We start from the raw sequence: 141,636 nt of genomic DNA on the forward strand, positions 1-141,636 counted from the left end.
CATGGCTTGTGTCAGCCACAAGGCCAATGACAGGCATATGGCTTGTGTGGGTGCTTCTGATGTCATCAAAATAATGTTTAGTCCCCACCCAAACATGGCTTTTTGGAAGACCAATCAACAGCAGAAGCCTGTGCACAGCACCCACACCCGTGTGACAGTGTAACTCTTGAGCAGACAGCGATGGCAGCAGGAGGGTGTGAGGTCACCGTCACTATAACTGCTGAGCACTCAGTGGTGGCTGTAGGAGGGTGTGAGGTCACCGTCACTATAACTGCTGAGCACCCAGTGGTGGCTGTAGGAGGGTGTGAGGTCACTGAAAGGGGGGCTTTAGAGTATAACTATAAAAGTTGTAACTATTATACAAAAGACTATTGAAGTAAGGAGTCTTGCAATCTCCCAGCGAAGGACAGTTCCTTGATAAGAACAGAAACTTGTCCTAAAAACCAGCTGAAACTGACCCTGCAGTTTGGACGAGAGTCAAGGAGCAACTGAGTCTGCGCAAGAGCAAGGGGTTACCAGCGGTGACGAAGAAGAGTCACCAGCCTTCATCCCCATGACCCCCTGCGACCACCACCAGGAGGCATCGCGCAAGCGCAGTTGGGAGGGGGTTATGGAAATGACCTCTGGGGGCTAATTTTCATATGAAGCGGGGACAGGTCATGCATATGTATAGGCGTATTGGGAAACCTTATGTATATGTAACACTTTCTTGTATAAATCCACGACAAGCCAGCACGTGGGCGCGCACGACTTTGGCGGGATGACCCCCCGTGCTGCCCAGCGCTGAATAAACATACCTACTTTACAACCTTACGGGTTGTGGAGTCTGTTTCCGCACGTCAGTTTGGCGAGCCAGGCAGGAGAGTCTCTGCTCCACCGCGGGACCGACTGCGGAGCGGACGCCCCTCGGCGTGCCCCGAGCATCTTCCTCGGAGGAGCCTCCGCTGCCAGCCGCTCACCGTGGGAGCAGACAACAACCTCCTGAAGCCGCGGATCAAACGGTATGTTTTACAAGAAGGGCCAGTAAGTCGTACGCTTGGCCGGGGCTGCTGGTAAACCGTGCAGAGACGTCTGGCGTGCAGCATAGTCCCCGTAGGGGAGGAGGGTACCCCGGCCAATAGAGCGGCCAAGGAGATTTGCTGACCGATAGAGCGGCCGCTAGCTATCTTGGGGGTAGATCGAGCAAATCTGAGGTCACCGCTGCATCCCGGTATCGGGAGCCAGGATGGACCTGCTAATGACTGTATAAGAAGCAGGAGAAGGGTAAGCGGACCTCTCACAAAAAGTATTTAAATCTTTGCAGCTGCTGAAGGGATATCAACTGGAGCGATAATTATCTGTTTCATTTACCCGGGTATTGCATATACTATATGTTCGTATTGTATATATTTTATGTTTGTATTGTATATATTGAACGTTAACAATTTGTGCGTATGTGTGTTTGAGACACAGCATCACTGTGAAGTGAGTGGGAGTCCTGATTTGTGGTTCCGTGACTCCGCAAGGAGCACGGCCAGAGACGGACAAAGCGCCTAAAACGTTTATAAAATTTGAAAATCTTTTAGTGTAAAATTGGGCTGCCGTGGTGCTTAGCCATTCTCCTAAATATCGGGGAACTGGCTAATCATCAAATTGGCAGAAGGAAGAGAGTCACTCCTTAGATAATTTGATTAGGTTTGTGGGACGTGTGGGAGGGAGACTGAGAGAAAACTGTAGAGATCTGTGAGAAAAGATTTGTGTGGAAGTTGAAACAAAGAAATAGGGATAACAAGAAGTAATATAGAAGACAGGAAGAAAAAATTAGAGAAATGGGTAACACTCAGAGCGGCATTTTAAAGAAGAGTCCCCTGGGTTGTATATTGGCTCATTGGAAAGACATTGTTGGAACCGGGGGTACGGAGAGCAAGAAAACTCTCATTAAATATTGTAATCAATGGTGGCCAATCTATAAATTAGAAGATGGGGCTAAGTGGCCACTTAATGGGTCAATTGACTATAATACCCTCCTACAATTAATGTTGTTTTTAAGGAGAGAAGGAAAGTGGGATGAAGTATCATATGCAGATATGTTTTTCACCCTCCGAAACCATCCGGAGTGGCAAAGGGACTGTGGAATAGTGCCGCCACAGGACCCTATGGTACTCGCCCTTGAGCGGGAAAATAACAAAGAACTTAAAGGTAAATTGAAACGGTGTTGCTCGGCGTGTAGTATTGGACAAAGGTGTACGAGAGTGAATAAAGTCCATCAAGCACCAGAACAAGATCTAACTGATTTGTTTAAGCCTCCCCCTCGATCACAGGAACAGAATGTGGACTCGGACGGGACCTCCACTCCCTCAGATAGTCCTGTATCCTCCCGTACCAGAAAAAAATCTACTCTAACAGCCTTACAAGCACCTCTTCGAGAGGCGGTAGGGCCTGACGGCGGGACGATGCTAATAAAGGTACCTTTTTCCACCACCGATCTAGAAGCTTGGAAAAAGGTTGCAAAGGATTACAGGAATGATCCGGTAAGTGTAACTAAACATTTTCAATTTATTATAAAACAACACAACCCCGATTGGAATGATATACAATTATTATTAGAATTCATGACTGAGACGGAAAAGCAATTGATTTTAAGAATGGCAGAAAATTTGGCTGAAGATCATTATAAGACTACAGGAGGGGATGTAAAAGAGTATTTCCCCCTCCGGGATCCAAAGTGGGATGCGAATAAAACTGTACATATGGAAAGATTGCAGGCATATCAGGAGTGGATTTCGAAGGGGATGGAGAGGGCCATCCCCAAAACTATAAATTGGTCAGCATTATATGCAATTAAACAAGACCCTTACGAGTCCCCATCTGAATTCCTGGATCGACTGAGAGATGTGATGCGCCGCAGCACACCGCTGGATCCTGGGTCAGAGGTAGGGATACAACAACTAGTTTCCCTATTTTTGGGCCAGTCCACAGGGGATATTAGGCGCAAACTCCAGAAATTGCGCCCCACAGAAAGCAGAAACTTGGAAGTGTTACTGGATGAAGCATGGAGAGTGTTTAGTAATAGGGAGGAAAGATACAGACAGGAACGAAAAAGAACGGTGGCGGTTGTTAGGGAAGAGGAAGAAAGGAGACCAAAGCGAGAACTACCCCAACTAGACAGGGATCAATGTGCGTTGTGTAAGAGATTTGGTCATTGGAAAAGGGAATGTCCGAGGAAGAAGGAGCAGGGACGAACTCACCAGACGGGAAGAATAGTGGCCCATATGAAAGAAAATTGACGGGGACCTGGGGAATCCACCCTAGCGGATCCACTGGTTATAATGAAGCTAGGGAAGGGACAACAACAAGAGGTAGAATTTCTGGTTGACACAGGGGCGACGTACTCGGTTTTGAATCAGGCCTTGATGCCCCTGGAGGATGATTATATCATGGTAAAAGGAGCAACTGGCCAAACTGAAAAGGCGTATTTTTGTAAGCCTTTGAGATATAAATTAGGAAAACAATGGGGCATTCACAAATTTTTGTATATGCCTAATTCCCCAAAGGCACTGTTGGGAAGAGATTTGTTGGAACAATTGGGTGCAAAAATCACATTTAAAAAAGGAGAAATTACTCTGGAGGTAAAAGACCAACAGTACATCCAAATACTGAGCCTATCCTTAACTAGTCTTCCCGCAGAAGGAAAAATTAACGAAGAGATTCTAAACCAGGTCTATCCCGGAGTATGGGCCACCGATGTACCCGGAAGGGCAAAGAATGCTTCACCTGTTGAAGTTAAACTTAAAGAAGGCCGACAACCAGTAAGAATTAAACAGTATCCCTTGAAGAAGGAGGACAGGGAAGGAATTCAGCCACTGATAGAAAAATTTTTACAATTGGGATTGTTAAAAGAATGTAAATCTGATTTTAACACCCCTATATTGCCTGTCCGTAAACCTGACGGATCATACCAGGTGGTTCAGGATCTATGAGCTATAAATAAAATAACCGAAGACCTTTATCCAGTAGTGGCAAATCCATATACCTTGTTGACTGTATTGACACCTGAACTAACCTGGTTTACTGTTCTAGACCTGAATGATGCCTTCTTTTGCCTCCCTCTCCATGAAGCCAGCCAGAAAATATTTGCATTTGAATGGGAAAATCCTAAAAGTGGACGTAAGACTCAGCTCACTTGGACGGTGTTGCCACAAGGATTTAAGAACAGCCCTACTATTTTTGGCAGTCAACTTGCAAAAGACTTGGAATCCTGGGAAGCCCCGTCGGAGGAAGGAAAATTGTTACAATATGTGGACGATATCCTGATTGCCACTAAAACAGAGGACGATTGTATGGCCTGGACGGTGAGTCTACTAAATTTCTTGGGGCTCCAAGGGTACCGGGTATCTAAGAAGAAGGCACAAGTAATACAGCGCCAGGTGATTTACCTAGGCTATGAAGTTAGTGCTGGACAAAGGACTCTGGGACAAGCCCGCAAAGAGGCAATATGTCAAACTCAAAGACCACAAACAGTGAAAGAATTACGGACCTTTCTGGGAATGACTGGGTGGTGCCGACTGTGGATCTATAATTATGGACTGCTTGTTAAACCACTATACGCACTAGCAACCACTGAGCAGAAACACCTTGAATGGAACAGAGACACCACACAGGCCTTTGAACTGTTAAAAAAGGCCTTAATGTCGGCCCCAGCCTTAGGACTCCCAGATGTGAGTAAGCCGTTTCTTCTTTTCTCCCACAAGAAGCAGGGGATTGCCCTAGGAATATTGGCACAAGATCTGGGCCCATATCGACGAGCAGTTGCCTATTTTTCCAAACAATTGGACGCAACTGCAAAGGGTTGGCCTGGATGCTTGCGAGCAGTTGCGGCCGTAGTACTAAATATACAAGAAGCCCGAAAATTCACTCTGGGCCAGAAAATAACTGTATTGGTGTCCCATACAATATCAGCAGTATTGGAAGCAAAGGGTGGACACTGGCTTTCTCCGCAAAGATTCTTGAGATATCAGGCTATACTGGTAGAACAAGACGATGTGGAGATCATAATTACTAACATTGTCAACCCAGCCTCTTTCCTCAGTGGAAACACAGGAGAACCAGTACACCATGACTGTCTGGAGACCATCGAAGCAACATATGCAAGCCGTCCAGACTTGAGAGACAGTCCTATAGAAAACGGAGAGAACTGGTTCACGGATGGAAGTAGTTATGTTGTAAGTGGTAAGAGACATGCAGGATATGCCGTTACCACCAGTCAACAAATAATAGAGTCAAAACCTTTACCCATAAATACCTCTGCACAAAAGGCAGAAATCATTGCTCTGACCCGTGCTTTAGAATTGGCCCAAGGCAAAACTGTGAATATCTATACAGACTCGAAATACGCCTTCGGAGTCGTACATGCGCACGGAGCAATCTGGAAGGAGAGAGGACTATTGAATTCTCAGGGCAAAAATATCAAGCATGCAGAGGAGATCTTGAAACTGCTGGAGGCAGTCCAACTCCCTGAAAGAGTGGCAATTATGCATATTAAGGCACACCAAAAAGTGAGCTCAGAATTAGAAAAAGGAAATGAGCTGGCAGACAGAGAGGCAAAACAGGTAGCTAAAGTGAAAGCCAAAATAGAAGGGGCTCTAGTTCCGGACGGGCGAATTTCTCTAGAAGGTAAGCCAGAATATACCATAGAAGATCAAAAACTTATCACAGATCTGGAAGGGTCATATAATAAAGAAGGGTGGGCTTCCACTCCACAAGGGAAACTAATCATTCCCTCATGTCTAACATGGCATCTGGTAAGAGAAGAACATAGAAAAAGGCATTGGGGAGCAAAGGCTCTATATAAACACTTAATTAGAGAAATTATAGCTAGAAACCTATATACCACTGTGAAACAGGTGACGCAACAATGCGATATTTGCCTCCAGACTAATTCCAAAAATTCCCCCAAACCAAAAATGGGCCAGATTGGGAAAGGCAATGGGCCTGGGCAACAATGGCAAATTGATTTTACAGAACTCCCAAGAAAAGGGGGGTATCGATATTTGTTAGTACTGACTGACACCTTTTCAGGATGGCCAGAAGCATTCCCTACCAGGACAGCCAAGGCTCGGGAGGTAACTAAAACATTACTGCAAGAGATAATACCACGTTTTGGAGTTCCAGCAACCATATCCTCTGACAGAGGAACACATTTTACCTCAAAGGTAGTACAACAAATTAGCCGCCATTTGGGCATAGATTGGCAACTTCACACCCCATATCGCCCTCAATCGAGTGGCCAAGTAGAAAAAATGAACCACTTAATCAAACAACAAATTGTGAAATTGGGACAGGAGACTAATTTGGCCTGGCCTCAGTCTCTCCCTTTGGCTCTCTTGCGCATACGAACTAGGCCAAGAGCAAAAGAAGGACTGAGCCCTTTTGAAATTTTATATGGACGACCCTATGGAATACAGAAAGGAATATCCACACAGGCTGGGGATGAAATTATAACCTCTTACATGGTAGCATTAAGCAAACAACTCAACAAAATTGAAAAACATGTGATCGGGACTCGAAGTAGAGGTTTAGACGGACCTGTACATAACATTCAACCTGGAGATTATGTCTATATAAGGTCTCTTGCAGAAAAAACCCTGGAGCCACAGTGGGAAGGGCCTTTCCAGGTGCTCCTTACTTCCTTCACCGCGATCAAGATCAAAGAGCAGAGTGCCTGGATACATCACACCAGAGTGAAGAAAGCACCTAAATCTCCATGGAAAGTTGCGCAAGTACAGCAAGGAAAGCTTACCTTGTCACGACACTGATTGTAAACCTAATAAGAAGACTAGGGGCATGGGAGAGTAATACCTTTTTGCAGCTACATGACAAAATTGCTAGTGCCATAAATTGGTCTGACTGCTGGATTTGTTCACACTTGCCCACAAACGCAAGACATGGCCACCCCGTGGTCGCTACCATTTTTCCCAATTTTTCAGAGATAGCTAATGCCTTTAACAATATATCCCTCTCCGAGCATGCAGAGATACCAAAAAGGAATCTCGAATGGCAGATAGATTTAAGCCTACTCTGGAACGAGACTGAGGGAGTACCTTGTGTCCAGAGGTGCTACCTAGAAAACACCACACAGAATACAGGAGGGAATAGCACAGACAGACATTGTGGAATTTTAAGTTTTGTTGGGGCCTACTCCAATTGCACTAGTTACATCAAGTATGGAGGTGCAAATATGTGGAATAGCAAACAGCCCCGGAGAAACGCCAGCAATATCCCCAAAGGCTGGCCAACTCCTGTAGGTCAGGGATGGTATTGGGTCTGTGGAAAATGGGGATATAAGGTATTGCCTCTAGGGTGGAAGGGCCAATGTGCTGTAGGGACCATAGTTCCTAATGTTACTATTGCACAAGACTGAACCAGTTTACGCACGCTTGGCCTATTACGCACCTATATGAAACCTATAACCCATCCAATCAAAAGGAAACTGAACCCTTTAATAACAAAGCCAACCAGGTTTCATAGCTTTGCGAGGTGGTTTCTTCCATGGTTAGGAGTTAGTGAATTAGAAAAAGCCTTAGTTAACATTTCAGCTACAATGGAAATGATCAGTAATGCTACAGCTGATGCGCTCACGGCTCTACAGAAAGAAATTTCTTCTTTAAAACAAGTAACACTTCAAAACAGACTAGGGCTGGATATGCTTTTTGCTAAAGAAGGAGGTTTATGTACAGTTCTTGGTGAACACTGCTGTACCTATGTTAACCAAGACAAAAGGATTGAAAAGGATTTATCTCAAATTTGGGAAAAAACCAAAATCTTGCATGAAGTGGCCCAAGATAACACATCTTGGGGATTTAGTGACTTAATAGAAAAACTAACATCTTGGCTACCAAACTTAGCATGGTTGAAACAATTGTTTATTTTGACAATTATAGTTGCAATTCTGTCTACAACCCTGTGTGTAATAATTCGGTGTGCTTGGTGGTATTTCCAGAACACAAGAGATTCCTACAGCGAATGGAAAAAGAATCAACTTCGACGAAAACTTGAATCTAACAAATATCTTGAGAAGACATTAGATAGAGAAACATTATATTAAAATAAACTATAGTAAAAGAATTTACTAACTATATAGAAAAGGGGGGAATGAAAGGGGGGCTTTAGAGTATAACTATAAAAGTTGTAACTATTATACAAAAGACTATTGAAGTAAGGAGTCTTGCAATCTCCCAGCGAAGGACAGTTCCTTGATAAGAACAGAAACTTGTCCTAAAAACCAGCTGAAACTGACCCTGCAGTTTGGACGAGAGTCAAGGAGCAACTGAGTCTGCGCAAGAACAAGGGGTTACCAGCGGTGACGAAGAAGAGTCACCAGCCTTCATCCCCACGACCCCCTGTGACCACCACCAGGAGGCATCGCGCAAGCGCAGTTGGGAGGGGTTTATGGAAATGACCTCTGGGGGCTAATTTTCATATGAAGCGGGGACAGGTCATGCATATGTATAGGCGTATTGGGAAACCTTATGTATATGTAACACTTTCTTGTATAAATCCACGACAAGCCAGCACGTGGGCGCGCACGACTTTGGCGGGATGACCCCCCGTGCTGCCCAGCACTGAATAAACATACCTACTTTACAACCTTACGGGTTGTGGAGTCTGTTTCCGCACGTCATCACCGTCACTATAACTCAGAAGCACACAGCTGTGGCAGGAGGAGGGTCTGAGGTCCCATCACCGATGGCACCGCGTGGCCGTGGGGCTTGGTGCAGAGCGGCCGTGTGCATCAGCGGGGCATGCCGGGGGCCGGGAGCTGCCCGGCCCCGTGTCTGCGAGGCCGAAGGAGCAGCCCCTGCAGCCCTGGCTGGAGCAGTCGGGGTGGGGGTGGCTCGGGGGCACCGCCGGGATGTGCCTGGGCACGGTGCCAGGTGGAAACCACAGACTTCCTGCCCGGGCGCTGCGGGGGGAGCGCGGCGAGCGCTGCGAGGCCACGGGGGCTGTGGTTTGTGCACCTGCAGGCTCCAGCTCCCGATGCGCCTGTGGGGAAGAACGGCCCCTCGGGGACAGGCTGAGAGTCAGGGGCCTGACGGAGCCTCTGGGCTGCAGGTCTGCTGCCAGGGCAAGGCCATGGCCCAGCTCGGGCTCCTGCGAGGGACCCAGGGTGGGGCTGTGCAGGGAGGGACGGGCGAGCCAGCCCTCCTGGGATGGAGCTCTTCCCCTGCCCAAGGCCCTTGCCCAGCTGCTGCTCCCAGCACAGTGGGGTCTGTAGCAGGGGCAGGGGCTTTTTCCTTCCCATCCTGACACAGACCCCGGTGCACTCCCAGCTCCGTGGTTCCCACATCTCTTGTCGGAGCTGGACAGCTGCCTCTTGGGTTCTTGGATGAGCCCACCGTAGAAGATGCTCAGTGCTCCCAGTCCCCACAGCAGGGTGCAAGGGGTGACGGACTCATTTCCCCTCCACACACAGCTTCTCCCGTGATGATTCCCCGACGTAGCGACCATGACAGCCGCAGCGGGACACATATGTCCCTCATATATGGTCATGAATGGCACTGGCGAAGTTCTTGGAGGGCTGGGCTGCATCGGAGGGGAGATAGCTCCCGATAACGTCTCAAAAGGTGCTGCTGCTGCTTTGATTGGCTCCTCCTGCAGCTGGGTTGGTATCTGCAGAGATATATTACCCTCCCATCGTCGTTGTCCCCGTGAATCCCCAAGGAGCCGTGGCAGGGAGTGGGGCGCAGCAGGGCTGTGCCAGCAGGGCAGGAGGCTCAGGATGGGGATGGAGGCACTCCTGTCCCCCCGGGTGCTGTGGCTGCTCCTCTGGGTGCAGCTGTGCAGGGGTAAGTGCCGGGTCCCTTGTCTCACAGCCCAGGGCCGGTGGGTACCAGCGGGGTCATCGGGATCCCTTTGGGAATGGGGTTTCTTTCCAGGCTCCGCTGAGACAAGGGTCAGAAGGTGCTCAGGTCCATGGACCTTGTGCCTTTCCCTGTGCCTCTCTGTGTTTAAGGCAGCCTGTGCCTGGCTGCATTTATGGACTCCCCCATCCTGGGAACACAGTGTGTGGGTGGGCATGGGCAGGGGGCTGTTGGAGTGGGAGGAGGTGCCAAGGGCTGTGGGGTGGTGAATGGCCCAGCAGGGCTGGAGTTGGCCCCCCCAGCCTGCCCAGCCCGTGGGGAGAGGAGGGACCCCCACACTTCCCCAGGGACAGCTCAGGGAGGAGAGGGCTCCCAGCCTGGTGCTGTGACTCGACTCCCAGAGCTGCAGCCTGGGGCTCGGTCCTCTCCTGACCGGTCCCCTGTTTTGGTGTTTGAAGGGGCTGCAGAGGTGAGGCTGAAGGCTGGCGGCGGGCGCTGTGCTGGGAGAGTGGAGGTGAAACACCAGGGCCAGTGGGGGACCGTGTGTGGTTTCTCCTGGGACATGGCCGATGCTGCAGTGGTTTGCAAGCAGCTGGGCTGTGGGTCTGCTGTAAAAGCTCATTCCTGGGCACACTTTGGGCAAGGATCTGGCCACATATGGATGGATGATGTTGCCTGTGCTGGCACCGAGTCTGCCCTGTCTGACTGCAGACACAGTGGATGGGGTAAACACAACTGTGATCACAGTGAGGATGCTGGAGTGACGTGTTCAGGTAAGGGGACAGCCCTTTCCCCACCTTTGAGACCAGGATGCGGGGAGGGAACTGGCTGTGCCCTCAGGAAGAAATGAGCAGACACCAGATCAGGGCCCAGTGTGGCCAGTTGCACTGCTGAGCTGGGACATATGTTGCTGCTTTTGCCAGTCCCTGAGGAAAGCCCTGTAAGAGCCCACCCTGGGTGTGCACACCCTTCCTGGTCCCTTATGTGGCTCAGCCCACCCTCCGTTGGTGCCTGGGGCTCAGGTGAAACCCCCTCCCTGCCCCTTGGTGTTTGTTGGTGCCCATCTTTCTCGTTCCATTCAGCCAAGACCTGTCTGGCATTGCCAGGGGCCAGGTCCCCCCATGCCAGAGGCACCGAGAGCTGCTCATGCAGCCACCCACAGCCCCAGGGAAGGGCGCAGAGTGGCCGGGGACTTTTGGGTTGTGCCTCCTGGCAGGCATGAGTCCCTCGGCCTAAGCAAAGGGGCTGCTCAGAGGGGGAAAGCGCTGGCCTTGAGCAGAGGAGCAGGGTGGGGCACATGGCACCCCATTCCTCTCCCAGGGTCACCCCATGAGAGCCAGCCCACGTGGACATGGCCCCGTGCTGTCAGTGGTGACCCACTGTCCAGCCTCTCCTGCCTCCCCCAGCCCTGGCTGCCCTGTGCCACAGGGGCTTTGCCAGCACTTGCACTGTCCTCGGTGCCTGTCCTTGCACCGGGAGCTCGTGTCAGCCCAGGGCTGCCCCTCTGCCTGCTCTCCTGCCCTCTGCCTGGCCATTGATGGGGATGTGCGTGCCTGGCAGTGCACTCTGGCCCTGGCTGAGGATCCCCTCCCTGGGCAGGTGCCAGAGTGGGGGGCTGGCACAGACACTGACTGTACATAGAGCTGTGCCATAGCTGTACCCCGTGAAATGGCCCATCTAACAGCAGTGCCCCAACAGCCTGAGACCGCCCTGAGGGAAGGGTGCGTTACTGGGAATTCCAAGGGTTCCTCAGCCAGGCCCTGAGCTCAGTGGGCAGATCAGGCTGCAGCAGCCAACAGTGCCTTGGCCAGTCTCCCTGGGCCCCAAGTGCTCGGAGTGCTGCCAGGAAGCCCAGGGTCTCCAAAATGGCGGCAGTTGGTCCGAGCAGTGCCTACGGCTGGGGGTTTGGGAGAGAAGCAAGGCCACAAGTGCTGTGCTGATGTCTGAGGAGTGGCAGGGTGTCCCTGGTGTGTTTGTGCCATCAGCAGCCCCTGGGAGCTGCTGGGAGGGTTGTGGGGCTCTGTGCCTGTGGCCACCTTGCAGACCAGGTGGGACGTGGGCATGTAACTGCCAGAGGGCTCTGGCAACTCTCCGGGGACTTTGATTGCTCCAGGATTTGTCCGGCTGGTTGGAGGGGAGAGCCCCTGCTCAGGACGCGTGGAGATCCACGATGGGAACCAGTGGAAAACGGTCTGTGACTCAGACTTTGGTCCCAAAGCTGCCAACATGGTCTGCAGGGAGTTGCAGTGTGGCGCAGCCCTGTCTGTGCCCAGGGCAGCTCACTTTGGAGAAGGTGTTGGTGCCACGTGGGACAGAGAGCTGCAGTGTGCGGGGAATGAATCCTTCCTCATCTCCTGCCCCAGGGGATCCCGCAGAGACCGGCCCTGCACCCACACGAACGCCGCTGGTGTCACCTGTACCCGTAAGGACTGAGGGTGGGGTGTTCCATATCTGGGGGTGTGCTGGGGCCAAGGGGAGCAGGGCAGGGACAGTGCCATGCTGTGCTGGGTGTGAGGGCTGGAGGGGTGATGTGGTTGTCTGCAGCCCTAAAATCAGGCAGAAGGAGGATAAAATGAGGCACTCTTCCATTTGGCTGCTCCTTCATCTCCTGAGGAAGCGAGAGCACAATTCTGCCCTCTCTCATTCTTCTCTGTCCCCAGAGTACACAGGGTTCAGGCTGGTGAACGGCAGCACGGCGTGTGAGGGGAGGGTGGAGGTGCAGGTGCTGGGGACCTGGGGCACCCTCTGTGCCTCCCGCTGGGATGTCTCGGATGCCCATGTTCTCTGTCGTCACCTCGACTGCGGGTTTGCTGAGTCCATTCCCAGAGGAGGGCATTTTGGGAGAGGAACAGGATCTTTCTGGAGAGACTCATTCCACTGTGATGGGACTGAAGTCCACCTGGGACAGTGCCCAGTGATCACCCTGGGGGCCTCACCGTGCTCCCATGAGAACAACGCTGCTGTCATTTGCTCAGGTGAGTGCTGGGACAACGCTGTGTTAACTCCATTTGTCCCTTGGGTGTTGCATGGCCACCCAAAGCAGAGGACCTCATGGCAGCACCAGAGTGAATTTCTCCCTGGAGAAACCCTACCTTCACCAGGAATGCTCTGGAGAGCTTTCTCTGCTCAGACTGTCCACTCTGATGTGGGAGAGCTGAGGACTGAACAGGGTCAGGCATCTCTACCGCCCCCAGGGCAGGGGGTCAGGCCTTGGGGCCACCACCGGGCCCAGGGTTCTCTGCTCTCCTGCTGCAGGACAGACCCAGAACAGGGCTGTGGGGCTCAGCTCCATCCCTCTGGCTGCAGACAGCCATGTCCCAGCCCCAGAGAGCCCAATCCCCCACCCACAAGGGGTGTGAGCTGGAGAGCAGGGCTGGGCTTTGCCCTCACTTCTGGTCAGCACAAGACCCAATCTTGTCCTATTTGATCGGAAAGGCCCCCCTTGCTCTGCTCCCTGCCAGGGACACAGGCTCCCAGGCCCAGATCCCCAGGGATGCAGAAGGTCAGAGGTGTGTGTGCTCTGCCCCATGGCTCAGCAGTGCCAAGGCCAGCGCTGAGGTGGGGCAAGGCTTGTCCTGGGGCTGCCTGTCCCCAGGCCACCGCCGGCTGCTGCTCCCTGCTGCGGGAGCTGCCCCATCTGCCTCAGCAGGGACGTGTTGGGTGGCTCTGCCCCACCAAGAGCAAAGAGAGGGTCTTGCTCAGGAAGGCTCAGGGACTGGGGAAGCAAGCATGTGGAAAGCTGCTCCTGAAGCTGACCGCAGAGGGCTGGGGGCAGGCGGGTGAGCTGCAGGGTGTTGTGAGGGTTGGAGAGCCTGGAGAGGTGTTGCAGGTTTGTGGGCTGTCTGGTGCTGCTGAGGGCTGGGGCATGGCTGCTCTCCCCAGGCCCAGGCAGCTCCACAGCCCTGCGGCTGGTGGGTGGAGGGAGCTGGTGCGACGGGCGAGTGGAGATCTTGCAGCGCGGGACGTGGGGCCGAGTCCTGGATGAGCAGTGGGACATGCAGGAGGCCAGCGTGGTGTGCCGGCAGCTGCGGTGCGGAGAGGCAGAGAGAGCCTACAACCCCCCGAAGCCTCAGAGAGGGACGGGTCCCGTGGGGCTGCGAGGGGTCCGGTGCGCAGGGCACGAGGCCAACCTGACCCAATGCAACACCTCGCTGCCCATGAGCGCGCTGGCAGCAGGGATTGCAGAGGACGTGGGGGTCGTTTGCTATGGGAGCCTGGTGCCAAGTGGGCAGCAGCCTCTGTGGGGCTGGATGTCCTCTGGCTTCTGCCTGCAGGGCCCTGCAGCCCCCAGGGGCATCTCCTGGGCTGCCTGCGCCATCCTGCCCAATACCCAGAGCAGGGCCCTGGGCCCTGTCCTGGCCACCCTGACCAGTTTTGCAGGAGGGGCAATTTGGGTGGGATGTGTCAGGGATACATGTGCACACCTGCACACACAGCATGTCAGAGAGAAGACTTTGAATACCCACCCTCTCAGCCCAGCTCTCCTTCTCCTCTTCTACAGCTGCACCCACGACAGCAGCTGCAACCCCCCGAGTGGGTAAACTGTCCTCCGCGCCGGCGCTGGTTCTTCTCATGTCCAGCTGTGACCCGTGGCGGGAGGGAAGGGGCTCCTTGCTGGGATGTGAAACTCCCAGGAGGAGGCACTGGGATAGCAGTGGGGTGCGGGGGTTGGCATTTCCCCATCAGGGTGGGATCTTCCTCATGACTCACTCCTGGGGTTGTCTACCCCTGGTGTAATGGGGGTCAGGACTGGGGTGTCCCAGCCCCCCACCTCTCCCAGGCCTGGTGCTGCCCTTTTTGTGCTCCTGCCATACAGATCCCACCTGGGGCCATCCGACCGGCAGCGGGAAAGTCTCATTGCCCGTCATCATCTGCATCACCCTGGGGGCCCTTCTCTGCCTTGTCCTGGCCCTCCTGGCCAGGCAAGTGCGAAGCGCCAGGGCTGGGCGCGGAGGTGGGTCGTGGGGAAAGATGCCTCCTGGCAAGGCCAGGGGTGCAGTGAGGTGTGAGTGAGTGGCACAGGCAGAGCTGGGGGGATAAGGGTGTGTGCTGCCTTCATTCCCATGCACCGCCTCCTTGACTGCCTGACCATGGGCCACCAGCAGCAAGGGGTAGAGAGGGTCCAGACATGGGGGGAGGTAGGGATGGGGCAAGGAGAGAAATGGCAGAGCTGGGCTCAGGTAGTGGGACTGTGCTCTGGCGATGGCCGTCTGCTGGCCCAGGGGACCAAAGCTGGGGGACAAGAGCGGGATCCTGTCCCGTCTCTGCCTGTCCCTGGGCCAGCCCTGCTGCTGTCCACAGGCTCTGGGAGAGCTTGGGAGCCCTTCCCTGAGGCCGTGTATGAGGAGATCGGTTACCGCCCGGCGAGGGAGAAGCAGGCGAGGTTCAGAGGCTCAGGTGGGTGTGGGTTCCTCCCGGGGGGCACATCTGCCAGGCTCTTCCCCCTCACCCCCCACCCATGGCTGACCCCCTGCAGTCCCCTGGCCCATGGTCCCTGCAGTGCTGGGGCTGTGGGGGCTGTGGGGAGAGCAGCCAGGTCCTGGGCCCAAGAGAGGAGCTTCCTCCCCACCAGTTCCTCCCCTACCAGCTGGGGACAGCCCCTCTCTGCCTGTCCCTGCACCCCTATGGGACACCTGAGGGGGGAGGGAAGGGGCTGTCCTGGGGCAGCTCTGGCAGCCCCTTTGAGACAGGGTTTGTCCCAGGGGAGCAGGGTGAGTCCTGAGACCTGAGCCCTTCTCCCCACTCAGCCCTGCCTCTGTGGGTCCCCCGTCCCCAGCAGCACTGACCACAAGCCTGGTCAGCAGAGCGCACTGCCATAACAGCCACTGCGCCTCTCTCCAGGCTCCTCTTCAGAGGGGTCCCTGACCAAGCTGCAGCCCTACCCCGGGGACAGCAAGGAGGAGGGTGGTCCGGGATCAGCAGCAGGTAATAGGGTGCGGGAAGGAGTGGATCTCTCCTCCCTGCAGACATGTGAAGAACAGCAGTGTCACTGAGTGTCACCGTCGGAGCTGGGGAGGACATGGGGGGGGTTTCCTGTGGTGCTGCCAACACCGGTGTCTGAGCCCCATGTCCCTGAGCATCCTCCCATCCTCTGCTCTGCAAATGCATCTTCTCCCTGTCACCAGCTCCCCTCTCCTTTCAGCTGTCTCTGTCCTGCCTGGAGGTGACCCGGCGGATGGCTATGATGATGCCAGGGAGGTTTCTGAGCCTGGGGAGGACAGTGCCCCTGGGCAGGGAGGCTGGGAAATGGCCAGGGCATGAGAGGAGGCAGCAGGACCCAGGGATGCACCTGGAGGTGAGAGGGAAAGAGAGCGCTGCTGGTTCCTGGGCTGCCATCCCTGGTGCCGGGTGAATCCTTGCTGCACTGAGAGCCAAACCTCCTAGGATGGGGAAACGTGCCCCAGGAGTTTTCCCTGGGGGCCCGGGATAGGGAGAGGGAGTTGAACATCTCCGGACTGGTGAGGAGAAGGGAGGAAGGTGATGTACACAGGAGGAGGGCATGAGGCGAACGTGCAATGGCTGCCTTGGTGCTTGCAGGGGCAAAGCTGTGCTCCCAGAGATGCGCTGGGGCCCCTGGAGCTGAGGGAGGTGCCTGGTCCCTTGTCCCCAGAGAGCACAGGCTATGACGATGCTGAAGAGGTGTCTCTGGCAAATCCCCCTGAGGACACACAGCCTGTGACACCGGAGCTCAGTGCACAACAGTCCCTGAGCCCCATGCCAGGAGAGCCCGTCCCTGCCATGCAGCTGGGTGCTGCCAGGAGGGAGGAGAGGTCTGTGCAGCTGGGAGAGCCATGAGCACCAGGGAACCGTCTCCCTTTTCCCACGGGCAGCAGAAACAGCCGGGCATTTCCTCTCTTTGTATTCCCCTGTTTTTGCATCGTGCCTCCATATTTGTTCTTATTAAAAGCCTTTAGGGGTTTGAGCCACAGCTGGTGCTTGCCTGGCCAGGTGTCGGGGTGTCTCCCTGAGGCTGATCGGGAGGAGCAGAGCACAAGGACATGGTGCTGGGGAAGGGGCACGTCTCAGGGACAGCAGTCTTGGGGTCAGATTGTGGGGCTGTGAGAGCCCATGGTCCCTGGGGACATTTCCACCCTACCAGCCACAGTTTCCAGGCAAAATGTCTCTCTCCAAGGTCCCAGGAGTGCCCATCTCTTCACCTCGGGGTTCCCCAGTTGCTCTTTCCCCTCCCACAGCAGTGTTGCCCCATTCCCTGCTGGGAGCTCCTCCACCCCTGGGGTGACCCTGGGGGTGGCCCAGGGGGAGCCCAGGCTCACACACCCCTCTGCCCTGGTCCCTAGAGCTTTCCTGCTGGCAGCCCCCAGTCCCAAGCCCGCCCCTCCATCCCCAGCCCTGGGCCCATCTCTCCCTGTGGAGATGCAGGGCTGGAGCTTGCCCTGCTGGGGGTTTCCCATGGGATGGAGGCTGTGTTTGCAGTGCCCGTCTGTGTCACCCATCCCCTTGGGGGTCTCGCCCTGGAAACGCTGCTCTCCTGTGGACGTCCCACAACCATGCTCTGCCCAGCGTGGGGCAGCAGTGCAGAGGGTTGGGGTCTCACTGTAACACCCTCGGGGAGGTCCTTGGGAGCTGCAGGAGCAAGCCCAGATCTGGGGCACAGTGCTGATCCTGCATTGCTCCAGAGCACAGACCCAGCCTGCAGGGCCAGATTGTTCAAGCCCAAAATGCTATGAAACAGGCTCTCTCTGCTCAGGTGTGCAGAAAACAGCATTTGAACCCTCCTGAGATGGACGAAGTCCGGACTGCCTCCGCCCTGGGGCCTGATCCTGGCACAGGGCTGTACTACAGAGCACTGCCCCTCCACGTCTCTGCAGGGCAATGGGGCAGAAGCAGGCTCTTGCTGCAGGCGCTGCTCCCACGCTCTGGCCCACCCTGGGGTGTTTTGATGGAGAGGAGCAAAGCCCTTCCCTTGAGCCTCCTCTGCCCCCCAGGGCTACAGCCCTCTGTGTCACATCTGTCCCCAACTCCAGAGCAGGAGCAGAGCAACAGGCTGAGGGAAATGCCCTCCCTGGGCTGAGGTGCCCCCAGGCTCTGATGGCAGCCCAGGGCATGCGGTGGAGGGGACACAGGTAAGGAACCCTTACCTTTGGGTAAGGAAAGTGGGGACAGTTGAGACACTTGTGCTATGGGCCCTGGGTCCATAGGCGCTGAGGGGATGGAGAACACACAAGCGTGTGCAATGCCAGGACATGCAGAGGAAGGTAAATCTGGAGAGTAAAACTGACGTTGAGTGGTTGATCTGGGGCTGTTGTGAAGACACAGTATTAGATGTTGTCACCTTCCGTGCTAGACCCCAGGGGAGCCAGTGCTGGCATTTCTGTCCCGACCTGTGCCCTTGCAGCAAGGAGGAGCTGATGCAGAGGGCTGTTGATGTGGGGCCCCAGAGGGATCCCCCTGTGCTGTGTATCTCCCTGCTGATGCCCAGAGAGGAGCACATAGGTGTTTCATCAGTCATTGCAGCATGGGAGTGAGGGGGGCCAACAAACTGCTCAGGTCAGCGTGTGACTGAACAACACTGGTGCCCATGCACTAGAGCGGATGATCCTCAGCACGGCTTTGTCAGCTGTCCTGGGCACATCAGAGGTCTTACTGGGACAGAGCTCTGGAGGGAGGATGCTGCCATTCAGGACTCAGCTCCAGGGAGTGCGTCTCCCTGGGACTGCGGGGACGGTGACCTCTGGTCTGGGAAATGGGGTCCAGGTGAAGGAGGTGTGTGAGGATGGGACCAGTCTGTGCACCACTGAGAATGACAAAGAGGAGAGAGACAGTCTTTGCAGAGACCCCACAGAGGAGAGATCTCGATCCCTGTGGAGCAGGGAAGGAGGGACAGCTGGAGACCACCCCAGAGGAGCACTGAAGGGCGAGTCCTGCCCCGGGAGGGGCTGGGAACTGTTGGTGCTGGAGGAAGGCTCCTTCGACAGCTACAGAGCAGGGATGGTGCTCTGGCAAGAGGTGAAGGAGCAAGCAGGGCTGGGGCAGGCTGGAAGAAGGCAGATGGGCTTTGCAAACATCTAAGGGAGAAAACGATTGCTGAAGCCCGGGGTTGAAGCAGGGACCTTTAGATCTTCAGTCTAACGCTCTCCCAGCTGAGCTACTTCAGCCCTGCCTTGCCCCCCCAGCCCTTGTCCCTGTGGCAGCGGTGCCAGGCCCCAGGCTGACACACAGGAGGAGGCTCCTCAGGGAGGTTCCCAGGGAAAAGCTGTGCCCAGCCTCAGGCAGAGGGGACCTGGCTCCTCCCTGCCTCCAAGGCCCCGTGGGCTCCACGTTTGGTGGAGGCCAGCTCGCACTGGCTGTGCCAAGATGTGTCTGGGCTTTGTACAAATGTGACAGTGGCAAAGGTAAGTGGGCAGGCCAGGCATGGGCAGCTGCAAAGGCTGAGGGTGGAAGAAGCGTGGGGCTGGTGGAAGACCTTAACTCCTTCCCCCTGGAAGGCCTCCCTCCCACCACCCTGTTTTCCCCAGCTCAGCTTCACCCCTTTGTTCCCAACTCTTCTACCCCTGAGCAGTGCAGGGGGATGGGCAATGGAGGCTGTGGTCAGTCCAGAACAGGTCCTCTCTGCTGCTCCTTCCTTCTCACACTTTTCCCATGGGGTCCGTCTTGTGAGCTACAGTCCTTTGAGACAAACTTGCTCCAGCATGGGCTCTCCTCAAGCCACCATTCTTGCACGAAATATCGTACGTCTCCAGTGCTGGGTCCTCCACAGACTGCAGGGCTTACCTTCTCCACCGTGCTCTCTGCCATGGGCTGCAGAGAACCTGCTCTGGTGCCTGAAGCACCTCCTTCTTCACCAACCGTGGTGCCTGCAGGGCTGTTTCTCCCGCTATTGTTTCCCTCACTCCTCTCCCACTTTGGCGGTTGTGTCCTTTCTTAAATACACTTTCACAGAGGTTCCACCATCCTCGTTGATGGGCTCAGCTTTGGCCAGCGATGGGTCTGTTTGGAGCTGGCTGGAAGCAGCTCTGCCTGGCATGGAGGCAGCCCCTGGTCTCTTCTCACAGAGACCACCCCTGCAGCCCCCCCGCTACCAAAACCTGCACCTGGACACCAAGACACAGTGTGAAGCTTTGCCTTGCTAAATGACGTCCCCTGCTCTTCCCTCATCCACAAATAGAGTTTACTCGCTGGGGAGGAAGGGAGAGAAGCAGAGAAGGCCTTGATGCTGTGCAAACCCAGTTCAGCACTAGCTACAACATTGGGGTGTTGTCAACACTGTTTTGGTCACAAATCCCAAACATAGCACCATACGGGCTGCTATAAATAAAATTATAGAATCATAGAATCATAGAATCGTTAAGGTTGGAAAAGACCCTGAAGATCATCGAGTCCAACCGTTAACCCGGCACTGCCAAGTCCACCACTAAACCATGTCCTCAAGCACCACGTCTACCCATCTTTTAAATACCTCCAGGGATGGAAACTCAGCCATTTCCCTGGGCAGCCTGTGCCAGTGCCTGGCAGCCCTTTCAGTGAAGAAGTTTTCCCTAATATCCAACCTAAACTTCCCCTGGCGCACCTTGAGGCCATTTCCTCTTATGCTATCGCTTGGTATTTGGGAGTAGAGACCGACCCTCACCTCGCTATGACCTCCTTTTAGGTAGTTGTAGGGAGCAATAAGGTCTCCCCTCAGCCTCTTCTTCTCCAAACTAAACAACCCCAGCTCCCTCAGCTGCTCCTCACCAGACTTGTTCTGTAGACCCTTCACGAACTTTGCTGCCCTTCTTTGGACATGCTCTAGTACCTTGATGTCCTGGAGTGAGAGGCCCAACACTGAACACAGTACTCGAGGTGCAGCCTCACCAGTACCAAGTACAGGGGCACCATCACCTCCCTGGTCCTGCTGGCCACACTGTTCCTGACACAAGCCAGGATGCCTTTGGCCCTCTTGGCCACCTGAGCACCCTGCTGGCTCATGTTCAGGCAGCTGTCAACCAACACCCCCAGGTCCTGTTCTGCCAGGCAGCTCTCCAGCCACTCCTTCCCAAGGCTGTAGCGTTGCATGGGGTTGTTGTGACCGAAGTGCAGGACCCGGCACTGAGCCTTGTTGAATCTCATGCAGCTGGCCTGGGCCCATTGATCCAGCCTGGCCAGGTCCCTCTGTAGGGCCTTCCTGCCCTCCAGCAGATCAACACTCCCACTCAACTTGGTGTCATCTGCAGACTTACTGAGGGTGCACTCAACCCCTTCATCCAGATCATCAAGGAAGATATTGAAGATATTGAACACTGAAGATTATTGAATATAATGAACACTGTTCACCCTGGAGGGAAATGATCAGCAAAGTGCCACAAGGCTTGATGCTGGCACAAGTCCTTCAGTCCCCCTCACACAACCCTGCCACTCCTCTGAGTGTTTGGTGGTGACAAACATGCAGATGGGTCCAAAGAAAGGTAAATAAATTGACAGGAAAAGCTTCCCCAGCTCCTTAGTGCATTGGTACAGACACTTCTAGGCCACAAGTCCTGTAACCTCCAGCTGCTGCAAAACAGGGAAAGGCTGACTGCATTGGGTTTACACGGCAAGGTTTGGAGAGGGGCCAGGGCTGCAGGGGTGGCTTCTATGAGAAGAGACGAGGGGCTGCCCCTGTGTCGGACAGAGCCAGTTCCAGCCAGCTGCAAGACAGATCCATCGCTGCCGAAACCTGGATCCATCGCTGACCAAAGCTGAATCCATCAGCAAAGCTGGTGGTGCTTTCATGATAACATAATTAAGAAAGCTTAAAAACCTCTGCGCAACAAGAGCTGGGAGACAGGAGTGAGAAAATGTGAGAGGAACAGCCCTGCAAACACCAAGGCTGAGGGCTGGTGCCAATGCTCGATCCTGACACCAAGCACCTTTCTGCATGCTTAGGCAAAAGACCCAAACCTGTCCCGAGCTGGAAGCACTGTGGGCATAGCTGGGGCTATGTGTGCTGGAGCAGGGGGAGGTGGGAGGCAGGAGGGGCTCAGGCAGCGGGGGAGCACGGCTGCGCATGCAGGGCACGATGCTCAGTGCAGACTGAGAAGAAGGAAGGGTCAGGCTGAGAGCGGGGCAAAGGGTCCATCTGGGAAGGGGGAGGAAGAGACAACAGAAGTTGCTTCTGCAGTGGACCCTAGGCAGGCAGGAGGGTGGCTCCCCTCCCCAGCATTGCCTGTCCTCCTGCTCCCATGAGCACCCAGGAAGCAGGGTTTTCCTGGCCAGCCTCGTGGGATGGAGGGCAGCAGCCTCTGGAGTCAGGGCCCTGCCCTGCTCCCCTCCCACCCAAGGGCAGGTCTGGCCCCAGTGCAGCTCTCTGACTCCCCCTAGTGCACCCAGTGCCTCCCCAGTGCTCTCAGTGCTGCTCCTTGCCTCACTCCAGTGATCCCAGTGCAACCCAGTGCTCCCAGTGCCTTCCTTGGGTCCCCCCACTATCACTCCCTGCCTCACCCTAGTACTTCTAGTAAAGCCCCAGTGCTCCCAGTGTCACCCCAGTGCTCCCAATGAAGCTCCCTGGCTCCCCTCGGTGCTCCCAGCACATCTACCTGGCTCCCTCCAGTGCTCCACTGACACCCCAGTGCTCCCAGTGCGAATCCCTGGCTCCCACCAGCGATGCCCCAGTGCTCCCAATGTGGCTCCCTGTCTCATCCCAGTGCTCCTAGTTGTAGCCCAGTGCTCCCAGTGCATCTCCCTGGTTCCACCCAGTGCTTCCAGTGCCACCCCAGTTCTCCCAGTGCATCTCCATGGCTCCTTCCAGTGCTCTCAGGGCAGCTCCCTGAATCCCCCCAGTGCTCCCAGTGACATCCCAGTGTTCTCAGTGCGGCTCCGAGGCTCCCCCAAGTGCTCTCAATACAGCACCAGTGCTCCCAGTGCAGCTCCCTGGCCCCCCGTGTGCATCCAGTTCAGCCCCAGTGCTGCCACTGCGGCTTCCTGGCTACCCCCGCAGTGCACCCAGTGCTGATCCAGTGCTCTCAGTATGGCTCCCTGCCTCTCCCCAGTTCTCCCAGTGACACCTAAGGCTCCTATTGCCTTCCCTGCCTCCCCCCAGTGCACCCAGTATCACTCTGTGGCTTACCCTAGTCCTGCCAGTAAAGCCCCAGTGCTCCCAGTGACACGCCAGTGCTCCCAGTGTGGCTTCCTGGCTCCACCCAGTGCGGCTCCCTGACTCCACACAGTGCTCCCAGTGCTGCCCCAGTGATCCAAGTGGAGGTTCCTTACTCCCCCCAGTGCTCCCGCTGCCACCCTCACTGCTCCCAGTGCCACCCCAGTGCTTCCAGTGTGGTTCCATGGCTCCCAGTGCATTACCCTGCTTCCTTCTAGTGCTTCCAGTGCTACCCCAGTGCTCCCAGTGCAGCTTCCTGCTCCCCTCCAGTGCACCCAGTATCACTCCCTGGTACCCCCTAGTCAGCCCAGTAAAGCCACAGTGCTCCCAGAGCCGCTCCTGTGCTCCCAGTGCGGCTCTGTGGCTCCCCCCAGTTCTCCCAGTGCAGCTCCATTGGTCCCAGTGTATCTCCCTGCCTCCCCCCAGTGCTCCCAGTACAGCTCCCTGCCTCTCCACAGTGCTCCCGGTATCACCCCCGTGCTCCCAGTGCCACCCCAGTTTTCCCAGCATGACTCACTGCCTCCCCCCATGCTCCCAGTGTTTCCCCAGTCTTCCCAGTGTGGCTTCCTGTCTCATCCCAGTGCTCCCAGTTACACTCCAGTGTTGACAGTCTGGCACCCTGACTCTCCCCAGTGTTCCCAGTGTCACCCCAGTACTCGCATTTCTGCTCCCTGGCTCTCCACAGTGCTCCCAGTGGTGCCCCAGTGCTCCCAGTGCAGCTCTGTGTCTCCCCCCAGTACTGCCAGTGCACACTCAGTACTCCCAGTTTGGCTTCCTGGCTTCCCCCAATGCACCCAGTGCCACGCCAGTGCAGATGCCTGTTTCCCCCAGTGCTTCCAGTGCTGACCCAGTGCTCCCAGTGCAGCTCCCTGGCCCCTGCCAGTGCTCCCAGTATCACTCCCTGGTCCCCCCAGTCATCCCAGTAAAGCCACAGTGCTCTTGGAGCTGCCCCTGTGCTTCCAGTGCATCTCCCCAGTTCCCCCCAGTGCTTCCAGTGCAGCCCCATAGTCCCAATGGTGGCTCCCTGGCTCTCCCCAGTGATCCCAGTGTGGCTCCATGTCTCCCCCCAGTACTGCCAGTAAAGACTCAGCACTTCCAGTTTGGCTTCCTGACCCCCCCGCCCACTGCACCCAGTATCACTCCCTGGTCCCCTCCAGTCATCCCAGTAAAGCCCCAGTGCTCCCAGTGCCAACCCTGTGCTCCCAGTGCGGCTCTGGGGCTCCCCTCAGTTCTCCCAGTGCAGCTCCATTGGCCCCAGTGTGGCTCCCTGGCTCCCCCCAGTGCACCAAGTGTGGCTCCCTGCCTCTCCCCAGTGCTCCCAGTGCCACCCCACTGCTCCCAGTATGACTCCCTGGCTCCCTGCCAGGAAACGGTGTCAAAGGCCTTACTCAAGTCCAGGCAGACAGCATCCCCAGCCTTCCCCTCCTCCACCCAGCGGGTCACCTTGCCATGGACGGAGATCAGGTCGGTCAAGCAGGACCTGCCTTTCATAAACCCACGCTGGCTGGGCCTGATCCCCTGGTTGGCCCGTACGCGCCGCGTGATGGCGCTCAGGATGAGCTGCTCTGCAGTGGTGCCTGCTTGCCCTCAACTCTCTCCATCCCAGGAGCCCGGCCCAGCGCAGGAGAAGATGGAGCCCTTGAGATGTCTCCAGGTCTCCCAGGGAACCTACTCTGACACAGACCGCAGTAACCACTGATGTCCCCTCTCTCAGCGCTGCAGAGACACTTCTTTCCAGCAGTGTCACTTCTCCTCTCAGAGACAGAGTTAGGTATGGGAATACTCGCTCCTTGTCCCACCATCAGACTGAGACACCAGAGAGGGGCAGGGAGGGATTTCCTTTACCCGTGCCGAGAGAATGGATTCAGATGAGTCAGTTGAGGCATCTCCTTCGGCGTTTGTAGTCCTGGAGCTGCAAGGGGACTCAGCTTGCTCCCGTGCTCCCCACAAACCCCCAGGACTGGTGATTCCTCTTGCCTCAGTTCAGGTGTACCCAAACCAGGAACCCGCATGGGAACCTCTTGTCTCCGCTCCCATGCTAATTAATGGAGACCGAGGGCAGGAAGCTACACGCAAAAGCTTCTTGGCCTTTGAGGTGCCAGAGGTGGTAAAACTACGTGTAGATAACTTCAGGTTCTAATGGAGCAATGCCGAGGGGCAGGACATCATCTGGGGGAAGCCTCTTGGGGGCTGGTGACAAATTCCTTTGGCCACCTGAATCAACAACACAAACTGTCTAAACAGTATGTTCAGGGCAACCTGCGGAGGTCGTCAGCTGGCCGTGTGGAGTGCAGTGCAACAGCGAGAGAGAAGCCTCTCCCTTCTTGTCTTCTCCATCAGCCGCATTTACACCACCTCCATTGATTATAAAGTTGTCTCATGTACATCCCAACGTTGCCAAACTCATTCTGGGCAGCTGCTCAGCGTCAGGGCCAATTCCAGGCCCGAGGTGCTGCGTGAGATGCCAGGGATCTCCAGCACAATTGTATGGGGCTGGCAAGGACAGCCCAACACCTACAGGAAAGCCATCCCTGTCCAGAGCAGGTGCATGACAGAAAACCCTGGGCATTGTAGGCGGATTTGGTGCTTGAGTGCAAGAAGCTGATTGCCACTGCTGCAGCGAGGCCAGGCCTGTCCCATCTCTATCCAGGAGATGCAGGCAGTGCATGACTAGGAAGCACATCACAGCGCAGCCTCTGCTCTTGTGCCTCCGCTCTGAAACGCGGCAGATTTTCTCTCCCCATCCTTTACCCACTGCCTTGATAAGACGTTCAAGGAACAGGCCAGTGATTTTCCCAGTACGCCTGAATCACAGCATGTCCACACCAAAGGCCATTTTCAGCAGCACCTTGTCTTTCCTCAGCATCAGTCTCGCCTCCCCCACAGGCCCTGTCATTTACACCTTTGGAGATTTTCAGGTCCCCGCTCCACAAAACAAAAGCCAACCTGACCCCAGGGTTGGTGATGGTTCCTCTCTGGGTGAGAGGCTGGAGCAGAGAGCCCCAGCAGTCCCTTCCCCATGAACACCTCCATGAGCCTGTGCCTTGCAGTGAGCCTGAGGAGAAGGCATTCAGCTGGAGGTGAGGGCCTCTGCAGAACCACCTCATAGGACAATTCAGGTTGGAAGGGAGCTCAGGAGGTCTCTGGTCCAACCTCTGTCTCAAAGCAGGTCCAGCTCTGATCTCAGACTAGGTTTCTCAGTAGAAGTCAGCATCCTCATGGAGCCCTCACAGGAGCCAGGAATCTAAGCTACTGCTACAGAAATGGAGAAAAGACATTTGACCAGCTCCCAGAACACAAGCATTGGTTAAGCCATGAGACCTGATATTGCTGGGAACATCCGCCTTCTTGTCCAGAGGAGTGTGTCTTCTGAATGCTTCCTGGCGTATCTCCACACCCATGGGGTGCTTTAGGCTGCAAAAAGAGTGGAAACAATGCCTCTCACCGGGGCAATCTCAACTTAATTGATGAAAGAGAGGGAGAGAGAGGCGTCTCAGAGCCTCACCAGTGCTGAGTAGAGAGGAAGGATCGCCTCCCTTGACCTGCTGGCAACATACCACCGTAGGCAGCCCCCAAAACCATTAGCCCTTTTTGCCACAAGGGCGTATTGCTGGCTCACGTTCATCCTGGTGTTCACCAGGACCCATAGGGTCTCTTGTGTAGAGCTGCTTTGCAGCTGTGCAACCCACAGAATATATTGATGCCTGAGGTTGCTCCTCCTCAGGTGCAGGACTTTGCACTTCCCCTTGTTGACCTTCCTGAGGTCCACAGCATTATGACTCTGGTGTCTCAGCCACTCCTCCCAGCTTTGTGCCATCAGCAAACTTGTTGAGGGTACACTCTGCCCCATCATCCAGATCATTAAAGAAATTGTTCAAGAGCATCAGAGCCAGAACTGACCCCGAGGGTACACCACTACTTGCTGTCCTCCAGCGAAACTTCATGCCACTAATCAACACCCTCTGAACCCGGCTGTTCAGCCAGTTTTCAATCCACCCAACGTCTGCTTCATCAGCTTCTATGACAGTGTTGAAAATCTTACTGAAGTCTCGGTAGAGAGCATCCACCGCTCTCCCCTTGTATACCAGCCCAGTCATTTCATCATTGATGCTTATCAAGTTGATCAAGCCATGAGTAACCCTCAGTGAATTCATGCTGACTACTCCCGATGATTTTCTTGTCCTTCATCTGCCAAGAAACGGTTTCCAGGATTCGCTGCTCTATCATTTTCCAAGGGATGGAGGTGGGACAGGCTGGCCTATAGTGCCCTGGGTCGTCCTTCTTGCCCTTACTGAAGACAGGAGTGACATTTGCTTTCTACCAGTCTTTGGGCCCTTCTCCCAATCACCAGGATCCATCAAAGACCATTAAGAGTGGCCTCACAATGACATCTGCCAGCACTCGTAAGTACTTGTGGGTGAATCCCATAAGAGCTCACAGGCTTACGCATGTCTCATTTGCTTAAAGATTGCCTGACCTGATCCTCTTCCACCAAGGGTACGTCTGCCTTGCTCCTGCCTTTCCTCCTGGCCTCTGGGACCTGGGACTCATGAAGGCCAGTCTTGCTAGGAAAGACTGGGACGAAGAAAGCAGTCAGTACGTCAGCTTTTTCCATGGTACGTGTAACCAGATCCCACGTCTCATTCAGCAGTGGACCCACATTTTCCCTAGACTTCCTTTTGTCACCTATGTACTTATGGAAGTTCTTCTTGTTGCCCTTGACATATTAACCAGCTTTATTGGACCCCTCTTCCCCTCAGGGCCTTATCCTATGGGCTTCTTCCAAGCAGATCCTTGAAGAGGCCAAGGTCTGCTCTGCTGAAGGCCAGGGATGTGAGCTTGCTTTTCACCCTCTTCCCTGCCCTCAGGATCCCCAACTCCACCATCTTTTGGTTACTGCAGCCAAGGTTGTCTTTGACCTTCACATTCCCCCGTGAGCCCCTCCTTTGACCTTCACATTCCCAGCAGAGCACCTCTCCTTGTTGCCTCCTCCATCACTTGGAGGAGGAAGTTATCTTCAGTGCACTCCACAAACATCCTGGGTTGCTTATGTCCTGCCGTATTGTCCCTCCAGCAGCTATTGGGATGATTGAAGTGCCCCATGAGGACCAGGGACTGCACACTTGAGGCTGCAAACTGGTGAGGTCAGACACCCGCTATAATGTCACCTTCACCTGTCCTCTCTTTAATCCTCACCCATAAGCTCTCATTTGGCTCCTTATGAATCCCCAGGCTGAGCTCCACACACTCCAGCTGCTCTCTCACATAAAGGGAAGCTCCCCATCCTCGTCTTCCCAGCCTTTCCTTTGGAAAGAGCCTGTGTGCTTACATTGCAACGCTCCAGTCATGGGAGCCATCCCACCACTCCTCCGTGATCCCACCAAGATTGTAGCCCTCAACTACACACAGGTCTCTATTCCATCAGGTTTACTCCTCATGTTGCGTGCATTGATGTCCATGCACTTGAGAGAACCTCCCAGTTCTGCAGCACCCTGTAGCCAGGATGGACCTTGTCTCTAGGCCATGGTATGGGTGTTCAGATGCTGGTACACAGGCACCAGAGCCCTTTGGAAGGCCCTGGGGTGTCTGCCCTGCATCCCACTTGAGGAGGGCATGGCTTTCCTGAAGGCCCTGTGCTGCGTTTGCTGGATGTAGGCGAGTATGCTGGGCACCCCAGACACCTGTGATGACATTACACTTCCTTTTATGCCATTAAAACGAGGTGTCTTCAGTGCAAGGGTGTGGATGTGTCTTAGCTTTGTAGTGCCTTGCACTCTAGTAAATTCAGCAGATGGAGCCTAGAGGGCCCTTCTGGGGCACTCCTGCACTTAGGCAGCTGAAGAGCTCTGCGTGCTCTGGGGAGGTACTGGACAAAGGCACATTCTTCAGGATGGCTAAGAATATCCTTCTTGCCCCTCTGGCCTCGCTGATACTCAGGAAGGATGTGGGCATACTCAGAGATTTTCCATCGGAGCTTGCAGGCACTTGCACATGTCTTGGAGCACCCCTGCCACCTCCATCCTCACCAAGTGTCTTTGTGTGAGCAACTGACTGCCCACTGCAGGGGCTGAGAGTGGGGACTCACACCCAGGTAACCAGTTTATGCAGGGCTGCACTGAAGGGGTGATCCCAGCTCCCACGGCTCTGCAGGATGGATGGGGAACTGAATCCTGCTTTAGCCCAAGGACTTCCAGCTCAGGATGAGATGCCTGCATTGCCTCAGCTGAGTCACTGCCCTGCACAGGGGGAGCCAACCCCTCCCTGCCCCACCCTATGTGTCCTGCTTTTATTTGGGGACAGCAATGACATTTTCCAGAGGGGAACATTTACAGCTTTTGCAGGCAACCACGCTCTGGTAGGACAAACCACGCTGCTAGACTCAGTCTCTCTGCTGTTTAGAGGGGGACAACTGGTGATTACTTCAGTTGACTTCAAAGTACATTCCCCAGGGATAACCCAGCTGCCTTGCAGGAGCTGTCAGCCCTGGAGCACCAGGGAAATCCCGAGGGAGCTGGGGCAGGGGTGGGGCAGGGCAGGGCAGAGACAGTGACACCTTGGGCTGGGTCTCTGCTCTTGAGCTGAGCCGGGCTCCTAGGGCAGGGGAAGATGATGGCAACCCGGCAGCGCTGCACTGAGACAGCCCTGCCCAGGAGCAGCTCATCTGCAAAGCACAGCAGGGCTGGGGACGCTGCCTGCGGGGGATCAAGGGGAAAGGAGATAGCAAGATTTTAACAGCTCTCTGAAGTGGGAAGACAACTTAAAGCTCATTGCAGCAGAAATCCCCCAATAGCCCTTGACGTGGTAAGTCTCTGGCTGCAGGGCAAGGCAGATGAGACTCCTGGAGGGCTCTTCTAGAGCTGGCACATCCCATGGCCGATATGATGGGTCTCAGTGGCTCTGCTGGCTTCTCTAGCGCAGAGGAGGGGGACATTTTCCACAGCAGTGATTATCTGCCAATACCGTCAGAGGGACAGGGCATGACATCTCCCCTTCTCCCAGGGACAGCTGCCGCGGTGGGCAGCCAGGGTGTGCACCCCAGGGTGCCCAGGGCTGTCCTTCAGAGCAGGGTCCCTGCACCCCTGGGAGCTGTGTGCTGGGGTGGGGACTCTGCCCCCTGCCAGGGTCAGCACTCAGCCTGCCCGGGGAGCTCCCCATGGCACTGCTGGGAGAAGGAGTGACCCTCGGCAGGGAAGGGTCCTTCTGCCTGTTGGGGGGGTGCTGTGTGGCTCAGGGCTGCTCATAGCTCCTGCTCGCAGCCTACAAATCTCTGGAGGGGACTTGACATGAGTGTGATCAGGGCAGCCTTGTCCTGTTCAAGCCTGTGCTTTCCTGAAGCTGTGCTTGGAGTTTTCGCTTGTTTGTCGGGGTGGGAACGGAACTAGGGTTGTCTGGTTTAGGAAAGGGCTGGGGCTCCTGATCCATCACCGTGAGGTTTATGAGGAACCTCAGCAAGTGCCTTCACCACTCATCAGTCTGCAGATAGCACCAGCATCACCTTTCCGGCTTCATCAGGGTTTGTGACATGCTGTCTGGCTCCTGCTAGCATGGAGATGCCCATGGGCAGTGCCCTGCCTTTGGGAGGTGTCTGCAAGGCAGAGCTGAGCACGCAAAGGGTGGGATGAGGTCTGTGAGTGACGACAGGGCACAGATGTGGGGACAGAGAAGCAGCTCCCAGCAGGGACGGGTTTAGGCAACAGAGACATAGGGAGGGAGAGAGAGGGGTCTGCTGCAAGGAATGCTGAGGGAGGTGGGATTCGGGCACCCTCCTGCCATCCCCTACAGTGCAGAAGCCTTCCCCAGAGCAAACCCTCTTTCTCCTCTCCCACCCAGCAGAGCCTCTGTCCTCAAGGCTGTGGGCTTTCTGGCTGAGTTGCCTCCTCAGCAGCCCGACCCCCGGGGAGGAGAAATTACCGAGTGACCATCTGCCTGTCCCTGTCCTGCCTCCCTTGGCAGGAACACTGAGGCATTTCTCCATGTTTCCCCAGCTCTCTGCGCTGCCTTTTCCCACCGAGGCGGCAGGCTCTGAGCACTGCCATGTGAGGGGCTGGAAATGAGCTGACCCCCCTGCTTCAGGGCACCCCATCTTTAGGACATTCCCCTCTTTGCTTGGGGGGGGTTCTGCTGGGCTGCAGTCTGCCCTCCACAAGGGCACAGCTCTCCCATAGCATCTCTGTGTTATCTAGGAGCTCCATGAAGACGCCTCGGTGCTAAGGCCATGGAAATGCTGCTGAATGGTGTACGTCGACAACTGAAATGAGCCCTCTGTGTCCCTGGCACAGAACAGAGAGCTGAGATCCTCCTCAGGCGCTCTGCGACCGCGTGAGTGGTTTCTTGACCTGCACTTTCAAACTGGATTCCTCTGCTCCCAGCAGTGCCCAGGTTCTTCTCAGGGGAACATCGGGGTGTGATCATCTTCCAGCTCAAAGAGCTGCCAGCTCAGGGCAGGTGAGAGCAGGACGGGTGGACTGACCAGCTGTCCTCACTGCGCTAAGGGACAGCCCCTTTGCCTCCAAGGACCCACACTGTTTGACTTGGAGCGCAGCAGAAATGCCAAGGATTTCTGCCTTAAAAAACCACTCATCAGGTGTGGTGGGACAACTAGGACAAAGTAAAACCTACAAAATTCCCTCAGCTCTGCTCTGCAGTGGGGTGCAGCGGGAGCAACAATGCTGAAAAGCTCTTTGCTATCACAAGCGGATTTAAACTAAGATCAGCCATGTTCCTATTTACCAATTGCTGTAGGGCAGGTATTCCTCCAGAGCCCTCAGCAGAGTCCCTGCTCTCCTGGCAGCCTCAGCCAGCACCAGAGCTCAAGGGAAAGGGAGCTGCACAAAGGCTTTTCTGAAAGGACAGAGGCAGTGTGGGGATTTTCTGTGAGAAATGGAGTAGGTTTTGCTCAGAGGTGTCTGTCCTAACTCTTCACTGTCTTTCCCTCCTTCAACAGGCCCCCATGCCAAGAGGCACCAGATGTCAACAGCAGCTCCATCACCCAGTTCCTCCTCCTGGCATTCGCAGACACACGGGAGCTGCAGCTCTTGCACTGCTGGCTCTTCCTGGCCATCTACCTGGCTGCCCTCCTGGGCAACGGCCTCATCATCACCGCCGTAGCCTGCGACCACCGCCTCCACACGCCCATGTACTTCTTTCTCCTCAGCCTCTCCCTCCTCGACCTGGGCTTCATCTCTACCACTCTCCCCAGATCCATGGCCAATTCCCTCTGGGACACCAGCAGGCTGTGCTGCCCAGGTTTTTTTCTTTTTATTCTTGATCTCAGCAGAATTGCATCTTCTTACTGTCATGGCCTATGACCGCTATGTTGCAATCTGCCAGCCCCTGCACTATGGGACCCTCTTGGGCAGCAGGACTTGTGTCAAAATGACAACAGCTGCCTGGGGCGGTAGTTTTCTCAATGCTGTGCTGGATACTGCCAATACATTTTCACTACCACTCTGCCAAGGCAATGGCCTGAACTAGTTCTTCTGTGAAGCTCCCCAGATCCTCAGGCTCTCCTGCTCACAATCTTACCTCAGGGAAGTTGGGCTTTTTGTGGCTAGTGTCTTTTTAGCATTCGGCTGCTTTGTGTTCATTCTTTTCTCTTATGTGCAGATCTTCAGGGCCGTGCTGAGGATGTCCTCTGAGCAGGGACGCCACAAGGCCTTTTCCATGTGCCTCCCTCACCTGGCTGTGGTCTCCCTGTTTATCAGCACTGCCATGTTTGCCTACCTGAAGCCCTCCTCCATCTCCTCCCCACCCCAGGACCTGGTGCTGGCAGTTCTGTACTCAGTGGTGCCTCCAACATTGAACCCCCTCATCTACAGCATGAGGAAGAAGGAACTCAAGGATGGTATTAGGAAAGGGATTTCATGGATGTTTCTGAATAGTGATAAGCTTCCCATCACTCTCCACAAATGACTCCCATCCTATCCCATTCCAGGCTTTTTCTTTGGGTTTGGTTGGAGTTTTTTTTTTAACTTGCTATACCATTATTAGCATTAGCATCACCATCATTGTTAACATTATTATTATTGCTGTCATCATTGTTGTTATTTGTGGTTATTACATTCCTACACAAAGGTTTAGATTCAGCTCACATCTGCTGAGGAATGAACCTGCTCTGTCTCACCTGAACCTCGTGTAAACGTCTGTCCAACATCGGGTCAGAGTTGGCTCTCTCATAGCCTCTCTCTAATAAAATGGGATCTCCCCAGTGCACTCCTGAGGACTTGGCTCTTTCAGTGCTGGTGCCAAGAACAGGCATGAGCAACCGCTCCCCCAAAAGGCCTGGATCAAAGGGCTCCATGTCACATTGTGACCGTTTAGAGAACAAAAGCTGGATTTAAGACTAACCCGTTGGTGTTTAATGACAGTGGAGGTGGTGAATTCTCGCTGCGTTACATACCCAGGGCGGCCCCACGTGCGACATGAGGGTGGTGTCCTTAAGGAGGGGAGTCTGGAGCGGCCTGGAGAGCCTGGGAGATCTCCATGGACAGTGTGTGCCTGGGGTGGGCAGTGACTGGAGCCCCACAAATGGAGAGCTTGCCCAAGGCAGAGTCATCCAAAGGGAAAGTGCTAAATCCAGGTATCTGCAGGGAAATGAGGGCTTTTCTATCCCAGGGGAGGCTGTGGGGACCCAGCCGGCACAAGGAAAGGAGGCTGGAGAGTGGTTCATGTCACCCTCAGGCATAACCGAGTCACTGAGGTGACTTTGGAAATGCTCCATCCTCCCTTCAAGTACCTGCCTGTCCTGGTTTTGGCTGGGATAGAGTTAAGTTAGCTCCTAGTAGCTGGTATAGTGCTGGGTTTTGGATTTAGGATGAGAATAATGCTGATGACACATTGATGGTTTAGTTGTGGCTAAGTAGTGCTTACACTACTCAGGACTTCTCAGCTTCTCATGCCTTGCCAGCGTGAAGCTGTGAGGAGGCACAGCCAGGACAGCTGACCCAGACTGGCCAAAGGGCTATTCCATGCTATATGTTGTCATGCTCAGTAATGAGAAGAGGGGGGAGATGGCCAGGAACTGACTGGGCATCGGTCAGCGGATGGTGAGTAATTACATTGTGCATCATTTATTTTGTTTATTCTTTTTATCATTATTATTATTATTGCTGTTATTATTATTTTCCCTCCTTTTCTGTCCTATTAAACTGTCTTTATCTCAACCTGCAAATTTTCCATTTTCCCCTATCCCACTGGGGAGCGGGGGGCATGAGTGAACGGCTGTGTGGTGTTCAGCTGCCTGCCTGGTTAAACCACAACACTGCCACATCCACACATCTCCAGGGAGGGGGATTTGCAGGGATCCCCATCCAGCTCAGGGCTCTGCAGGGAGCATGGGGAAGAGGACAGCAAAGTCTGGCCACAACGAAGGAGGGATGGGAAGACTTCAGATGGGAGCTGACCTGAGCTAGAAATTGCCTCACAGAGGAAAATGCTGGTGTTCAGCTAAGCAAGACAGTGCCCAGATTGTGAGTACCCTAAAGCATGTTCACGCTGTGAAATCCTATCTTTTCTGGTGCTCCACGAGGTTGGGAAATGGCTGAAGAAGGACCAGTGCTCCCCACTCCCCATCTCTGAGTGCCATCATCTCTCCTGAAGGGTGTCACTAAGGGGGAGGCTGGGACCCTGTGTCAGGGCTTGCACTGAAAGAAGTGTGACCCAGGAGCCATGTGAGTAAGTTGCTGTCCCTAAGTCCTCATGCCAGCATGTGGCCACAGTATCCCCCACCCCCTGTGCTGGACCTTTCCCCAAAAGTCACCCCCAGGCCCAGCCCTTTGTACCTTTCATTTCATGCCCTGGCCGTTCCCCAGGGTCCAGGTGAGGGCTGATCTTTGAAACGTAACCAACTCTGCCTGTACTGGGGGAGCATCCAGCCCTTCCTGGGCTCACACACCCCCGTACCCCAGCAGACCCCAGAGATGGGCTGTCTGCAAAGCCCCACACGGGACACAGCCAAGTCTGGGCAGGGGCCGGTCACTGGCATGGGCTGCCAAAGCAGAAGGGCTGCAGGGGGATAGGGCACGGAGGTCTGGTGTGCAGACCATACTAGGGGGATGGTTCCCTAACCCTGAATGCACTCTTCCCCATGTGGTGCCTGCACAGTTCTGCTCTGGGTCCTCATGTGGGGCTGTGGGGCTGGGCTGGCGCAGTGATGAGAATGTGCACAGGAGCCACGATGCTCCAGGATGTTCCCACACTGCTGGGAGGTCAAACATTATCCTCAACCAGCAGCCACAAAGCGCTGTTGCCCCAGTCACCGTCATGAAACTGGGAACCCAAGAGGCACCATGGGTGGGGGGTGGGGGGTGAGCACCACAAACTCAAGCTCTGCCAGCAGCTGTGCTGCAGACAGAGCAGCTCCGTACAGTCAGGATAGTTCTCCCTGCTCTTCACAAGGTTGGGGGGTTTCTTGGGGGCTGCAGCCACTGGCACCACATGCAAGGAGCCCCAAGACACAGGAGTGAGCAAGGGTTCCCCGCACCGCAGCTCACCATGCTCACCTCCTGTGTCACCATCGCCTCTCAGGAGCTCTGCCAGGTGGGTTACTCCTTGCCTGGGTGTGAAGGGGAACTGCTGGAGGTCTTCTCTGCTGACCACCATAGCCCCCAGCTCTTTCCTGGCATCAGCTCACAATCACTACCACAATCCTTCTGCAGCGTGTGTCTCTGCTTCAAGATGGCCACCATGGCTGGCCTGCATGGTCCCAGAGGATCCCAGCGAGGGCGTGCTTAGAGAGTAGGTTGTGATTGTCCTTGGTCTGAATAGGTGCGATGATCATGATCTGGCTGGGGACCAGGAAGGGAAGGGAAGGAAAAGAGACAACAAGGACAAGAAGCAGTAAAGAAAATTTCAAATGATGTTAAGGAAAGAAAAAAAAAAAAACAAACCTATTTCTATCTTTACATGTCTATGTATTTATATATCATTATGACAATGGATCAGCATTGTGCCGGAGGACCAGAGATTTTCAAAACTCAACTGGAGAAAGCACTGACCAGTCTCAGGTAACTGTAAAGCTATCCCTGCTCAGAGCAGCTCACGGTACAGGAGACCTCCAGAGCTGACTTCCAACTCCAGACCTCTGGAGGAAGGGGCTGGGCATGGCAGTCAAGGGTAGGGGACACTGCTGAGGCATTTGTAATCCCCGATTCCACCCTTTCTGCAGGGTTACACAGTGAACGTGTTAATTCTCCAAAGGAGGCTCTGCTCCATGGGCACCAGGAGTCAAAGTAATATGGGGATACTACAGAAAAGTTCTCAGAAACACGGCCAGGCATTACAGAATCACGGAACCTCAAAATAGTTGGGGTTGGAAAAGACCTCTGGAGGTCATCTAGTCCAACCTCACCGCTGAAAGCAGGGTTGGCTTGAGCAGGTTGCCCTTAACTGTCTCCAGTCAGGTTTTTAATATCTCGCTGGATGGAGACTCCACAACCTCTCTGGGAAATCTGTTCCAGAGTTTGACCTCCCTTACACCACATGTCCCAGGGAAACACACCCACACTGACACACAAACACACACCCCCACACAGACACCCACCCCCAGCTCCCCCTCCACAGACACACAGGGGATACACAGACAGACGGTCACTAGTGCAGGCACAGGCCGCTCAGGGTTCATAGGCACATGCACACTCATGGGTCCTCTGAGCACTGGCACAGCGCCTCTGACGCCCGGGACCCGTGCCGGGACCATGGCCTTCTGACCCACCCCACAGGTCCCCAACTTGCTGGCTGATCCAGCTTGGTGCTCGCTACAAACACGCAGCACTTGCGCACCCATCCCACAGCTGCCCCACACTCACAGGTCCCCCCAGGTACCAGCACAGACCCCCACCCCTGATAACCTGGCCTGGTCCTGAGGCCCCCCTGCTCCCGGCCGGTCCAGCTCGAAGTTTGCTGGTGAATACACATGCACATCCCATGCACACCAGGCTGGGGGGATACAGACCCTCACCGCTGCCCAGCAGCCGGCACCAGGCACACAGGCTGTTACCTGCAGTCCCACTCCAGCTGCTGGCATGGAGCCCCTCACTCACCTCACTCACCCCGTTCCCCTCCAGTAGGTGGTTTTGGGGACACACACCATTCCCACCCCAGTGGCTGGAAGCTGAAGACCCCCACTCGCTCCAGAGGCTGATGCTGAGACCTCACTCTCTCCATTAGCTGCACTAGGACCCCACTGGCTCCAGTAGCTTCAGTGGGACCACCACTCCCTCCAGACGCTGGCACCACAGGCCAGGGGCACCCACACCCCTGGTCAGACTCCAGCTGCTGGCACCAAATTCCACTCGCACACACAGAGGTCTCACCAGCAGCTGGCACTTAGTCCTTGCAGCACACGCGCACACACGGGACAGAGAGTGAAATTATACAGATTAAGACAAGATTTTATGAGAAGATATAAGACGACAAGACAGAGTGTGGTGATCAGGTGCAGCTCTCAGCCAGACAAGCATGCTGGCTGACCATGTTTGACATGCAACTGGCCTCTTTTATACCCGTTTCTGTCTCACTCCCTCTTCTTCCCCCTTCCCGTGCTTGTCCCTCATGGGTTTGCACAGATCTATCGATTCCCACACCCCTCTCGTCTGGGGTCCCTCTGATTCACAGTCTTATCAGTTGAACAGTCCAGTTGATCCTCTTGGAAGTGGCGCCTGTAATTTCTTGATGGCTGGGTTCCTTTCTTGTCATTGACTCCACGTTTGTTTTGTCAAGTCTTTGTCTCAGTAAATTTTGATTCTGGTTTCCCCTTTTTCTCTTGGTTCCCCAATTAACAAGGTCCCCCATCAGATAAACTTGCTGGAATAAACGCTCTCACCCTCTCATATGCCTTCATCTGTGTGACTGACCAGCTTTAGCCCCCATCCCTGCCTCCCTTATCATTTGACGGTCACGTTTGTGTCCCTCTATGTTCTTGTCCATGGCTTCCTCCTTTTCTTATCATCCCTTGTTGCACTGAAACAGGTCCTTGACCAGAGACCCTTAAAGGAGCAGACACGCTCCTTCCGCACACCCGGACAAAGATGAGAGTAAGATATGCTATGGCTGGATGTCATGAACAAGAGTAAAACATAGATCGTGCTAGTGCAAGTGTAGGCAGTGTCCCACACACAGGGCGAGGGCACCTCTTGTGACGGTGTCAGATGGTGAGCACAGGCGGTGCTGGGACAGCTGCAGGTTCCCCAGGACGAGAAGGTCAGACAAACTGCCCTGAGAGCTCAAACAGGGCCGGTGTTTCACGTCAGTTTAATTACCGCTATGTTTTGCGAGGGAGTCACTCACGTGGTCTGGAGGTCTGAGAAACTGGAGGCTCTCACAGCTCTGCAGGCCCAGCGCTGGCTGGGGTGTTTGGTATTCATCCTCTCTGCGGTAGTCCTCACGCAGGCCATGGGCTGCTGAAGCACAAGGCGTGCTCGGTGTCACTGCAAGGTGTCATCCAGACACCGCTATTCAGCAGGAAGGGTCTTTCAGTCGGTTTTATTTATATCAATTTACTCAGCAACTCAGCAATCTCTGCTAGGGGTCATTAGGTGAGAACGTAGCCATTTAACTCCCCAAGTTCTGCAAGTGAAAATATCTTTCAAGGAGTAATAAGTCTACATAGCTCAAAACTGCTTGAAAAAGAGGGTTTTAAAAACTCTGTTCAGGCTGGGAGCGCAAGCTGGCAGGAAAACAAGTAGGTGGAGGAGGACAAAAGAGATCAAGTAGGAAACGTCACGCTGTGCCATATGGCTTAAATAGAGCCCTTCCCAGCGTCCTTGTTTTAATAAGTACCTGGTGATAGCACACACAAAGTAATAGCCCAAATAATATTTACTTTAAGACTCATTTTGTTTGGTCTGTTGGTTTTGGTTATTCTGATGGTATTACAGGAGATGTAAAATGTAACTCGTGTGTCCTAAATCAACAGTTTACTTACCAAATGAGAAAACATCTTAATGTCAATAAAAGAATCTCGAGTTGTTTCAGCTACCCCATTGCTTTTAGAAAGCACTTGAGATTTTATTTGCATTATCTCTGAGAGGCTCTTTAAAATGAGTAACTAGCAAGTAAACAAACTGAGACAGTTCAAGCTTATATTGTTGAGTTCATAAAACTAATACAATGTCTACATTCACCAAGGTTTTCCATTATTACTTTTTTGTTTAACTTGCAGAAAAAAATCATTAGTGTTAGCAGGCTTTGGCATCATGGAATATTTCTTTACCCATTTTGTGTTCTTTTATGCCTTGCTGAAGAAAATGGGGCTTGTTTTGCAGCTTGTGAACAAGGAAAATGCATCTTTTCAGTGGTTTCACGCAGGTGATTGCGTGGTTCCTCATGGTCTCTGCCTGGCAGTCGGTGCTTGAGGGGTTGTTTCTTTGGTGAACGTTCCTCTTGGAGGACTCGGGCAGCATGGTGAAGATTTACAGAGCAGGGATCGGCCTATTTCTGAGGAGCTCTTTCCTCTTGCGGTCACCCTGTGAGAGGCTCCATTGCATGAACGATGCAACTCACGTGAACACCAGGAGCTGCACGTCCATGGGTACTGCCTGGTCAGTCCGGTCTCTGCAGCAGTGTGCTTTGTCGTGTTGTTGGAAGATTTGGACAGTAGCAAGATTTTTTGGGTTTTCATTCCTCTAATCCTTGCTTCTCTGCCCCCATCCTCTTCCCTTTCATTGTTTTGGGGTTTATGGTGGTTTATTTCTTGGTTAGTTAATTAATGGTAATTATTTTGCTGGGGAAGGTGATGCGGCCTTGAAGCCCTGGGAGGCGGGGAAAGGTCTTACGTCCGGCACAAAGCCGGGAGCTCTGACCCCACCGTGAGCCCTTCTCTGCCCACAGCTCCCAAGAAGCATTTTCACCTCCCCACGGGCCTTCCCGGTGCCTGTTGGGATCCCTGCCCTGGAACACGCCAGAGCACGGGCACCGCTGCTGCGGGAGACACCACGGGACAGGGGCCCCGCCCACCCGCTTCCGCTGGAAGCCCCGCCCCCTCCCAGCACCCGCAGGGGCCCTGTGCCCCGGAAGTCGCTCTCCTCTGCCGGCCATGTGCTCCGCTGGGATTGGCTGGCAGGACCGGCCACCCCTGCCGCTTGGCCCAGAGATACGTCAGACCCGGAAGGCCCTTCCCCTGCATCCACAGGGGCCGCCATTTTGGGTTGGCCGCCATTTCGGGACAGGGCGCCGCCATTCCATGGCAGTGAGCTGCCCTTTTGTTAAAGCTGGTACTGCTCTGTGATTGGCTGATGGCCATGTCTCGACACCGTCAGAGCCGTGTGTTCTCAGGCAGCCCCTGTGATTGGCTGGCAGGACCGGCCACCCGTCCCAGTGTCCCCAGGGGCACGTCACAAAGGAAGCCCCCTGTCATTTCTTACAGGGAGGCCGCCGCTTCTGACAGCCTCATTCCCCACCTCTTTTCATCCTGCATTGTGATTGGCTGACAGCCATTTCATGACACGTTCATAGCCACGTGTTCTCAGGCAGCCCTGTGATTGGCTGCCCACCTCCTTTAGTCCAGGAAGTGCTCAGATATAAAGATATATGCATTTATATAATATATATGTATTTATAAGTAAGTATAGAAATGCATACAAATACATATTTTATTTATTTCTAAATAGGTACAATATTTTTATATCTATACTTCTGTATAGGTACTTAATATAGAGTTTTTTATGTCTATGCAAACATTTATAAAGCTATAGATAGCAAATATATACAGCCATAAAAAAACCCATAGGTATAAAACGGATAAAACCTTTTTTTAATAAGAGCTACCGGAGTGAGCATTTAAAGTTTAAATGTGAAGAGAAACAAAAGGAAGAGGCCAGGTCGGGGTCCCCCACTTTCCCAGGCTGCAGAACAAGCCCTGACAGGTCTGGGGTGGGGGGGCTTCAGGAGGGCAGAGGGGTGCCTGAAAGGTGGTGGGGCGTGGACAATCTGGAACGTGCCCAGGGGCTACGGCCACCTCCTAGGAGTCCTCCAAGGGGCCTCCTTAACAAATCCTGCCCGTGCAAAGAAGGGGCCAGTCCTGAGTGAGGGGAGAATTCGGGATGGTGCTGTGCTTTGCACTGCTGTCTAAAATAACGTTGAGAACACACTGATGTCGTAGCTATTGCTGAGGAGTGCTGCCATAATGTCAGCGCCTTCTCTGTTTCTCACTCTGCCCCCACAGCGATGAGGCTGGGGATGGGCAAGAGGCTGGGAGGGGACAAAGTCAGCAGAGCTGACCCAAATGGACCAAAGAGATATTCCATGGCATATGGCGTCTTGTTAAGCAGTAAGTCTTGGAGGGTAGTTTCTCCAAAGTAGCCATTGCTTGGAGACTGCCTGGGCATCGGTCTGCTGGTGTGAGTGATCGCTTCTCCATTGCTTGGTTCCTTTCCTTCTTTTCCCCTCCACTTATTAAACAGTGTTTATCTTGGCTAATGGGGTTTTTTTTGCTTGGTTTTGCCCTTCCAGTTGTCTCCCCCATCCTGCTTGGAGGGAGTGAGTGAGAGACTGGTTGGGGGTTTTGCTGTCAGCTGAGGTCACTCCACCACACGAGCACACAGCAAATAGGTTGGCATGTGCTTGTGAGGTCACCGGAGCCTGAGTAGCCCAATGGCAAGTACATGGCAAATGGGCAGATATGTACTTGTGAGGCCACTCTCAGACAATAGGCCAGGAGCTGACCCATGGCATGTGCAGCTTGTTGTGAGGTCACTCCTGCCTGAGGAGCTAGTAGGCCAGGAGCAGGCCTATGGATTGTGTAAGTGCTTGTGAGGTCACTCATGCCTGAGCAGACGATAGGCCAGGAGCTAGCACATGGCATGCGAAGGCCTTTGTGATGTCAGTGGTGCCTGAGTAGCTGGTAGGCCAGGAGAAGCATGTCTTGTGCTGGATATTTTGAGGTCACAGGTGCCTGAGAAGCTGGTAGGCCAGGAGTAAGCACCTGTCTTGTGTAGGTGTTTGCAAGGTCATTTGTGACCGATGAGCTGATGGGCCAGGAAGAGGCCTATGGGTTGTGTAAGTGCTTGTGAAGTCACTGCTGCCCTGGTAGCTGATAGGTTAGGAGCAGGGCCATGGCTGGTGTAGGTTGCTGTGGTGTCACTGGTGCCTGAGTAGCTGATAGGTTAGGAGCAGAACAATGGCTTGTGTAGGTGTTTGTGTAGGTGTTGGGTCATTGGTGCCCGAATACCTGATAGGCCAGAAGCAGGCACATGGCAGGTTTAGATGTTATGACATCACCTGTGGCTGAGTGACGGATAGGCCGGGAGCATGCACATGGCTTGTGTACGAGCTTGTGATTTCCCCGGTACTGGATCAGCTTATAGGCCAAGAGCAGGCATATGGCTTGTGTGGGTACTTCTGATGTCATCAAAATAATATTTAGACCCCACCCAAACATGGCTTTTTGGAAGAACCATCATCAGCAGAAGTCCATGCACAGCACCCACCCCCGTGTGACAGTGTAACTCTTGAGCAGACAGCGATGGCAGCAGGAGGGTGTGAGGTCACCGTCACTGTAACTGCTGAGCACCCAGCGGTGGCTGTAGGAGGGTGTGAGGTCACCGTCACTATAACTGCTGAGCACCCAGTGGTGGCTGTAGGAGGGTGTGAGGTCACCGTCACTATAACTGCTGAGCACCCAGTGGTGGCTGTAGGAGGGTGTGAGGTCACCGTCACTATAACTGCTGAGCACCCAGTGGTGGCTGTAGGAGGGTGTGAGGTCACCGTCACTATAACTCAGAAGCACACAGCTGTGGCAGGAGGAGGGTCTGAGGTCCCGTCACCGATGGCACCGCGTGGCCGTGGGGCTCGGTGCAGAGCGGCCGTGTGCATCAGCGGGGCATGCCGGGGGCCGGGAGCTGCCCGGCCCCGTGTCTGCGAGGCCGAAGGAGCAGCTCCTGCAGCCCTGGCTGGAGCAGTCGGGGTGGGGGTGGCTCGGGGGCACCGCCGGGATGTGCCTGGGCACGGTGCCAGGAGGAAACCACAGACTTCCTGCCTGGGCGCTGCACGGGGAGCGCGGCGAGCGCTGCGAGGCCACGTGGGCTGTGGTTTGTGCACCTGCAGGCTCCAGCTCCCGATGCGCCTGTGGGGAAGAACGGCCCCTCGGGGACAGGCTGAGAGTCAGGGGCCTGACGGAGCCTCTGGGCTGCAGGTCTGCTGCCAGGGCAAGGCCATGGCCCAGCTCGGGCTCCTGCGAGGGACCCAGGGTGGGGCTGTGCAGGGAGGGACGGGCGAGCCAGCCCTCCTGGGATGGAGCTCTTCCCCTGCCCAAGGCCCTTGCCCAGCTGCTGCTCCCAGCACAGTGGGGTCTGTAGCAGGGGCAGGGGCTTTTTCCTTCCCATCCTGACACAGACCCCGGTGCACTCCCAGCTCCGTGGTTCCCACAGCTTGGCGATGGCTGAACACTCACACCTTGGCCTCTTGGATGAGCCCACCGTAGAAGATGCTCAGTGCTCCCAGTCCCCACAGCAGGGTGCAAGGGGTGACGGACTCATTTCCCCTCCACACACAGCTTCTCCCGTGATGATTCCCTGACGTAGCGACCATGACACCCGCAGCGGGACACATATGTCCCTCATATATGGTCATGAATGGCGCTGGAGAAGTTCATTGGAGGGCTGGGCTGTGTCGGAGGGGAGATAGCTCCCGATAACGTCTCAAAAGGTGCTGCTGCTGCTTTGATTGGCTCCTCCTGCAGCTGGGTCGGCATCTGCAGAGATATATTACCCTCCCATCGTCGTTGTCCCCATGAGTCCGCAGGAGCCGTGGCAGTGAGTGGGGCGCAGCAGGGCTGTGCCAGCAGGGCAAGAGGCTCAGGATGGGGATGGAGGCACTCCTGTCGCCTCGGGTGCTGTGGCTGCTGCTCTGGGTGCAGCTGTGCAGGGGTAAGTGCCGGGTCCCTTGTCTCACAGCCCAGGGCCAGCGGGTACCAGCGGGGTCATCGGGATCCCTTTGGGAATGGGGTTTCTTTCCAGTCTCCAGTGAGACAAGGGTCAGAAGGTGCTCAGGTCCATGGACCTTGTGCCTTTCCCTGTGCCTCTCTGTGTTTAAGGCAGCCCGTGCCTGCTTGCATTTATGGACACCCCCATCCTGGGTGACCCTTTTGGGACCCCTTGTTCCCCAGGTCTGTGCCCCTGAGGCTGGCAGTGGCCCAGGTGGTGATGGCAGCACTCAGCAATCCCCAGGGCACAGCCAATCTCCAGGGTGTCCCAGGGTGCAGGGGAACCCTGACCCCAGGAAGGCAGTTTGTGCCCACAGAGAGAAGGGGCCCGGGCTGTCTGCACCCACAGGTGGCAGAGAAGTTTCCTTCCTGGGGGCCCGAGCCAAGCACAGGGGCTGGGCCGATTCCTGGGACAAGGAGACGATATGGGTTGGGGGGATCCTTGGGATCATCTTGGTCCTCCCTGAGGACATGGAAAGCCCTGGGGGTGGTGTGGTTTTGGGTGGTGGCAAGGCAGGTGGTAGGCAGGGGAAGCTGTGGGCCCTGGGGCATGGGGCTTTCCAGGGTGTGCTTGGCTGGGGAGAAGATGGTGCCCTGTGTAGGGCTTGGGGGCACGGTGTGTGGGTGGGCATGGGCAGGGGGCTGTTAGAGTGGGAGGAGGTGCCAAGGGCTGTGGGGCAGTGAATGGCCCAGCAGGGCTGGAGTTGGCCCCCCCAGCCTGCACAGCCCGTGGGGAGAGGAGGGACCCCCACACTTCCCCAGGGACAGCTCAGGGAGGAGAGGGCTCCCAGCCTGGTGCTGTGACTCGACTCCCAGAGCTGCAGCCTGGGGCTCGGCCCTCTCCTGACCGCTCCCGTGTTTTGGTGTTTGAAGGGGCTGCGGAGGTGAGGCTGGAGGATGGCGGCGAGCGCTGTGCTGGGAGAGTGGAGGTGAAACACCAGGGCCAGTGGGGGACTGTGTGTCATTTCTCCTGGGACATGGCCGATGCTGCAGTGGTTTGCAAGCAGCTGGGCTGTGGGTCTGCTGTTGAAGCTCATTACTATGCAGACTTTGGGCCAGGATCTGGCCCCATTTGGGTGACTGGTGCTAAGTGTCATGGCACTGAGTCTGCTCTGTCTGAATGTACAAACGATGAAAGTCTTCGACAGTACTGTGATCACAGTCGGGATGCTGGAGTGACGTGTTCAGGTAAGGGGCCAGCCGGTTCCCTACCTTTGTGGCCAGGATGGGGGAAGGGACCTGGCTGTGCCCTCAGGGAACAATGACGGGGTACTGGAGCAGGGCCCAGTGTTGCCTGTCACACTGCCGAGCTGGGACAGTCATTGCTGGTTTCCCCAGTCCCTGAGGAAAGCCCAGGGGTAACTCACCACTGCCTGGCCCCAGATGCGGCTCAGCCCAACCTCCTGGGGCTGGGAGATGAATGGCCCACTCTGCTCCGCAGTGTCTGTTCCTTCCCATCTCTCTCCTCTGGCTCATCCAGGAGCTGCCTGGCAGCACCGAGGACCAGGTCCCCCCATGCTAGAGGCACTGAGAACAGCTCACGTGGCCACCAACAGGCCTGGGGAAGGGCCCAAGATGGTCCCCAAAGCAGAAGAGCTGCTCAGAGGGGAGGAGTACTGGGCTTGGGCAGAAGAGCAGGGTGGCCCATGGCCACCTCATTTCTTTCCCAGGGTCACCCCATGAGAGCCAGCCCACAGGGAGTGCAGGCAGTGGTGATCTGCTTCCCAGCCTCTCCTGCCTGCCCCAGCCCCTGGCTGCCCTGTGCCATTGGGGATTTGCCAGCACTTTCTGGCTCTCCTTGGTGCCTGTCCTTGCACTGGGAGCTCGTCTCAGCCCAGGGCTGTAACTCTGCCTGCTCTCCTGCCTTCTGCCCAGCCATTGACCAGGGATGTGCACGCCTGGCAGTGCACGCTGGCCCCGGCTGAGGACTCCTCCCCAGGCAAACGCTGCAGCCAGGGGCTGGTGAAGACAGAGACCACATGTACACTGGCAGTGCATCTGTGCCCTGTGACATGTCCCATCTAACAGCAGTGCCCCACTGACCTGAGAACCACCGGGGAATGTGGTGCATTTCTGGTGGCTCCACGGGGTTCCTCAGCCAGGCCCTGAGCTCAGTGGGCAGAGCAGGCTGCAGCAGCCAACAGTGCCTTGGCCAGTCTCCCTGGGCCCCAAGTGCTCGGAGTGCTGCCAGGAAGTCTGAGCAGTGCCTACGGCTGGGGGTTTGGGGGAGAAGCAAGGCCACAAGTGCTGTGCTGATGTCTGAGGAGCGGCAGGGTGTCCCTGGTGTGTTTGTGCCATCAGCAGCCCCTGGGAGCTGCTGGGAGGGTCGTGGGGCGCTGTGCCTGTGGCCACCTTGCAGACCAGGTGGGACGTGGGCATGTAACTGCCAGAGGGCTCTGGCAACTCTCCGGGGACTTTGATTGCTCCAGGATTTGTCCGGCTGGTCGGAGGGGAGAGCCCCTGCTCAGGACGCGTGGAGATCCGCGATGGGAACCAGTGGAAACCTGTCTGTGACTCAGACTTTGGTCCCAAAGCTGCCGACGTGGTCTGCAGGGAGTTGCAGTGTGGCGCAGCCCTGTCTGTGCCCAGGGCAGCTCACTTTGGAGAAGGTGTTGGTGCCACGTGGGACAGAGAGCTGCAGTGTGTGGGGAATGAATCCCTTCTCATCTCCTGCCCCAGGGGATCCCGCAGAGACCAGCCCTGCACCCTCACGAATGCCGCTGGTGTCACCTGTACCCGTAAGGACTGAGGGTGGGGTGTTCCGTATCTGGGGGCGTGCTGGGGCCAAGGGGAGCAGGGCCGGGACAGTGCCATGCTGTGCTGGGTGTGAGGGCTGGAGGGGTGATGTGGTTGTCTGCAGCCCTAAAATCAGGCAGAAAGAGCAGAAAGGCAGGCTTTCCTCCATTTGGCTGCTCCTTCACCTTGCAAGGGAGCAAAAGCACAATTCTGCCCTATCTCATCCTTCTCTGTCCCCAGAGTACACAGGGTTCAGGCTGGTGAACGGCAGCACGGCATGTGAGGGGAGGGTGGAGGTGCAGGTGCTGGGGACCTGGGGCACCCTCTGTGCCTCCCGCTGGGATCTCTCGGACGCCCACGTTCTCTGTCGTCACCTCGACTGCGGGTTTGCTGAGTCCATTCCCAGAGGAGGGCATTTTGGGAGAGGCACGGGACCTGTCTGGAGAGACTCATTCCACTGTGATGGGACTGAAGTCCACCTGGGACAGTGCCCAGTGACCGCCCTGGGGGCCTCACCGTGCTCCCATGAGAACGATGCTGCTGTCATTTGCTCAGGTGAGTGCTGGGACAACGCTGTGTTAACTCCATTTGTCCCTTGGGTGTTTCATGGCCACCCAAAGCAGAGGACACTATGGCAGCAGCAGGCTGAAGAACCCCTAGCTTTACCAGGAATAATCTAGAGACCTTATCTGCTCAGATTCAACCACTCTGATGTGGGAGAGCTGAGGACTGAAAAGGGTCGGGCATTTCTGCCCCACCCTGGTCAGGGGCTCAGGCCCTGGGGCCACCGCCAGACACAGGGTTCTCTGCTCTCCTGCTGCAGGACAGACCCAGGATGGGGCTGTGGGGCTCAGCTCCATCCCTCTGGCTTTGCCTTTGCTCCTGGTCAGCACAAGACCCAATCTTGTCCTGTTTGATCGGAAAGGCCCCCCTTGCTCTGCTCCCTGCCAGGGACACAGGCTCCCGGGCCCTGATCCCCAGGGATGCAGAGGGGCAGAGGCGTGTGTGTTCTGCCCCATGGCTCAGCAGTGCCAAGGCCAGCGCTGAGGTGGGGCAAGGCTTGTCCTGGGGCTGCCTGTCCCCAGGCCACCGCCGGCTGCTGCTCCCTGCTGCGGGAGCTGCCCCATCTGCCTCAGCAGGGACGTGTTGGGTGTCTCTGCCCCACCAAGAGCAAAGAGAGGGTCTTGCTCAGGAAGGCTCAGGGACTGGGGAACCAAGCCTGTAGAAAGCTGCTCCTGAAGCTGACCGCAGAGGGCTGGGGGCAGGCGGGTGAGCTGCAGGGTGTTGTGAGGGTTGGAGAGCCTGGAGAGGTGCTGCAGGTTTGTGGGCTGCCTGGTGCTGCTGAGGGCTGGGGCATGGCTGCTCTCCCCAGGCCCAGGCAGCTCCACAGCCCTGCGGCTGGTGGGTGGAGGGAGCCGGTGCGACGGGCGAGTGGAGATCTTGCAGCGCGGGACGTGGGGCCGAGTCCTGGATGAGCAGTGGGACATGCAGGAGGCCAGCGTGGTGTGCCGGCAGCTGCGGTGCAGAGAGGCAGAGAGAGCCTACAACCCCCTGAAGCCTCAGAGAGGGACGGGTCCCGTGGGGCTGCGAGGGGTGCGGTGCGCAGGGCACGAGGCCAACCTGACCCTCTGCAACACCTCGCTGCCCATGAGCGCGCTGGCAGCAGGGATTGCAGAGGACGTGGGGGTCGTTTGCTGGGGTGAGTGACACTGCACAGGCCCCCCAGGCTCTGGGCTGGGTGGGCAGCCGGCCCCTGATGGCAGCTGGGGTTTCTTCCTGCTGCAGGGAGCCGGCAGGTCCGGCTGGTGAACGGGTCCGGGCGCTGTGCTGGGAGAGTGGAGATCTACCACCAGGGCAGCTGGGGGACTGTCTGCGATGACCAATGGGACCTGTCTGATGCTGCCGTTGTTTGCCACCAGCTGGGCTGCGGAGGGGCGGTGAAGGCAGTTGGCTCCGCCCGGTTTGGGGAAGGCTCCGGTCAGATATGGCTGGACAGCGTGAACTGCTCCGGGGCCGAAGCTGCTCTCTGGGACTGCCCGGCAGGGTCCTGGGGGCAGCACGACTGCGGGCACAAAGAGGACGCAGGAGTCGTCTGCTCAGGTCTGTGCTGGGAGCTGTGGTGGGAGCCCAGTGCCCGGGGAGACCAGGACAAGGGGAGAGCCGTCAACGGCCAAGGCTGTCCCTGGCTGCCTCTGAGCCCCTGCCTGAGCCTGTCCTGGGGACACCCATGCACAAACCCCCTCGGTCCCACTGGGGGCCCCTTGTAAGCTGAGCTGTCCCCAAGGGTTAGCGCGGAGGGCATGGGTGTCTGTCCGGCAGGGACTTCTCTCTGCCCCTGGCAAAAGGGTGACTTGCTGGCCGTGCCTCTGCCTGGCTGAGGGCCTGGGGGGTGAAGAGGCTCCTCTGCTCCCATAGCCCCGGACCAGTCTGTTCCCCTTTGGGCTCTTTCCTCCCAGATTTCATGGCCCTGAGGCTGCACAACGGCACCAACTGCTCCGGGCGCCTGCAGGTGTTCTACAATGGCACATGGGGGACCGTTTGCTCCAACTCAATGACTCCCAAAACGGTGTCGCTGGCATGCAAGGAGCTGGGCTGTGGGGATGGAGGGACCCTGGAAACACGCCTGCCCTATGGTAGGGTGTCTGGCCTCACCTGGCTGGATCGCGTGGAGTGTGGGGAGAGAAACAGCTCCTTCTGGCAGTGTCCTTCTGCTCCCTGGGACCCACAGTCGTGTGATGACCTGCGAGACGAGACCCACATCACCTGCAATGGTAATTCAGAGCTCCCTGGGCACCAGCATCCCCCCAGCTCCTGCTCCCTGCTGGGCAGAGTCAAGCGCAGAGACAGGGCCTACAGGGGCTTTGACTTTACGGGCCAGACCCTGCTGCTTGTGGTGGCACAAATGGGACTTCAGCTCTCAGAGCCCCACACATTCCCCAGCAGTTGCCAGCCGGGCTCCCAGCAGCGCCCGGGGCAGGCAGAGGTGTCTGCAGGCAAGGTCTCAGAAGAGCCCAGCCAGGGCTCCAAGGAGCGTCCCCTCCATGGACACCCTCCTGCTGCTCTGTGAACCAGGGTCCCTCTGGGGCTGAGCAGTCAGGGTCCCCCACATTGCCGTGCGTGTCCCCTGAATGACTGGGGTTCAGCTGCTGCCGTGAGCGAGGCGGCACGAGGAGGCGTGAGCAGAGCTCAGCCCCACGCTCTGCTGCACGACGCCCTTCAGCAGCCCCTTCACAGCAGGATTTCCTTCTGCAGGGAGTCGGCCAGAAACACCCACGGCCCTGGGGACCATGTGCCCAAACTCCACGAGCTGCACAGGTAGCTGCTCCTCTGCATGCCCCTCTGGCCTGGCAGGGCTCTGCCTGCTGTCCCGGTGCCCTGGGAGGTCTCTGCCTTCTCCAGACAGGGAGAAGATTCGTGCCGTGGGAGGCGAGAGTGGGTGCTCGGGCAGAGTGGAGGTCTGGCACCGCGGCTCCTGGGGGACGGTGTGCGACGACTCCTGGGACATGCAGGATGCCGAGGTGGCGTGCAGGCAGCTGGGCTGTGGCCCCGCGGTGTCTGCCCTGGACGAGGCTGCTTTTGGGGAGGGGACGGGCCCCATCTGGCTGGAGCAGGTGGAGTGCCGGGGGACAGAGCCATCTCTGCAGGACTGCTGGGCTCGGCCTGGGGACAGCGGTGCCTGCCGGCACAAGGAGGATGCTGCCGTGCGCTGCTTAGGTGAGCGGCAGGGCTGGGACCCTTGATGGAGCTCTTGGCAGAGCTCCTGTGAGCAAGGCCGTCCTTGTGGAGCATGGGAGCCTGGTGCCAAGTGGGCAGCAGCCTCTGTGGGGCTGGATGTCCTCTGGCTTCTGCCTGCAGGGCCCTGCAGCCCCCAGAGGCATCTCCTGGGCTACCTGCACCATCCTGCCCAATGGCCAGAGCAGGGCCCTGGGCCCTGTCCTGGCCACCCCGACCACTTGTGCAGGAGGGGCAATTTGGGTGGGATGCGTCAGGGATACATGCACACACGCACGCACACACGGTGTGTGAGAGAGGAGGCTCCCTGGTACCTGCACACCCACCCTCTCAGCCCAGCTCTCCTTCTTCTCTTCTGCAGCTGCACCCAGGACAGCAGCACCAACCCCCCGACCAGGTAACCTGTCCTCCCCGCTGGTGCTGGGTCTTCTCAGGGCCAGCTGTGACCCATGGCAGGAGGGAAGGGGCTCCTTGCCAGGATGTGAAACTCCCAGGAGGAGGCACTGGGATAGCAGTGGGGTGCGGGGGTTGGGGAGGTCTGTGATTTCCCCATCAAGGTGGGATCTTCCTCATGACTCACTCCTGGGGTTGTCTACCCCTGGTGTAATGGGGATCAGGACTGGGGTGTCCCAGCCCCTACCTCTCCCAGGCTTTGTGCTGCCCTTTTTGTGCTCCTGCCATGCAGATCCCACCCGGGGCCGTCCGACCGCCAGCGGGAGAGTCTCATTGCCCGTCATCATCTGCATCATCCTGGGGGCCCTTCTCTGCCTTGTCCTGGCCCTCCTGGCCGGGCAAGTGCAAAGCGCCAGGGCTGGGCGCAGAGGTGGGTGGCGGGGAAAGATGCCTCCTGGCAAGGCCAGGGGTGCTGTGAGGTGTGAGTGAGTGGCACAGCCAGAGCTGGGGGGATAAGGGTGCATGCTGCCTTCATTCCCATGAACCGCCTCTTTGACTGCCTGACCATGGTCCACCAGCAGCAAGGGGCAGAGAGAGTCCAGACGTGGGAGGAGATAGGGACGGGAGGAGGACAGAAGTAGCAGAGCTGGGCTGGGGGAGATGGGCGCAAAGGGGAAACAGATGAGGACTTCACACTGGCAGCTCTCTGGGCAGCTGTGGAGGGAGCTGTGGGGCAGGGGAGATGCCAGGAGGAATGCGGGGCAGCAGGGTCGATCCCCATGGTTTCAGGTCCCCAGGCTGTTCCTCTGTCCAGCCCTGACCTCCCCCCAGCAGGGAAGGGGCCATGGGGCAGAAAAGGGAGAGGAAAGGTGCGAGCTGCTCCAAGCTCTGCATGAGGGAGCTGACCCAGGGGCCAGAGGGGCACAGGGGCTGTTTCTGAGGGGACATTGAAAGGCTGTCGCAGGAGATAGGGATGGGTTGAGGACAGAAATGGCAGAGGTGGGCTCGGGGAGCAGGACTGTGCTGTGGCAGTAGCCGTCTGCTGGCCCAGAGGACCAAAGCTGGGGGAGCAGAGTGGGATCCCATCCTGTCTCTGCCTGTCCCTGGGCCAGCCCTGCTGCTGTCCACAGGCTCTGGGAGAGCTTGGGAGCCCTTCCCTGAGGCCGTGTATGAGGAGATCGGTTACAGCCCGGCGTGGGAGAAGCAGGCGAGGTTCAGAGGTTCAGGTGGGTGTGGGTTCCTCCCGGGGGGCACATCTGCCAGGCCCTTCCCCCTCATCCCCCACCCATGGCTGACCCCCTGCAGTCCCCTGGCCCATGGTCCCTGCAGTGCTGGGGCTGTGGGGGCTGTGGGGAGAGCAGCCAGGTCCTGGGCCCAAGAGAGGAGCTTCCTCCCCACCAGTTCCTCCCCTACCAGCTGGGGACAGCCCCTCTCTGCCTGTCCCTGCACCCCTATGGGACACCTGAGGGGGGAGGGAAGGGGCTGTCCCGGGGCAGCTCTGGGAGCCCCTTTGAGACAGGATTTGTCCTGGAGGAGCAGGGTGATTCCTGAGCCCTTCTCCCCACTCAGCCCTGCCTCTGTGGGTCCCCCGTCCCCAGCAGCACTGACCACAAGCCTGGTCAGCAGAGCGCACTCCCCTAACAGCCACTGCGCCTCTCTCCAGGCTCCTCTTCAGAGGGGTCCCTGACCAAGCTGCAGCCCTACCCCAGGGACAGCAAGGGGGAGGATGGTCCGGGATCAGCAGCAGGTAATAGGGTGCGGGAAGGAGTGGATCTCTCCTCCCCGCAGACATGTGAAGAACAGCGGTGTCACTGACTGTCACCATCAGAGTGACGGGAGCTGTCTCCTGTGGTACTGCCAACACCGGTGTCTGAGCCCCACGTTCCTGCGCATCTTCCCATCCACTGCTCTGCAAATATATCTTCTCCCTGTCACCAGCTCCCCTCTCCTTTCAGACGTCCCTGTCCTGCCCGGAGGTGACCCAGCGGATGGCTATGATGATGCCAGGGAGGTTTCTGACCCTGGGGAGGATCGTGCCCCTGGGCAGGGAGGCTGGGAAATGGCCAGGGCACCAGAGGAGGCAGCAGGACCCAGGGATGCACCTGGAGGTGAGAGGGAAAGAGAGCGCTGCTGGTTCCTGGGTTGCCATCCCTGGTTCCAGATGAATCCTTGCTCTACTGAGAACCCAACCTCGTGTGATGGGGGAACGTGCAGCAGGAATTTTCCTTGGGGGCCCAGGGTAGGGAGAGGGAGCTGAACATCTCTGGACTGGAGAGCAGAAGGGAGGAAGGTGATGTACAGAGCAGGAGGGGCACCCCATGGGGCAAACGTGCAATGGCTGCCTTGGTGCTTGCAGGGGCAAATCTGTGCTCCCAGAGACGCGCTGGGGCCCCTGGAGCTGAGGGAGATGCCTGGTCCCTGTGCCCAGAGAGCACAGGCTATGACGATGCTGAAGAGGTGTCTCTGGCACATCCCCCTGAGGACACACAGGCTGTGCCAGTGGAGCTCAGTGCACAACAGTCCCTGAGCCGCGCGCCAGGAGAGCCCGTCCCTGCCATGCAGCTGGATGCAGCCAGGAGGGAGGAGAGGTCTGTGCAGCTGGGAGAGCCGTGAGCACCAGGGAAGCGTCTCCCTTTTTCCACAGGCAGCAGAAACAGCCGGGCATTTCCTCTATATTTGTTCCCCTGTTTTTGCATCATGCCTCCATATTTGTTCTTATTAAAAGCCTTTAGGGGTCTGAGCCACAGCTGGTGCTTGCCTGGTGTGATGTCGGGGTGTCTCCCTGAGGCTGATCGGGAGGAGCAGAGCACAAAGACATGGTGGTGGGGAAGGGGCACGTATCAAGGACAGACAGCAGTCTCGGGGTCAGATTGTGGGGCTACAAGAGCCCCTGGTCCCTAGGGAATATTCCTGCTGTCAGAGACATTTCCATCCTGGCAGCCACAGTTTCCAGCCAAAATGTCTCTCTCCAAGGTCCCATGAGTGCCCATCTCTTCACCTCGGGGTTCCCCAGTTTCTCTTTCCCTCAGGCCCTACCTGGGCCACGCTGGTCCCACACAGAGAAGCGAAGACAGAGCTGCTGTGTTGGGTGATCCCTGGGCTGTGGTCTCACAGAAGTTAGCCCTATGGTGGCCAAGGTGCCCTGGACACCCCAGCCAGCCCCAGCAGGTATGACAGCAGCGGGGACACAGGAGCAGAAAGCTCACAGCCCCTCATCCAGGCACTGGGCCTCCCCCTGCGCCCCTCTGCCCCCCAGCATCCCTGGAGGTGGGGGGAAGGGCAAGCTTCCGTCTCCCTGGGGCTAAGGGTGTCTGTGGCAGGGTGGGTGAGCATGGTCAGCTCTTAACTGAAAGGCCAACGGTTTGGCCACACGCAGGGGTGGTGTCCTCGTGGTGCTACAGCTGGGGCAGTTGTGTTGCCCAGTGCCATAGATTTGTTCCCCAGTGAGCCCCTGCCTGGCAGAGAGGGTTTGGGGGAATCAAAACCAGACCTCAGTCACCGTGAACATCTGGAGTGGTTGAGTGGAGGAGGTAAGGGGATGGGCTGTTCATCCAGTCTGCTTTGCACACATGGCCCCAGGGCCCATCCTTATCAGTGACTCTCCTATTCTTGCTCAGGAGCAACCTAGAAGGACTCTTTGGGAGCAGTGAGAGTCCTGCAGGCACTGTCCCTGCATCCAAGCACTTTCAAGCTCATGCTCAAAGCTGGCCAGACAGTAACCTTGCTTGGACAGACAGTCTCTCCCTCTCCCCATCCTCTCACTTGTGCTCAGTCACAAAAAAAGCCAAACTCCTCTGGAGGTGCTGGACAGCTGGAGAGCACCAGCTGAATGATCCTCAGCACGGCTTTGTCAGTTGTCCTGGGCACATCAGAGGTCTTACTGGGACAGACCTCCCTCTCGAGGGAGGATGCTGCCATTGAGGCCTCAGCTCCAGGGAGTGCATCTCCCTGGGACTGCGGGGATGGCGGCCTCTGGTCTGGGAAATGGGGTGCAGGTGAAGGAGGTGTGTGAGGATGGGACCAGTCTCTGCACCACTGAGAATGAGAAAGAGGAGAGAGACAGGGTCTTTGCAGAGACCCCGCAGAGGAGAGATCTCCATCCCTGTGGAGCAGGGAAGGAGGGACAGCTGGAGACCACCCCGGAGGAGCACTGAAGGGCGAGTCCTGCCCAGGGAGGGGCTGGGGACTGTTGGTGCTGGAGGAAGGCTCCTTCGAAGCCACAGATCGACAGCTACAGAGCAGGGATGGTGCTCTGGCAAGAGGTGAAGGAGCAAGCAGGGCTGGGGCAGGCTGGAAGAAGGAAAGCGATATCTGGAAAAGTGTAAGGGAGGAAATGATTGCTGAAGCCCGGGGTTGAACCAGGGACCTTTAGATCTTCAGTCTAACGCTCTCCCAGCTGAGCTACTTCAGCCCTGCCTTGCCCCCCCAGCCCTTGTCCCTGTGGCAGCGGTGCCAGGCCCCAGGCTGACACACAGGAGGAGGCTCCTCAGGGAGGTTCCCAGGGAAAAGCTGTGCCCAGCCTCAGGCAGAGGGGACCTGGCTCCTCCCTGCCTCCAAGGCCCCGTGGGCTCCACGTTTGGTGGAGGCCAGCTCGCACTGGCTGTGCCAAGATGTGTCTGGGCTTTGTACAAACGTGACAGTGGCAAAGGTAAGTGGGCAGGCCAGGCATGGGCAGCTGCAAAGGCTGAGGGTGGAAGAAGCGTGGGACTGGTGGAAGACCTTAACTCCTTTCCCCTGGAAGGCCTCCCTCCCACCACCCTGTTTTCCCCAGCTCAACTTCACCCCTTTGTTCCCAACTCTTCTACCCCTGAGCGGTGCAGGGGGATGGGCAATGGAGGCTGTGGTCAGTCCAGAGCAGGTCCTCTCTGCTGCTCCTTCCTTCTCACACTTTTCCCATGGGGTCCGTCTTATGGGCTTCAGTCCTTTGAGACAAACTTGCTCCAGCATGGGCTCTCCTCAAGCCACCATTCTTGCAGGAAATATCCTACGTCTCCAGTGCTGGGTCCTCCACAGACTGCAGGGCTTACCTTCTCCACCGTGCTCTCTGCCATGGGCTGCAGGGAACCTGCTCTGGTGCCTGAAGCACCTCCTTCTTCACCAACCGTGGTGCCTGCAGGGCTGTTTCTCCCACTATTGTTTCCCTCACTCCTCTCCCACTTTGGCGGTTGTGTCCTTTCTTAAATACACTTTCACAGAGGTTCCACCATCCTCGTTGATGGGCTCAGCTTTGGCCAGCGAAGGGTCTGTTGGGAGCCAGCTGGAAGCAGCTCTGCCTGGCATGGAGGCAGCCCCTGGTCTCTTCTCACAGAGACCACCCCTGCAGCCCCCCCGCTACCAAAACCTGCACCTGGACACCAAGGCACAGTGGAAAGCTTTGCCTTGCTAAATGACGTCCCCTGCTCTTCCCTCATTCACAAATACAGTTTACTCGCTGCGGAGGAAGGGAGAGAAGCAGAGAAGGCCTTGATGCTGTGCAAACACAGGTCAGCACTAGCTACAACATTGGGGTGTTGTCAACACTGTTTTGGTCACAAATCCCAAACATAGCACCATACGGGCTGCTATGAAGAAAATTATCTGCATCCCAGCCAAAACCAGTACAATGTGCCTGGAAATACAGTTTCCAGGATTCTTTGCTCTATCACCTTGCCAGGGAGAGAGGTGAGGCTGAGTGGCCTCTAGTTCCCTGGGTCCTCCTTCTTGCTCTTCTTGAAGATAGGACTGACATTTGATTTCCTCCACTCTTCGACCACTTCCCCCAGTTTCGATGACTGGTAAAAGATTATTGAGAGTGGCCTCGCAATGACATCTGCCAGCTCCCTCAGCACCCGTGGCTGCATCCCATCAGGGCCCAGAGACTTAGCTATGTCCAGTTTGCTTACGTATTCCCTGATCTGATCCTCTTGCACCAGGGGTATGGCTGCCTGGCTCCTGACTTTCCCCACTGGTCTCTGGGACCTGGGATTGCTGAAGGCCTGTCTCGCCAGTAAAGGAGGAGGTGCAGAAGCCATTAAGTGCCATGGCAACGAAGCTGGTGAAGGGTCTAGAGCACAAGTCTTATGAGGAGCGGCTGAGGGAACTGGGGGTGTTTAGCCCGGAGAAAAGGAGGCTGAGGGGAGACCTTATCGCTCTCTACAGCTACCTGAAAGGAGCTTGTAGTGAGGTGGGGGTTGGTCTCTTCTCCCTATTAACGAGTGTTAGGACGAGAGGAAACGGCCTCAAGCTGCGCCAGGGGAGGTTTAGGTTGGATATTAGGAAAAACTTTTTCACCGAGAGGGTGGTCAAGCATTGGAACAGGCTGCCCAGGGAAGTGGTTGAGTCTCCATCCCTGGAGGTATTTAAAGAACGGATAGACGTGGTGCTCGAGGACATGGTATAGATGGACTTGGCAGTGATAGGTTAACCGTTGGACTCGATGATCTTAAGGGTCTTTTCCAACCTTGACGATTCTATGATTCTATGATTCTATGGCCTTTCCCATCTCCTGTGTCATAGGTCCCCCACCTCCTTCAGCAATGGACCCACTTTTTTCAGAGCTTTTGTCATCGCTTTTGTCGGCTCTGTCAGTACAGAAACCCTTCCTCTTGCCATTAACATCCGTCATGAGATTCAGTTCTACTTGGGCTTCGGTTTTCCAGACTGTCTCTCTGCATGCTTGGACAGTCTCTCTGTATTCCTCCCAGGTTACTTGTCCCTGCTTCCACCCTCTCTATGCTCCTTTTCATGTCTGAGTTTGGCCAGGAGGTCCTTGCTCCTCCATGCAGGCCTCCTGGCATTTTTGCCTGACCACCTCTGGCACCTCCAGTGTCACCAGGTGTTTGTGTGTGAACAACTCCCTCCTGGCCTCCACCCCCAGTAATGAGCATGGGAGCTGAGACAAGGAACTCACATGCAGGAGCCTATTTTGTGCACATGTATGAACTGAGGCAAGAAGAAACCCACCACCTGTGGGGTTGTGGCAGGCATGGGATAGTTTAGTCCCCTTCTAGCCCCAGGACTACAAACCCAGAAGGAGATGCCTCGACTGACTCAGCTGAATCCCTTCCCTCAGCAGGGGTAAAGGAGATCATTCCCTGTCCCTCTCTGGGTGTCCTGTCTAATGATGGGAAAATAAAGCGTGATTTTCATGCCCAAATCTTTCTCCTGAGAGGAGAAATGGCACTGCTGGAAAGAAATCTCTCTCCCCTGCTGAGGGAGGGAACATCGATGATTCCTTCAGGCTGTTTCACAGCAGGTTCCCCTGGAGCCCCAGGGACACCTGGAGGGAGCCCCGAGGGGGCAGAGAAAGTGGTGCCTTGGGCTGGTCCTGTGCTGCTGAGCTGGGCTGGGCTCCTGGGACAGAGGGAGCTGCTGGCAAGTGGGCAGCGCTGCAGAGAGACAGCTCTGCCCAGGAGCAGCTCCTCTGCAAAGCACAGCAGGGCTGAGGGCACAGCCTGCAGGCACCAAAGGGAGAGGAGTGGGGCAGAAAGACATTAAAGTTCATGTGGGGTGAGAGGATGCAGAGAGCTGACTGTGGGAGAAACCTTCACAACCCTCTGCACAGAAAGTCTCTGGCTGCTGGGAAAAGCATCTGTGGTTCCTGGAGGGATCTCGTAAAGCGGGTACATGCCATAGCCTATGGGACCTTCTGGGAGGATTTTCATGTGGAGGATGAACGTGTGCTGCCTCTGTGTGAGGCAGAGAAAGGTTAAAGGCAGCCTTGAGTGGGGGGATGCTGAGGGCTCACTGGGGGAGAAATCTTCACAGCCCTCTGTGTGGAAAGTCTCTGGCTGCAGGACAACGTGGATGAGTATCCTGGAGGGTTCTCCTGAAACTCAGGCATCCCACAGCCTGTAGGATCTTTCCGGAGGACTCTCACAGTTTCTCTAGCGTAGAGGAGAAGGACATGCTCCAGAGCAGGGATTCCCTGCTTCACTGTGAGAGGGACAGGGCACGATGGCTGCCTTCTCCTGGGGATGGCTGCAGGGGTGTGAAGGGGTGCCCAGAGCTGTCCTTCCAAGCAGGGTCCCTATGTCCCCAGGGGGCTGTGTGCTGGGGCAGGGACTCTGCCACCCTCCAGGGTCAGCACTCGTCCTGCCCGGGGAGCTCCCCACAGCACTGCGGGGAGAAGCTGTGGGTGGAAGGGGTGACCCCCAGCAGGGCAGGGCAGGGTCCTTCTGCTGTCGAGAGGCTGCTGCATGGGTGAGGGCTGCTCAGAGCTCCAGATCACCCCCAGGACATTTCTGAGGGGACTTTGGAAGAAGGACATCAAGGAACAAGGCAGCATTTACCTGTGTCATGGTTTAACCCCAGGCAGCAACTAAGCCCCACACAGCCGCTCACTCACTTCCCCCGCCCCAGTGGGATGGGGCAGAGACTTGGAAGGGTGAAAGTGAGAAATCTCATGGGTTGAGATAAGAACAGTTTAATAATTGAAATAAAAATAGGAATAGTAGTAGCAGTAGTAGTAATAATAATAATAATTTAGTCCCTCACAGCACCCCTGGCCCAAACCAGCTAAATTGTGCTCAGTAAGCGGAGGCCAGGCCCCAGCACAGTGCGACAAGCGGTGTCTCTTTGGCATAGCCAAGGCCAGGGCACCCTTTTTTCAAACATTCTGGCACTTCATCAGGATCCTGCACTTGTTTGGGTTGATGTCCCAGACCGTCAAAGGTGACAACCGTTCTAGGACCCTGCCCATATTCTCCAACATGCCTTGCAACCTGTAACCACACTGCCTCAGGGCCTGGGTGTTGCTCCAGAATAGTTGGTTAACTTTAGAGAAAGCTGAAAAACTAGTCTTGAGAAGTACCAATAGGAGTATTTTGGTTCCCCAAGGATGTCCAAGATACTGAAGAGTTGTTGTAATGCCGGAGAAAACATCTGCCACGCAGGGCAAGGTGGTGAAGGTGCCATTCTGTGTTTCCTCCACCAAAAAGCTCTTGGAGGAGAAAAGGTGAAAAGTGTAATTGTTGATTGTCCCCATGAGGTGGTTCCCAAAGTAGAGTAGTGGCATCAGTGCAGAGCTCAAAGACCAGATTCAGCTCAAGGCCGCTACTTTTATAATATACCTGCCAGAGAAAGCACCACCAAGCGCTACAGAGCGCAGCAAACAGCAAAAGCCAAAGCCAGCCTTTAACATGTACAACAAAAAAGGGAGCACGGCACAGATCCGATAAACTAATGTTGGGGAGAGAGAAGTCAATAGCATAACCAGCAACTGTTCAACAGCTATCACAATTATAAGTTCCCTCTACTACACTCTGGTCAAATCTCTGGTGAATTCTATCCCAGCCAAAAGCAGTAGAGCAGGACAGAGACCCCCTGCTGACTCCTGTCCTTGCCCCCACCCTCTGCAGGTACTAAGGGAACTGGAGGGTACTGGGAGACGGGATGGAAGAAGTGACCATGGGGAAAACAAGGCCCCCAGTGTCCGTCTGTCCCCACGCACATGCCTGCCAGTGCTGCAGAGCGGTCTCTCCCCTCTCCTTCTAACCCTCCCATCCCTTCTCCTCCCCTTTTGTGCCTGCCTCTGTCGGTCTCTCTCTCTCCCTCCCTGCCTCCATCCCTGGGTTTCCTACAATGGGGCAGGGGAAGATGCATCTCCAAATGGGAGAGGCGAGAGCTGGGCTCATAGCTTAGGCTCCCACCCTGTATACCTAGGCAAGATGGACAGATAAACCAAGTGTTTCCACCAAAGAAGAAGTAGCGCAATCACTTTTTCTCCCCTTTCTCTCTCTAAAACAGTGGCATACCTTTTGTAGGTATCCTGTAGGCAGGTCAAAGCCTGAGGAGAACAACCTTGCTAAAACTTTATTTGGGAAATAAATGTGGTCCAAAGTCCACTGCCTCACAGAAGCGACTGCAGGAAAAACAGAGAAACTCCCAGAAGCGCTCTCAGCCCTGCTTGGAGAAGGCGGAGAGAGATTAGCTACAGTGTAGACCAGCCCTGTAAAGTCTCCTGTCCATCTCTTTGTCAAACCGGCAACCTCGTGACATTTTACTTTTTCAATACGCTACTGCTACAAAACCATGAGCACCTCCTTTTAGATACCATTAAATCAGCAGATGGCATCTTCCTGAGGAGCACCTTTAATGTTAAGTGGCTATGACACGCCATCCACCTGATTTGCATTTGTCTCAAAGGCAGCCTTGACCTCTCCTAAGTCAGTATTCCTCAATTATGACAGTGCATACAATTCATCAATTCTTTTAAAAATAACTTCAGAATACAAATAGCTCACAGCCTATTGAAACATGATGGATAACACTGTGTAACTTAGCTATCTAATAAATAGCACAAAAGCAGAAGCAGTCAAACTGAAAATCTTCCGGGTGACTGCCTGCCCTTTGGGCAATTTCCAAAGCAAATATTCAAGTCATTGCCTGAAATCTTTTTGCAACTGATCCACAACAGATCTCTTATTTATAGGTAGTGTCCCGTTAAGATATAACCATATCCCTAACCCTTAAAAATTACATAGAATGTCAGTGAAGAATCTGAGCCATTTACAGTTCTCATGAACCACTTATCAGTGTTTTTTTATTTCTTTGAAGCCGTGGCAGGAGTGTGTATCATCATCAGAACAAAACCAGTGACACCTTGGATTCACTGACACGCAGGCAAACCTCCTGCTGACTTCACAACCTAAACCAGACTTTTACCACCAGCCTTTGATTCCCAGCCTGTGTCTCCTAAAAATGAATTACCCTCACTCCCTCAGAGACAGAGGGCTAAACCAGAGCACTGTTTTACTTTCAGACACATGAGGTGGACTGCTGGATGGTTTGGGAAGTGAATGGCAACTGGGAAGCACAGTGTGGTAGCTTGAATTCCTGTGGCACATAACAAACAGCGGATGAGTTTAGAGAGGAACGTGGCAGCCTTCCGAAGCATTCATGGATCTGCTATCATAATGCTGATGTCCCATGAAGCCAGGAGAGGCCACGAGTCCAGCGCATTCAATGCTGCTGTTTTTCCATGCGCTTAGTGGATTTGCTGGTGATGACATGTGGTTACTTCTGATTATCAGCTGCTGAGAGAGACACGTATCGTAGAATGATAGAATGCTTTGGGATGGAAGGGACCTTTAAAGGTCATCTAGTCCATCCCCCCTGCAATTGGCAGGGACATCTTCAACCAGATCAGGTTGCTCAGAGCCCCATCCAGCCTGGCCTTGAATGTTTCCAAGGACGGGGCATCTACCACCACTCTGGTCAACCCGTTCCAGTGTTTCACCACTCTCATCGTAAAAAATTTCTTCCTTCTATCTAGTCTGAATCTCCCCTCTTTTAGTTTAAAAGCATTACCCCTTGTCCTGTCGCTACAGGCCCTGCTAAAAAGACTATCCCCATCTTTCTTGGAGGCCTTTTTTTAAGTATTGAAAGGCTGCAAGAAGGTTTCTTGTTGAAGAGCCTTCTCTTCTCCTGACTGAACAACCCCAGCTCTCTCAGCCTTTCCTCATAGCAGAGGTGTTCCAGCCCTCTGATCATTTTTGGGGCCTCCTCCGGACCCTCTCCAACAGGTCTATGACCTTTCTGTACTGAGGACCCCAGAGGTGGAGGCAGTGCTCCAGGTGGGGTCTCACCAAAGCAGAGCAGAGGGGCAGAATCCCCTCCCTCCCCCTGCTGGCCACGCTGCTTTTGATGCAGCCCAGGGTACGGTTGGCTTTCTGGGCTTTGAGAGCACATTGCCAGCTCATGTCCAGCTTTCTGTCTACCAGTACCCCCACGTCCTTCTCAGCAGGGCTGCACTCAATCCCTTCATCCCCCAGCCTGTACTGATACCAGGGATTGCCCCGACCCAGGTGCAGGACCTTGTACTTGGCCTTGTTGAACCTCATGAGGTTCCCACAGGCCCACCTCTCCAGCCTGTCCAGGTCCCTCTGGATGGCATCCTGTCCCTCAGGTGTGTCGACTGCACCACTCAGCTTGGTGTCATCTGCAAACTTGCTGAGGGTGCTCTCGATCCCGATGTCTGTGTCATTGATGAAGATATTGAACAGCACTGGCCCCAGTACAGACCCCTGAGGGACACCGCTTGTCACTGATCTCCATCTGGACATCGAACCATTGACCACTACCCTCTGGATGCGACCATCCAGCCAGTTTGCTGTCCACCGAATTTTCCGCCCATCAAATCCATATCCTTCCAATTTAGAGAGAAGGATATTGTGGGGGACCATGTCAAAGGCCTTAGAGATGTCCAGATAGATGACATCCATAGCTCTTCCCTCGTCCACTGATGTAGTCACTCCATCATAGAAGGCCACTAGGTTGGTCAGGCAGGACTTGCCCTTGGTGAAGCCGAGCTGGGCTCTGGCTGTAATGAGGGCGGGGGAGAAAGAGGGTGTTGGGACCTATAGAGGGCTAGGCAAGCGCAGAGCCGTCATGTTTGTGGGGCTGTGAATGGGGTTCCAAGGATCCAAGGATCGTTGAGGACCAGCAACAGCTTTCAGTCCTGCCAGCTTTGCTGTGGAGAAATCTCTGTCCCAGGACAGAGCGGGCACAGGGAGCAGAGATGGGGGTGATGGCCTGTTAACGAGCCCCATCGGTGCCTCTGTGGCTCACAATTTAGCAGGCCGCTCCCACTAGGGAAGCTGGGTTCCCCCAGGCCATTGGTGGCTTCCATGCCCAGCTCCCCGCCTGCTGACACCGCGGGCTTCCACATCCCTGCATGCCCCGATATGAAGTTTGGCCCAGAATTGGTCAATTCCTGGGTTTGCTGTCATTATGACCCAAACAATTGTGCTACTGATCTGTATTTATTGCTATTATTCTGAAAATAATGGTCGACCCCTGAAGCTGTCAGTCGGGAGTCTGTTGTCCCACCCAAAACCCATATCCTGGTGGGGCTGCCTCAGGCCCTTGGAGGAGGGCTGGGGCAATGGGCTTGGTGGGCAGGGGGGTGGCTTCCGTTCCTCTGGGGGCTGGAGGGTGCTGGGCTGCTCCCGCGACAGCCGGCTGGCTGAGTGAGACAGCCATGAAGGCCGGGGTGCAGGCAGGCGAGCCTGTCCCCCTGCGGTGCTCTGTGGCAGGCGGGCCGGTTTTCCAGGCACAGGTGATGGCTGCTGCTGCCGGGTCCAGCCCTCAGAGGTGCTGGGGCGGGCGGTCTGGCTTTGTGGGTGTGAGGGGCAGCTGCTGTGTTGGGCCGGGCTCCTGAAGCTGCGGAGAGGCGCCTGTGGAGAGAGGAGGCTGCTGAGGCCCCACCATGGCTGTGGTGCCAGGCGGGTGCGAGGGTGTGGGGCAGTGCTGGGCGCACCGTCGGGTGCGGGTGGCTGGGTGCACGTGGGAGCAGTGGGCACAGAGAGCTCTCTGCAGAAAATGGGGCACCCCGCACCACTCAGCTGGGGCTCTGCTCGCCTGACCATGACTCATCTCCTCTCGGCCCTGACCATCCTGACCTGCCTGCTCTGCACATACCGAGAAGGAGACCTGACCCCGACAGATCGAGGGGGCCAAAGCTGGGCATGGCACTGCAGGGCCAGGAGAGCCTCCTCTTCTCCTTTCTCAGCATGCCTGGCAGAGACTAGGAAAATGCCCCTGGAGTGGCCACAACCCCCTGCACCTCCCCGCAGGGTGTCTGCCTCCCGCTGCCCGTGGAGCTGGCTACGGCTCACCCAGCCCAGCCCGGCCCTACTGCTCTCCTAGCCCTGCCCCACCATGACCTCAGCCCTGCTCTCACCCCGAGGTGTGGTGGGTGCTGCGCCACACATCCAGGCCTGGGTGCTGACCCTCACCTGCCTGCCTACCTAATCCCTGCACTCGCCACGGAGCAGCCCCGACGTCCCAGGCTCGCAGGACCACCAGGAGGAGGAGGAGGCAGGCAGGGGCCACGGCCCGCCGCGCCTGCACCGTGCTGCTGCTGCTGCTGCTGCTGCTGCTGCTGCTGGCACTGCTGGCACTGCTGGACCAGTGCCTGCTGCACAGCACTGCACATCATGGCACGGCACAGTGGGGCTCTGTGACCTCACCACAGCAGCCACACCCCACCACACCCACTCCCCCAGGCACCTCCCCCAGCACACCACGCCCCCACATGTCACCTCAGGATGGTGGGGCATCCAGAGGGGGAGGGGAGGGAGACTGAGACTGCTCTCCTGGGAGCTGCCCTGGCGTGGGAGCGCCGCGGTGGCCTGCTGACCCAGGGACTGACACACGGGGTGTGAGGAGCAGCTGTGACACCCGCCGAGTCAGAGCGCAGCAAAACTCATCAACCCAGGCTAATCCTCAGGCAGTTCAGTGGAAAACACTGCTTTTTTGGCTTGGAAGGGATTCTGGCCTAAACACTCTGGCTTAAACACTCTGGTCACTCCCCCAGACCAGGAAGCACCCCCCAAAACTTGCAGCACTTCACAGGAGCAGTTGCCAGGACCCAGGGAAAGCAAACGGGTTGCTAGTTGGGAGGACACAGTGATGCAAACAAGGGACCACCTGCCAGAACCCTTGTTCTTAGTCCTTCCTCCCCAAGCACGTGCAGAGACAGAGATCTCACACAGGGCCCTAGACTTCTGCTTTGGCAGCTTACCCCTCTTCCTCTGCCTGCTCCCTGCCTCCCGGACAAAGACACTTGCTGCCATTGCAGCCCATGTGCCACTGGTACACCAGTCCGAAGGCCTGGTCGCTCTCCTGTGATGGTTGTCTGCTGGAGAAGGAAGGGAAAGTGTTGAGCCCCTGTTGCCCCAGCATCAGGCAGATCCAGGCCATCCCTGCTCTTCCGCCCCCACCCCGTCTCCAGCTCCTCCATGAAGCCGAGGACAAGAGTCAGGGAACAGCAGAAGGCCAGGCCTGCCGGGGCAGTCCCTGGCCTGGCACCGCGCTCGTGCCTGACATCTTGTGAGTTGGGAAGAGAAAAAACAGCCTCTTGGAGATTCGAATCCCCATGGTGAGCATCTCCCTCACAAACTGATCTTTGTTTTGGCAACGCAAGCAGCAGAAGCAGACGCCAGCGTGGACAGCCTGTTTCTGGATGCAGCTCTGGTGGAACCAGGCGTGTTGGCATGCTGGGCATGCCATGGTGCGGTAGGACTTTTTGTCCTCCACGAGGTCCGGGCGGATGATGCAGGTGCTGTTCAGCTGTGGACTGGCCTGCACTGCCTGCTCTGGGTGGTGCTCCCAGCAGAAGGACCTGGGGGGAAGATGGAAGGGGTGGGCGAGGTGAAGTGACAAGTGCTGAGTCCTTCCCTGGCGATGGCGAGGAGGGCAGAGGAGCAGTGAAGGCACCGCAGACCCTGTCCGGGCTCTGGCTCTGGCTGTGGCAGGCTGCTGGGAAGTGTCCCTGTGGGTTCCTCACTTGCTGGCAGGAGGGGACTTGGAGACGAGGAGGCTCCTGCACGAGGGCTGGCAGCCCTTACCTGTACAGCCCGCAGAATGGGGTGACACATTCACCCTCTGAGGTGCAGGAGAGATGGAAGCTGCGGTCGCACCCCTTCTCCTGGCAGTTGATGGCCGCGCCCGTCTCGCCGCAAACGAAGCAGCGCTGGAAAGAGCACAGCAGTCCCCTCAGCGGCAGCCTCGGGGCCTGTGTGGCCAGCCCCACGCCTCCGGGCAGGGCGCAGGCTGTGGGCACTGCTGGCTCACAGCCCGCAGATCCGCCTGGCACACGAGGCGCTTGCCTGTGCTGGAGCCTCTGTGGAGCTGCTGGGAGCAGGCGTTTGTCCCAGAGCTGGTGGAAAGGCTGGGATTTCTTTCTTGGGTCCAGGAGGAGCTCCCACAAGCCTCTCCTAGTGCAAACCTCCCTGCTCTTTCCAGGTCCTCAGAGCATAGGATCCCACTTGGGCAGACGTCCAACAATTATTGGAATCAGTGTTTGCCCTGGATGAGCGTATACGAATCCAGGAGCATCATCAATGATGGGCTGCAGAAGACCCTGGGAGAAGACCGTGGCCGATGGCTGACCCAGGATGGGATCATAGTACAGAAGCAGTGAGGAATACCCTGAGACAAGGTAGGGATGGGCTTGCAGAATCCCTGGAGTCAGCAGGATGAAAAACAACAAATTGGAGTCAAGTGAGGGAATGTCAGAAAGGGCCGACAGAGCACCCGTCTGATTTCTAAGCTCGATTAGCTCATTAAATGAGAATGTATGGAGGGGACAACCTTGAAAATCAATCATTATTGTTTGACTTTCTGTTGACCAAGCCGCTCCTGACATTTGCAAATATGTTTCTAGACATGCTCCAGGATGGCAAGGGAAAGGAATAGGTTAAATAGTTAGTGTATCTGCTTTTGTCTTTAATGGCAGGGATGACAAACAAGGACAACTGAGGAAAAAAACAACAGGAGGAAAAAGTTTCCTTGCTAGCCGCAGCCCTTAGGGGTCCAGGACCCTTCTTCCCAAGAGGAAGGGGCCAAGGGCAAGGATGCCATAAACCGCGAGGCCCTTTTTCCTCTGGAACTCCCCAAGCTGATTGCTGCAGCTATTGTGGGTGATTAGGACACGGGAAAAAAGATTGCCCCTTTAAACCCTGTCTTCCTCTGACACCACAAGCTATGCCCGGTGTAACCGTGACTTCCAAATTCAACTCCCCTGCACCCGCACAAGAACATAATTGTAGCCAAGACTGACAGCTACTGGGAACCTGTTAGGCAGCAACCATCAATAATGCCGACATGATTTGAAATACGATAAACCCACAACCAGAGCTCCAACTGACCCTTACGGTGGGGCAGGGGGGGAATTATTTGTGCCTCATAGATACGGGCACTATGCATTTGACTCTAAACAAATGACCACAAAACATGAACACGGTGGGACAAAAACATATCCTAGGAATTGAAGGAAGTCCCCAGCACGTACCCTTGTTAGAAGAGATGCCCCTCCAGGCAGGGCCCCTATTGATTACACATTCTTTTACACTACTTGCAAATTAACCCAACAAATTTATTAGGGAGATATTTACTCTGCCAATTGCAGGCAAATTTAAACTGTTCCCCCCAGGGCATGCGGCTCCCAATACCTAGCAAGAATTTATCTGGACTAGTTGCCCCATTACAGGAAAGCCCTAGAGACTTCACCCTACCAAACGAGATGCCAAAACTCCTGGCCATATTTGGGGCTGGGATCCCACTGAAGTAGGACTCCTAAAATCCACAGTAACGAAATCCTACAAACTAAGGAGGGTGCCCCACCTTCACTCAAACCATACCCATGATCGCATGAAGCCACTGAAGGGTTATTAGCCCTAATCCAAAGGTTTTACTCCAAGGGATATTAAAAGAATACCAATCCCCATGGAACACCCCTATTCTACCCATTAAAAAAACCCTAAATCAGGCCCACAGGGGAAACCTGTCTACCAATTCGTACAGGATCTACGAGCTGTCAGTGAGTGGGTAGAAATGCCCCACCCAATAGTGCCCGATCTGTCAACTAGTATTACCTTAACCCCCCCCAAATTCTAAAGTTTATACCCATTGATGCGCAGCACTTTTTAGCATCCCCATTCATCCAGATTCCCAATCTCTTTTTGCCTTTACTTGGATGTTAGGGTAACTCACTTGGAACTGAACGCAACTTTCTCCCCACATCCCGTCCAAGCAATCCAAAATATTCCCTGGGCACAAACGAAAAAACAGACGCCAACCTTTTTAGGAGCTGTAGGATTTTGTAGACCGTGGATTGCTGCTTCAGGAGCATTAGTGAAGCCACTCCTCAACAGCAGACATCAAGATCAAGCAGAGCCTTTGCAACGGAGTGCGGACCAGGTGGCTGCCTTTGCAAAACTTAAACGAGCCTTCTTGACAGGCCCTGCACTTGGCCTCCAAATGATGATAAACCTTTCACCTTATATGTACGTGAAAGAGAAGGAACCGCCTCTGGGGTACTGACACAAGAACTGGGGGGGAAACAAAGGCCTGCAGCATATTACTCCCTGCAATTAGATCCAGTCGGGCATGCAGGCCGTGGCTGCTGCAGCTGCTTTAACAGACAAAGTGAAAAATATGGTCCTAGGACACCCCCTAGAAGTTCAAGTACCCTGTGAAGTGGAGACAATCTTGACAAATCACATCAATCAAGCTTTGTTGCCTCAGCATCTTCATAAATAGGAAGCAACACTCTTAACAGCTGACAACATTCCTCTGAAACGTTGCAACGCTCTCAATCCAGCATCCTTGCCTCCACTACTGCACAAAGGACTTCCACACTGTGACTGTAGAGAAGTCATACAAGAATCCAGAACAACAGGAGAAGACCTCCAAGATACCCCTCCTGCAAATCCTGGTTTGAATCTATACATTGACGGTTCTTCATATTACCTAACTGGACACGGCATCATGGGCTTTGCAGTCACTCCAGAAAGCAAAGTGTTAGTAAGGGACTCAGTGGCAGTTAGCCCGGCCTAAGTGCACAAGCAGCCCAATTACTCGGCCTAACTGAAGCCTGTAAACTAAGCACAGATAAATTGGTTCACATCCACACAGACTCGCGATATGCCTTCAGAGCGTGCCAGGCCACAGGAAAATTTAGAAACACTCTTAACATGAGTGATTTGAATGGTCTCCAGAACTGTATTGTAACACATATAAACCCTGCATTCCTCTCTATCGGGGTCCCCCATACATTAGGCTGGGGCACCGCTATGCACGTAGCTAAACTATCAAAGAAAAAATTCCCCTGGTAATTCTATGCTAAGTGTCCTTGCCTCCCTCCACGGATGGCAAAGAACTGTCTTTTACAGGCCACAGGACGAGCAGGAGGAGGAGAGAGCAGGAGATAACAGGAGGGAACAGGACAAGGAGAAGGAGGGGGCAAGAGGAGGCAAGAGAAGAAAGAGGAGGGGGGAGGAGGAGGGAGTAGAGGAAGAGGCAACAGGAGGTAAGAGAAAGAAAGAGGAGAAGGAGGCAACATGAGGCAAAAGGAGGAGGAGGCAACAGGAAACAACAGCAGGCAACAAGAGGAGGAGGTGGAGGAGGAGAAGGAGCCAACAGGAAACAAAAGGAGGAAGAGGATGAGGTAGCAGGAGAAGGAGGAGGAGGGAGAAGAAGAGGAGGAGGAGGCAACAGGAGGAACAGAAGGAGAAGGAGGAAGCAGGAGGCAAGAGGATGAAGGAAGAGGCAGGAGGAAGCAAGAAAAGGCTATAGAAGGCAACAGGAGGAGGAGGCAACAAGAAGCAACTGGAGGCATTAGGAGGAAAGAGGACGAAAGAGGAGGAGGAGAAGGCAAGAGGAGGCAAGAGGAGGCAACGAAAACGGAGGCCAGAGGAGGCAACAGGAGGTGTTGGCAAGAAGAGGCAAGAGAAGGAGGATGATAAGGGGGAGGCAACAGGAAGCAACAGGAGGAGGCAAGAGGAAGAGGAGGAAGGGCAGGAGGAGGAGGAAGAAACACACCCATATTCCTTCTAGATTTTAAGCACATCAAGTCAGGGATGGAGAACCTGCCGCGTCCGTTTGTCTTCAGCGATTCTGAAAACCCAAACCTAGTGCTGAAGTCGTTACTCACAGGAGGCATTCCACATCATGACCATCGCTCTTCTCGGGAACAGAGGGGAAAGCTCTGCATGACAAAGGACGTCAGGATGCGCTCCGGAAAGAGAAGATCGGTCCAAGAAGATCCCCACCACCTAATTGCAAAGACATAATCCTAGCTCAATGAAATGAGTACACAAAACGAAACACACCGAATAGAGCTGCAGCCTGACAGCCTTGCCATCACTGTCACAGGGCCCCACTTCACAGCAATTACCAAGGCCCTTTTGAAAGACTCTAATGCGTGTCACCTCCTCTGAAGAGGACCTGCTGCTTACCTGTTGCCAGCGTTAGCAGCAGAGCCCACTGCCTCTCCAGCCCACACTTTCCCACCTTGTATGCAGGACTTACCGGCTTTCAGTTGCTACTCTAACGGTTCTCTTGGCCGTGCTTCTTTTCTGTCTCGCTTCCTTCTGTATCGGTCAGGGTAGGCTTCCTCTCATTCTAGACTGAGCCCAGCTTCTCAGTAGGAGGACTACGCTGCTGCCCCATTGCTTGCCTGTTTTAGAATATGGAAAAGAAATTATAATTGTCAAACAGTAACTCTACCCACAGCCCTTATCTATCCAGCCTACAGCTCTGAAGGTATAGACCAGCCTATACTTACATCCTGTATCTACCTGCTCTACGATCCATGCAGAAAGTCAAGTCAAAATTGCCTTTAATAGAGCATGGATCCGGGAGAAGGGGGGAGAAAGAAAAGGTGAAAAATGGAGAAGTGTAGGCACGCAATTAAGAAAGAAAGGAGCTGAGTTATCCCAAAGGCCAGCTCAGTAAACCTTGCTTTCACTGTCAGAAAGCTGTGCAGCTTGGAGGGAAAATAGCTGCCCTTGGTGCTGGGATGCACACAGATGTCTGAGTTCAGATGCGAAACAGCAGAAAAACCCTGACAGGGCTCCTTTTCACTGTCCCCCTACCTGCGTGCGTGCTGGGACCTCCTCGCTTCCCTGAAGTCCTCCCACACTAACAGGGACATGGCCTCTGTCCAGTCCATGTGCCACGAGGAGAAACAGGTTTGACCACGAAGGGGGCAGCAAACAACTGCATCTGCAGAAGCAAAGGGGCAGCCGTGCCTCAGCTTTGGAGATGCCCAAAGGCGCCCTGAGCCCCAGGAGCCCCTGGCGCCTGGACATTTGCATGGCTCTGAAGCCCTGTGGGGCCTGCCAGCGCTGGGGAGCCCCAGGGACAGAAGGGAAGGACAGTGGTCAGCCCCCATGGGGAGAGGGACGGGGCTCCATCCTTCCTTCTGGCCGCAGGAGGATGCCCTGGGCCCCGCCAGCACAGGGCGTCTCTCCTCCTCACCGCCCGGGGGAAGGCAAGGCCTGAGGGAGGCCCTGGGTGCGGAGCTCAGCACGGGCGCTGGGACCGGGGGCAGAGCCCCGTCTCCTGCCAGCGGCCGGTCTGGCCGAGGCCAGTGGCTCCTGTCACGCAGCTCCTCCTGCCCAGGGCTGGGGCTGGAGCACAGACAGAGCCGCAGTTTGGGGTGGACTTGCCGATCCTGAGCAAATCCAGGGCAGATCCTCAGTGTCCTGGCGGGCTGAGGAGCAGCTGCACTGCGGGGGGCAGCGGGTGCAGGGAGGCTCTGGGAGGAGAATCATCGAATCATAGAATCATAGAATCGTCAAGGTTGGAAAAGACCCTTAAGATCATCGAGTCCAACCGTTAACCTAACACTGCCAAGTCCATCTATACCATGTCTTCGAGCACCGTATCTATCCGTTCTTTAAATCCCTCCAGGGATGGAGACTCAACCACTTCACTGGGCAGCCTGTTCCAATGCTTGACCACCCTCTCGGTGAAGAAGTTTTTCCTAATGTCTAACCTAAACCTCCCCGGTGTAGCTTGAGGCCGTTTCCTCTCGTTCTATCGCTTGTTACTTGGGAGAAGAGACTGACCCCCACCTTGCTACAACCTCCTTTCAGGTAGTTGTAGAGAGCAATAAGGTCGCCCCTCAGCCTCCTCTTCTCCAGGCTAAACAACCCCAGTTCCCTCAGCCGCTCCTCATAAGACTTGTTCTCTAGACCCTTCACCAACTTCGTTGCCCTGCTCTGGACATGCTCCAGCCCCTCCATGGCCTTCTTGTAGTGAGGGGCCCAACACTGAACACAGGATTCGAGGGGCGGCCTCACCAGTGCCCAGTACAGGGGCACTATCACCTCCCTGGTCCTGCTGGCCACACTATTCTTGATACAGGCCAGGATGCCATTGGCCTTCTTGGCCACCTGGGCACACTGCTGGCTCATGTTCAGCCGGCTGTCAACCAACACCCCCAGGTCCTTTTCAGCCAGACAGCTCTCCAGCCACTCCTCCCCAAGCCTGCAGCGTTGCATGGGGTTGTTGTGACCCAAGTGCAGGAACCCGGCCCTGAGCCTTGTTGAATCTCACGCAGTTGGCCCCAGCCCATTGATCCAGCCTGTCCAGATCCCTCTTCAGGGCCTTCCTACCCTCCAGCAGATCGACACTTCCACCCAACTCGGTGTTATCTCCAAACTTACTGAGGGTGCACTCGATCCCCTCATCCAGATCATCAAGGAAGATGTTGAACAGGACCAGCCCCAACACTGAGCCCTGGGGAACACCACTCATGACCAGCCGCCAACTGGATTTGACTCCATTCACCACCACTCTCTGGGCTCGGCTGTCCAGCCAGTTTTTAACCCAGCGTAGAGTGCACCCATCCAAGCCGTGAGCAGCCAGCTTCTCCAGGAGAATGCTGTGGGAGACTGTGTCAAAGGCCTTACTGAAGTCCAAGTAGACAACATCCACAGCCTTCCCCTCATCCACTAAGCGGGTCACCTTGTCATAGAAGGAGACCAGGTTAGTGAAACAGGATCTCCCTTTCATAAACCCATGCTGGCTGGGCCTGATCCCTCGGTTGTCCCGCACTTGCTGCATAATGGCACTCAAGGTGACCTGCTCCGTGACCTTCCCCGGCACCGAGGTCAGGCTGACAGGCCTGTAGTTCCCGGGATCCTCCTTCCGACCCTTCTTGTAGAGGGGCATCACATTTGCTAGTTTCCAGTCATCCGGGGCCTCCCCAGTTGACCAGGACTGCTGATAAATAATGGAGAGAGGCTTGGCCAGCTCCTCTACCAGCTCCCTCATTATCCTCAGGTGGATCCCATCTGGGCCCATGGACTTGTGCACATCCAGGTGGAGGAGCAGGTCAGTGACTGCCACCTCTTCAACAACTGGGACTTCACTCTGCGTCCTATCTCCGTCTCCCAGCTCAGGGGCCTGAAAACCCAAGGATGACTAGCTTGACTATTAAAGACTGAGGCAAAGAAGGCATTAAGTACCTCTGCCTTCTCCTCATCCTTTGTGGCAAGGTTAACTTCTGTATCCAACAGGGGAGGGAGATTCTCCCTGGCCCTCCTTTTGTCACTGCCTCACTGCCTGAGCCTGCCCGGCAACAGCCACGCCATTGGCCACGGCTGAGCCAATCAGCAGCGCTGGAGGCGGCCTGTCAGTCACAGCCAGGCTGGGGCGGGGCCGGAGGGGGCCGAGGCCAAGGGGCCTGAGGAGAAAGGGGCGAGAGCCGGGCCGGGGGCAGCCGGGGCCCGGGGGGAGCAGGGCCAGGGCCAGGGGAGCTGCAGGAGCAGGAGCAGGAGCAGGAGCAGGAGCAGGAGCAGGAGCAGGAGCAGGAGCAGGTATCTGCCAGTGCGGATGGGCCTGGGGGGAGGGACCTGGAGGCCTCACCGCCCACAGGCCCCGCCACAGCCCAGTCCCCAGCCCTGGGCCCGAGGGCTCAGCCCAGGGCCAGCCCCAGCAGCAGGGTCAGGGCGGTCCCTGCTGCTGCCCCGAGAGTCGCCAGCCCCAGCCCTGACAGCTGGGGGTCGGTGTTTGATGTCCGCAGGCCAGGGGAAGGCAGAGGGCCTCCTCTCTGTGGGAATAAATGAGATAGTGTTTTACTTTGACGAAATGCAGCTGTGCCCTTGAGGCTTGTTACAAACAGGTTCACAGGAATGCAGCTGTGGCCTTGAGGCTTGTTACAAACAAGTTTGTGAAACTCAGAGGCAGAAAAATAAGGATGAGATTGGATACATCCCTGAAAGAGGAATTCGCGTACACCAGCTTGAAGAACCAATAAGTAACGCTGAAGAGACGCATGGACAAAAGACAGTAGCCAATGAAATGGGTTTTGCTTGCTCGTGAACACTAGATCATATTATAAAAGGGATAGATTGTAAAAATAAAGATCATCGTCATCGTTATTATCATCGCCATTGCCATTGCCGTTGTCGTCGTCGTCGTCTTCGCTTGTTTTACTGCCTAAACTCATATGCGGAGTCCGTGTTTAACTGCCACAAATGGTGACCCCGACATGATTCGATCCTACGACGTGATTCGATCCTAAGAACTGCGGACGAGAGAGCGGACGGTGGCAAGCCCAGCTGAACTTTATTGCAGCGGACCATAGAGCTGAATTTTATTGCAGCGGACCAGAGAGCTGAACTCTACTGCAGTGGACCAGAGAGCTGCTTGTCGACAATCAATCGCCTCGGGAAAAAGAGGTGAGCAGCTGGGAACGGAAAAATGGGGGCGCAAATGTCCTCGGAAGAAAAATCTATTTTGTATATATTTTTGAGAATCCTTGCAAAAAGGGGCATAAATTATGATGAAGGAAAGGTTCGGTTGTTGTTAACTTGGTTGCGAAAAAATGGGCAACAAGCGAACGCAGTGACCGCGTTCCAGGTGGAGACTTGGGAGGAGGCAGGAAAAGTGTTATGGGAAGCGGCCACCAGGGGAGACAATAATGCCACAAGTGTTTTGACAACATGGCGTTTATTGAAAGACTCTTCAGAACAATTAGAGTCAGACCGAAAGGCTGCAGCTTCTGATACCACTCCAGAGCTAATCCCGCAGGGCATGCCAGAAACACCGACATGGGGTTCGTCCTCCGACATGCCCTTGCTCGCAGGTGCTCAGGCTGCACAACCCTCCACCCCCGCCGCGCCGCCGCTACCCTCTGCGCCGCTTTCTCCTTCACCTGCTCCTATGGCTTCAACACCTCTGCTAGACCTCCCGATCCCTGCAATCAGTACCCCTCCACTTCCCCGCCCGCCCCCGGCCCCTGCTGCGTCGGCACTCTTACCGCCTTTCTCTACCGCTCCTGATACCGATACTCCACAAACCCATAATCAATTGCCACCCGAGGAATGGGGGGCGTCAGCCGCTGCTGCGAGGTGGCAAAAGATTAGACACCAAGCATTGCAAGCCGGGGATACAGCTTTTTGTTCAGCGATAGCGTGTCCTGTCATACGCAGCAATGCAAATGTCCCCGATGAGCATGAACCTTTTGGCTATAATGTTTTAAAAGATCTATGACAAACAGTTGCCGCGCATGGACTGGGTTCTCCTTTTACACAATCCCTGCTACGGGGAATATTTACAAATGAAATAGTACCATTTGACATATGCATGCTTACTAATCTTATATTGACCCCAACACAAAAGGGGGATTTGTGGGATATCTGAAAAGCCAAGGACATGTAGTGAGCAACCCAGACTCAGACTATGTGGACTTAATCTGCATTTAACGCAAGAGGAATTCAAGGATGCTGCGAAGGTCGACTGTGGTTTGGAAGACATGAAACAAGCAGATTAAGAGGAAGAAACTATTGGCTTGCAACGTTGAAAACAAGATATGGGAGAAGCGGGCGGTGCGTGTGAACTATTGTTATGAACGAATCAGAATATCGCTAGTAGCGCATGAACAGCATATTGCCAAACATAGTTAACCAATTAGCGATAAGTTTATGCATGATTAGGAAGGCAAGAAACTATATTAACTAAGCTGTGTATGTAATAAACCAACATTCTGCTTGATCCTATTGATTGTGTGCTGTGTCCGTGACTTCCGCGTCAGCAGGTGGCGCCCGAACAGGGACCCTCAGATCGGAGTTGGATTTTCTGACGAAACCGAGAACGGAGGGGGCGGAAGCTGGCCGAAGGTGAGTGCTGCCCCGGCACTCGGGAAACGCTAGCGCGAAAGGTGGAATCTCACCCTGATCAGGTGAGCGGCCGGGGAGGAGATGGGGGCTACCATGACAAAAGAAGAGTCAGCGGTGGTTAAGCTCCTCCAACATATCCTCTCAACGAGAGGTATAAGTTATGACTCGTCTACTCTGAAAGCATTATTGCTCTGGGCAAAAGGAAAGGATTTGATCCCCACGGTTGGAGTTGCCTTTAATGCTATGACATGGGAGAAAATAGGGGCAGAACTGTGGGAAGAAATAAGGATCCAAAGAGGCGAGCAAATTCCCCACTGTGTGGAGACTGATTAATGAAACTTTAAAAAGCATGGGGGAGGAGCGGCAAGTCACTGCATCGGCATTCGCGGCTTTGACTCCAGGTGGCGGGCCCACCTCTGCAACCAGTATGTTGTTTTCGGGTCCGACAATCCCTGCAGCGACCCCAGCCCGCGTTGCAGGAGGGGTCCGGATCCTAGCAGGGACTGCAACTGCAGCTCCCACCACCACCGAAGTGCAGTCACCAGAAAAAAACGCTGCGGAGGCTACTCCGCCATCGCCCAATGTACCACAGTCGGATCGCCCTCCGAGTTACGATGAGGCCGATCCACCAAATCGACCTCCCTCACCGGTGGCGACCACCTCACTTTACCCTCCTTTGCCACCAGGTGGCGAAGAGGAGGAGGAAAACAATGGTGTTCTAGAGGAGAAAGCTGAATTACAGCAATTGATAAAAAGACTAGAGACTTTAGAAGCGCGATTGGCGGCCCCGCCAGAAAACCCACCAACGTCACTGTCCGCATTATACCCAGGACGGTCAGCACCCGACGTTTTTGCTCCAACTAGGACACCGGTGGAAACTGGTGCTTTTCCGTCTTTGCCACCACAACAACCATCGGGGGGGGGGTGTATTCGGGCAAGGGATGTTGGTGGGAGGAGTTGGGGATCCGTCAATGCAATGGAAAGGTGTTATCCGAGATGCCATGATAGAGGGACAGGTTTTACCCATGGCTTTTCCTGTTGTAGTTGATAATAACGGGAGAGGTGTATGGGAAGCACTGGACTGGAAAATATTGAAAGAAGCGAAAAGCGCTGTTACTCAATATGGTATAAAATCACCATATACTCAATCTATATTACAGCACATTTTTTCAGCACAGTTATTAACTCCTTATGATTCTAGAATGATTGTCCAGATGCTATTACCACCATCGCAACAATTACAATTTTTCCAACATTGGCAAACTGCCTGCGATAGGGCAGCTTCAATACCTCGACAACAAGGCGATCCGTTATTCGGAATCCAGGCTCAAATGTTAATGGGCGCAGGGCCTTTTACGCAACCTGATTGGCAAGCGCAGTTTGCTACCGAGGCATTGCAATTGAGTCAGGAGTTAGCTTATAAAGCTCTTATTAACGTGCATGATGAGAAAATTAGACCTGCTTTTACCGCTGTAAGGCAGGGACCCACTGAATCGTACGGCAAGTTTAATGATCATTTGCACGCTGCAATTATGGCTCATCCAGATATGGATGAGGGAATGAAAGTAAAGTCCTTAGATATGCTTGCTTTTGATAACGCTAATGAAAAAACAAAAAGAGCACTCAGTGTGTTTCCAAGAGGATCCAGCACACAACAGTTGCTAGAGGCTGCTGAGCGAATGTTAGAACAAGAAAAGGCTATGGTTATGGCCGCAGCTGTAGGTGCAGCAGTGAAGCCGTTGGTATCAAAAAAGCAAGGGGGAAAAAAGGACAAGAAGTGCTTTAATTGTGGAAAACTAGGCCATTTTAAAAAAGAATGTAGGAGTCCAATTAATACTGAGGGTTGGAAAGAAAAATGGTGTACGAATTGTAAAAAAGATAATCACGACACCCAAGAGTGTCGGAAATCGGGAAACACGGCGCGGAGCGCGCCACACCCACGCGTGAAGACACAAGTGCAGGGTGCTTGGACCGCTGCGCAGCCGCCACAGCCAGTAGCGCCGGAGTGGACCTGGCAACAGCAGTAGACATAACCTTAACAATGTCTGAGGTTAAATTAATTGCTTCAGATCAACAAGGACCTCTAGGGCACGGGTTGAGTGCGTTGCTCATAGGCCGTTCTTCAATATCACGAAAAGGTATGTTTATAGCACCAGGACTCATCGATGCGGATTTCTGTGGAACCATAAAGATTATGGTATATACCTTAACGCCACCACTTACAATACCAGCACAGTCTAAAATAGCTCAATTAATACCATTTCATGCGTGTGTCCCTAAAGCGCATTCAATTGTACGGGGGCATGGAGGTTTTGGATCCACAGGAGTACCAAATGTGTTATTAGCAATAGATATTGCCAAGGGAAAACCTGAAGAAAGGGTAACATTAAGACATCCTAATGGACAATCTTTAGTACTGTCAATGTTAATTGACACGGGGGCAGATGTAACTATTGTCCCTATCACAAAATGGCCTCGTCATTGGCCACTGGTACCTGCAGCTAGCAGTGTTGTGGGAGTCGGGGGGGCACAATGCACGATGATTAGCAAATTACTGCTAGCATTCAATTTTGAAGACGGTGCCACTGTTACCACAAGGCCATATGTAATGTACTTGCCTGTAGCTCTTATAGGTCGGGATATATTATCCCAAATGGGAGCCAAACTTGTAACCCAGCATTTTTAGGAGCGGCCATGGTTGAGCAGCCCATCTTAAAACTCACCTGGACTATGACAACGCCAGTGTGGGTAGACCAGTGGCCGCTGAAACAGGAGAGGCTGCATATTTTACAAAATTTAGTTAAAGAACAGTTAGGAGCAGGTCACATTGTGCCTTCCAGAAGCCCTTGGAACACACCCATTTTTACCATCCCGAAAAAATCTGGAAAATGGTGATTGTTGCATGATTTACGAGCGGTGAATGCTGTAATGCAAAATATGGGGGCATTACAGCCAGGATTACCCTCCCCTGTGATGATCCCAGAAAATTGGGACTTCCTCATCATTGATTTGAAGGATTGTTTTTTTAATATTCCTTTGCATCCTGAAGATGCAGAAAAATTTGCATTTACAGTACCATCAATCAATAAACAGGAACCAGCAAAAGATACCATTGGGTGGTGCTACCTCAAGGAATGAAAAACTCACCTACTCTGTGTCAAAATTTTGTAGCATGGGCCTTACAACCATTCCGAATGAAACATCCATTTTTACTAGTTTTTCACTATATGGATGATATCTTAATTGCTGGAGAAAAAATGGATGTGGAAGGAACTTTACAAAGGTTAATAGAAACCTTAGAACCGAAAGGTCTTAAAATTGCTCCAGAAAAGGTACAAGGACAAAATCCATGGCAATCTTTAGGATGGACAATTACTGGGAGCACAGTCAGACCACAGAAGATCATACTCAAAACAGACATTAAGACGCTCTCAGATGTTCAAAAACTAATGGGAGATTTACAGTGGGTAAGGTCAGTTAGTGGAATAACTAATGATGATCTAGCTCCCTTGATGCCTCTGTTGGGAACCTCAACCAGAGCCGATGAACGACGAAGCCTGACGAAGGAACAAGAGCAGGCATTGGATCACATTCTAAAAAAGGTTTTGACAACAGTTGTACAAAGAAAAATTAGTGATTTGCCTTTGCAATTTTTAATTGTTAACTCATCACCCAACCGAAAACACTTAATAGGACTGATAATCCAAATAGATAGCCCACGCATCAACATTTTAAAGTGGGTATTTTTATCCTATCAATCAGCCAAAAAATACCGTCTGTACACGGATTGAACTATTAGCTAATATGATCATCAAAGGTAGAAGAAGGATTTGTGATCTGACAGGACAAGAACCTGAAACCCTGTTTGTACCTATAGCACAGAATTATTTAGATTGGCTTTTAGCAACATCAGAAATGTTTCAAATCGCTTTAGCCGAATATCCGGGTACTGTAACCAATAACTATCCTTCCATGAAAATTTTGCCGCTTTTACAAAATCAGGACTTTGAAGACATCCCTTATAGATCAGAAGTACCAGTTGAAGGGCTTACAGTATTTACTGATGCTGGTAGAAAATCGAAACGAGCTGCTATTGCTTGGTATGACAATAATCAATGGAATCATCAACTTCTTACAGGTCATACCGCCGACTCTTTACAAACCCTCGAGCTGAGAGCGGTGTTATGGGCCTTTCAACGCTGGCCCGACAAACCTCTAAATGTGATTTCAGATTCGCTCTACGTAGTAGGAACGGTACAGCGCCTGGAACGCGCTATGATCAAATCACTGAAGAATAACACCTTATATGTGTTATTAATGCAACTTTTATTTTTATTGAATCAACGCACTGAACGCTATTTTGTGACACATATTCGTAGCCATCAATTTGACCAAGGCTTGTCGATTGGAAACAACATAGCCGACAAGTTGGTTGCTACCATCTGGAAAAATGAAAATATTAACCTGTTTGAGCAGGCCCGTTTATCTCATGAATTTTTACCTCAATCTGCAAAAGTATTGGCGAAACAATTTGATTTAAAACTATCAGATGCCCGAGGCATCGTCCAATCCTGTCCTGCCTGCCAAAAATCAGGATTCGGTTTAGGTCTTGGGGTCAACCCTCGAGGTCTGGGAGCCCTACAATTATGGCAGATGGATGTCACCCACATCACAGAGGTTGGACGGCAAAAATATGTACACGTTAAGCATTGATACTTATTCGCCTGCAATCTGGGCCACTGCTCAAACAGGGGAAACGGCCAAACATGTTGTAAAACATATGTGTGCAGCCATCGCTGCTTTGGGGATTCCTCAAGAGATAAAAACAGATAATGGTCCTGCATATATCGCTAAAACATTCGAACATTTCTGCCACTTGTGGGGCATTCACAGAACCACAGGCATACCACACTCTCCTACAGGACAGGCGATCGTAGAACGCGCACATGCTACGTTAAAATTGCTGTTGCAAAAACAAAAGGGGGGAGAAATAGCCCCTGCTGAACGTCTTGCAAAAGCGATTTACGTTTTAAATTATTTAGGGTTAACAGGGGACCGTGAATCTCCTCCAATTGTTATACACCATATGTCATTTCAATCGGGAATACAGAAGATCGATTCAGTCTCGGTAAAAGTACGATATCGTGACTTAAAAACTGGAGAATGGAAGGGTCCTGCAGAAATTAAGATGGCAGGTCGAGGATATGTTTGTGTTTTGACAGACGAAGGTCCGAGGTGGGTGCCTAGCCGCTGGGTGAAACCATGGAGAGAAGAGTCAGGACCACAACAGGAGTTACCATGATAGGTTTTCTCACGTCATTCCTCTCCATCATTGGTAGTGGTCACTCATGGATTTCAGTACAACCACGTACAAATGTTTGGGTAAGTCTAGCTAGTAAAACAGGGCAAGATTCAATCTGTTTAGCGGCAGCAAATGCAGGCAACCCATTTATGACATGTTTAGTGCTGACTCCGATTGGCGGTAAAGAGTGGGAGTATGTTTGTAACTCCTCCACCATCAGGCATGCATGCAGAGATATAGCTAACGACGTCAATGATTTTGAATATTAAAAAACAAACCCACAGATCTTGAAGAAGTATTGAAAAATATTCAAAGGATTGTAAGTCAGATTTAGATTTCTGGACAGCAGATAAAACAATTCTAGAAAGACTAGCTCTTTACGTTTTAATTCATGGTTAGCTGGGTTAGGCATTTCAGGTTGGGGAAAAGATCTAGTTATCCATGGGTTTATATTATTATTGGGATTATCATTAACTATACTTATATTAAGATGTGTTTTTAAATATTGCATGAAAGCCGTGAAGCGTATGATGAATGGAGTCTGGATTGCTCAAAAACAAAAAGGGGGATTTGTGGGATATCTGAAAAGCCAAGGAGATGTAGTGAGCAACCCAGACTCAGACTATGTGGACTTAATCTGCATTTAACGCAAGAGGAATTCAAGGATGCTGCGAAGGTCGACTGCGGTTTGGAAGACATGAAACAAGCAGATTAAGAGGAAGAAACTATTGGCTTGCAATGTTGAAAACAAGATATGGGAGAAGCGGGCGGTGCGTGTGAACTATTGTTATGAACGAATCAGAATATCGCTAGTAGCGCATGAACAGCATATTGCCAAACATAGTTAACCAATTAGCGATAAGTTTATGCATGATTAGGAAGGCAAGAAACTATATTAACTAAGCTGTGTATGTAATAAACCGACATTCTGCTTGATCATATTGATCGTGTGCTGTGTCCGTGACTTCCGCGTCAGCACTCACATGCATTGGGACATCTCCAGAAAACCACAGCTTTGTCATTCCAGAAACAGAATCTGCCACCAACCTGCCTCCTGCCCCTGCCACAGCCCCCACTCAAGTCCAGAGAATCGGCCACCAGTGAAGCCGTCCGAACTCCATACATTACCCCCAGAGCATGAGGTGTCTTTCAGCCATACCTAATGTTTCTTTTGGCTCTTTCCAGCAAGCTCTTGATTCAGAACATTGGCTTTCCTCACTGCTCTCCAATACTGTTTAATTTTCTTCATTCACAGCACCAGCCAGCCCTCCAGATGCCTCATTTAGGTGGCCTTACTCATCCTGTGTCATGTGGATCTATGACATCCATAGCAGCATGTAGGTGCCTCAGTGCCGTTAGGTTAATTTTCGGTTTGCACTCCTTAGTTAATAATCTTCATGAGTAAAATTCACCTCTTCTCCACACATGTCTGTAGGACAGCTGTTTATGTTGGATGATGCCTTTCTAGACTCCCTATTCCTTAAAAAGAGAGGCACACAGTATCTGAACACTTTCAAAAAATTGTGCTTGGTAGCAAAACTAACCTGGATTAAACCTTTGATAGTAGGACAAAATTCAGCTGTGTGTGGACTGCAAAAGCAGTGAGGAACCCTCTCCTTTCTTCCTTTCTCCCCATCACTTGCTCAGGTCTTGGGAGGAGAAGAAATGAATAAAGGTGACATTCCTGGCTGCCAGTGACTGAATTCTGCTCCCATTAGTGTCCGATGTCGAGACCCTCAGCTTCAGCTGAATCTCTTCAGCTGAATCCTGAGCAATTGCAGGACACTACAGGTAATATAAGGAGTGACCTGTTTCATGGATTTGCTGCCCAAGGTAGAAAGTACCTCAGCAACCATCTCAGAGACACCACAGGAGGATCTAAAAGAAGACAAACATGGCCAATGTGAAAAGGATTAACAAGTGTGGTGGATTGACCCCAGCCAGTAACTAATCAGCCACCCAGTCACTTGCTCACTCCCCCAACAGCAGCCTGGGGAAGAGAACTGGAAAGGTAAAAGTGAGAAAAACTCATGGGTTGGAATTAAGGAAGTTTCATAAGTGAAGCAAAGCTGCATTCACAAGCAAAGCAAAAAAGGAATTCAGGCCATTGGCAGGGAAATGTTCAGCCATTTCCAGGAAACCTTCCAGGCCTTCATCACATCTAACAGTGACTTGGGAAGGCAAATGTCATAACCACAAATGTCCCCCCTTCCTGTTCCTTTCCTTGGGCTTTAATTGCTGAGTGTGATATCCTGTGATATGGAATATCCCTTTGGTCATTTGAGGTCAGCTGTCCTGGCTGAGTTCTCTCCCAACTTCTTGCCCAACCCCAGCCCAATCATTGGAAGGACACTGTGAGAGAGAGAGAAGGCCTTCATGTTGATTAAGCACTGTTCAGCAATAGCTAAAAGAGTTTTGGTCACAAATCCGAAACTTGGATCCCTATGGATTGCTATGAAGACAATGAACTCCATCCCAGCCAGCCAGGGCAGGCTGGCCTTTTTGGATGGTGTGAGAATGAGAACAGTGAAGAATTTGAGAGGGGGGAAAAGGGAAGCAGTAACTTAAAGATGAGGCCAGGGATGTTATCGGGACTGTTTGGGGTGCCTGTGCTGCTGCCTTGTACCTGATGTGAATTATTTCCACAGTCAGAGGGAACCTGAGGGCTTTCCCTCATGCTGAGGACATGGAGAGGTGAGGAATGAGAGCGTCATTCAGGCTGGAAGGGACCTTGCTAGATATCTGTAGGAAACATCCTGCTCAATGTAGGGTCACACCAGGTTGTTCCTGGCTTTATCCAGATGGGTCTGAGAAACTTCCAGGCATGCAGAGTGCAAAATCTCTGGGAAATAGATTCCCATGTCTGGCTGTCCTCATGTTGCAAAACTTTCTCCCTATATGGAGCCTGCCCCTCTCGCATTTCAGCTCATATTGCCTCCTGTGCTCCTGCCTTGCACCACAGTGTCTTCTTGGGAACCTCACCATAGGCAATGCGAGTCTGTTGCATCCTCCCCACAAAGCCCTCCATTCTCCAGGGTGAACAAGCCCAGCTCCCTCAGACTCTCCTAACAGGACAAGTGCTCCAACCTTGACCATCTCTGTGGCCTTCCACTGAAATTTGCGGATCCTCCAGCTTGTCAATGTCTCTCCGGCATTGCGGGCAACCAAAACCTGGGCAAGTATTCTGGATGCAGTGTCACAAGTGCTGATCAGAGGGAGAATATCACTTGCCCTGGCTGTGCTCCTGCTCACACAGCCCAGGCTGTTGTTGGCCACCTTTGCTGATGGCTCATTTTTTGCTTAATGGAACCCAAAGACCAGCAGACCCTTTCCTGCGGAGCTGCTACCCACCTAGCCAGTCCCTGTCCTAGGATATTTCAGAGCCTACATCCACTTCAGGAGCAGGACTTAGGTGGAAGCTTTACTGGATATCATGAGGTTTCTATGTCCTTTGGGTTGGCAGCCCTGCCCTGCTCTCCTCACTGGGATGTCTTCTACAAACGTTATCAAAAATTACTCTCTCCTATCCTCCAGGTCACTCAAAAGATGTGAAACAGGGCAGGTTGCAAGCTAGGCCCCTGCAAAACCCTACTAGCTAGATGCTTCCAGACAGAGCACCACGCATGTACCACACTCCTCCAAGCCCAACTACTCTCCAGGTGTTTTTTTACAAAACTACTTATCTACCCATTCAGCCCATAATATCCTAACTTGGACACAAGAAATTTCTGGAGGGATGATGCTGAAAGCCTTGATGACTTCCAGGTAAAAGAGCCTCTCTGCTCTCCCTGCATCCAGCAATCCTGTCCTTTCATCACAGAAAGCAAAGAGGATGGCCAGGAACAAGCTCCTCTGGGTAAATCCAGTCGCCTTCTCTTTCAGACACCCAGAAATGGGATTGGTGTGGACAAGAGATGGGGCACAGTCTTTCATTTCCCTGCTCATCATTTGGGCATTCTGGAAAGGTGTATGCATTGTAGAGATGCTGCCAGTGATCAGGGAGTTCCCAGAGTCTTCGTGACCTATCAAAGATGCTGGAGAGTGGCCTCGCTGTGACATTGTCCTGCTCACTCAGCTGCCTGGGATGCTGCCCCTCCTGTCCCACAGACTGGTAAAAGATTGATTGTTCAAGGGACCCCTGACTTGGTCCCCATCCACTGCTGCCTGGTCTCCTCCAGAGTTCTACCTCAAGGCACAAAGGCCTGGGAGACCTTGCTGGGGAAGTCTGAGGCAAAGAGGACACAGAGAGTCTCACATCTATCTACACCTGCTCTTCTTAAATTCAGCAGTGGCCACACAGGATCTTTGTTTCTTCTTTAACTGTTCCTGAAGCAGTGAACACTCCTTATGGTGCCCTTCAATTGCCTTTCAAGTTTAGACTGAGTTTTGATCTGGGCCCTTGCTTTGCTTGGAGGATGCTGTCCCTGAAAAGCAGCTGTCCTGAACTCTGCCACCGTGCCTTGGCAGTTTATTCCATCAGCATAACAGCTCTGTCTCCGACATTAACATTGCGCTCATCGTGTCTGTGCTCCTGGCTGAAAGCACTGCTGCACATTTGGGCTGAAGCAACACAGCTGTGGAACCAGTGGAGCTCGTATTTGCCATAAGGAACCCTGGTACTAAGTGACCAAGACCCTGCGTGTGCAAAAGCTTTGCTTCAGAGCAGAGACAAGGCACGGGCAAAAGAGAGCTGCATGTCTTTCTAGCCCCAGGTCTAAGGACCCACGATGAAATGCCTAAATTCACTCAACAGAACATGTCCTCCCACCTTGGAGAAATTAGATCCTTCTCAGTAACCTTCCATGTGTCCTGTCTAAGGATGGGACAAAAAAAGTAATTCTCATGCACAATTATTTTTCTAATAGGAGTAATGACACTGCAGGGGAGAAGTTGAGGGAGGGAACATCAGTGATGCCTTCAGCCTGTTTCCCAGCAGGTTCCCCTGGAGCCCCAGGGACACCTGGAGGGAGCCCAGAGGGGCAGAGAAAGTGGTGCCTTGGGCTGGGCCTCTGCTGCTGAGCTGGGCTGGGCTCCTGGGATGGAGGGAGCTGCTGGCAAGTGGGCAGCACTGCAGAGAGACAGCTCTGCCCAGGAGCAGCTCCTCTGCAAAGCGCAGCAGGGCTGAGGGCACTGCCTGCAGGCAGCGAGGGGAGAGGAGCGAGGCAGAGAGAGGTTAAAGGAAATCAGGAGTGGGAAGGCTTTGATCTGGGAGCTCACTGGAGGAGAAATCTTCACAGCCCTCTACATGGTAAGTATCTTGGTGCAGGGCAATGTAGCTGGTTTTCCTGGAGGAATCTCCAGAAGCTGGCACATCCCACAGCCTATGGGATCTTTCAGGAGGCTTCTCACAGTTTCTCTAGTGTAGAGGAGGAGGACGTGCTCCAAAGCAGGGACTACCTGCTGCACCATCAGAGGAACAGAGCATGACAGCTGTCTTCTCTCGGGGATGGCTGCAGGGTGTGAAGGTGGGTGTGCAGCCAGGGGTGCCCAGGGCTGTCCTTCTGAGCAGGGTCCCTGCAGCCCAGGGGGCTGTGTGCTGGGGCAGGGACTCTGCCGCCTGCCAGGGTCAGCACTCAGCCTGTCGGATGAATTCACCATGGTGCTGCGGGGAGAAGCTGTGGGTGGACAGAGTGACCCCCAGCAAGGCAGGGTCCTTCTGCTGTTGAGAGGGTGCTGCGTGGGTCAGGGCTGCTCAGGCAGGACCTGCACCTCCTCTGCAGCCAGAGCTCCAGCAGAGCCGTGGTGCAGCTCTGCAGCCACGGGCCCAGTTCCCTCTGCAGAGCCCAGGGGCTGAGAGCAGCTGCCCGGCAATGGTGGTGTCTGGGAGGTGGCATGCACAGCTGGGGAAGGGGAACGCTGTCTGAGTGCCCCAATGCCTCTGCCCTGGCCTCTCTCAGCCACACCCTCACTGTGTCTTTCCTTGTTCCTCCACTGGTCTGTGTTACTGCTATTGTTATCTTGTTCTTGCTGCCAGGCTTTCTGGAGAGGTGGAGTTTCAGCTGCAGAGTCACACACTGATCTTGTGGGTCCTTTCATGCAGGTGTGTCCATGGGAACAAGTGTCCCAGCTTTCATCTCACCTGTGGGGCTGTGTGCAATGCGGTCAGTGCATCTAAGGAAAGAGCTGAATCTCCCTCACTCAAATGCCATCATTAGGACACTTGGCCATCTCCTTGAGGATTCCTTACAGGCTGTGAGCTTCCCTCCAGGATGCAAACCTGTCCTATAAGCACCTTTGTGTTATCTGAAATCCCCATGGAGAAGTGCAGAGATGCTATGACAGAGAACGTTCTTTTGGGTTTGTGAAATGAGCCCTGTGTATCCTTGGCTAGAAGTGGTGGGCTGAGACCTTGAGAGAGTGTGAGACATTTAGTGGTCTGTGGTGGATTCCTCTGCTCTCAGCAGTACCGTGTGTTTTTTCAGGGGACCACGGGACTGTGATCACCCTCCATCTCTAGAAAAATGCAAGCCCAAGACAGCTGGGAGCAAGACGGTAGGAAAGACCAGCTCCCCTCAGTCTGCACTAAACCACAGGCACTCCTCTTGCCTTGCAGGACTTGCTGTGTTCTCCCTAAGGGCAACAGAAATGCTGACATCCAAGAATACTCACCAGGGGAGATGGGGGGGAATTGTACAAAAACCTAGATCTCTGAAACTGCCTTTGCCATCCCCGTTCCTTAGCACTGGGAGCGCGGATGCTGACGGGCCCTTCTGCGTTGTTTTCACCTGACAAAGTTGAACACGAGGACTGGTCCCTGCCCCTCCCCACTTCTGCAGAGTAGGGCTGGCTTATTGAGAGCCCATGGGCAGAGGCTCTGCTCTGCATTGCACACTCGGATAGCACCAGGCTGAGCTGCAGCCACAGAGCTGAAGGAAGCTCTCCTAGAAAAACAAATGGGTGTCTGTGTGTGGCAGGGGCAGGGTCTATTGGAAATGGCTTTGATTTCGCTCAGACACGTCTCCCCTAACTTCTCACTCTCTTTTCTCTTATGACGGTGCCCCATGCCCAGAAGCAGCAGATGTCCAACAGCAGCTCCATCACCCACTTCCTCCTCCTGGCGTTTGCAGACACGCGGAGCTGCAGCTCTTGCACTTCTGGCTCTTCCTGGCCATCTACCTGGCTGCCCTCCTGGGCAACGGCCTCATCATCACTGTTGTAGCCTGCAACCACCGCCTCCACACCCCCATGTACTTCTTCCTCCTCAACCTCTCCCTCCTCGACCTGGGCTGCATCTCCACCACTCTCCCCAAAGCCATGGCCAATTCCCTGTGGGACACCAGGGCCATCTCCTGTGCAGGATGTGCTGCCCAGCTCTTTCTGTTTGTATTTTTCATTTCAGCAGAGTATTTTCTTCTCACTGTCATGGCCTATGACCGCTACGTGGCCATCTGCAAACCCCTGCACTACGGGACTCTCTTGAGCAGCAGAGCTTGTGTCCACATGGCAGCAGCTGCCTGGGGCAGTTGTTTCTTCTATGCTGGACTGCACACGGCCAATACATTTTCACTCCCCCTCTGCCAAGGCAATGCTGTGGACCAGTTCTTCTGTGAAATCCCTCACATCCTCAAGCTCTCCTGCTCAGATGCCTACCTCAGGGAGGCTGGGCTTCTTGTGGTTAGTGTCTTTGTGGGCATTGGGTGTTTTATTTTCATCATGCTGTCTTATGTGCAGATCTTCAGGGCCGTGCTGAGGATCCCATCACAGCAGGGACGCCACAAAGCCTTTTCCACGTGCCTCCCTCACCTGGCCGTGGTCTCCCTTTTTATCAGCACTGCCATGTTTGCCTACCTGAAGCCCCCCTCCATCTCCTCCCCATCCCTGGATCTGGTGGTGTCAGTTCTGTACTCAGTGGTGCCTCCAGCAGTGAACCCCCTCATCTACAGCATGAGGAACCAGCAGCTCAAGCATGCAGTGTGGAAAATGATGACTGCATGTTTTTTTGAAGCAATAAACTGCCCATCATCTACTGCGTAGTAGTTATTATGTAACTCATTGCAGGACCAACCTGTCTTCTGTATTTTTTGTTGTTTGTGGGGGTTTCTCAATTGTGATAATGTTGTCATCTCCTTTCTAATTCACTGTCTGCTTTTCTTTTCTGACCGAGTGGCTGTGTAAATGAGGAGCCATGCTCCCTGTGTTTGTAAACAAAATAAAGGACCCTGCAGCAACTATTTTTTTCCTGACATCCTTCCTCCAAGGCCTTTTTGGAGCTGCAGGGACAGTTCCTGTGTGCATGGGTGGAGGGGAAAAGAGTCCCGGCATGGCAGCACTGCCAGGGAGCACCAGCACTTGGTCTTCAAGAGCTGCTCTCTTGCCACTTCCACACTCTCCTTCTGATCCCTTGTGTTGGTGTCAGCCCTGAGTGCTCTGGCAGCCTGGTCACAATGGGCACTTCCATGACAGAGCTGGCCTCCATAGCAGCGCTTCCATAAAGAAGGGTGATCTCCTCAGGGCCGTGCCTGAAGGCTTAGGTCTTCTTTCAGAGTTGCTGTCAAGAACAAGCTCAAGAAAGTGCCCTGGGGAGGAAAACATAAGTGAACATCTAATGTGTGTGAGTGTGCAGGGCTGGGGCACACAGCAGTGTCCCTTGCACAGCCAGGCCTCCTGCGAAAGACTTGAAGGACCAGCAGAGCAGGGTCTGGTCTGTGCCCATGTTTGCCTGACACCCTGGGCAAGGTGCCCCGGGGCAATGGCCACAGACCAGCCCCTTGCAACCACCATTGCCAGCACTGGCCTCTCACTCCAGCTCGGAGAGGTTCTTTGTCCCTCCATGGAAGGACACCAGAGGAGTAGGTCAGCAGTCCATGTTTGCATTGTACAGAGGAAATGTAAGCATGCACATCACGTACATGACGTGAGATGAACCTGAGTGAGCAGAAATGCCATCAGCTATTCCTTGGGGTTCCAAGGAGGCCTGTGGGATAGACACTGCCTCCAGGTCACTTCACGTTGGGAGCAACATCCCCTGGGAAACCACCCGAATGCAGCATTGGGATGTGCTTCCTTGAGCCGAGGTCCCTGTGTCCATTCCTCATGACGAGCGGCATCTCAGACAGGTGCAGAGCAGGGCGATACACTGCAGGGCTGAGGTGCCTCCCAGCCTCTGGCAGTGGCAGCAGGAGGCCATAGAGCCATTATGCCTGCTGCAGTGCCCTGCCTCCGCACATGCAAGGGAAGGGCTCGTGCCTCTGAACACCCCTGTGTGTATGAGGAGTGCATGAGTCCAGCTGAGGTATGGGCACCTCACAGATGTGTGTGACTCCAGGAACAAACCCCACTGGCCCAGGGAGATTCATCTCACCCGCCTTGGACAGGCTCATTGCAAATGCTCCTGTCTGCTCATGCTACCCTTTCCGGGTTGTGCCCTCAAAGGTGTCAGAGGCATCAGAGAGGTTCTGGGGTCCTTGGAAAAGGCAGACATCAAACCTTTCTTCAAGAAATGCAAGAAGGAGGACTGGGAGAATTACAGGCTGGTCATCGTTACATCTTTCCCCGGGAAGGGAATGGGCCAAATACTGCTGCAGCCATTTCCAGGTACTTGTAGGAGAAGAAAGGCATTGCTGAACCTGTGCGGGTAGGGGAAAGAAGGGGATGTTTTGTTCCTGGGCCTTAGCAAGGGTTTTGACATGGTTTCCCGTAATCTCTTTATAGCCAGATTGGTCCCCAGTCCAGGTATCTGGACTGAAGAAGTGGGTGATGTAGTGGGTGGGAAGGTGGCTGTTGGATCCAGCCCAAATGTCAGCAGTGGTAGAGTCCTCCTCGTGGCCATTCCTAGTGGCATCCCTCAGTGCAAGCAGTGGGGCCAACACTGTTGACTGTCTTCATTAACTGCCTGGATAATGTGCTGGAGTGCCTTTTCAGCTCCTTTGTGGATGATGCCAAACTGGGCAGACCCGTTCCGCAACCTCATCTTGTTCACCCTGCCTTGAGCAGGATAGCTGGACAAGGTGATGTTCAGGGGTCTCTTCCAAGCTGAGTTATTCTAGGATTCAATGAATCTTTTCCTTGGAGAGCTTTTTGAAGACAGAAGAGACAGAGGAAGAAGGAGAAACAGAGAGGCAGAAGTAGAGGCATATAATGCACCAATATAAATACAACGTTCCTCTGAGGAACGTTTCTCTGCTCAAATGGTTGGTAGGAAATCTATTAGATAAATATGATGAAACAAGGTTACTTGTATCTGCTCACGTACATCTATCTGCTTGCTGAAGGGTGATGGCTGGATACGGTATCATGTGGTCAAATGTGTCTCAGGAACTCATAATCCATTAGGAAGCCGATGGCTGTGAAGGGGGCTGTGAGGTCACTTCTGCCTCTGGAGGTGAGAGGCCAACAGCAGGAATGTGTCTGGGAAAGGCACTGTGAGGTCACTTCTTCCTGAAACAGCTGATAGTTCAGCCCTTGACTCATGGCTGGGATATGTGCTTCTAAACTCACCTCTGCCGGTGTCTCTGACAGGCCAGCGGAAGGCACCTGGTTGGCACATTGGCTGGGAGACCCCCTCTGCCGAAGGACCTAGGCTCACTCCAGGAAGGGGGCTTCTATTTTGGCTGTCCTGTCTCTTCTGCCTGAGTACAGGATGGGACAGCGACAGGCACGCAGCTTGGTCGTGTCTATCCGAGAAGCTGAAAGGCTCACAGCCTTGGAAGATCATGGTGAGGTTACTTCTGTCCGGTCAGATGAAGGGCTGCAAGAAGGCTGATGGGTTTGGATGCCTGTTTACAAGGGTGGTTTCCCAGATGCTGGAACTTTCCCTGGATGTAGGAAAGAGCAGGAGAGAGAGACAGTGCCACACAGTGCAGCTTGGATGGTGGAGATTGGACATGAGGAGGAAGAAATGCCACTCAGAGGGTGGTGCTGTGGTAGATGAAGTCCTCCAGAAGGAGTATGAGATCAGTCCATCTCCTGGTGTTCGAAGGAACAGAGTGTGAGGGTTGACAGCCATTGGTGAATGTATGGAAATGGCAGGGTGAGAGCAAGGTGAGGAAGCGAGATGGGTGTCTGCAGCCTGCGGGGCAAAAGAAGCAGCTGTGGGACAGCGTAGGACAAGCTGTGGTGGAGATGGCAAAGAGCACTAGCAAGGCTGGAAGCGGCCAAGAGAAGCCAAGGCTGTTCCCTTTAACTATGGCAATCGTCTCTGCCACCAAGGCCTATGAGGAGACATGTTGTCCTAAGGCAGTGGGGAGGCCTCCTTGCACACCCCCAGTTAAGGCTGGGAGCTGTCATAGCCTTGTCCTGCACTCACCGTCACCCCCCCACATCCCACTGCCCCAGGAAGAGCCCTGAGCAATGCGTGAGGGACAGGACCTGCCTTCCCCGGGGCTGGGGGTCAGCGCTTGGCCTTGCTGCTTCATAAAACAAAGCCAGGGTTTCCTCAGCATCTGAGCTGCCTGCACATTCCCTTTGCCTGCCTGCAATCATGGCCTCCAATTATCTGCTCTAACGAGTCCCTGGGGAGGCTTTGCCAGTAATGGCCCTCAGTGGGGCTTATGAATACTTCAAGGTACTTGGGGTTTTGCTTTTGATGCTGACTCTTGGAGAGGTTTGTGCAATCTCCTCTCAGTGCCTGAGGTTCAAGGACTTGGCACAAAATACACCATGGGGCTCATTAAAATAAAGCAAGCCCTAATGAGCTATGTCTCTTCCTGTCATTTTCTTCAAGTCTTCAAGAGTTGTACAGATAATTAGAGCTGTTTCCTAGCATAGTTAGGTGGAAAGATTTCAAAGAGCTTCTAATAAAAATGAGGTTTTATTTCCAAGGGTGTAGTTTATTACTTTTCAGTTTAGAGAAGAGGTGATGGCAGCATTCTCCAATAGATATTGCTGCAGGGTGTCTCCTCAGGAGGTCTGGACTGGTAGGAGAAGCTTCCCCTTGAGCTCTGACAACCTCCCACCTCACCTCCCCAACCCCACCATTTCTCTCCTTGCCCACCTGGGACTTTTCCTTACAGCAGACTTCTCCATTGATCTCTGCAGCTGGATGGTACAGCTCCTTTGCACCATCTCCCACCTGCTCTCCTTGGAGACCTGGCTGCACACAGGCACAGAAGGGTTTTTCCTATTTGCAAGCAAAGGAAAAGTCAAGCATGGTCAAGTTCCATAAAGAAAACAGACTCTGCAAGCATCGGCTAAGTCCAAGCTGCCTCTAATGAGGTTGCCTTTCTACAGGGGATAATCTTAGGAGAACTATTTCTAGGTAGGGAGATACAAAGAAGAGAGATACAAACATAATTAAAGAGTTGGCTAAGGAGACAATTAGACTGCTGAAAGAGAGGCAAACTTTTAACTCCCTGATGTCAAAGCAGCAACTGAATGGGTGAGAGGAATCTGAATGAACCAAGAGTAAGGGGAGGAGAAAACTGGAGAATAAGGGAGTGGGCTTTTGTCTAGGCAGTCTGCATCTGAAAAGATGACGTTAGAAATGGTTCTTCTATCAAGAGAGGTGAAAATATAAGAAAGAGACAAGTTAAATTGCTATAAATAATTTTAATTTATTTCAATACTTTAAATTAAACTTAATTTGAATATAAATTCAATACACGGTATAACAGGCAGAATAGTGGTAATGAAGTTACACTGGAAGATTGCACTGGAAGATTGATATTTCTTTGGAATATCCCTTTTGAAAGGTCATGGGATTGGTAGAGGTCTCTTGGGAGTGAGGACAAACCAATGTTGCACCCATCTTTGAAAGAGGCCAAAAGGGCAACCCCGGGAACCCCAGGCTGTACAAGCTCACTTACGGGAGGAGTGAGCCTTCCCATGAGGGCTCTTGGGTGACATTGCTGGGCACCTCAAAGAGCAGAAGGTGTCCAAATGCAGTCAGCATGGATTAGCCAAGGGTAAATCATGCCTCACCAACCTGATGGCCTTCCTGATGAAGGAACTGCTTTTATGCACGAGGGGAGAACAGTGGCTGTCCTTTACCTCCACTCCAGCAAGACTTTTGACATGGTCTCCCTCGATAGCCTTGTACCCACATTGGGCCATTACAGTCTGGATGGGTCAACAAACAGATGGGTGAAACACCAGTTGGAGGATGAGGGTGAGAGAGCAGTGGAGAAGGGGTCATACCCTACCTGGAGGCCGGTGGGACATACTGGGGCATTGTGGGGCAGCACAGGGGACTCTCCTGAGCCCTGTGCAGTTTAACACCTGTATCCATGACCCAGAGGAGGCAACTGTCACCACGTTTGTGGATGGCACTAAATTGGGAGGACCATTCCTGTGCCCTAGGGATGCCATTCAAGACAAAGCTGACAGGCAGAAGGACTGTCCTGTCAGGAACTTCAGGAGACAGAAGAAGGACAAAGAACAGGTCCTGTGCCTGGGAGAGCCCTACAGCCTGCAGTTGCAGGGGCTGGGGACAGCCTGGCTGGGGAGCAGCTCTGCGGAAAAGGCCCTGGTGGTGGTGGGGGACAGAAGGCAAAACAGGACCCAGCAGTGAGACCTGGTAGCCAAGGCAGCCAGCAGGGTCCTGGAGTCTCACCAAAAGAGCGAGGGCAGTGATTGTCTCCCCCTGCTCATCACTCCTTAGACCACCTGTACACAACCGTGTCCATTTTTTGGCCCCCACTGGGGAAGGGGAGGAGGGAGGGAGCGCCTGTGGGGCTGCTGGGCTCTTGGCCAGAGATCACCAGCACAGCAAGGGAGGTGTTGGTAACTGGCAGGGAGTTGAGTGGAGAGTCATCGAGCTGCTGAGCGGCTGGAGCACTTGCCTGGGAGGAGAAAGTGGAGGAAAGGGCCTCGTTCAGCCTGCAGAAGGGAAGGCATTGAGAACCTTACAGTGACCTGCCAGTCCCCATGGGGAGGTTTTCAGGAATATGAAACCGGTCTTGTACCCATATTGCTTGGCAGGAGAAAAATAGGCAATCGTCAGATGCTGAAATGAGGAAGTTTCTGGATAGAGATAAGGCAATGAGATATCTGCAGAGCATGGGGTGCTTTGGGTTGTAAACAGAAGTTAAACCAGTCACCTGACTTGGGATCTCACTCAATGGAAATGTTCAATATTTGTCATAACCAGGCCACGAGCACATGATCTAGCTGGAGCTGTCTGAGAATGGGCTTGGTTGAGAGACCAACTGTGGCAAGAGCTGTGGGACTTGGTGTGTAATGAGTGTCAGGAGGTAACTCGTTTCCTTTTGATAAATAATGCCAGTGGAGCTGGGTATCACTGAGCCCCAGAGGACGATGTCAGTGACCATGCAGCAAAGCTCCTTCCTCAGAGCTGGGATGTATGGCCAGAGATGGAAATGGCTGGTGGGTGGGACTGGTCTGGGACAAATTTTCCTGGAGTAGCTTCCCTGGGGTGTTCAGGGAACATGGCGCAGGACTCAGTCCTGCCCTACAGCAGTAGGTAAATAGGAACAGTACATATGTGACAAGACCAGCTTGGGTGAAGAGGGAACTCATGAGGAAGCTCCATAGGTAATGGAATCAGAGAGGAGGAGGGTGCAGAGAGTCACTTCAGAAGGAGGAATTTAGAAATAGGAGAGCCTTTTTTTTTTAAGAACAATTTTGGAAACCAGGGTGGGTTGAGTTACAGGAGCACAGATGCCTGGTGTCACCCTCCATCTGCAGTTTTCATTGGAGGGTCCAGGTCTCTCACAGTCCCTGGTGGTCACTCCCAGTCCCAGGTGAGTGTATCAGGCACACCAGGACCTCCTGAAGTGGCACTGGAGGCTTCTGGTCAGGAACTGAGCTCAGCTTGCAAAGAATTTTTCTCAACATGTATGTAGGACGGGCATATTTTCATCAGCTGAAATGTTTGAATACTTTTCAGAGAGAGAGAGAATGTTTTCCTGTGCTGCCATCATGAAACTCTCCAGGATGTGTACTGCTCTCAGGAGAAGAAACCTTGATCTTCCCGGCACTTGCTTGACCACTGCTCTGTCCAGTATGGAGTCTACTGAATCTCACTAATCTTCTAGGTATTCCCACATGTCCTGATTCAACTGACCATTTCTCAAGTCATCTTCTCCAGCAGACTGTCTGCACAGATGCCTGTTTGAGTGTTCATCTGGTTTTCCTCCTCCCATTACTCTCCATTCCCTCAGACCCTTCCCGAGTACCCAGGTGCTGCTTGGAGCTTCAGGCAGTTGAAAGCTTGCTGCTCCTGTCTCCTGACTGTCTCTGTAGCCAACGCCTTCATTGCCTTTCTCTCTGTCCTTTCCTACTAATCTCACTGCAGATTTTCCCCTCAAAAGTACAAGTGGGATTTAGTGGAGGCAACTTGGACTTCATGGACAGCTGACGAATATATTTTATTCTTTACTGAACTACTCTTGTTTTTTCTTTCTTTTTGATTTTGTTCTTGTTAACTAAGAGAAATGCTGTGTGTCTGTGCAGCCACTTCTCCAAGGAAAGCAGAAGGAAATGGAGGCTGAGACATTCAGCTCCAGCCTGAGTGGGAAAAGCTTCCATTTGAACATAAGTGATGTGAGTTTCAGGTGACCCGTGAGAGAAATGGCAGGTTGGAGAGGGGTGGGTGGGGGTGGGATGAAGAGTGTCTCTAGAGTGTCTGACAGAAAGGGTCTTGCTTTGCCCGCATGTTCATACTTCATCATGAGACCCTCTGGATCTATATGACTTGGAGATTGTCTATATTGTTTATTCTGTAAGCAGGAAAATAATGAAAATGCATAAATCTTTTACAAATGTTATTTCTTTTTGACATCTTCTCATTTAGACTATACTCCTGAACTCTCTCTAATGAACCACACAAGAACAGAGGCATTAAAGAGAACTGCAGAGGGCCATGGCATGTTAGGGTATCTGCATTTCCATGAGCCCTCTGCTGCCAAGTTCCCAAACTGCAGCTACCGAAAGGAGATTGAACAAGCCGCTGAAGAAGCCTTTAAAATGTGATTCAAATCTCCAGGACTCTGAGGGTGTCAGTGGGCGCCCTGAGGGCCATCACAGCTGAAGCCATGAAGGGAAGCAGGGGTGGAGGTACCCCTCCCTGGGGGCTGCCTTAAACTGGCAAGAGGTCAGCACTGGTTCCAGGTGACCAAGGCAATGTGCAGGTGGCTCTGCTGCTAATGCTCCTCAGTCACCTAAGATACCCCAGCACTGTACTTACTTATCACAGAATCATAGAAAGAATCATAGAATCACAGAATGGTTTGGGTTGGAGGGGACCTCTAAAGGTCATCTAGTGCAACCCCCCCTGCAGTTAGCAAGGCCATCTTCAATTAGATCAGGTTGCTCAGAGCCCCGTCCAACCTGACCTTGAATGGTTCCAGGCATGGGGCATCTACCACCTCTCTGGGCAACCTGTGCCAGTGTTTCACCACCTTCATCATAAAAAAGTTCTTCCTTATATCTAGTCTGAATCTCCCCTCTTTTACTTTAAAACCACTACTCCTTGTCCTATCACTACAGGTCTTACTCAAAAGTCTGTCCTCATCTTGCTTCTAAGCCCCCTTTAATTACTGAGAGGCAGCAAGAAGGCCTTCCCAGAGCCTTTTGTTCTCCAGGCTGAACAACCCCAACTCTCTCAGCCTTTCCTCACAGCAGAGGTGTTCCATCCCTCTGATCATTTTTGTGGCCCACCCTAGACCAGCTCCAACAGGTCCATGTCTTTCCTGTATGGAGCGCTCCAGAGAAACATTAGAAAAAGCATACTTTTTTCACTAATTATCCAGGAGAGCTTGGGGGATATTATGAATGTGCATAAATAGCTGAAGGGAAGGAATGAAGACAAGGGAGCCAAATTCTTCTCAGTAGTTCCCACTGTCAAGACAAAGGCTGATGGACACAGATAAAAATACATGTCATTCTATTTGAATGCAAGAAAACACTTTTTCACGGTGAGGGTGGTCAAGCACTGGAACAGGTTGCCCAGAGAGGCTGAGGAGCCTCCATCCATGAAGGTATTCCAAACCCACCTAGACAAGGTCCTGAGCAACCTGCTCTAGCTGACCGTGTCTCAGCTGGGGAGTTGCACTTGATGAACTCCAGAGGTGCCTTCCAATCTCAACATCTCTGTCATTCTGTGAGTGTGAAGGAGAAAAGTAAGATGGAAAGAAATGAACAACACATAGCCTTGATGGCAAACACAGTGGGATCCTGTGGAGAGGACCCACGCTGGAGCAAGGGAGAAGTGTGAGGAGGAAGGAGTGGCAGAGATGTTCTGTGCTGACCGTAAGCCCCATTCACCATCCCCCCAGCTCCTCTTGGGGTTGGGGTGGGTAGAAGAATTGGGAGCAATGGAGTAATTTGAGCCTGGGAAGAAGGAGTGGGGTGGGGAAGTGGTCTTGAATATTTTTCCTATGCTTTCTCTCTATCCAAATGTCTTCTAAATGGCAATAAATCCAATTGATCTTCCCCAAGACAACTCTTCTTTGCCCATGACAGTAATGAGTAAGTGATCTCCCTGTCTTTATCTTGACGCATGAGCTAGTCCACCTTATTTTCTCCCTTTGTCCTTTTGAGCTGGGGGTGTGAGTGAGCAGCTGGGTGGGTGTCTGGCTGCTGGCCAAGGCTAACCCACTACAGGACCACCACAGCAGGACTGCTGTGTCCAGCCTGGGGCTCGGCAGCACAAGGAAGATCCTGACAGACTGAAGCAAGTCCTGCAGAGGCCGGAAGGAAGGTTGGGGCCTGGATCACATAATGGAGAAGGAGAGGCTGAGAAAGCTGAGTTTATACGAACGAACTCAGAGCCAAACACCGGAGCAAAGACCCAGGCCAGCTGGTAAAAACTCAGTTAATGGAGATTTAAAAAATCAGTCGAGACAAGCACCTGATTGAGCTGGAGGTGTCTGAGAAGAGGCTTGGCTGAGAGTCCAGCTGTGGCAAGAGCTGTGGGACTTGGTGTGTAATGAGTGTCAGTAGGAAAATGGTTCCCTTTTGATTAATAATGGCAGTGGAGCTGGGTATGACTGAGCCCCATAGGAGGATGGGGTGACCATGCAGCAAAGGTCCCTCCTCAGGGCTGGGGTGTATGGCCAGAGATGGAAATGGCCTGTGGGTGGGACTGGTCTGGGACAAATTTCCTGGGGCAGCTTCCCCAGGGTGTCCTGGAAACATGGCGCAGACAAGGACCCTCTCTTCTGCACCTTTGATGCCTTGCTTTCTTCACCATGACGCCTGGCTCTGCACTGGGAGTGCTGGCTGCCCCTACCCTGCACACTCACACACCTTAGCTCTGCACTGGCCTTTTTCTCTCCCGGGCTCTTTCCAGCCCAGCCCAGCCCCTCCCCACCTCTCCCCACCTCCCCTGCCCTCTCCCCAGCCCAGCCCAGCCCAGCAGAGCAGCCCAGCCTGGGCTGGCTCCATGGCACTGCCCAGCGCAGGCTGCTGCAGAGCTCTGGGCACTCACCCCACAGCCCCAGCCCCTCTGAAGGCCACAGCAGCTGCTGGGGGGCAGGCAGCGGGACTCAGGCTCCCCGTCAACCCCACGGCTGGTGCTGGCCACAAGGGCATGAGGAACCAGAGGCTAGGCACTCTCTGGCTCTCCTCAATTCATCTTGTAGGTGATCGCCAAACCTGACTGAATTTGCCCCCTCCTCTACTCGCGCCAGCCCCACTCCCCAGGACAGCCCCAGAGTCCTGGCCCTGGGGGTCCTCAGGCAGCTCCTGCAGCTCTCCCCACTCTCCCTTCCCTGTGCCTGCTGGGTTCTCACTGACTCCTATGGTACTGCCTTAGTCCTTCTTCGTGGATACATGAATTTAGTGCTTTACATTTGGGGGACTTCACCTCTGAGGGTGTTTCACCTCTGAGTCTCCATTCATTCCAACACCAGAGCATGTGCTGAGTCCCCATCCTCTCCTCACGCCTCCAAATTCATTTCCAAAAAGTCTGGTATATACCATCAGTCCTGTCAGACACGAAGGAACCTGAGGAGATAATGGGGAGCTCATGGACCATCTCCCCTGACATTGGACACCAAGAAGAGAGCCTTTAAAACCGGACCATTTTATTCAATGGAAACCAACATTACCATGAGCTTAACCCCAAAATGACTGAGAACACAAGGAGACCGGAAACATTAAAAGACCAATTCCTTGGACATTTTCTTGGAAGGAACTTTGGAAGAAGAGCCCAGCCTTCAGGCACTGCACCCAGGAGGTGCCCTTTTCTTGAAGAGCTACAATTTGATGGGCCACATCTTACACAGTGTTGTGCAAGGGTCAGACACAACAGGATCAAACTTCCACAGGAGTATAAAACCAGAAAACTATCCCTAAGTAGAATTATCACAGGATAAAAAAAGGAAACTTGTGGCCTAAGATAAACTTGGAGAAACATGCGGAGGAGGGGAGGCAGGTTATTGTCAGTGAAACGGCATCCATTGGATCAGTTTCCATAAGGAATCCCTGAGCTCCTTGTTCCTCATGCTGTAGATGAGGGGGTTCACTGCTGGAGGCACCACTGAGTACAGAACTGCCACCACCAGATCCAGCGATGGGGAGGAGATGGAGGGGGGCTTCAATTGAGCAAACACGCCAGTGCTGAGAAACAGGGAGACCACGGCCAGGTGAGGGAGGCACGTGGAAAAGGCTTTGTGGCGTCCCTGCTCAGAAGGGATCCTCAGCACAGCCCTGAAGATCTGCACATAGGACAGCACGATGAAAACAAAACACCCAAAGTCCACAAAGACACTGACCACAAGAAGCCCGGCTTCCCTGAGGTAGGAGTGTGAGCAGGAGAGCTTGAGGATCTGTGGGATTTCACAGAAGAACTGGTCCACAGCATTGCCTTGGCAGAGGGGGAGGGAAAATGTATTGGCAGTGTGCAAGAGAGCATGGAGAAACCCAGTGCCCCAGGCAGCTGCTGCCATGTGGACACAAGCTCTGCTGCCCAGGAGGGTCCCGTAGTGCAGGGGTTTGCAGATGGCAACGTAGCGGTCATAGGCCATGATGGTGAGAATAAAATACTCTGCTGAAAAGAAAAATACAAACAGAAAGAGCTGGGCAGCACATCCCAAGTAAGAGATAGCCCTGGTGTCCCAGAGGAAACTTGCCAAGGCTTTGGGGACAGTGGTGGAGATGCAGCCAAGGTCGAGGAGGGAGAGGTTAAGGAGGAAGAAGTACATGGGGGTGTGGAGGCAGTGGTCACAGGCTACGCCGGTGATGATGAGGCCGTTGCCCAGGAGGGCAGCCAGGTAGATGCCCAGGAAGAGCCAGAAGTGCAAGAGCTGCAGCTCCCGTGTGTCCGCGAAGGCCAGGAGGAGGAATTCAGTGATGGAGCTGCCGTTGGACATTGTGTCCCTCTGCCCATGGGGATCTGTTCAAGGAGGTAAAAGAAGGGTGAAGTTAGGGCAGACTGGTTTGTGAAAAATCTACTCACTTTTTTATAGAAAGCCCCCAAACTGCCTTTCAGTTCTCCAGAAGACCTTTGGTGAGCTCTGGTTGGTGCTGGCTGAGGGTGCCCCAGGGAGCAGGAGGCTCTGCTGGGGGCTCTGCAGGATTCAGTCCTGCCCTACAGCAGTAGGTAAATAGGAACTCGGGGTGATCGCAGATTAAATCTGCTTGTGATATAAGAAAACTTCTCAGCATTGTGGCTCTCGATTCACCTGACTGCGGAGCAGAGCTGTGGGGAGTTTGGGTTGTGACTTCTGTTCTAGTTGCCCCAGCACAGTTGAGGAGTGGTTTGAATGCAGCAATGCCTGGCATTTCTGCTGCACTGCAAGGGAAACCTTGTGGGTGCTGAGATTGGGCAAAGGGACTGTCCCTTAGTGCAGAGTGAGGACAGCCGCTCTGTCCATCAGCCCTGCTCTCAGCTGCCCTGTGCTGGCAGCTCTTGCACCTGGAGGACTATCGCACTTGGATGTTCCCCCCAAAAGAAAGAAGCCAGTGCTGGGAGCAGGGGAATCCAGTTTCCAAGTGCAGATCTCCAAACCCCTCACCCCATCTCATCGCACCTGAGGAGGATCTCAGCTCTGCCCTCCCAACCAGGGACACAGAGGGCTGATTACAGCTGCCTGTATGCAGTCACCCAGCAGCATCTCAATGGCCTTAGCACCGAGGTGTCTTCTCCATGGGGCTCCTGCAAAACACAGAGATGCCCTGGGAGAGCTGTGCCCTACGGGAGGGCAGCCTGCAGCCCAGCAGGACCTCCCAAGGACAGAGTCAACCGTCCTGAATTTGTTATGTCCTGAAGGGAGGGTGAGATCACTGCCAGCCACACACACTGCAGCACCCAGAGCCCCACAGGCGAACAGGGTGCGAGCTGGATGCTTTTCCTCCATGGCCATATGTGCACGACAGCACACACAGCTGCACTTGAATCCTCACCCCCCCCCACCAGTGAGTGTAACAGTGAGAAGGGCGTCAGGGAGAAGAGGAGAACATGCCAAAGGAGCCCTGCCAAGGGAGGCAGGAGAGGGAGACAGAGAGAGACCCTTGAGTTTTAACTCTCTTTGGTGGTCAGGCTGCTTGGGAAGGTAAATCATGAGCATGGCTCTGTGCCATTAAGGACAGAGGCTCTGCTGTGTGAGTGAGGAGACCAGGGGGTTGCTCAAAGGAAAGCATCTGCACTGCAGGAGATGGCAGGGAGATGCCTGATACCCACATCTTCTCCCTTTTCATGCTCACAGAGGCCATCCCACCTGCTGTGTGCTCAGCTCTGCCCTGCGGGCACCTCCTGGCAGCAGGGCACTGCCCAGGGACATCTCTGTGTGCGCAGGGGCTAAGGAGCAGCTCAGACAAGTCCTAGTGAGACCTGGGGTCTCATTGCCTACTCCAGAGCAGAGACATAAATTCCCATCTCCCACTGCCCACCCAGACAACCAAGAGTGGAAAAACTCAAAGCACAGATTTCTTCCCTTTCAGGCAATCCCCTACCTTGACATCCCTCTTTAGAATGACCCTCTGCAAATGTCCGCTGGGTGATGTAGAAGTCTGAGCAGCCCTGACCCACGCTGCACCCTCTGGGCAGCAGAGGGATCCTGCCCTGCTTCCACCCACAGGTTCTCCCCGCAGCTTTGAAGGGCACTCCCTGGGCAGGCTGCGTGCTGACCCGGTCAGACGGCAGAGTCCCTGCCCTGGTGCACAGCCCACTGGGGTGCAGTGACCCTGCTCTGAAGAACAGCCCTGGGCACCCACAGGTGCACACTGATTTTCAAAACCCCAGAGGAAGGCAGCTGTATTGCCTTTTCTTTCTGATGGTGCAGCAGGGAAGTCCTCCTCTGCAGCACGTCCTCATCCTCTACATTAGAGAAACTCTGAGAGTCATCCTGAAAGTCCCATAGGCTGTGGGATGTAGCAGCTTTTGGAGATCCCTCCAGGAACACCAGCTACATTGTCCTGCAACCAGGGACTTACCATGTACAGGGATGTGAAGATCTCTCCCATGCAGTGAGCTCTCAGCATCTTCCCACTCCAGGCTGCCTTTATAGTCTCTCTGCCTCACTCCTCTCCTCTCAGCACTTGCAGGCAGTGCCCTCAGCCCTGCTGCACTTTGCAGAGGAGCTGCTCCTGGGCAGAGCTGTCTCTCAGCAGCACTGCCTGGTTGCCATGAGCTGCCTCCATCCCAGGAGCCCAGCCCAGCTCAGCAGCAGAGGCCCAGCCCAAGGCACCACTTTCTCTGCCCCTCTGGGCTCCCTCCAGGTGTCCCTGGGGCTCCTGGGAAACCTGCTGTGAAACAGACTGAAGTAATAACTTGTGGCCCCTCTCCCACCTCTGGAGAGATACTTCTTTCCAGCAATGCAATTTCTCCTATCAGAGAGAGAATTGGGCATGAGAATCACCATTCCTTACTTCTGGTATGGGACAGGAAACCTGGACAGTGAGAGAGCTCCTTTACCCCTGCTGCGGGAAGGGATTCAGCTGAGTCAATTGAGGCTTCTCATCCTTTGTTTGTAGTCCTGGGGCTGGAAGGGACCTCAGCTCTCATCTATGGCTGCCACAAACTCACAGGAGGTGGTATTCCTCTTGCATCCGTTCAGGTGGACACAAAATAGGAACCTGGTGCCTGGGAGCCTCTTGTCTCAGCTCCCATGGTAATTGCTGGGGATGGAGGCAAGGAGTGAGCTGTTCAGACTCAAACGCCTGGTGACATCTGAGGTGTCAGAGCTGGTCCAAGGTATGTGCAGGTAACTGCAAGCTGTAATGCGGCAGTTCACAGAGAGGGAAGCATCTGGAGGCATCATGCTTGAGCTTAGAGGGGACTTCCTTTGGCCAACAGCAGATGCCCATGTTTAGGACATCTGAACTTTTCCCTACTCCTTATGTTCAGGGCAGCCTATTGAGGTAGTCAGGGGGGCAGATGTAGCCATTGCCATAGGCATCAGCCATCTTCTCCATCAGCTGCATACACTAGATCACCATGGACTGTAATGGCACAACGCCCGTGGACATCCCTATGTTGCCTAACCTAATTCAGGGCAGCTACTCAACGGCCAAATACAGGCCTGTAGTGCTATGCGAGATGCCAGGGCTCTCCAGCACAACTGCGTGTTTGACACCATTTGATTTTCTTTCCCACAGCATTCTCCTGGAGAAACTGGCTGCTCATGGCTTGGATGGGTGTACTCTCTGCTGGGTAAAAAACTATCTGGATGGCCAGGCCCAAAGAGTGGTGGTGAATGGAGTTCAGTGCAGTTTGCAGCTGGTTACAAGTGGTGTTCCCCAGGGCTCAGTATTGGGACCAGTTCTGTTTATTATCTTTATCAATGACTGGATGACGGGATCAAGTGCACCCTCAGTCAGTTTGCAGACGACACCAAGTTGGGTGGAAGTGTTGATCTGCTGGAGGGTAGGAAGGCCCTACAGAGGGATCTGGACAGGCTGGATCAATGGGCCGAGGCCAACTGTAGGAGGTCCAACAGGGCTAAGTCTCGGGTCCTGCATTTGGGTCTTGAGTGATGGACGCTCATGGGCCCCTCGTCCCTGCAATCTGGCCTCACACAGAAGAGGAGCCACCCTGCTTGTGAATTAACCATCACCTTCGGTGGTGCACATGGTTTCACTCTTCCAGTCCAGGTGGATGTGTGTAATATGGACAATTACTCACATCACACTCTCTGCATTCTTCACTTCCCCCGACTGCCAACCCATTGCAAACAAAGTGCTGTGGTCAAAATGGGTCTCGAGGTGTGGGAAGACTGGCTAAACATCTCTGTGCGCCAGCTCGTCACAAAGTGGCGCGTTGGCTGGAAGTGCAAAGGCATGGGTCCATCTTTCCTGGAAGACTTGTGAGGAAATGGAGGGAGCAGTGGGTTCTATCAGCCCCTGCTCTACACCCCCTGCCTGCACTGGGAAAGGAAGAAAGGGGTTGAAAGAAGTGATCTGGGGCCCAGCTTAGACAAGTGCAGGGTCATCCAGTCCACTGTGAAGTCGGGAGATCAGGAAGAAGTCCATGGGCAGAGGTTTGTGCTCTGCCAGACAGTGCCAGAGGATGGGGCTGGCCTGCCGACATGGAGTGCAAAGGAGGTCCTATTTTCATGAGCCCTGTGGAGAAAGAGGGACTAAGAGCCTGTCTGTACTCAGGGAGAAGGAAAGTCTTCTTCCATGTCATCAAGGAGGAGACTCCCAAAGCCTTGAAGAATGAAATCCCTCTCTCTCAGCTTGGGAGGAACAATTCCACCCAAAGAGAGATACCTTGTCCTATTTCAGATGCACTAAGATGGGCAGAGAGGCCTTCACAATGTTGCCAGTTTTAGCACCAAACCCTCAGGACATCGGCTTCCTTCTGGACTGGAAGGAAACAGTCAGGTGGCCCCTAGACAGCAAGGAATGATCTCTGCAAATCTCCCAGAGGTCTGCAATGAAGAGGCCAGGTGTCGATTGGTCAGTCAGGGCTCCCCTTGCAAGTGCAGAAGAGGAATCGACTCCTCTCCTCTACCTTTAGAAAACCATTTCTGCAATAAGTTGAACTGTGTCCTGAACTTCATTGACAAACCCCAGGAAAACTAAGGAGATTACTCTGACACTAAAAACCACCTATCCTTTAGGTGTCCAACATTGTAAAGACAAGGCGGGTAGCATGGAAGTCACTCCACAGAAGCTGCTTTCAGGGTTTACATCTCTTGACAGCACCTTTTAAGATTTGGTGCTTCTCCCTCACAGAATACTTTTCAGAATGGGTCTCGACTTCTGCAGGGATTAGGTCACCGAGCTGCCAGCTATCATTGTCATTAATCTCCCCTCACCCTCTCAGAGCTGCTCTGCTGAGGAACCATTTAGCACCCAAGGCCATGAATCCTCGGGGAACGTACCGAAGGCCTTAGAAATGTTCTCCACAAAAGGGGAAGAAAAATCAGAGACTCCTTCAGTCTGGAGGAAGTGCCTCAGCACAAATGGCATTCCCAGCTGACCCACAAAGGCTTTACAGGAGCCTTGAAAGGAGCCCTGATAGACTGTTCTTTAGGGGTTGTGGGAGGAAAGGAGATGGTGCTTCACACAAAGTCTGCTGGGCTTCTCTTTCCCCCCGCTAATGCTCCCAGCACATCATAGATTCATGTCAGTGGTTTGTCACATTTCACCTCGATTTTCATTGATTTGGCTGTTTTTAATTCCTGGCCTGCCTGCCTTCTTACCTGCTACCCTCCTTTGACATTCCTCCTTTCCCTGTGATATTTCTCGGGAAGCGAGACCTGTGTCAGGATCTCTGCCCCTTCCTTTGATGTGGGCTTGTTGGCCCATCTCAGCTAAGCTGCACAGAGCCCGATGGGTCTGAGGTTTTCAGGCTTGTGTAGGTTTTGTGAGCAAAACCAGCAGGACAGGAAGGAGATGGCCCGCATAGGGGAAGGCTGTTTGGAAAGAAGCGCTGCACCAAGAATTCAAACTTTCCAAGCCCTCAGATAATAAATTCTTGACTTGGTAAGGATGAACTCCTTACCAAACCAGGCTTCATTCCACAGGAAAGAAAAGAAAACCAGAAAAAGAAACAAAGAACCAAACACCACAGGAGAGAGAAGGCTCAATTTCCTATTAGTTTATTTAGTTTCTTTATTTGTTTGCTTTACAAGGTAATTTTTATCCCCCAACTGAATGAATTTCCCTTCTCCGCCTCCCTCCCCCCCATCTTTTTCAATCTTGTTATGCTCTTAGGTTTTTCCTTTGTTTGTTCCCCTCTTCTCTGCTGCTTTTCAAATCTTCTTTTCTTTTTCCCTCTGACAGCCAGAAAGGTTTATCAAAACTGTTTTTCAGCAAGAAAGTTGTCAGTGACAGAGGAGGAATCTGTTTATAAAGTTTTCTGTTCTACCCGACAAAGTTCAAGCGTGGATGGAAAGACAGTCCTGAAAATGGACTAGTTTTAAACACGGGATGTTTGTCTTCTCCCTCTTTGGCTCTGGCTTTCCCTGAAAACCAAACCTTTCCCAGGGAATAAAACCTTCCTCTTCTCTCACTCTCCTTCTTACCTTTACTTCCCACACGCCTCCGCATTTGTCACCATCTTCATGCCGCCTTCTCTCTCTTTCTGTCCTAATCAGAAGGTTAAAGGCACTTGGCTGTGCTGTTTTATCTTGCACTAGAATGCATTGTAGCTCATCCTAAAAGATACCTTTAAATAGATTAGAATAAAACCGGTTGAGAAACATCTATTTCTTCCCCACTGACTGTAAAGGGACTGTTGGGTAGAGAGCTCAAATACAATAACTTGCATTGTGTTTATAGTGGATTCCTGCTCTAACCCCCATACTACGTCTGCTCCTAGGGCATAAAATGGTGTCTTCTTGCTCTAGCTTGATTCTTCTCTCCTCTCTTCTGTTTTCCTTCCAGCCTTTGCATGAATGTCTCCGTGAACGCTTTTTCTCATCCTTCTACATTCTTTCGCTCTGTCTCATCTTCTTGTAACCTCCTCAAGCGTTGTTTCCTCCACTGACCATCTGCCCTTGCTCACTGCAGCTCCGATGCAGAAATGTTGAACCACACAACTGTCACAGAGTTCCTTCTCTTGGGCTTCCCCTCCCGCCACCATCAGCAGCGCCTAATGGCAATCCCTCTCCTGCTTCGTACCTGGTGATCTTAGTGGGAAACTTGCTGATCATTGCCCTCGTTCTGCCTGGAAGAGACCTCTGCAGGCCCATGTACTTTTTCCTCTGTAACCTCTCCTGCTTGGACATCTTCATTGCTACATCCATCATACCCAAAGCCATAGGAAACTTGCTGATGGGCAGCAAAGCCATTTCCTTCCCAGGCTGCTTAACTCAGGGCTACTTCTACTCCCTTCTGGGCTTAGTCGAGTTTGTCCTTCTGGCTCTCATGTCCTATGACCGCTGTGTGGCCATATGCCACCCTCTGCAGTACCCCATGCTCATGAACGGTCAGCTTTGCCTTCAGCTCCTCTTGGGCTCGTGGGCTGCCGGCTTCCTGGCCACTGTTGTCTCCACTGTCCTGGTTTCAGGATGCCCTTCTGCAATGCCAGTTGTATTGACCACTTCTTCTGTGACAGCGTGCTTTTGATCAAGTTGTCCTGGGCGCAAACACACATTGTTGAGCTGATCACCTTCATGGCCTCATCCATCATCCTACTTGGCTCACTGGGCCTGACAGCAGTGCCCTACCTTTACATCATTAACACCATATTTAGGTTGTCCTCAGCTTCCTCACGGCACAAGGCATTCTCTACATGCTCCTCTCACTTCACCTTTGTCATCTTGGGCTACGGCAGCTGCATACTTATGTATGCCCAGCCTTCAGGTCACCACATGTCCTACAACAAGGCAGTGGCCCTTCTCAACACAGTGGTAGCTCCTTTGATAAGTCCCTTTCTTTTCAGCCTGAGGAACCAGATGATGAAAGATGCCCTCAAGGCACGCTTGCAGAGAAGGGTGATCATCTTCAGGCAACACTTTTCCATCTAAGAAGAGTTTTTGTAAGTGGACTTTGGAAGGGGACAGGGGTGGGGAGGGCAAACACCTGATGATGACATATTTGCAGGAATGCGACCTTTCTTTCTTAGCAGTGTAAAGTTTCCTGAAATGAATATCACACCAGGTTCTCTCCTGCAATACATCACCATAAGAAGGCCTTACCTAGCAATGCCTTTCAAATGACCTACAAGCACTTTACAAACCCTGGTGAATACCACAATGGCATTTTCCACGTGTGGAAACCGAGACAGAAAGCAACAAGCAGAGGGCTTCATCCCTCCATGGCACACCCAAGTCTCAATAAGCTTCACCCTCCTCCAGTTCTGATGCAACTTCTCCTTGCTTCTAAACCTGGTTTCCTGATTATTTTGGTGGCAGATCTTTATTGAACCTCTTCATCTTTAGGAAATGACAGAAAATAGGTGGGGCACAATCAAAAGAACAATAATGGCTTTATTTCTCTACCAAGTGGCGCTTACATCTCCATTAACCTCGTGGTTAGAACAAAAACATGCCTGAAATCAAGTCCAGTTTAGCTGCCTCAGATTACCTCTCTTCCACTTTGGTACAAAATCCTGAATATTGGTCAGAAATGTAGTTTGGAGTAACAAGGCAGCTGTCTCCAGATCAGGTCTGGTGAAGTAAATGTCCAGTCCTTGATGCAATGCTCCCACACCCAATACTTCAGCTGATCTAGCAAATTCAGTGGAATTAACTTATTCCAACATAGCCTTTTATGACTGTAATGTCTAAAAAGATGAGTTCATTGCCTGGTCTCCTTTGACAGCGGGGAGGAAGGAGCAGTACAGAGGATGGTGTCATCTCCTCCTGTAGTGGTCTATGGCACTTCAGGGGAACTGTACTTAGCACAGGCTCGGCAGCTTAACTTTTCAATACCTAATGCCAGGTGCACTGAGCCACATGCTGGGCAACATCTGGTGATTTGCACAAGTGAGGGACTCTTGCTCAGCGGGGGCCATCCTTTGAAGACACGAGGGTTACAACTGTACCTTAAGGTCTCTCCAGAATTAAACAGAAACATCGCCTCTAATCACTGCCACAGCGTTGCCATTTTGTAATTTTCCTGGATTACTTTTCACTCATGATTGGCAAGAAAAATGTTCTCTTTTGGAAAGAGAATCAAAACCATGATTTGCTGATTCATTTACATGAAAATAGGGATTGTCATGCAATGCGAGAGATTTCTTTGCATTTGAACTGAGACAGTTTTCTTGCATTGAATAAATAACTTCCCTGCCAAGCTGCAGAAACACTGAAATACATAAACGATTCCATCAAGCTGGCACACATGTTACTAATACAGAAAACTAAGGTGGATGAGTGTAGGCTGAAATGCCTAAGTTCATGGGATGAATGCCATCCCATCCAAGCTGGCAATGAATGCCAACAATGTTTCTTCAGTGAAGAGATTTTGAAATCACAGGTGATGATTTAGCTTAGCTGTTTCAGGCATGTTAGTGTGATAAATCCTACCGAAAGCCACTTGTGCATCAATGGCTCTGATATTTTGGGGTAGATAGCTTAGGTTTGACTGAATCCCCACTGGTACCTCTAGGCAGCAAATACCTGAGGCCCTTGTCTTGCTCTAACGGCATGTCCTCCAGACTGATCACCTTATTCACCTCCTTCACACCAGGGAAAGGGCTGGGTGCAGCTGTGGGTATCGTTCCTTCAGGAAAGTGCTCCTTAGAGTTAAGGCACAGCTCCCTCCAAGAGCTCTTCCTCACAAGACGTCGGGACAAGGCTGTGCCAGGCGCTGCTTCCTCTAGTCTGTGCAGACACCAAACTGTATTTCACGCCACACGTGCATGCAGAACATCCTTACTGGCAGCCTACAAGACAAAACAAAGCACACCATACAGACCTCACTTGATTTCATGTACTCGGGGTGGATGAAACACAGAAGTACAGGACTATGTGTCTGGGCTGCAGGGAATGCTCATGGGGCCAGATGAGACCCAGGAGACGTGGAAGTTGTGCACTATGAGCAGCATGGCCTGAGAACCAGCGTCTCCTCCCTGTAATGGATGTGGACAGCAAAGACCATACTTCCTTAAGTGGACAGAAGTCCCCTAAATAACTGTCCACCTCCCTGGCACTTGAGCAAGATGAACAATGGATTTTTTTTTTTTTTTAGTGACTAAATTGAAAATGCACATAAATAAAGAGTAGAAGCATCCCAGTTCACTTTGAGGACTTTATTAAAGGAACAAAGAACTCTTCTGCTGTACTTGAAACCAGTTCTTTCTTTTGTAAAGCCAGGAGGTTAGTACCTGTTCTGTGGGTTGCCAGTGACCTGAAGACAAAACCAGTCTTAGTCAGCTCAGACAAATTTTACCTTGAAAGTACCTCTTTCTTTTGATTGATGAGACTGACTCATTGCAAATGGCTTCTGTGGAGACATTTACAGCTGTCTGAGATGAATCCCTCCCAAATCACCTCCTCTTGGTTCCTCCTGCTACCCATGGGAAGAGAAACATTTCCCATTCATGATTCATCAGGTCCTAAGGTGGGTGACTGTATGCTCACCACTTAACAGATCTCTCTCCACTGGCCACAGAAAGGGGCCTCAGATCAGATGCTTAATTTAGAGATTAGATGTGAGCTTAGGTCTTCATGTAGGTTAAGTTCAGACCTAAGATTTTGACCTTTAGACTATTACTTTCCGATTCATCTGTGCAGAACTTCTCTGATAAACCACCCCCTTCCTAATCTTTTTTTCTGTTAGCCAAGGGGACCATGTGTTCATATGGAGGAAGAAAGATGCAGCACAGCACTAACTGCTTTATGCACAATGGTCTTCTCATCAGCAGCACTGCTCAGGTTTCCCTGGGAGAAGTCTGTGCCCCACTAGCGTGCCACAACTGAGGCACTGCAGCCCAAGTGTGCACTGCCAGGAGGAGCCCCATGTCTTGTCACAGGATTGTGACATTTTTGGATTACATGAGATGTGATGGGACAGCTTGCTGAGCTGTGGTGCTGCAGTGGAAGGATACAGGTTCTGCAGGAGGGAGCGGTGGGGAGGATGAGGGTGGGGGGATGCCAGGTTAATGAGCAGGGTTCTATGGGGAGCTGTAAGTGCCCTGGCATTCACTGGCCAGGCAATTCAAGAAGGTGCCAACAGTCCGGAGGATCTTGGGATGACTTAGCATAGCTGCCAGGTGCTCCAAGAAGGGTGATGCTCGCCTGGACCTGGTCCTGGCCAACAAGGAAGAGCTGCCCAGGGATGTGATCATCAGTATCTGCCTTGGCTGCTGTGACCAGGAAATAGGGGAGTCCCAGATGTCAAAAGAAGACCAACAGCAGAGCACAGGCTGGTGGACTCCACAGAAGAGGACTTTATGTTGCTCAGGGACTGATACAAGTGGTGCCATGGGGAGCAGCTCTGAAGGGTGAACGATATAAGGAAATCTGACAGTCATTACAGAACAGACTCTTCCAAGGACAAGAATGATCTCTCTGAGTTCCCGTGAACAAAAAACATTCATCTTGTGAGGCTGCTTCTCTGAGCTGACAGAGCTCCAGGGCAAAAAGTCAGCACCCAGGAGCTGGTAACAGGGGAAGCTGCAAAGAAGGAATTGAGAAACCTTCCCCCAGGACGAAGGGAGGATGCCAAAGCCAAAGCTCCCATAGGCTTGAGAGATGCAGGGATGGGTAGCAAAAGCAAAATGAGCTTATAGATGCATGCCTCAGCCTAGCAGATGGGGATTCCCCCTGCTGGCGGTGGCTGTGCCAGTGCATCCCCATGGGTCTCAATGGTGCAGGCTCTACTTGAAGACATTCCTGTAACCCAAGTACGTTGGGATTCATGCAGAATTGGCTATTCTAAATCAAGTATTTGATTCACTTTGCCTCTTTGCTTTGACGTCTTTTCACTGTGACCACACTCCTGAAATCTCTCTGATAAGCCACATAAGAATTGAGGACTAAAGGAAAGTTATGCCCACAATTGGCTCCTTGAGGTGCTTCTGTGTGGCAATGAGCCCTCTGGTGCCGAGTTCCTGAACTGCAGCTCCTGAAAGACTCAGCAAGCCTCTAGAGAAGTAAAAGCAGCAGAGCTGAAGGTTTCGGAGAGTGTTAGCAGACCCTGCTGCAGTCTGTCAGTAAAGAGACCATGCAGGGAATGAGCAGAGAAGGTTCCTGTCCCTGGGGGCTGGTGGAGACATGAAGTCACAGGCACTTGGCACAGGAGGAAATTTCGATGTGAGATGTTTTCTCACTGTGAAAGCCCTTGATGTGCTTCACCAAGCAAGATGGCCAAGCCCTGACCCCCATCCCCTGCAGAGGGGGCTCCTTTCCCTCTTGTGATGCTCTGGGCTCTTCCTGGGGAAATTGTGATGTGGGAGTGTGTGATGGCAGGCGCAGGTCAGTGGTAGGACACCTGCCAGGCTCTATGGAGGGTGGGCGAGGAGGAGGCAACAAGGCACTGGAGCTGTAAGGACCTCATGTCCTCTCGTGGGTCTCAGTGGAAGAGACAGAAGCCATAGCTGAGTGGACAAGGGTCCCAGTTCTGTTGGGGTGTCAAAGCCCCACCAAGGCCCTTGGCCATCCCCACCACGGCTCCACTGACCTGTGCCTGTGCCTGCTTCCTTGCTTCCAGCACCAAGCTCTGTGTTCCTGAGCATTTGCCCATGCCTCTGAGTTCCCCACAACCCATCCCGTTTCTTCCAAAGCCTTGCTAATGCTCCTTTCTCACCCAAGAGTTCCAAGGCCCAGACATGCTAGAATCCTCTGTTTAGCTCTCCATCCCAGCACTCAACTGCCCATCCTCCTTCTGCTGCTGCCTCCAAATCAAGACTCAACCTGTTTCACTTCAGCATGACAGCCCCCGACATGTCAAGTCTTCTTCCTGCCTTTAACACACTCACTGCTGCACCTGCACTGCTCCCTCCCTGCATGCCCCTGTGTCTCACCAACCCTTCCTCTTCCCCTGCAGTGGTGGGACCTCACCCCAGGAGGGCTGTGCATCCTCCAGGCTCAGGGAGGTTTCCTGACACCCACCCAAGTGTGAGGAGTGGAGGAGGGGAGGAGAGCCAGGTCAGCTCATGGGGCATGACTGAGCACAGACACCCCAAGCAGTGGGCGTTCCCCATCTGTCAGGCTGAGCCATGCACATGCGATGGAAATGCCTGTATCATCCCTGATTTGCACAGGAGGGGCCTTCCGTCCTGCCATCTTCCCAGGACAATCTTCTTCTTCCTCCTCCACCATCAGACATCCACTGCTTTCCATTGCTGGCTTCAGACAGGGTTTTAAGGATTTGCAGAAGCCATCAGCCACCCCTCTCCTTTCTCACTGACATCTCCCGACCTCTCTTCCAGACCTACACATGGCCCATCACTGCTGCTCAGGGCCACTCACTCTTCAGAAGAGGCCTTCAGCACTTTGGATCATCCTGGTGCTTTTTATAATCTTCCTCGCTGCCTCCAGGGCTCGTGCTGATCTTTCTGGACCATGACAGGGCTTTTTCACCACCTCTTAGGAAGAAGTTGTCATTTTTTTTTTTTTTTTTTTTTTTTAAAATAGGTACTGCTGCTTTTAGGGAAATCACAGAAACACCTGATGAATTACTGATGCATCATCTGCAGAAATCTCACCAGGTTTGCATGTCAAGAAATGGGATGCCAGAGGCCAAGGGAAGGATGGTCTGCGGACTGTCATGGCATTTGGGTACCTGAAGTGTGTTCTGTTTTCCCTCTCTCCCGGACACCTAAAGAGGACTCACACTTCTCTGCACTTCAAGTTCAGGCGTTCCTGGGAATCTCAGGAGGCGTGGCATATTGATTCCTGGATTCAAGGAGCTGGTCAAATGCCTCTTGTCTCTTTCCACAATGACGGATTCAATGCCAGGCTCATTTGTAGACACTGTACGTGGATGCTGACATTCCTTGAGCAACCGGCTCTGAATGGATTAACACAGTAGGCTGTTATTCTTGGAGGGTATAAGGATAGGAAAAGAGAATAGGCTTTGGGCAAATGAGAAGGGAAGCAAAGGATGTGGTCAGGGCTGTTTGGGGACACCTGTGAAGCAGCCCTGAACCTGATGTGAATGACTTCTGGGGTCAGGGAGAACCTGAGCGCTCTCCCGAATTGGAAAACATGAAGGGGAAGGAAGGACAGCATCATTCCGTCTGGAAGGGACCTCGGGAGGTGTCTGGACCAACCTCCTGCTCAAGGCAGGGTCAGACGGACTACTCAGGCCTTTATCCAAACACATCTTGATCCCATTCCAGGACAGAGCCAGTGCACACTCCCTGGGAAACAGCTTCCAGCACTTGACTATCCTCATGCTGGAATAATTTCTCCCTCTCTCTAGCCTGACCCTCTCTTGTTTCAGCCCATTGCCTCTTGTCCTTGTGTCATGGACATGAGCCTGACTCCATCTTCGTGGGAACTGTGTAATGCTGCTACATGTTTCTCACAAGATCTTCTCTACTCCCGTCTGAACAAGCCTAGCTCTCTAAGCCTCTTCTTACAATAAAAGTTCTCCTATCCTACTGACCTTGGTGGCCCTCCACTGAACTGGTTCCAGTATGTTGAGGTCTCTCTGGCATTGTGGCATGTCAAAACCCAGGAAAATATTCCAGATATGGTGTCAAAAGTCCTGAGCAGACTGGCTGTGCTCCAGTTCATAAAGCCCAGGATGCTGTTGGCCTTCTTTCCTGATTGCTCCTCTTTTGCCTAATGGAACCCAAGGACCACCAAAGCCTTTCCACAGAGCTGCTGCCCACCTGGGCAGTCCCTGGCCTATGTTGTGTCATGGGCTTAGTCGACCTCAAGGCCACAAATTATTGGCTATCTTGAGATTCCTATTGGCCCATCACTCCACCTTGTCTTTGTTCTTTGGGATGGCCACCCTGCCCTCCAGTGCAGTGTCTGCTCTCCTCAATGTGGTGTCTTCTACAAATGTTATGAAAAAGCACTCTCTTATCTCCTCTGGGTCATTAAAAACACGTTAAACACAGCCAGTGGAAGGACAGACCCCTGCAGGACCCTGCTATCTAGATGCCTCCAGGCAGAGTACCACGCATTGACCACGTCCCTCTGAGCTTGACCATCCATCTGGTTATTTACCCATCTACTTATCCACTGAGGCAGACCACAATATCCTAACTTGGGCATGAGAATATTGAGGGTGCGTGATGTTGAAAAGTTCACTGACTTCCAGGTTAAAAGATAACCACTGCTCACCCTGGGTCCAGCAATCCTGTCCTTTTAGCACAGACAGCAAAAAGGATGGTGAGAGACAAGCTCCCCTGGGTAAATCTAATCCCCTTCTCATCCAGAAACCCAGAAATGGGATCCGAGTGGACACATTCTGGGGCACAGCCTTTCACTCCTCTGCACGTCCTTTGGGCATTTTGAAAGGTGCATGCAAAGTTTGCATTTTCCCCATTGTCAGGGCATTCCCACAGACTCCCTGACCTTTGAAAGATGCTGGAGAGTGGCCTCGCTGTGCCATTGGCCTGCTCACTCAGCTCCCTGGGATGCTGCCCCTCCTGTCCCATACACTGGGAAGAATTTGCTCAAGCGATCCCTGACTTGATCCCCATCCACTGCTGGTTGATCTCCTCCAGAGTCCTGCCCTGAGTCACAGAGGCCTGGGAGACCTTGCTGGGGAAGACTGAGGCAAAGAGGACACACAGAGACTGTAAGGCAGTGTGGAGTGGGAGGATGATGAGAGCTCACTGCATGGGAGAGATCTTCACAGCCCTCTACATGGTAAGTCTCTGGATGCAGGGCGATGTAGCTTTTGCTCATGGAGGAAAATCCAAAAGGTAGCACGTCCCACACCCTATGGGATCTTTCAGGAGGAATCTCACAGTTTCTCTGGTGTAGAAGAGGAGGACACGCTCCAGAGCAGGGACTCCCTGCTGCACCATCAGAGGGACAGAACAGGACGACCACCTTAATTTTGACAAGTCACTGAGACTGCTGAACTGTAAATTTGAGTGACCAGTAGGTCTTCCGGGTGTCTCCTGATGTGTTTTCAGGCACTCCTCTGCTTATGGACAGCACCAGAATCACCTCAGCTGGACACATTGGGGTTAGGGACTTGTCCTTTTTTCCACCTGCAAACAGGAATATGCACCCAGCCAGTGCCCTGCAAACAGGCAGGTTTCTGGAGGGCCAAGGTCAGTGCACAGAGGTTGGGATGGGGTCTGTGAGCACTGACAGGGAAACACCTCTCAGGACAAAAAACTACAGGCAGCAGGGATATGATGAGGGAATGAGAGGAAACTAAAACGAGAAATGTTGTGGGAGGGAGAATACAGAAAACTCTGTGTGATCCCCTCCACTGCAGACCCCTTCCTCTGAGCAAGGCCCCTTGCCTCCTCTCCCACCCACCAAAGCCTCTGCCCTCAGGGCTGTGGGGTCCAAGCCATGAACCACCTCCTCTGCAGCCAGAGCTCCAGCAGAGCCATGGTGCAGCTCTGCAGCCACGGGCCCAGTTCCCTCTGCAGAGCCCAGGGGCTGAGAGCAGCTGCCCGGCAATGGTGGTGTCTCGGAGGTGGCGTGCACAGCTGGGGAAGGGGAATGCTGTCTGCGTGCCCCAATGCCTCTGCCCTGGCCTCTCTCAGCCACACCCTCAATGTATTTTACTTTGTGTTTCAACTTGTCTGTGTTATTGTTCTTTCATTTTTGCTGCCAGGCTCTCTGGGGAGGTGGAGTTTCAGCTGCGGAGTCACACACTGATTTTGTTGGTCCTTTCATGCAGGTGTGTCCATGCGAACAAGTGTCCCAGCTTTCCTCTAACATTTGTGGCTGTGTGCAATGCATTCTGTGGGGCTAGAGAATAATCTGGTTTTCCCTTAATCAGACGGTGTCATTAGGACACTTGGCTATCTCCCTGAGGTTTTCTTCCCAACTTCCCTCCAGGTTGCAAACCTGTCCTATAGCACCTTTGTGTTATCTGAAATCCTCATGAAGTGCAGAGATGCTATGACAGAGAATGTTCTTTTGGGTTTGTGGAATGAGCCCTGTGTGTCCTTGGCTAGAAGTGGGGTGCTGAGACCGTGAGAAAGGGTGAGACATTTAGTGGTCTGCCCTGGATCCTTCTGCTCACAGCAGTGTCTGTTTTTTTTTTTTTTAAGGGTAACACAAGAGTGAGATCAGCCCCCATCTCATGAAGAAGAAGCCCACGGCAGAGCTTGGAGGGAACAAATCGGAGGGACAGACCAGCTCCCCTCAGTCTCCACTAAGCCCCAGGCAATCCTTTTGCCTTGCAGGACTCGCTCTGCTCTCCCTGAGTGCAGCAGAAATGCTGAGGGTTTCTGACATCCAAGAACACTCCCCAGGTGAGATGGGGAGAGCTTTAAAAACATTTGCCCACATGCAGAGGCTGTTGCTGTCTGAGCTGCCCTGGGGTTATGGATGTACCCATAAGGTGCTTGGAAATGTGACCCAGGGCTCCCTTCTGGAGCATTGGTTGGTCACCAGGAAATCCCCAGGCATCTCGGCTGAGACATCTTCTGTCTCTCCATTTACTGCCAAGGGAAGCCTAGACAACTCGATTAGAGGTAGACATCTGCGTTGAGGTGTTTGGTGCTGGGTAAGGACAACCTTGTCCCTTTCTGCACCTAAAATAGAGTGACAATTCATGCACGCCAGAGGGAATGTGAAGGGAGTGTGTCTTGCTGATTTAGGGACTCCCTCCAGAAGTGCTGGTAACACAAATATGTTGGCCATGCAGAAAGAGAGCGTTTCCCTGAAGACGGTCACCCTTCTTCTCTGGAACGGTTGAGAGAGCTCAGCCCCTCAGAGTGTGACCGGCTGTGTGAAAGGGCGAGCAGTGGCAAGGCCAGTCCTGGGCAGGGAGTGTTTGAGGGCACTGAACTTCATGTGAGACACAAACATACTCTTTTTAATGTCATAGGCCTGATTACGACGGAACAATTCAGAAAATGTCAAAAAAAAAAAAAAAAATGAAGCCACGAAGAAATTAAGGAAACAATTTAAAGGGAAGGAAATGTTCTACTTCTGTGGTGGGTTGATGCTGGTTGGATGCCAGGTGCCCACCAAGCCACTCTATCACTCCCCCTCCTCAGCTGGACAGGGGGAGGAAAATATGAGAATATGAGAAAACGCTCGTGGGTCGAGATAAGGACAGGGGGATCACCATCAATTCCTGTCATGGGCAAAACAGACTCAACTCGAGGAAATTAATTTCATTTATTGCCAATCAAAAGTCAGAGTAAGATAATGAGACATAAGAAGAATCTTAAAAGGCTTTCCCTCCCCACCCCTTCCTTCTTCCCAGGCTCAGCTTCCCTCGCGATTTTCTCTACTTCCTCCCCTGCGAGCGGTGCAGGGGGACAGGGAATGGGGGTTGTGGTCAGTTCATCACATGTTGTCTCTGCTGCTCCTTCGTCCTCAGGGGGAGGATTCCTCACACTCTTCCCCTGCTCCAGCGTGGGGTCCCTCCCATGGGAGACAGTTCTCCACGAACTGGTCGCACAGCTCAGCTAACATTGGTGGTGTCCTCTCCTGGGCACTTGCCAGACCAGCCCAGACCTTTCCTGGCTCTTCCCATCTCCCCTGCCCTCTCCCCAGCCCAGCCCCGCAGAGCAGCCCAGCCTGGGCTGGCCCCACGGCAGTGCCCGCCGCAGCCCACAGCCCCAGCCCCTCTGAAGGGAGCAGAGAAGGGTCAGCCTCCCCATCAGCCCCAGGGCTGGAGGCTCACCATGGCATGAGGAAATGGAGGTTAGGGAAACTGCAGGAAGCATGGTCTCTGGTCCAGGAGATGCCACAGACTGACCATGCCCCATCATTGCCAGTCCCCCTCCCCAGGCCAGCACAAAAGTCCTGGCCAGGGCACAGAGCAGCCTGCCCCAAGCGGATGCCTGCAGAAAGAGGTTTCTCTTTCTCATGGATTCCCCCCTGCAGGCACAGAAATGCTCCCTTGCTCTTTTCCCTGGCCATCCCTTTCCCCTGGCCAACTTGTCTTGGTTCCCACCCCGTGCTCTCCACAGGCCCCTGAGCTGGCAGTGCTGCTCTGAAGAGACCAGGTCCTGCTGTTGTCCACAGCCATGGCTCCAGGGAAGCAGCAGCCCCAACGTGAAGGTGGCAGAAAGGATCTGCCCACTGAAGCAGCGAGGGGCATCCCTGAGGTCCACGAATGCCTGCTCCTCCATGTGGCAGCTGGGCTCGTGGCTCCTTGACCCCTCCTGTATGCTGGGGCTGCACCCCCAGCTCCAGCGGAGTTGTACGAGATGGGAGCAGAGTCAAAGAATTTTCTGCTGGATTCTTTATTGTGTTTCCCTAGACAGGGAGCCTGGCTCCATATCTATGTGAGGTCTTTTGCGTCAGAAAACACTTGCAGGGGAATAATAATATTATTATTTAAGCGGAAGTAACATAGGACGTAAAATAAACAAAGAGAAAAACAAGACACATATGATCAAAAGAGCATGCGAGCTTTTCCTGAGGATGATGGCCACCTTACTGATGGTGCAGTAGTCCGTGTTCAAGCAGTTTCCACAGGGCCTCTTTGATGTCTGTGTTCCTCATGCTGTAGATGAGGGGGTTCACTGCTGGAGGCACCACTGAGTACAGCACTGCCACCACCAGATCCAGGGATGGGGAGGAGATGGAGGGGGGCTTCAGGTAGGCAAGCATGACAGTGCTGACTAACAGGGAGACCACGGCCAGGTGAGGGAGGCACGTGGAAAAGGCTTTGTGGCGTCCCTGCTGTGAGGGGATCCTCAGCACAGCCCTGAAGATCTGCACATAGGACACCACAATGAAAACAAAACAAGCAAAAAAGAAGAAGGTGCTAAATATGACAAGCCCAACTTCCCTGAGGTAGGCATCGGAGCAAGAAAGCTTGAGGATGTGGGGGATTTCACAGAAGAACTGGTCCACAGCATTGCCTTGGCAGAGGGGGAGGGAAAATGTATTGGCAGTGTGCAAGAGAGCATGGAGAAACCCACTGCCCCAGGCAGCTGCTGCCATATGGACACAAGCTCTGCTGCCCAGGAGGGTCCCGTAGTGCAGGGGTTTGCAGATGGCAGCATAGCGGTCATAGGCCACGATGGTGAGAAGAGAATACTCTGCACCAAACAAGAAGAACACAAAGAAGACCTGGGCAGCACATCCTGCGTAGGAGATGGCCCTGGTGTTCCAGAGGGAATTGGCCATGGCTTTGGGGACAGTGATGGAAATGGAGCCAAGGTCGAGGAGGGAGAGGTTGAGGAGGAAGAAGAACATGGGAGTGTGGAGGCGGTGGTCACAGGCTATGACTGTGATGATGAGGCCATTGCCCAGGAGGGCAGCCAGGTAGATGCCCAGGAAGAGCCAGAAGTGCAAGAGCTGCAGCTCCCGTGTGTCTGCAAATGCCAGGAGAAGGAACTGGGTGATGGAGCTGCTGTTGGACATCTGCTGCCTCGGGGCATGGGGCACTGCCAAGGAGGAAAGGACAGCGACAAGTTAGGGGAGACTTCTCTGAGGATAATCAAAGCCAGTTCTCATGGAAACCCCTCTGCACACTGTCTCACTCCATTCAGGAAGACCTTTGGCAGTTCCCTTTCACAAGCTCTGGTTGGTGCTGGCTGAGGGTGCCTCAGGGAGCAGAAGGCTCTGCTGAGGGCTCTGCAGGAGTCAGTCCTGCCCTACAGCAGTAGGTAAATAGGAACACGGGGTGATCTCAGATTAAATCCAATCCTGATATCAAAGAGCTTTTTGGCATTGTCACACCCAATTCACCTGACTGCAGAGCAGAGCTGTGGGGGTTTTGGTCTGTGCCTTCTGTTCTGGTTGCCCAAGCTCAGCTGAGGAGTGGTTTGAATGCAGCAATGCCTGGCATTTCTGCTGCACTGCAAGGGAAACCTTGTGGGTGCTGAGATTGGGCACAGGGACTGTCCCTTAGTGCAGAGTGAGGACAGCCGCTCTGTCCATCAGCCCTGCTCTCAGCTGCCCTGTGCTGGCAGCTCTTCCACCTGGAGGACTATCGCACTCGGGTGTTCCCCCCAAAAGAAAGAGGACAGTGCTGGGAGCAGAGGAATCCAGTTTCCCAGTGCAGATCTCCAAACCCTCACCCCATCTCATCGTACCTGAGGAGGATCTCAGCTCTGTCCTCCCAAACAGGGGCACAGAGGGCTGATTACAGCTGCCTGTATGCAGCCACCCAGCAGGAATTTCTTTGGCCTTAGCACCGTGGTGTCTTCTCCATGGGGCTCCTGCAAAACACAGAGATGTCCTGGGAGAGCTGTGCTCTACAGGGGGAGCAGCCTGCAGCCCAGCAGGACCTCCCGAGGACAGAGTCAACTGTCCTGAATTTGTTACGTCCTGAAGGGAGGGCGAGATCACTGCCAGCCACACACAGTGCAGTACCAGAGCCCCACAGGTGAACAGGGTGCGAGCTGGATGCTTTTCCTCCATGGCCATATGTGCATGACAGCACACACAGCGTTGGTGTCTGAGCTGCACTTGAATCCTCACCCCCCACACCAGTGAGTGTAACAGTGAGAACAAGGGCGAATGTCCTGGTTTCAGGTGGGATAGAGTTATTTTTCTTCTTAGTAGCTGGTATAGTGCTGTGTTTTGGATTTAGGATGAGAATAATGGTGATAACACACTGATGTTTTGGTTGTTGCTGAGCAGAGTTTACACCACTCAAGGACTTTTCAGCTTCCCATGCTCTGCCAGGTGCACAAGAAGCTGGGAGGGGGCACGGCCGGGGCAGCTGACCCAGACTGGCCAAAAGGCTATTCTGCACCATATCTTTGTCCCCACATCTCCTCACTCTCCATGCTCGCAGAGCCCATCCCACAATGTGCTCAGCTCTGCCCTGCCAGCACCTCCTGGCAGCAGGGCACTGCTCAGGGGCATCTCTGTGTGTGCAGGGGCTAAGGAGCAGCTCAGACAAGTCCTAGTGAGACCTGGGGTCTCATTGCCTACTCCAGAGCAGAGACATAAATTCCCATTTCCCACTGCCCACCTAGCTAACCAAGAGGAGAAAACTCAAAGCAAAGCCTTCTTCCCTTTCAGGCAATCCCTTACCTTGACATCCACCTTTAAAATGACCCTCTGCAAACATCGTCCGCAAACGTCCTTAGGTGATGTAGAAGTCTGAGCAGCCCCGACTCGCGCTGCACCCTCTGGACAGCAGAAGGACCCTTCCCTGCAAGGGGTCACTGCTTCCACCCACAACTTCTCTCTGCAGCTCTGTGGGAAGCTCCCTGGGCAGGCTTAATGCTGACCCTGGCAGGCAGCAGAGTCCCTGCCCCAGCACTCAGCCCCCTGCGACTCCAGGAGAAGGCAGCCGTCATGTCCTGTCCTCTGACAGTGTGGCAGGGTATCCTTGTTTTGGAGCATGTCCTTCTCCACAGTAAAGAAATCCTCAGAGCCATCCTGCCAAATAGTATCTGCAGCGTGATGTGCCATGTCTAGGAGACCCCTCCAAGACACTCATGTGATTGCCCTGCTGCCAAACACTTACTCTGTTAAGAGATGTGAAGATTTCTCCTTCAGTGAGGTCTCAGCATCGTCCCACCCCACACAGCCTGGAACATCCCTCTTACTTCTCTCATCTCCCCTCAGTGCCTGCAGGCAGTGCCCTCAGCCCTGCTGCGCTTTGCAGAGGAGCTGCTCCTGGGCAGAGCTGTCTCTCTGCAGTGCTGCCCACTTGCCAGCAGCTCCCTCCATCCCAGGAGCCCAGCCCAGCTCAGCAGCAGAGGCCCAGCCCAAGGCACCACTTTCTCTGCCGCCTCCGGACTCCTTTGAGATGTCCCTGGGGCTCCAAGGGCTGACAGCTCCTGCAAGGCAGCTTGGTCCTTCCAGGGGAATGTGTTTTGAAGTCAACTCAAGTAATCATGGACAATCCCTCACTAAACCGTGGAGAGAGACTGATTCCAGCAGCATGGTTTGTCCTACCAGAGCATGGTTGACTGCAAGAGGTGTAAATGTTCCCCTCTGGACACCCCCATTCCTGTACCATAGCAAAAAGAGACACAGGCAGGGAAAGGGAGGGGTTGGCTTCCCCTGTGCAAGGCAGGGATTCAGCCGAGGCAACACAGGCATCTCATCCCAAGCTGGAAACCCTGGGCCTGAAGTGGCATCCAGCTCCCCCATACACCCCACACACCAAAGGGAATCCTCTGGTTCAGTTCAGGAGGGCATAAAAGAGTGGCCTGCATGTGAGCTCCTGCTCTGAGCCCCTTGGCTTCATTCAGTGGGGACTCAGGCGCTCACACTCAGACACTTGGTGATGACTGAGGTGCCAGGGGTGGTTCAAGACGTGGGCAAGTGTTTGCAAGCTCTGATGGAAAATCTCTGAGGACACCCACATTCTTCTGAGCATCAGCTGAGGGCCCGAGGGGGAATGGGGATATCCTTTGCCACCCACGGTGACACCAACCACCTACGTGCCTTTGTCAAGTATATCCCTGGAGCATGCAGAGCTATTGAGGTAACCAAATAGAGGACTGCCTCAGACAGAGACCCAGGTCTCTCTCTATCCACTGTACTCACTGGAGCTCCAGTCACTGCAAAGCTAAGTTGCATCCACATCCCTGCACTGAATACATCGGGGCTCTCATTTTAATGGCATAAAAAAAAGGCTCGAGTGCCATGCTCGGTGCCTGGGGTGCCAAATGCAACTGCACTCAGCAGGCAAACACAGCACAGGACCTCCAGAAAAGCTGTGCCCTCTTGGAGCTGCTGTGGGGCAGACAGCCCAGGGCCCCCCAGGTGGGTCTGGTGCCTGTGTGCCACCTGAACACCAACACCACAGCACAGATGCAAGGTCTGTCCCATCTACACCCAGGGGCACTGCAGGACTGGGAGGCGGATCACACCAGGGTGCCCTCCGCTCTCCCTGTGCTCTCAGCCCTTGGCCATTCTCTCTCTCAATCTCTAAGATTCACCTGCCTGATGCTACAAAGAGGAAAGGTGACAATAATGTTCACAGAGTGGCTGGATCAAAGTCTGTTACCCCCAGAGACTTTCTCCGAAGCCCCCCGTCCTCCCTGCAGTTTGTCTTGCAAGCCCCACAGCTCTGCAGAGTTCATGCAGAAACACCAAAGCCCTCTCTGGGCCAGGTGTCATTGCCCAGCCCTGCTCCTCTGCCCTTGGAGACATCAGGGTTTGCTCTTTGTGGGCACCTCATCTCCTCCTTACCTTGCCATCTACCAAACACTCCGGCACGTCTGTGCCCTGAAGCAAAGCCTTTCCATACGTTGGGTCTTGGGCCCTTGCTCCCATGTTTTCCTGGAACAAGTCGGTGCCACAGCCCAAACGTGCGCAGGCAGGAGGAGCAGCGGAACAGATAGGAGAAACTGGACCCTCACAGCCCTGTGAATTTTGTGGATTAAATTAGATGTGGTGGGACAGCTTGCTCACCTGGGGTGCTGCAATGGAGGGAGACAGGCTCTGCCAGAAAGAGTAGCAGGGCGGATGAGGAGGGGAGGATGCCTCCTTTGCGAAGGAGCAGGTCAGATGTCAGGAGCTCCCCTATGAGAAGGACAATGGGTAGGATTTGCTTTGTCACTGAGGATTAGAAGAGCCAGCAAGGGTGTGTGGTGGGCTGAGCTTGGCTGTCCGCCAGGTGCCCACCAAGCCGCTCTGTCACTCCCCCTCCTCACCAGGACAAGGCAGAAAATATGACAAAACGCTCATGAGTCGAGATAAGGACAAGGAGATCACTCACTAGTTACTGTCATGGGCAAAACAGACTCAACCTGGAGAACTGAAATGAATTGATTGCCAATTAAACAGAACAGAATAATGAGAACTAAGAACAAATCTCAAAACCCCTTACCCCCCCCCCCCCCCTCCCTTCTTCCCAGGCTCAGCCTCACTCCTGACTTCTTTCCCTCCTTCCCCCAAGCAGCACAGGGGGATGGTGAATGCAGGCTGCAATCAGCTGATAATGCTTTGTCTCTGCTTCTCCTTCCTCCTCACGCTCTTCCCCTGCTCCAGCATGGGGTCCCTCCTGCGGCATCCAGTCCTTCATGAACCTCTCCGGCATGGGTCCCTCCCATGAGCTGCAGTTCTTCACAAACTGCTCCAGCATGGGTCCTTTCCCCGGGGTGCAGTCCTTCAGGAACAGACTTGCTCCAGCACAGGTCCCCCACAGGGTCACAGGTCTTGCCAGAAAACCTGCTTCTGTGTGGGCTCCTCTCCACAGGCTGCAGTTCTTCCCAGGAGCCTGCTCCAGCACGGGCTGTCCATGAGGTTAAATCTCCCTTCAGGGCACTTCCACCTGGTACTTACATGGAGTTACTTCCTTACATGGAGTTACTTCCATGCTACCCGCCTTGTCTTTACAATGTTGGACACCTAAAGGATAGGTGGTTTTTAGTGTCAGAGTAATCTCCTTAGTTTTCCTTGGGTTTGTCAATGAAGTTCAGGACACAGTTCAACTTATTGCAGAAATGGATTTCTAAAGGTAGAGGAGAGGAATCGATTCCTCTTCTGCCCTTGCAAGGGGAGCCCTGACTGACCAATCGACACCTGGCCTCTTCATCGCAGACCTCTGGGAGATTTGCAGAGATCATTCATTGCTGTCTAGGGGCCACCTGACTGTCTCCTTCCAGTCCAGAAGGAAGCCGGTGTCCTGAGGGTTTGGTGCTAAAACTGGCAACATTGTGAAGGCCTCTCTGCCCATCTTAGTGCATCTCAAAAAAGGACAAGGTATCTCTCTTTGGGTGGAATTGTTCCTCCCAAGCTGAGAGAGAGGGATTTCATTCTTCAAGGCTTTGGGAGTCTCCTCCTTGATGACATGGAAGAAGACTTTCCTCTCCCTGAGTACAGATAGCCTCTTAGTTCCCCTTTCTCCACAGCGCTCATGGAAATGGGCTTCTATAGGTACATTAACCAGAAAAGGAAGGTTAAGGAAAGTGGACCCCCTCTGATGAGCAGAAGTGGTGAGCTGGTAACAACAGCCGAGGTGAAGGCTGAGGTACTCAACAACTTCTTTGCCTCAGTCTTCACTGGCAACCTCTCTCCTCACACCTCCCGAGTCAATGGGCCATGCGATGCGGATCGGGAGGGCAGAGGTCCTCCCACTGTAGGAGAAGATCAGGTTCGTGACCACCTGAGGAGCCTGAACGTCCATAAGTCTATGGGTCCTGATGAGATGCATCCCAGAGTCCTGAGGGAATTGGCTGATGTACTTGCTAAGCCACTCTCCATGATATTTGAAGAGTCATGGCAGTCAGGTGAAGTCCCTGGGGACTGGAAAAAGGGGAATATTGCAGCCATTTTTAAAAAGGGTACAAAGGACCCTGGGAGCTACCGACCTGTCAGCCTCCCCTTTGTGCCTGGGAAGATCACGGAACAGATGCCCCTAGAAGCTATGCTAAGGCACATGGAGGACAGGGAGGTGATTTGGGACAGCCAGCACGGATTCACCAAGGGCAAGTCCTGCCTGACCAACCTAGTGGCCTTCTGTGAAGGAGTAACTACATCAGTGGACAAGGGAAGAGCTACGGCTGTCATCTATCTGGACTTCTTTAAGGCCTTTGACACGGTCCCCCACAATATCCTTCTCTCTAAATTGGAAGGATATGGATTTGATGGGTGGACTGTTCGGTGGATAAGGAATTGGCTGGATGGTCACCTCCAGAGGGTAGTGGTCAATGGCTCGATGTCCAGATGGAGAACAGTGACGAGTGGTGTCCCTCAGGGGTCCGTTCTGGGGCCAGTGCTGTTCAATGTCTTCATCAATGACACAGACAGTGAGATCGAGTGCACCCTCAGCAAGTTTGCAGATGACACCAAGCTGAGTGGTGCAGTCAACACACCTGAGGGACAGGATGCCATCCAGAGGGACCTGGACAAGCTGGAGAGGTGGGCCTGTGGGAACCTCATGAGGTTCAACAAGGCCAAGCGCAAGGTCCTGCACCTGGGTCAGGGCAATCCCTGGTATCAGTACAGGCTGGGGGATGAAAGGATTGAGAGCAGCCCTGCCGAGAAGGACTTGGGGGTACCAATAGACAGAAAGCCGGACGTGAGCTGGCAATGTGCTCTCACAGCCCAGAAAGCCCACTGTATCCCGGGCTGCATCAGAAGTGTGGCCAGCAGGGCGAGGGAGGGGATTCTGCCCCTCTACTCTGCTCTGGTGAGACCCCACCGGAGTACTGTGTCCAGCTCTGGGGTCCTCCACACAAGAAGGATATCGACCTGTTGGAGCGGGTCCAGAGAAGGGCCACAAAAATGATCAGAGGGATGGAGCGCCTCTCTTATGAGGAAAGGCTGAAAGAGCTGGGGTTGTTCAGCCTGAAGAAGAGAAGGCCACAGGGAGACCTTATTGCGGCCTTTCAGTACTTAAAGGGGGCTTAGACGAAAGATGGGGACAGACTTTTTAGCAGGGCCAATAGTGATAGGACAAGGGGTGATGGTTTTAAACTAAAAGAGGGTAGATTCAGACTAGATCTAAGGAAGAACTTTTTTACAATGTGGGTGGTGAAATGTGGGTGGGTTTCCTGCGGGCAGATGGCAGGATCTCCTTCCTGGGCTGTGCTGCCCAGCTGTATTGCCTGGTTTTGCTGGGCAGCATTGAATGCCTTCTCCTGGCTGCCATGGCCTACGACCACTGCATAGCCATATGTGACCCCCTGCACTACACCCTCGTCATGAGCAGGGGTCTCTGCATCAGACTGGTGGTGGGGTCCTGGGTGGCTGTCGTACCGGTGCAAGTAGGACAGACCTACCAGGTGTTCACTTTGCCCTTCTGTGCATCCCATGACCTCCATCACTTTTTCTGCGATGTCCCCCCTCTGCTGGAACTGGCCTGTGCAGACACGTTCTGGAATCAAGTGATGCTATACACCATCATCCTGCTCTTCGTAATCCTTCCCTTCTCCTTCATAGTTACTTCTTACATTCAAATTATTAGGGCAATTCTGAAAATGCCTTCAGGTTTGGGCAGACACAAAGCCTATTCCACCTGCTCGTCACACCTTGGGGTGGTGAGGCTCTTCTATGGCTTGGCCACAGTTGTCTACTTAAAGCGACGGTCAAGGGATTCGGTAGATACCGACAAATACCTTGCCCTGTTTTACACAGTTGTGACCCCCATGTTGAACCCTGTCATCTATAGCCTGAGGAATAAGGAAGTGAGAATTGCCTTGAGAAGACTCCTATGGACAAAGTGGTGCTACCGAGGATGTAAAATAGTCCCAAGCAGTACCAAAAGTCCCACTGGGTTATGTGGTTGCCTGAACAAAGCATCCCATATTTGCTCAAACAAAACCATGTGTCCAGCCTGGCTTTCATCCTCCTCAAGAAGGGGAAAGGTCTCCTGAGGCATTCCTGTTACACCATGCCCCACCATGATATCTTTGTACTCTAGAGCACCTTCAGTGCCCCTCAAGAGTGTGATGCCAAAAGCTACTTCAAGCTGTGTCTGACCAACGTAACGTTCAAGGGAAAGAGTCAAAGCATGGTCAGTAGTCAGTAGGGCCCAGAGGGTGACACAACCGATGAAGAGATGACTGCCCTCAGGCTTGAGAAATCACTTACTAGATGCCACGGACTATCTACAGTGTCCCCGTGTGGAATCAGCTTAAAAAAGTTAAAAGACATGAAGGTCATCTTCCCCTGCTATGCTACCCTATGACATCATGCCCATTATATAAAGCTGAGGGAAGAAGAGGGAAGGGGGGGACGTTTGGCGTGATGGCCTTTGTCTTCCCAAGTAACCGTTGTGTGTGATGGAGCCCTGCTTTCCTGGGGATGGCTGAACACCTGCCTGCCCATGGGAAGCAGTGAATGAATTCCTTGCTTTGCTTTGCTTTGCTTTGCTTGCGCGCACGTCTTTTGCTTTCCCTATTAAACTGTCTTTATCTTAACCCATGAGTTTTCTCACTTTTACTCTTCCCATTCTCTCCCCCATCCCACCGGGGGGGAGTGAGAGAGCGGCTGTGTGGGGCTTAGTTGCTGGCTGGGTTTAAACCATGACAAAGGGCAACAAAGCTGGTGAAGGGTCTGGAGCACAAGTCTTATGAGGAGCGGCTGAGGGAGCTGGGGGTGCTCAGCCTGGAGAAGAGGAGGCTGAGGGGAGACCTTATTGCTCTCTACAACTACCTGAAAGGAGGTTGTAGCAAGGTGGGGGTCAGGCTCTTCTCCCAGGAAACAAGTGATAGGACAAGAGGAATTGGGCTCAAGTTGTGCCAGGGGAGATTTAGATTAGGTATTAGGACAAATTTCTTCATGGAGAGTGGTTAGGCATTGGAACAGGCTGCCCAGGGAAGTGGTGCAATCACAGTCCCTGGAAGTATTCAAAACCCTGTGGATGTGGTGCTTAGGGACATGGTTTAGAGGTTGACCAGGATGTTAGGTTAACAGTTGGACTTGATGACCTCAGAGGTCGTTTCCAACATTAATGATTCTATGATTCTATAACATCCCTCTCCCCAGGCACGGTTCCTGCCTGGGGTATCATTGCCCCTGCGGCACACAGTGGTGCCTGCACAGCTCTGGGTACCCCTGACAGTGCTGGCCTGGGCGCCCCGCCGTGCCCTGGCTCTGAGAGCCCCCAGAAGCTTCCCCCTGCAGCTCTGCTCCCCTGGGTGCCCACCACTCCTCCTCCTCCTCCTCCTCCTCCTTCTCCTCCTCCTCCACTTCCCTACTCTCACACCTCCTCTCCCCCTGGGGAAAATCTCCTCCTCAGCAGGGATGTGCAGCCGCAGCAGGGCACACTGCCAGGGACCAGGAGTTGCGTTGGTGTTAACAGCCTGGCTGGCCGGCGCTGGCCCTCGTCATCCTGGAGGAGGCTCTTGCTGGACATCTCTCTGGGGAGCCTCTGTGCCCGAGAGGCTCTCCTGGCACTCACCGATGTGGACTACATCTGCTGCCCAGAGCTGAGGAGTTGAATACAAAGCTCTGTAGCCTTGTATGCACAGAGAGGTGCAGAGCAACACTGCAAGTCTAGTCAGGACACATGGGGTGGGATCTGCTTCTGTCTGGAGAGAGCAGGCCCATGGTCCCTGTAATGCAATCCCAGCCTGCTGCTCTCCACGCCACGAGGGCTGTCAGGAGGAGACCTTCTTTGCCCAGGGGCTGTGGGGAGTCGAAGGAAGGGCAGGCACTGCCGGGCAGGGGCAAACACCGCGCATGTTTGGAGATCCTTACCTGAGGGACTCCTCCTCACCACCATGGCAATGGACTCTTCCCTCTACCTTCTCGAGGAGGCGTGTCGCTGCTCCTCGCAAAGCCCACTGGGTCCTTGGGGAAAGGCTCCTACCGCGGCAAGGACAAAGTCTCACATCTCGACCGAGACACTCCTGCCTCTCCTCTCTCCCAGTCGCCCCCACCCACACAGTCCCATTCAACCCCACAGCCCCCTCAGTGCCGGCTGTGCTTGGGGCTGCAGAGAGGCACCTGGCGCCGGGGACTGACCCCTGCCATTCCGACGGCATGAGAAAGGAGGGGATGCTGTCCGTGTCCAGCCCTGTGGTGCTGGGATTTGCTTCCCTCACCCACAGCTGGGCCACCAGCCCCCAGCTGGCCCAGGTCTGGCCTCAAGCTGGCCCACACTCACCTTTTCAGAGGTGAGGGCTCCGAAACGCAGACTCAACTTGTCCTCTGGGCTCTCCTCATCCTCCATGGAGGACTCTTTTCATCCTTCTCCCCACCACTCTGGAGTGCCGCGAATGCAGGAGCCCTGCACAGAGAGAGAGGGATGAGCACAGGAGACGCCGCTGGGCAGCAGGGAAGGCACCTCGAGCTGGTACAGCCCCACACAGGACAGTCAGCCCCCATGCTCCTAGGGCTTAGGGACCTTCCCACCTTGGCTCCCCAGCAGGAGAGGAATGCCCTTTTCCTTAGTGTTTCTCACTGCCTGCAGTACCTGGGCCTGCCATTGCTCTCGCTCTTCTTTCCAAGCCTTCGGGGCTGCCACTTTTGCCCTCACCTTCTGCTGGAACTTCTTGCACAAGGAGTCCCAGAGCTTGCGTCCTTCCTCCTCCGTGCACGTGCAGGGCTGTGCCTGCAGGGCCATGGCAATGCAGCAGCAGGCAGTGTTAGTCTCTCTGGCGGAGGGCTGGGGGGGTTTGAGCTCTCCCCCTCCCTCCTGCCCCTTCTTTTCAGCCTCTCCATCAGCCCTGCTTTGCTCGCAGCCCTCACAGACCCACTGCAGAGCCCTTCTGCAATGAGCCCTGAGCCAAGTGACCGCGGGGCTGAAAGCAACCCAGCTGCTTGCTATCCCAGACAAGCCTGGCAGTGCTATCGTCACTGCAAACACCACCACAGCAAGTCTGTGGGTATTTCTGGAGATGACAGAAGAGAAGGCTGCCTCTCGAGAAAGCCTCGGGAGAAGCGCTTCAGCTGTCAGCTAAGCACACGCTAAGGGGTCTTGAAAGACGTCACACGCGTATAACTATGCTTTTCTACAGGTGGGTACGACACAGTCCCCCCAGGAGCCCATGCCACGTACCGGTCCTGCCTTCCTCTTCCCTGGCCTAGCAGGGGGTGCAGGTTGGGGTCCAGCTTCCCGCAGTTGGTGGCTGCTGCGTGCCCCTTTCCCCGACCGATGCCGCTGCAGCACTGCCAGCTCGCTGCAGACACACGGCGGGAGGAGGCGGTGTGAGCACAGGGAGACCACTCTGCAGCGGGGGCTCCCAAGTGGGCGACCTGCCCCAGGATGCACGTCGCCACCTCCCGCAGGGCCTGGTGTGTCCGTGGGGAAAGGCTCCTGCACCGGCCTTTTTTTCTCTTCTGCCAGCTTCTTTTTCTCTTTCTCCAAGTATTTCTGGACGTGTTTCTGGAAGCTTCTCCTTCCTCTTTGAGCGTTTATTCTGCAGGGAGACCAAAAGGCAACAGCCCCTGCAGAGGGCTGACCTGTTTTCATGCCTACCCTCCCTTCTGCCCCTTCTCCTCTGTCTTTCTCTCCACGCTGCTTTGCTCCCAGGTTCCTGCAGGCTCCACCAAAGACCCAGGCTCTAATGACCAGGCAGCTAAGCGACCGCCAGGCCCCTGGGTATCCCCGACAAGCCTTGCAGTCAGTTGCCGACAGAAACATCCACAAGGTCTTCGGGTGTGTTTCATGAGGCCAACAGAAGTGAAAAGTCTATTCTCAAAGGACAGAGTAACCCGCCTCTCTTCAAGTAAGCACCAAAGCAACTCGGCAGTGGTCCCGTGAACACACGGTGATGAATCTTGTGAGAATCGGTGTGCACAGAGCGATGCTTCTCTACGGTCCCATCCAACACGCTCGCTGCGGCAGCCTGTGTCAGGTACCTTCTGTCTCCTCTCAATGGTTCTGGCAATGAAGTCTACTGTTCTGGGTTTGTCCAGAGGAATTAGGTTCTCTTTCCCCTCCTTTCCCTTCAAGGAGCTCCCCTGGATGGCCGGTAGCTGCCTGCAAAGACGCAACAGGGTGCGTGGGCAGAAGGAGCCGGTTCTGCATCTCGTGCTTCCAAGTGGTGCGCCTGCCTCTGCAGCAGAATGCGCTCTGCTTGCCTCCTTGGGATCAAGTCCATGGAGACAGCGAAGACCCCAAGCCGTCAGACTCGGATGTGCCCAACAGCCCCCCGAAGACTCAGGATGCCCAGGTCTAGGCCCTCTCTTGCTGCAGCAACGAGAGCAATGGGGGCCTATGCCCGGAGATACCACTACGCCCTCCAGGTCAGCGCACCGAAGTCTGCCTGCTCAGCGGTCAGAAATACAGAGTGCTCACGGGCTCTACGAGCAGGTTGGGCGCTGGGGACGTGGTGTCAAAAGGAGGAGGATGCGACCCCATGCGAAAAGCAATCCTGCCACTCAGCTCTCTTTGGCTTTTCTCTTTTCCAGGCCATAAGACAGGCGTTGGCATAGAAGAGGCTTCGGGTTAATCAGAGGAATCCTCTGCAGTACCTAACAGCAGAACGCTGTTGTCAGCCAAGAGAAAGGTCGGGGTCGTTTCAATCTGAAGGAAAGCCAAAAAGACCTTCCGCTCCTGCAAGGAGCATTTGCAGTTAGTTACTCAGCACATCTGCACAGCAGGAGCAAAGAAAGAAATGATGCTGCCAGCAGAGCCTCCCAAGAAGCTACAAGAAGCGTGCCATCCACCAAGAAACCATTGGTTAGTGGGACGTGGATAACCGCACTTTGAGTTGGTCTAGCCTCTGTGTCCAGGAGAAACATCTCGCTCCCACGGCGACGAGAGCACGGTGTCACCCTGATCCTGGTAGGAGGCTCACTCCTCTCAGCTCTCCGATGCTGCTCCGACTTCACAGTCATTGCCGGTGACCACTCTGGAGAAAGCCTTGCTTGACAAAGGAGACACTTCTCGGCAAGATCCTCTAGAAAGAGGAAAGAAGACGATTCTTCAGCACAGCATCGTGGCGGTGTTCTGGGTGCCTGTTGTGTCGTGGTTCCACCAAGAGTGACGGGCAGGCCTTCTCAAGCCTGTGGTAACCCTGATGAAGGTGGTCCTTTTCATCCAGCTTGTATCCGATTCCAATCCAACATTACAGCGGCCTCCAAAATTGGAAAAAATCAACGGCACTCGGGTACTACTAGAGCTAGAGATAAGGAGGACGTTCTCAGCATGTCTGCCACGCTTTTCTCAGTTTGAATCAGAGCCTTTAACATTCATTTTGCATATTAAATTAGGCTTGTAGGAAGCCATTTGAGCAATCACTGAGAGAGAGATTCTAGAAACCTGCCCAACACGCCAACGTCAGGCCGACAGACTCAGCTTCGCCGTTTCCACCAACGGCAGCGCAAACTCCGCGCTCCTGTGGACAAGCACCTCTCCTTCCCCCAAACGAGGCCTCCGCAAGCTTCACGGTCCCGTCGCAACTTTTCATCCTGGCTTCCAAAAGTCAGGCTGGACTCAGCAACAGCTTTAACAGCGCTACTCAAAGCCTGATGCCGTCCTGCAAGAGGACACCTCGGAAGCTTCTGGTGTCCCAAAGCGTTACCGGCCTTTCTGCTGTCCCGGGGCTGCAGGAGTCAAATGCCCTTATGGATCGCTGATCCCAGCTGGGTGTCATCACCCTTGCAGAGGCACTGCTGACATCCAGCACACGCCCACAAACTGCCCGGGACTGCCTGTAGGGTAAGGCAGGTTGTCTTCTGCTCGTAGAGGTTCCTGCAAAGTCAGATCGTAGCTTCACTCTCCACGGAACGAGGCATGAAAGACTTTTATTTCAGTGCTTCCAGTCTTTTTTTCCCTCAGGGGGATTAACCAGCAAGAATATATGGCTGGATGCTACTAGGTGGGATCCAGAGAACTATTTTCCTCACTGAAATAGGAAATGATTTAAAAAAAAAGGGCAAAAAAGCATACGAGTAAGGTGTGAGCATCCACTCTTCTTTACCTGGAATGCAGCGTGTGTCTTCATCTTTCAGTCATCGAAAAGAATAATATTCGCACACCGAGCCTCAGAGGGTTTTGAGCGATTCATCCGTATGAAAGGGGAGACCTCTACAAGGCGTATTTAAGACTCATGGAGAATTTCTAGGACTGTTGGGAAACCTGACCTGGTATTTTTGATTACTGCTGGCCACTGCCAAGTTTAGAACTCCATGCACGACTTCCACTCCCAACTCTTCACAGAGATTCCTGATGATCTCAAAATCTACTTCTCTTAGTCTTGCTCCCCGATTCAGCAATCCACCTTCCAGGCCTTATACCCAAAGCTTTATTTTTTGAACCCTGCTATCCAGCTCCTCCGGAAGAAGAATGCCGTTGTCTCTTGTCTTTGCTGAGCATTGTTTTTATTATAAGGCTTATTTTTCTAAAAAGAAGCATAACTTTTTCTGTGCGGTCTTCAACTGCACATGAACAAGTATATAAAGAAAAGCTAGGTCCCCGGGTCCATTGCCACTGCCTGATTCTCTTATTCTTCCATTATTTACTAATTTACACTTCTAGAAACTCTAAATTTGATACTAGAGCAACCCTTACACAATTCATATTTTTTTGGGGGGGAAAAGATACACACGTCTTCCCATCGTGACGCTAATGGGTGTAACCTCGGCCAACTGGAAGAGTGCCAACTTGCCACAGGGCTTTACTGGCCCAGGACTCGACAGCCGGGAAGCATTCGATGAGATCTAGGTCTTAAATGAAGAGAGAAGAAAATAGTTCAGTGGCACAGAGCATGATGAACGGGTGATTTAGAACACTTAAGGAATCGCTGACCAAGGTATTATCATCGAATCCAAGAATGGGTTGGGTTGGAAGGGACCTTAAAGATGATCTGGTTCCAACCCTTTGCCACGGGCACAGACACCTTCCACCAGCCCAGGTTGCTCGAAGCCCCATCCAACCTGGCCTTGGACACTTCCACGGATGGGGCATCCCACATGACTGCCGGGAAGAATCATAGAAAAGAAAACTGACTTATGCTTGATTTAGAGTGATTCACAGAGAGACCGGAGATGCAAAGAGTGAGGAAGACCCTCCTGTTGAGTGACGAGGTTCAGAGTAGACCCCCTTGCTTTCTAAACTCCTGAAGGAGCTTAAGTGTGGCTAGGTCCAGTCTTAGTCTCAGACTTGGAGAACGGTTTACGTCTAAGGGATTGTACATGCAAAGTTTATGTAATGGTTCATTAGCATCAGTTCAGCGTGCAAAGTCACCAAGACAAAATCAAAGTTACCGTACTACAAGGTTAGGCATGGTATCAGTTGCTCACCAAAGATCTGTCGTTGGCAAAGGGTCTCTCTGCCTCGACGAGCAACCTTGCGAGGTGTCCCAGCTCCAGGGGAGATCACCGCCGTGCCGCCACGCTGCCGAGCAGGGAGAGCTCAAAGGCGGCTCACTGAGGCTGCCATATTTATAGGATAAAGTGGTTGGCTTGTGGTCAAATTACAGGGGACGGAAAAGGTCTGCAGGAGGCTTCTTGTACCCACAACTTTCTTTGTTCCTTGATAAATGAATGAGTCTTGGAAAAGCCATGCGTCAACCGCACGGTCGGTGTTCCAAGCCCGTGCGCATCGACACTCATGGTGTCGCTCTGCTCCTTGGCGGGGTTTCAGAGAACGGATTGAAACATGAGGAGTTCACAGCCCGGCTACAGCTCAGGCCTTAATGTCTTCTGGAGCCCGCACCAAACCACCACCAGCCTGGTCAAGGGGTCGAGCGCATCCATCTCACCTCATCCCGCAAGTGGAGCACTCAGTGTGGGGCTGTCGGGGGTGTCCGATCCCAGCTTCTGCCTCCCCTCCTGCTTGAAACCCCGCCACATTGCCCCACCCCAAGAGGCCACCATGCCCAGCGACTCCGTGACATCAGCCCCGGGGCCGAGGCCACCGCGGGCAACGTGACTACTGCAGGCGCTACATCGGCTGCTGCACCGGTGGGGACAAGCCCTCCATTGCCACGTGCTGATGGCAGCCGTGAATTCGCTCCCCCTCCTCATCCTGCTGGCCGCGTGCTGGCCTGTGCACGGCACATGGGACAGCTGTGGGTAAGTGGCCTGAGGCTCTGGGAGGGAGCTAGGGCAACCATTATGGGGTTCACTGGAGGGTGCCTGCTTGTCCCCCGTGGCCACGCCACAGCTTCCCGAACCCCATGTGGGAGCCTCAGTTCCCTGCCAGCACCCAGGCTGCTGGCACAACTCATCTACGGGGCTCAAGCAGAAACAGAGATGGATGGACACACACCCCACGGGGCTCCCTGGCCCTGCTGTCCATGCAACGCCGTGTGGGGAGGGAAGACGCCCGACCTTCAGCCTCAACAGCAGCAAGCCATCGAGCAGGACAGTAAGGAGTTTCTGGTTGCAGAGGGACCTGCGGGCTCCGGCCCATGGCTGCTCACCACGGCACGTGGCGTGTCGTGGGGGCAGAGATGCCCAGCCAGGATCCCTAGGGAATAGGCACCGGGCATCTCTGACCCCTCTCTCCATCTGCCTTCCAGGCACATCACCACGTGGTGACGGGGGCCACCCAGCTGGGCCCTGAGGCCCATGTGCGCCAGATTAAGCAGCTCCTGGTTCACCAACACTATAGAAATATCTCAGAGAGGAACGACATTGCCTTGCTGGAATCAGACCAGCGTCTCCAGCGCAGCTCCTACGTACAGCTCGCCTGCGTGCCCGACGCCTCGCCAAGAGTGGTTTTGGCATTAAGCTCATGGTAACATCCCAACATTATTCCATTGGATCAAGTGTTCAGGTTTTAAAGGCTCTCTTCTTGGTGTCCAATGGCAGGGGAGATGGTCCGTGACTACTATTATTTCTTTGGTTGCTTCATGTCTGACAAGACTGATGGCATGTACCAGACTCTCTGGAAATGAATTTGGAGGGGACAGGAGAGGATAGCGAATCACCACGTGCCCTGGGTTGGGAATGAATGGAGACTCAGAGGTGAAGTCCCACAAAAGTAAAGCACTAAATCAACATATCCACGAAGAAGGACTCTGCAGTGCCTTGGGAGTCAGTGGGGACTTGGCAGGCACAGGGAGGGAGAGTGGAGAGCTGCAGGAGCTGCCTGAGGACTCCCAGGGCCAGGACTCTGGTGCTGTCCTGGGGAGTGGGGCTGGTGGCAGCAGAGGAGGGGGCAAATTCAGTCAGGCTTGGGAATCAGCTACAGGATGAATTCAGGAGAGCCAGAGAGTGCCTAGCCTCTGTTTCCTCATGCCCTCATGCCTGGCCTGGGCTGGAGAGAGAGCAGGGGAGTTTGGGAGTACTGGGGAGGAGCTGGGCTGGACTGGAAAGAGCCCGGGAGAGAAAAACACCAGTGCAGAGCTAAGGTGTGTGAGTGTGCAGGGTAGGGGCAGCCAGCACTCCCAGTGCAGAGCCAGGTGTCATGGTGAAGGAAGCAAGGCATCCAAGGTGCAGAAGAGAGGGGCCTGGTCTGTGCCATGTGCCCTGAACATGCTGGGAAAGCTGCCGCAGGAAAACTGTCCCCGACCAGTCCCACCCACCGACCATTTCCACCTCAGGCCATACACCCCAGCCCTGAGGAGGGACCTTTGCTGCATGGTCACCCCCATCCTCCTCTGGGGCTCAGTCATACCCAAATCCATTGCCATTATTAATAAAAAGGGAACCAATTTCCTACTGACACTCATTAAATACCAAATCCCACAGCTCTTGCCACAGGTGGTCTCTCAGCCAAGCCTGTTCTCAGACAGCTCCAGCTAGATCAGCTGCTCATGGCCTGGTTATGACAAATATTGAACATTTCCATTGAGTGAGATCCCAAGTCAGAGGATTGGTTTCCATTCTGTTTACAGCCCAAAGCACCCCATGCTCTGCAGATATCTCATTGCCTTATCTCTGGCCAGAAACTTCCTCATTTCAACATCTGACGATTGCCTATTATTCTCCTGCCAAGCAATACAGTTATAATAGCAGTTTCACCTTCCTGAAAACCTCCCCACATGGACTGGCAGGTCACTATGAAGTTCCCAAGACCTCCCCTTCTGCAGGTTGAACAAGGCTCTTTTCTCCACTTTCTCCTCCCAGGAAAGTGCTCCAGCCCCTCAGCAGCTCGATGACTCTTCACTCAGCTCCCTGCCAGTTACCAACACCTCCCTTGCTGTGCTGGTGATCTCTGGCCAAGAGCCCAGCAGCCCCACAGGTGCTCCCTCCCTCCTCCCCTTCCCCAGTGGGGGCCCAAAAATGGACACGGTTGTGTACAGGTGGTCTAAGGAGCGATGAGCAGGGGGAGACAATCACTGCCCTCGCTCTTTTGCTGAGACTCCAGGACCCTGCTGGCTGCCTTGGCTACCAGGTCGCGCTGCTGGGTCATGTTTTGCCTTCTGTCCCCCACCACCACCAGGGCCTTTTCCACACAGCTGCTCCCCAGCCAGGCAGTCCCCAGCCCCTGCAACTGCAGGCTGTTAGGCTCTCCCAGGCACAGGGCCTGGCCTTTGTCCGTGTTCTGTCTCATGAAGTTCCTGACAGGACAGTCTTTTTGCCTGTCAAGTTTGCCCTGAATGGCATCCCTAGGGCACAGGAATGGTCCTCCCAATTTTGTGCCATCCACAGACGTGGTGACAGTTGCCTCCTCTGCATCATGGATACAGGTGTTAAACTGCACAGGGCCCAGCTGAGTCCCCTGCGCTGCCCCACAATGCCCCAGTATGTCCCACTGGCCTCCAGGTAGGGTATGACCCCTTCTCCACTGCTCCCTCAGCCTCATCATCCAACTGGGGTTTCACCCATCTGTTTGTTGACCCATCCAGACTGTAATGGCCCAATGTGGGTACCAGGCTATCAAGGGAGACCATGCCATCCACTGTTGTCCCCTCGTGCATAAAAGCAGTTCCTTCATCAGGAAGGCCATCAGGTTGGTGAGGCAGGATTTACCCTTGGCTAATCCATGCTGACTGCATTTGGACACCTTCTGCTCTTTGAGGTGCCCAGCAATGTCCCCCAAGAGCACTCATGGGAAGGCTCGCTCCTCCCCCAAGTGAGCTTGTACAGCCTGGCGTTCCCGGGGTTGCCCTTTTGGCCTCTTTCAAAGATGGATGCAACATTGCTTTGTCCTCACTCCCAGGGGATGTCTACCAATCCCATGACCTTTCAAAAGGGATATTCCAAAGAAATATCAATCTTCCCCTGTAACTTCATTACCACCACTATTCTGCCTGTTATTCCGTGTATGGAACTTAAATTTAAATTACAATTAAATTTAAATTATTAAAAGAAATTAATAGTATTTATATAAATATAAGTTTTATCTTTCACATGTTTTCAGCTCTCTTGATAGAAGAACCATTTCTAACGTCATCTTTTCAGATGCAGACTGCCCAGACAAAAGCCCTTTCCCTTATTCTCCAGGTTTCTCCTCCCCTTACTCTTTGTTCATTCAGATTCCTCTCACCCATCCAATTGCTGCTTTGACATCAGGGAGTTAAAAGTTTGCCTGTCTTGCAGCAGTCTAATTGTCTCCTTGGCCAACTCTTTAATTATGTTTATATGTCTCTTCTTTGTATCTCCCTACCTGAAATAGCTCTCCCTAGATTATCCCCTGTAGAAAGGCATCCTCCTTAGAGGCAGCTTGGATTTAGCAGATGCTTGCAGAGTCTGTTTTGTTTATGGAACTTGACCATGCTTGACTTTTCCTTTGCTTGCAAATAGGAAAAACCCTCCCGTGCCTGTGTGCAGCCAGGTCTCTAAGGAGAGCAGGTGGGAGATGGTGCAAAGGAGCTGTACCATCCAGCTGCAGAGTTGAGTGGAGGTGTCTGCTGTAAGGAAAAGTCCCAGGTGGGCAAGGAGAGAAATGGTGGGGTTGGGGAGGTGAGGTGGGAGGTTGTCAGAGCTCAAGGGACAGCTTCTCCTACCAGTCCAGACCTCCTGAGGAGAGACCCTGCAGCAATATCTATTGGAGAATGCTGCCGTCACCTCTTCTCTACACTGAAAAGTAATAAAATGCACCCTTGAAAATAAAACCTTATGTTTATTAGAAGCTCTTTGAAATCTTTCCCCATAACTACGCTAGGAAACAGCTCCAATTATCTGTACAACTCTTGAAGACCTGATGAAAATTACGGGCAGAGACATGGCTTGTTAGGGCTTGCTTTCTTTCAATGAGCCCCATGGAGTATTTGTGCTGAGTCCTTCAGCTTCAGG

The 141,636-nt window shown here is 53.6% G+C and overlaps 4 protein-coding genes and 1 pseudogene across 5 annotated transcripts; 3 read left to right on the forward strand and 2 right to left on the reverse strand.

The window, feature by feature from the left end:
• Window positions 1-2,300: 2,300 nt before the first annotated feature.
• LOC309603811 (scavenger receptor cysteine-rich type 1 protein M130-like) lies at window positions 2,301-88,169 on the forward strand (the record flags this gene model as incomplete). Its single annotated transcript, XM_082338716.1, has 11 exons — window positions 2,301-2,510; window positions 3,387-3,459; window positions 3,737-3,788; window positions 4,214-4,331; window positions 4,998-5,208; window positions 10,298-10,612; window positions 46,802-47,116; window positions 47,934-48,260; window positions 48,347-48,661; window positions 49,018-49,332; window positions 88,069-88,169. Coding segments are annotated over 11 exons (2,352 nt in total), but the record flags the coding sequence as incomplete, so codon positions are not given.
• Window positions 88,170-88,406: 237 nt separating this feature from the next.
• Window positions 88,407-89,362, forward strand: LOC309603807 (olfactory receptor 14C36-like; annotated as a pseudogene). Its single transcript has one exon. The product of its transcript is annotated as an olfactory receptor 14C36-like (transcript).
• An 11,309-nt stretch (window positions 89,363-100,671) lies between these two features.
• On the reverse strand, window positions 100,672-101,601 carry LOC309603808 (olfactory receptor 14A16-like; the record flags this gene model as incomplete). Its single annotated transcript, XM_082338713.1, has 1 exon — window positions 100,672-101,601. One exon carries the CDS (start codon window positions 101,599-101,601, stop codon window positions 100,672-100,674), a length of 930 nt encoding a protein of 309 aa, XP_082194839.1.
• Window positions 101,602-120,621: 19,020 nt separating this feature from the next.
• Window positions 120,622-121,557, reverse strand: LOC309603809 (olfactory receptor 14J1-like; the record flags this gene model as incomplete). The annotated part of the gene is made up of 1 exon (XM_082338714.1): window positions 120,622-121,557. The coding sequence occupies one exon, from the start codon at window positions 121,555-121,557 to the stop codon at window positions 120,622-120,624; it is 936 nt and encodes a 311-aa protein (XP_082194840.1).
• A 7,034-nt stretch (window positions 121,558-128,591) lies between these two features.
• On the forward strand, window positions 128,592-138,190 carry LOC309603810 (olfactory receptor 10AG1-like; the record flags this gene model as incomplete). Its single annotated transcript, XM_082338715.1, has 3 exons — window positions 128,592-129,239; window positions 129,476-129,568; window positions 137,973-138,190. Coding segments are annotated over 3 exons (959 nt in total), but the record flags the coding sequence as incomplete, so codon positions are not given.
• Window positions 138,191-141,636: the final 3,446 nt, after the last annotated feature.

This window comes from Platalea leucorodia (genome assembly GCF_965183815.1).
Source record: "Platalea leucorodia genome assembly, contig: HAP1_HAP1_SCAFFOLD_203, whole genome shotgun sequence".
NCBI classification, from domain to species: Eukaryota; Metazoa; Chordata; class Aves; order Pelecaniformes; family Threskiornithidae; genus Platalea; species Platalea leucorodia.